Here is a 102,030-nt window from a genome sequence, read left to right on the forward strand (position 1 = left end):
ACCCCCAAAATACTGCGGCGACACTTCAGTGGTTTGCGCAACGTCTTCCCTGACTTCTATGAAAACATTGAAATTCCCTCTGTGAAGAATGTGACGGAAAACAGGGCGACCTGCAAACGCCCCGAGGTAGAACAGAAGTTTACCAGCCCGTTTTCCATTGAGTCACTTTTGCAGCGGGAAAGCAGCCCCCCCGTGAGGCACACACCTGCACTTTGTGCAACACGGAATTTGGAAAACGCATCTGTGGGCATTGCAAATGGAGATCGCGGTTTGGGGTCCAAGAGGAGAACATGGAACTGGCCCCATCAGACATCATACAGCAGTTTTAGCAGACCGTATTCACACATTTCATTTCCTATATACAGTTTAGGCTACATGAATGATGGCTGTAGTCCCTCCAGTGAACCCTTCAAGAGGATGTGCTCAGTCTCTGAACTGCCCTATTGTACAGCGCCTGAGAGCATTAGGCATTTCAGGCAGTTCACTCCAAATGCTGTGGCCTATATGTAAAACTGCACTTAACATACTCTTAGCTTTCTTAGTGTACATATTTCATCTTTCTGATTTACTCTGTATTGTTGAAAATATCTTGCGACTCCTTATTTGCCAAATAAAATGATGCAATTTGTTTTTAAACTCAAGTATGTTGAGTGGTGTGGGTGAGCAGGTGACATTTTTCTTCTAAGTATAAACCTATATGTGACCCTGGACCACAAAACCAGTCTTATGTTGCAGAGGTATATTTGTAGCAATAGCCAAAAATACATTGGATCGGTCAAATTTATCGATTTGTCTTTATGCCAAAAATCATTAGGATATTAAGTAAAGATCATGTTTGAAGATATTTTGTAAATTTCCCACCGTAAATATTTCAAAGCTTAATTTTTGATTAGTAATATGCATTGCTATGAACTTCATTTAGACAACTTTAAAGGTGATTTTCTCAATATTTAGATTTTTTTTGCACCACCAGATTCCAGATCCACATCATCTGAAAGCCAAATAAATACACTTTCCATTGAGGTATGGTTTGTTAGGACAGGACAATATTTGGTCAAGATACAACTATTTGAAAATCTGGAATCTGAAGGTGCAAAAAATCTAAATATTGAGAAAATCGCCTTTAAAGTTGTCCAAATAAAGTTCTTAGCAATGCGTATTACTAATCAAAAATATATTTATGGTATGAAATTTACAAAATATCTTCATGGAACACAATCTAATGATTTTTGGCATGAAATATGACCCATACTATGTATTATTGGCTATTGCTACACATATACTTGTTCTGCTTATGGGTGGTTTTGTGGTCCAGGGTCACATGGACCAAGGATAAAATTAAAACCCATTTATTTACACAGATTTCCAATAAGACACAAAGACGATATGATTCAAATAAAATTTATTGACCTCCAGCTTCCAGCAGTCAATATGCATGCAGATACAGGCTTCAGTCAAAATGATTTTTTTGTCAAAATTTCCCAACCTTTTCTTACAAAACTGCGTGCACCTTAAATAATCAGTTCTGCAGCGTACAAACCACAAAAATACCAGTTTTACATTATCAAATACTGCACATAGAAAACATTTACAAAGCACAAGTATAAAATTACAGCTTCCCCGTACTGCTCTTTACCATTCTGTTATCCTAAACAGCAGCGCACTGTCAGCTCAAATCATTTTCTAAAAGTTTTGGGGGCTACTCTTGCTCTGATAAATCTTTGATCGTGCTCTCTCAAAGTGCAAGACTTAAACCGAAGTGGGTTACATACAGTGGATCCAACTGGGCACCGTTTTCAAAGTAGCTACATTTCTTGTGAAAGGTGAAAACCTCGGTCTGAGAAGGTGAGTGTGTCCTAACAGTGTCTTGTGCTGTTCACAATGTCATGAATAATATGAATGGCTGATTTATGGTGACAACAAAGGAGCTGCTAACAGCTTTGCTACATGGACGAGAAAACAGACTACAAATGACCGTCTTTGCATTTGTAAAATAAATTGCCAATGACAGTCTTTTAAGTCCGACCCAAAAGTGGAATAAATTCAAGGTTGTAATTAGATAATACGAATAAAATAAACTACATATTATTTTCTTGAATTCAATGTCTTACGTAAGTGTAATCACAAAAAATAGAGCTTAGTTTTAAGACATCACATGGCTCTTTGAGAAAATAAACACAAACATGCTGCAAAGAAAATACAATGCTTACTTTCTCCAGATCATTTTACAAATCTCAATCATGTAAATGACTAAAAACAGGCATGCACTTAATGTTATATCTCACCTATAAGCACAACTGATATCTAGGAAAACTGAATGCTCAAATCAATAGAGAGAGCAAACAGATTAAATTAGATACCAGGGATGTTGTGCTCATGTAAGCCTTTAAACATCAACACATACCGGTAAAGATGTTATTCTGTCACTCTGTAAACCAAATATGCTTTATAATACAGTAAGATTAAATATTTAATACGTACATTCAAGTTAGAGATACTTTAGTATCACTAATGATATCAAAGCAAAACACCCAAGGCTTTTCAGTAACATTTCTAAGCCTTATAATAATCTCTCAAGTAAGGCAATAAACAAGCCATCGCCTTTCATCCAACAAACCACTCTATAAGATAACTCATTTTACAAAAATAAGATAAAAGCTTGATATCTCCTCATTAATCTTTATATTTGTTCACAAACTTAACAAAAACAGCATTAGGGGTTCATAAAAAGACTTCACATGGGTTTCAAAGAGTAGTTCACTCAAAAAACGAACATTTGCTGAAATTGTATTCACCCTCAGGCCATCCAGGATGTAGATGAGTTTGTTTCTTTATCAGAACAGATTTGGATAAGTTTAGCACATCACTTGAGCTCACCAGTGGATCTTCTGCAGTGAATGGGTGCCGTCAGACTAAGAGTCCAAACGCCACATCAATTTACATCTTGTGAAGCTGAAAGCTGCATGTTTGTATCATTAAGATGATTTTTAACTTCAAACCATTGCTTCCAGCTAAAATGCGAGCGTTCTTCATCTCACCTGATTAAGGAGAGAAATATGCACAGATCAAGCACTGTTTACAGTGAAAACAGTCCAGAATTACTAACTTACAAGCAAGGATAATGGACTAAGTTAAAATGCCTTAATGATAAGTTTGTTTCTTAGAAACAAACAGCTTTTCACTTCACAAGATGTTAATTGATGGACTGGAGTTTCTTGTGGATTACTGTGATGTTTTATCAGCTGTTTGGACTCTCACTCTGACGGCACCCATTCACCTCAGAGGATCCATTTGTGAGCAAATCTGTTGTGATGAAGAAACAAACTAATTTACATCTTGGATGGCCTGAAAGGTGAGTACATTTTCATTTTGGGTGAACTATTCCTTTAAAAGGCCCAGAAAGATATAAAGGGATTACATTCCTATTTGAAATTAAAGCAATCTGTCAACATTTATAGAATTTATATACATCATACAGTACCTGACGAAGCAAAATCTCATAATATAAATGTCCAGATTCACACATCATTCTCAGTTTTACAATCTACTGTTCATTTCTGAATGCAAATAAAAAAGTAAGCATGAATACCAGGTTGACCACATCCAGCTGTTTCCGCTATGAGCCCATACAGAAACGCTCTGTCAGGTTTATTCAGCTTACATCATGTTGATATTGATATCTGTATTCTCAGTGTATTAAGATCATTCCCCAGTCAAGCTGGTGTCACCTACTTACACTCACACATAAACTGCGCATGCCATAAAACTGCCAGAAAAAGACTCCTCAGACTTCACCAAGTATGAACTGAAAAGCATGAAGTGGTCTCGCATATAAAAGCGTGACGTAGTTCAACACCAAGCATTTAAACCAACCAGATGCCAGCCACTTTTCTGGTATCTTATTCAGAAATTACAACATCATACTTAGGGATTTGTATTTACAGATTATCAACACATCACAGAAGCATTTGATAGCTGTATCTGATTACTGTCAGAACAAAACAGATCTGCTCGTTCTCATTCCATGATAAAATATCAAAACGCATCCAAACCGCAGAAATCCGGACGCTGCAAATCTAATTTTTTTTGTTATTTTTTGTCAATTTTGCATTTGGTTTAGCTATGAACTGCAACAAACTACATCCATCCACTACACCTGAAAAAATAGAGCAGTACAGTACAAATATTCATGCATTCAGACTCTTTTCATTTTGCAAAAATGCAAGACCAGTAAGATTTTGTAACTACTTCATTGTACAGTAAAGGGACATGTATATTATCCCAAATTCCCAAGTACGTAAAATTACATAGAAAAAATATCAATATCTAATAGTCATTTCATATGTGTTTACCAAGGACAAACATTCAGCTGCAAATACAATTTGTTTTCAGTACAGTAATACAATTTCATTTTAAGTTACAATTAAGAAGTCATTTTTTGTTCCTAATTTAATGTACAGACATTTGTCTGTTAGTGGAAAAGAGAAAGGTGCAACACAATCAAACTTGTGCAAATACAAAAGAAGCGAGACATGTATGTGAAAGGTAGCAGAAACTCATTTTGTATGCTTAAAGGCAAAACCTCCGAGCTTGAACAGTAAAATATTCTAAATATGTCAATTGTGAGATGACTGGCATGGGTAAAATGCAACATTTTGCAGTTTCAGATGAAAATAAGAAAGTGTAAAGACCTGTTTTTTTGGTGCAACTTTACTTTAGAAACAATTAAAATGCAAATTTTAGTGTGCATGACTTTTAGCAATAAAACTTGAAATTGTCCTTAAAGATTCTTTGTGAAGCAAAACATCTAAATGAACAGAGAAAAGATTTCTAATCAAATAATGACCAAATGTTCCTCAGGACCTAAAGATAAATCTCTGTATGCAAACATGACCATTCATTGTAATAAATAAGCGTTTTATAGAATCTACATTTTCCCAGATGCATTGAAATGGTGTGCATGTAAAGTTTGAGGAATGGCCTAGGACAGTGTTTCTCAACTTGCGGGTTGCAGAGTGTACAGTCAAAAAAACAGCATCAACAATAGCCCGTAATTAAATGTAAACTAAATGTTTTTCTGATGCAAGATTTTTATTTTGAAAGACGTGTGTGGAAGCGGAGTGTTGACATTTCTGGACTGCGCGCTATCCCGATTCAGTATCAGCGGTCAGATGAGATTTTGTGAGGCTTAATGTCAGCGTCATTATTCTATCGTTATTTTCGTAAATTGTTACGAAATAAAAAAGTCTCTCACCTTAGAAAACGATCTATCCTGTCTTGTCAGATGTTATTAAGGTTTTGCATTTACGTCACGATTTCAGTTACCCGGATTCGCGGCCATACTGGCGATACTCCGATATAAACAACATCATGGATTTCAAGGTTAATGTACTACTGAATATGTCGTTCTGCTAATTTATGCTGTCTAAACCATGGAAAAAACTGCTAAATCATCTAGAGAAGGACTTAGTAAGCAGGAAAGGGCGAAATATTTTGGCAAACTAAAGTTAATTAGTGGTAAAGATACGTATGAGCAGTATTAATTAAGATATTAGCCTAATATTTCACCTACCTGACCAGAAATGATAAGAGCAACACAAATGTGGTCAAGATTCTTGCCTTGGAAATCCTGATTTAGTTTGGCCAAACGCCTTTTGTTCCTCAGACAGTTTTTTGCACTCTTCTCCTTGATTTGTTATAACTTTTGGCAGTCTGTAGTACTCCAGATGTTTTTCCTAGTCCGACCGATTAGTACAGCCCAAAACGTGACAATAATTGACCATTTTCAGCAGCAATAATCAGCAAAATATGCAAGTTTTGTTCGGTTCAGTGGAATTGTTGACATTTCTGTGCTGCCAATATGGCCGATTGATGATGCGTAGTGAAAACACTCTGTATTATATCTCCTAAAAAAGTGGGTTTGATGACCATTTGAAAATGTAAGTCCAATGGCCAAACCAGTTGAGAAAAACTGGCGTAGGATAATTTATAAAACAATAAAGACAAAAAGAGATTTTGAAAGTATGGAATGTGAGGCACACTTTCTTATAAACATCCAGAGAAATGCTCATATATTTTGTGCTGTACATCTTGATTGGAGTAGCAGTGACATTTGCAGATAGAAAAAACGGCATGTACAAAACACAATACGAAAGTACTTCAAAGGCTGATGAAAATGATAAATCGGATGAAACGGTATGCTGACGGTCTCATAATCTGCCTGTAAAAGCAGATCTATCAACACCAGCATGATGCAAACCAGAGAATTAGAGAGTTTGTGCGTTTCCATCAAAGAGAGTTTGAACAGATTAAATTCTAAACATTTCTTATGGCAAATGATCCATATGGGAATTTAGAAATGAATACTGTTTTGTTTCTTACTGACGATGTCACATATGAATCTGGAGTAGATTTGATGTGAATAAAATGATGGTACAGAGTTACTGTGATATGTAAGATACCTTCTCCGGCTCTGATATATTCAGAGGAGCTAAGAAAACAAATCTAGGAGGCTGACAGGAGTGGAATGAATACTTAGTTTTTTTACCTACAGTGCTGCTTTTTTCCCACAAGTCTCCATAACACCGAAGATCAACTGAAGAAACCATCTCAGCTTCAGAGACGAAGCTAAAGAAGACTGCTGATTGGACAGGAATAGTCACAATGGTGAAGTTCAAAGACCAAAACAAGTGTCCAGGAGTTTACAGAATACCATTTGTTGTGGGCTTCAAGATCCTGTTGAGAGAGCGACCCCATCACCAGTCCTCATATTGTTGCGTGCGTGTGTGTGTTTTGTTCAGCGTGACCTCCTGAGAGTTACAGGAAATGGGAAAGGCCTTTAACAGTTCCAAATGCTGGTAGAAAGAAACCCAAAACTACTTGAGGCGGTAAAGTCTAGTGCGGCTCCAACTTCCCAGAAATCTTCGCTACTTGCTGCAAGAAAAGTTTTCTCGCTTGTTTGGCGTATCCCACAATGCAGCTGTGTATGAGGGTTGCTGGTTTAACAGGACAGTTGGTTCTCCTTCGGAGGGTTCGTACGTCTGCAGCTCGGTGCAGACGGTGTTGTTCAGACAAAACGTGAGATTGAAACATTAGCAAAATAAATAACCTACCGTCTATAAGTCTACGTAATTTTAAAGGCAAGCTTAAAATAGCACTTTACATATTTTGCTCAACAAGGGTTGCTAGTTAACGTGCAGAATGCAGTCGATTAATACATAAACACAAATATCGATCTATATATTTATTTATTCAGCTCTCCGAAAACGAAAAAAAATAATACGCTACTTTATGCGACAGAAATCGTGTGCATTTCTAATAAATAACCTGACATGTGGAGTAAAACCCTGCCCTTTAAAAGTTTAATTGTGTATGTAGTCTAGAGGTGCGATCACATTTAACGTTACTCTGCGAAATTTCTCAGGCGAATTCTCGTCATTCCATGTGACGCAGATTTTGTCGAAATTGCAGCGCCAAAAGTTGCTCGGTTTGAAAGCGACTTCGGAAAATTTCGCCTAAATTTCACTAATGTGACCGCACCTTACGAGTTTTTCTAACACGTTTTTGTTTTTTGCATTTCATCTAAGTCACTGACTCTGCTACATATCCATACTCTATAATATAGCACTACAGATAATAAGAATTGCTTTGGTTTTTAAAAAATAAAACTTTGTTCGGGTTTGGCATAGAGAAATGACTGACCCTTGAGGGTCTGGGAACTACTAGTCTTGGAGAACCCATTCTGCTTCCTGTGTGACGTGACGTCAACACGAATGCTACATTGTCAGGAATATTTTTATTAAATGCCCCTGTGGACAATGGATCTGCATGTAACTAGCCATGACTGATTCAGATTCTTGACTATCCTACGGCTGCATGTTGCTGGTTACACCCATATCCATCTGCGAGGGTGTGTGTGTGTTATGTCACGCCTGATTTGTATCCAGCTCTTAATATCTGAATCAGTAAAGAGCAGCGTTCCAGCTCCGTGCGAGTTGGCTGTGTGTTCATGCGTTTGGGGTTGGTGGCGGGGTATATTGAACAAAGATACAAACATAGAGATAGAGAAGACGGGCGAATTTAGAAGGGGACGTGGATTTGTCTAGGTGCACGAGGGGCTGGTGGCGCTCTCGAGTGAGGACTGGGACAGTCGGCGTGTTAGGGGGCCGATGCTGGGGTCCGCCAGAGAGGAGGTGGGAAAGAGCTTGTACCAGCCGCCCACCATTGATGACAGGTCGAGATCATCCAGGAGGATCTGAGCCATTCCCATGAAACACTTGCTGTCCATGCGGCCGTAATCGCCCCACACGATCACCTGGGTTAAAGGTCATAAACGAAAGGTCAGCATGTGGAGATGTTTAATACACAGCAGCCACAAATATACTGTAACATTTGTACTTGACTAATTAGAGTTTGTAATGCAATGACATTCATACATTTTAAAGTGTGTGTAAAATTTTAGACACTTTCTGTCTTCATTTTGAACAGTATAATTTATTATTTAAATTTTATTGAAATCTTTTGCTAGAAAAGAGTAAATAAAATAAATTTTCCAAATAATACTTTCAGTAAGGAAGTGTCAAAATAGTGATAGTAAATGCAATTATAATGTTACAAAACATTCTAAATGTAGATAAATAAATAAATAAATAAATAAATAAATAAATAAATGCTGTTCTGTTCTTCTATTCAAAAAGTCCTGAAAACAATGTCACAAAATTATGAAGCTGCACAACTGTTTTTAACATTGATAATAATCAGAAATGCTTCTTGAGCAGCAAATCAGCATATTAGAATGATTTCTGAAGGATCATGTGAAAACTAGAGTAATGATGCTGAAAATTCAAATTATATTGTAAAATATATTGAAATAGAAAATAGATATTTTAAATTGTAATAATATTTCACAATATTACAGTTTTACTGTATTTTTAATCATAAGAGCCCTTCAAAAACAATAAAAAATTTAGTGACTCAAAACTTTTGAACTGTACTACGTCTTTAAAAAATTGCAAATTTAAAACATTTTAAGAATTTTATTGTAAATACTAAAAATAATTTAAGATAAATTTTGTAATCAAACAAAAGACAAAAATAATATATATTAAACAATAATGTATTGCTAAATTAATAATAATGTTAAATAGAAACTTTTTAATACCATATAAACCACTGGTAATTAGATCTAGATTTGTTTAGAATATATATATATATATATATATATATATATATATATATATATTGTCTTTCATAGCTACTATTTTAAAATTGCGTAAATGGGGTGTTTATCATAAATAACAATAAATCATAATAAAAGCTCTGTTATACTACACTTTTTAAGGCTGTACTGAATATGAATTGTGTAAACCATAAAAGAGAAACAGTAATATCTCAGCTAGTGTTGTGTTGAAGCGACTTCTCATAGGATAAGAACACACAGCCTCATGAATAATTATGAGACACCAACGCGTCATTGAAGTACTGTAGTCCGTTGCCACGTCACAAACTGTGACGTCAACACAATGTAGATTTTAAACCCCGAAGATGAAAATAGAGCAAAAAAGTTCCAGTTAACCAGTTTTCTCCAACATTTAAAATTAACAGATGCTAAGGTTGTCATCTATGATGTGCAACACAAACACCTCTGCTCAAATCTCAGAAAAAGTAGTCCGGGGTGTCATGACCCTTTAAGGACATATAAAGTTTTAAAAATCTTTGTTGATGTTGATAGTGTTTAAATTAGTGCTGTCTATCGTTTCAAAAAGATTAACTAAATAATCTGACTTTTTTTTCTAAAATTAATCGTGATTAATCCTACCTTGTCTTTCATAGCTACTATTTTAAGATTGCTTAAATGCGGTGTTTATCATAAATAACAATAAATCATAATAAAAGCTCTGTTATACTACACTTTTTAAGGCTGTACTGAATATGAATTGTGTAAACCATAAAAGAGAAAACAGTAATATCTCAGCTAGTGTTGTCAAAATTAGCATGTTAACTCAAGTGACTAATTTTTCCAGTTTAATGGTGTTAAAAATATTTTGCAATGTTCAGCGGTGGCAGCTCTTAAAGTGATAGCAGCCAAATAAGTTAATAACCCAGCTGCTGTGATGTCTGTTAATCAAAGAACAAAAGAAAAAAGAGGAAATCAGTAACTTTTGTAGCTTTAAGGATTCATCTGTATTTAATTTAGTATTAAGTGTTTGATAACTTTATTAATTTTTTGTATATTTCCTACTTTCTGAAGGGCACAGGTAAATAATGTGTTAGATATGTGAAGATAGCTCTCAATTATACTGTAATGTTTAATGGTTATAGTCAATAAATAAATACTAGGAAAATAATATTTCCTAGTGACATTAGTAATACTGGTATGAGTGATACTCACCTTCAGTCATAAAAAACTGTAACAAATATAAAAAAAAAATATACTGCCTTTATCTTTTTTCTACAGTTATTTGAAGATTGAATGTGAAATTATTGCAATATAAGAGTATATTTAAAAACTTTAAAGTTAGGTGGGATTAATCACGATTAATTTTAGAAAAAAAAGTCAGATTATTTAGTTAATCTTTTTGAAACGATAGACAGCACTAATTTAAACACTATCAACATCAACAAAGATTTTTAAAACTTTATATGTCCTTAAAGGGTCATGACACCCCGGACTACTTTTTCTGAGATTTGAGCAGAGGTGTTTGTGTTGCACATCATAGATGACAACCTTAGCATCTGTTAATTTTAAATGTTGGAGAAAACTGGTTAACTGGAACTTTTTGCTCTATTTTCATCTTCGGGGTTTAAAATCTACATTGTGTTGACGTCACAGTTTGTGACGTGGCAACGGACTACAGTACTTCGATGACGCCTCGGTGTCTCATAATTATTCATGAGGCTGCTCGTTCTTATCCTATGAGAAGATGCTTCGCCTAATTATTCACGACAGCACGTGTTGATTTGCTATGACAGACGCTTCAAACTGTGAGATTGCATATATTAACTGAGAAAAACGTTCATGGATGGAAGGAGAGTGTTTGTTTTTGTTTGCTTTGTAAGAGTTCGGCACAAACCCGATTCATTCATAAAGTGAGTGTAATAGAGGTTTTTACAACTCCTTGACGCAACCCATCAAAAGGATTATAAATGCCGCAAAATAAGCCTTAAAAAGTTAATAGAGGTGCAACAGCGCGTTCATATGTTTTCGCTGCAGAGTGCAAATGCCTGTGCACTTATTTGTGTTGTTAACTCAATGGGAGTTAAATGAAACTGTCTGAACCGCCTAAAAGTTGACTCTCTCCCCTCTCTCCCCTCCGCAGCGCACCATGCCCACTTTTGCAGCATTTTTCAAAACTGTGGTGAGAACTAACCAGTGCTGAAACGGGGGTTTCATGACCCTTTAAATACTTTTTTGGTACCGCTGTATATTTAGACATTAGTATGTTGTTTTCTGAAGAATGTATTTGTGAAGGATAACTGGAGTGATTTTGCCTCATAATACCTGTAGCACTTTCCCCTGCGGGCTCTCATCAAACATCAGGGATTGCTGGAAGGTTGGATCCAGGGTTTTCTTCACCACTTTGGTTTTCTTCTTAGCGAGACACATTCCATTCTCCAGGACATAAACCTTTATATATGTTGCTGATACAGAAGAAAACATAAAATGATGAAACAGTGATCTAACAGGTAATGTAAATAAAACAACACAACTCAATCATGGTTTAACAGTGGGTTACCTGGAATGTTCTTTGAGCCTGGTTTAGGGGTCAGACCTCGGGCTTGCGTGATCTCGACCTCTAACTGACCTCCTCTATCCACCACACCAATGTAAACATCACCTACACAGAGAAAACCACAGCTTATGGAAAAATTCTTGCAATGGGATGAAACCAACAGCAGGTGGAGACAAAGAACAAGATACAACCTCCACTTCTGAGAGTTTCTGCTTTGATATTTGAACATACGCTCTGACAAATAAAGGTGCTTTACACAGCGATGCCATAGAAGAACCATTTTTGGTTCCACAAAGAACCTTTCTGTCAAAGGTTCTTCAAAGAACCATCTCTTTCTTACCTTTTTATAATCTGAAGAACCTTCTTTTGCCACAAAGAACCTTTTTCAGTTCTTCAGATGTTAAAGGTTCTTTATGGAACCGTTTAGACAAAAAGGTTCTTCTATGGCATCCTGAAGCACCTTTATTTTTAAGAGTGTAAAAGTGGGAATTAGACATATTTAGACATAATTAGACTAATTCAGTCACCATGAGCCCAGGAAAGGTTTACATTTATCAGATCTGGTTATTATGCAGAAAAATTGATTGACAATCTGCTGAGTGCGACAGAATGATACAGAATAGCACAGTAAAATGCTATTTCTACAGTTTATAGTATGTATACCGTGCTGCAAATTTACTGTACACACAAAACACCAATGCAAAGTTCAATATACAAGTTCAAAATTCAAAAAATCTATTTGGACAATTCCATTATATTAATACAGTACATTGTGCCCTTTTTTCTAAATTATTTAGAGTGTACTACATTTGCAAGCATATACCCCATGTAGTAGTGTGCTCAACTTGACTGTCTATTTCTAAATTGATGAATAAAGTGATTTTTAAAACTTTTTTAATATTTGCCAGTCTAATCAATTCATGGGCCAAGATATTTTAATGTGCAATTAGAACAAAAATGCAAAATAACCCTTTTTTATTTATAGGACTGTAATATAATAATGAACTGAATCGTTTCTGAACTTTAATGTTTGTTAATTGCAATTAAATAAAATGCATTTAGCTGAATTTTTAAGCACTCCTGATCCACATAAATAAGACGTAAGTGTCTTTATATAATTTCGTAATTACTTCTGTTGTTAAAATATTGTCAAAGTGTACTGCTGAATATACTGACAAGCATTTATTATAAACTAAAATATACTTTAATGTAATTATATTTCTGTTGAAATCCCATGTATCTGAATATATTAGTAATTACACAAAAGTTGCAATTTAGTACATTTAAGGGGAGACACTGCAGGCAAAAACACTGTTTCTCATGCATCTATCAAGTTTTTGGGCTTTTTGGTTTTTCATAAAGTGTTTTTTTCAGACTAGTGGAAAGAAAATATTACAATACATATTTTTAAAAGGTGTTTTCTCAAAATGAGTTTTTTCTCCTACACTGAGGCATAAATTTCCACATCAGTAGCATGTACACACACCAAACTTTTTTATTTTATTTTATTTTATTTCTGTCTATATCCTGAAGGTTTTTATAGAGGGATTTGTTCGTACTGTATATAATTTGCTTGATTATATACAACATTTTATTCCCAAAAAATTGAAAATATATTGTTTTCTGTCTGTTCTAAGTATTTTCTTAATTATGGAGTGACAAAAATGAGATACCCAATATTCCCTCTATAAAAACATATGACTCTAATGTCAAAAAAAAAAAAAATTAAACAAGCATTTTGAAACTGACTTCATTCAGTGTTCAGATTTTTGTACTAGAAATGTATGCAAATTAGCGCATATATCATTAAATAATGACTAATTTGTATATTTAAACCTACAAAAAAATGTTTGCAATTATCAATGTAATCAATCAACTGGGTAAGTCAATAAATATTAGTTATTTTTTTTATTACCCTATTTACCTGCAGTGTCTCGCCTTAAAATATCTGTACTTAAATATGAACTTATTAAACTTAAGAATGCTAAATTATAAATTAAAAGCAATAAATAAAAATGCAAAATATCCCTTTTTTATTAACACGTTGGTGTTTTTTGTATTGAGTGTATTCTGGCCAGTATGCATGTGTCTTACCCATTGGCGGTGTGGCTAATGTCTGCCGCCCCACGATCTGAGCGGGACCAAGACCGTCCAGGAAGTCACTGAACTGGCTCTCGGGGCCAAGGCGAGTTGTGGGGAAGATGAACCTGAAATACACCCGGTGAGATGTGTGAAATGTGTGATCAATCAAACTCATCAATACAAAGCAGGTTTGTTTCTAACCAGTGCAATATACACTGCTACTTCATCATTTACTGTGACAGTACCTCATATTACACACAGATGAGTGGGTCTAATGGGATCTGTCAAGATTTGAGCATATTTAGGGCTGCAACTAACTATTATTTTGACAACCGATTAATCTGTGTATTCTTTTTTTGATTAATCAGTTAATAGGATGAAAAAAAATATTCCTTTTTTTAATTATTACTTATTATTTACACATTTTATTACTTAGTTGTTTGAAGTCCTGCACCATATTTGAATTGTGACATTATTTTCATGCCAGTTAGGTATGTTTATAAAATTTTGTCTTTAATTTTGAATTGTGGGTATGTTTTTGAGATCTAATGTATTCGGCTGCCGTGATTAAGTGTGTGAGATGGTGGGTCACACTCACGTCCCATCAGAGCTGTTGCTGTTGGTGCTGCCATCTGTTGAGTCCTTACTGCCCTGCCGTGTGACACGGTTCCTCATCTCTACAGCGATACCCGTCTCTGTGCTCCGCCGGATGGTGCTGCGCAGCTTCTTCGTTCCACCGTCTACACAAAAAACATAAGTATGTAACAACGGTCACCTTTCATGAATAGGGTAACAAACTCCTGGCCTGAAACTCCTTAAAACATGTATACACTCAGGTCAGGTTATAAGGTATACCTGTACAGCTGCTTGTTAACACAAATGTCAACCAATCACATGGCAGTAACTCAATGCTTTTAGGCATGTTCACATGGTCAGGATGATCAGCTGAAGTTCTTGACTCAATTTCAATCAAATAGAGCAGCTTTGGGATGTGGTAGAATGGAACATTCGCATCATGGATGTGTAACTATGTGATGCTGTTATGTCAATATGGACCAAAATCTGTAATTAATGTTTCCAGCAACTTGTTGAATCCATAGCATGAAAAATTAAGGCCGTTCTGAGTTTGGGGCCATTTTTTTCAAAAATAAAACTTTCTTTTCCTATAAATTAATTTATTTCTTGACTATTTTCCTAAAATAATATCTAGGTTAATAACTGTTCAAAACAATCACTTCAGAAAAATAAAAATTAAAATATTATAAAAATATAAAAAATTAAAATAAAAAAATATATATTTGTCCAATAAATCATTAAAATTTTGATTTTAAAAAAATATATATACAGACATACACATGCGCACACACACATACACACATATATAAACCTTTAAATGAAATTAAATAAAATATAAACAATATGAAACATGTTTTATTTCAACATTTGTCATTTAGTTTATCTGGATGTAAGGAAACTAAACTGATACAGAAGTAAAAAAAAAAAAAGAATAAAAAATACTGAAATAAAAAAAATAAAAAAGTGAATAGAAAAAAGGATTAAAAACAAAATGCAAAACTTTAAAATTACAGTGAAAACTGAAATATGAAAAAGTTATTCAAAATATGAAAAAAACATAAATATGCTTTATGAAAGCAATCAAAGTTTTAATTGATAGTCTAAATTATGTTAAATAATGGTGTCAATATGCAATGAAAACAATTTAAGCAATGAAGGAAATCATGCTGTAACAGGATTGGATGCAGAATGTGGGACATATCATACTTCGTAATTTAAATGAGTTAATACTTAAATGTTTTTAATGCTATGAATTAAATATCATTTCAATTGATTATATTAAAATTATAATATTGACTATAATACAACCAGAAAGGTCAAGACTGTTGTGCCTTTAATGCTTTAAAAAAGTCACAGACATTGACGTGTAATGGAAAGCAGCGCAGATATAAATTCCTAAAATGTAATGCCATGCAAAACCGCATTGCATGAACAGTGTTTATGAAAAAGACAGCTGAGCTTATATAGTCTGGTCATATTTCATACGAGCAGTCATTTAGTCGGGTACTAATATAAACTCATGTGTACCCATAGTCTGTGTGATTTCCAGCTGTTTACAGCTGCTGAAATGTAGCGGACATACTTTCCTGCCAAACAATCGATTCAGTCAAAGCAGAAGAGCATGATGATCACACAAATGCTTTTGCTTTTGTCGCCAAGCACCAAATATGGAAATCAGAAGAGATAAACCACATGAAAATAGTGGTTAAATCTGTAACAGGGCTCATCAAAAACACAGTAGGTGATGATAAACAACGCTAAATTTAACTTTCGAACTAAAACGCCTCATGTTTCATGTTCCCAGAGGCTACCGTGTGGAAGTCTCCCGGGAGTTACAAAGTGCTACATCCATTATCAAGTGCACACTAGGGTGGTCCCCATGCTGCTGAGCTCCAAAAGCGACAAAACAGTCAAAGTACTGGCCATCTGATGCCTACTGCACACAAAACCCCGAAAGCACTTGTAAAAACCACAAGCTCCGATCAGCCCGCTGGGAAACTAAATTGTGTTTACAGGGTACCGGTGGATATTATAAGTGCTATTTACCAGGTTCTTGGCTTCAGATCTTTCAAATTTGTAGGAGCAAGTTCACATGTCAAACTGTGCCGTTTTAGGCCAGAATGCAGGGTACAATGGGGCTAAAAGGGTAAAAAGGCACATTTGATATTATTCTTCTAAATCACCTGATGACACAAAAAATCCTGTAGAACTTTCCTAAACACCAGTGCATGTGAAAAACAGGGTTCCTACAGGGTTTGGAAAAGTATGGGGAAAAAAGGAGAGTATGGATAAATATTTGTGTTTCCAGACTTCTGCCCGTATTCAGTTTTTATAATAGAAAATTTAAGAATTTAATGAAAATGTAGTTACTGCACAAGAAGTGAGATTTAATGGCAGCTGTTTTGATTCTTTAGTGATTGTCAAATATGTACTTTTGTTTATGCAAAATGCATAAGCATTTCGGATTCTTCTCACAATATTTGTAGCACCACATAGCCTCAAGGACCTTTGCAAAAATTAAAAAAATATACATTTTATGTGCGTACGAGAAACCATTAAACTTGTAAAATGTACACTGAGCCACCTATTGTGCCATCAGCCCATTTCGTGGTGTGGTTTCTTGGCCTCCACAAAGTATGGGTTAAAGAAACCTAAGGCATTGAAATACTGTGTATTACCCTAATGAAAGCCAAATTTTAAAAACTTTTTACAGTACCGGTCTTTTTTATAGACCCTTGAACTTGGCAAATTTTATGTCATCAGCCTATTTCATTTCATGGTTTCTGCGCCGCCACAGAGGATGTATTAAATTGGACATTAGGCCTTGATATTAGAGGTAATACAATAAAAAAGCCAAATTTTGAGCAAGCAGATCTCTGTTCTCTTGTTTTATGCATAGTGACGCACAAAGGAATATAAAACTAGAAATTGTAATGCATAAGCATGCAAAAAAATTCCCATGTGCATGTGAATAGTTTCTCGAGGGCACAACGAAGTTTATTGTGTGCATGTAAAAGAAATCAATGAAGAAAAACCTGAGAAAATTTTAAAAAATTACAGATGACTGTACTTTATACCAAATATAAAGCTGAAAATAATGCTCTATGAACCATTTATGTTAAATATGGTATGAAAATCAACTGAAAGGTTTGGAATTTTGAGTCTGGAAAAGTATGGAATATTAAAATGGAAAATGTATAGGAACCCTGACAAAATCACTTAATTCTTGTTCAGTGGATTCTGCGCTGATTTGATATATATACATATATATACACACACACACACACACATATAACACACATATATAAACCTTTAACTGAAATTAAACATGTAGTGTAAATAATGAGAAAGGCAAACGCAGGTCTAAGCAGAAACTCAATGATAAAGATGCTCCGAAGACAACATGACACTGTGCAGTGCCAAGCTGTGGAAAAACAGCTTTGCATTGTCTTCCTTCTGATCCAAACATTAGGAAACAGTGGATGAACTTTATTTTTAATGAAGATCCATACCGCATCAGTAAGAACTTACAGTAAGTACATTGTTTACTTCATTTTACTGCGGATTTGTTTACAAACAATGCACAATTTGACGCAGGATTTTCAAATGGATTAAAACAAAATGACAATGCTGTGCCAACTATATTGGAAACAACAGTAATGTCGCACCACACAAGTGTGATTAACTGTTTTTATTATGTGATCACTATTGCTTTGTTATTGCAGATAGTTTGATATGTGAAGGATGTAGGCTGTCAAACATACACAATTGACCATATGCATGGATTACTTCCTTGTTTTAGACAAGCCAGCTCAGTCATTTCAGTCATATTATTGTGCGGTAATAAGAGTGTCCTTTGCTCGTTTTCTCCACATAATCCATTCACAATTCGAAGAAAAGTTTTGTTTGTCTAAGAGGACCAAACGTCCATGTATACCATTTCAAGAATAACAAACGCGAGTGTAAAACATTATGCGAGCAAATGCGCGAGTCATTGCTATGACTGACAGTAATAACCAAATGAAACATCTGACAAGGTGATGTCAAAAACAGAGCTGTGCATTAAATGATTCAGACTAAATTCAGAGTAACAAAACTCCAGCAGTAACAAATTTGTGTTGGTTGAATATAGGCTATTTAATAGCTTTTATAGTTCAAGATAAAACTTAAAAGATGTAGTTATTAAATTAAATATAAAATATTTAAAATTTATATCGATTCATACTGAATGCATTATTTAATTCTTATACCATTAATATTTAACTTATTTAATTATATATAATTATACTATATATAAGTACTTAAATAATTCACCCTTATAGTCTGTTTGTGGCTTATTTATTTATTTATTCATTCATTTTATTGACTTTCTGCATCTGCTATACAATATACTTAAGTGCTGTAAAAGTACAAAAATGTTTTATACTAGTAATTTTATAATAAATTGAAAAACCTAGGGAGTTGGCAGCTGCAGCCAGTGAGTGATCCTCTACTGCCATCTTCTGCTTGTACAAGTAATTTTCTATCATTTTTATGTTAAAAAGTCATTGTTTTCCGTGAAAAGACATGTTTTCATCTCCTCCTTTCCATGAATCTTTGAAGTGAATTTTACTGCACAGCTGTAGAGTTGAAAAATAATAAAGGCTTTGAAATATTACAAGATTTTAAAAATGTGTTTATGACTGTGAAGGAAAGTTATTGATTATCAAGAATACTATTAAGATGTCATTGAATAGAAGCATCGTTAATTACCTAACATTAGCCTAAACAGTTATGATATTGTTTAGCTGTCAGGATTTAAATGTACAAATAAATGTCTAGGTACTCTCCTGGGATTATGTTGTTACATAACATGAAACTGAACGTTCATGCCGCTATCATTATTTATGATGTTGCAGTTATTATTTTTCTCAGTTTTCTTTAAAAGTCTCCACTTATATATAGCACATATAAAATGAGCTTCACCGGAAGTTTATGAGCTGGCTTATCATTATGCAGAAGTTCTAAAGAACGCTCTGTGCATATGGTCAATTGTTAGCCAATCATGGTAGTGAGCATTTACTTTTGAGTCTATAATCCACCACACCTATTCAAACACAGCATTCTGATGAGGGGGTCAAAACAGGACAGAAAATAGCCTATTACTTCTGAATTATGATGTTTTTGACTTAAAAATCTTGATAACATTATAAGTAGACCTCAGAGAACAGTACAGCATAATAAAAAGGCAGTTCATGACCTCTTTAATTGTACACTATGGGAGCAGTGAAAAGCATTTTCCTTGAGATGTGCTTTCAGCCCTGTCAATACCAAAGCCCTGTTTCAGCCCTATAAGTCAAAGGTCTGGCTGTGTGAGACTCCGGGGTGTTTTTCTGTCAACCGTGCCTGTAATTCTTTCAGAGTCCATGAGTTTGTAGAATGATGGCAAGCGGCTCACAAACCTGGAAGATGCACAAGACAAGTGAACCCAGCAATCTGTTAGAGCCTGGCAATGACGGCCAAGCTGCTGACCTCACCATATAAAGTGAGAGAGCGGACGGGAGAGACAGAGAGGGAAACAGCCTGCAGATCAGCTGATAAAGAGAAAAACATGGCACTCCATTCTGTGCCAAAGATGACATCTCAGAGGTAATGTAAGGTGCAGAGCAACAGAGAGTGTTGATGACTTCATAATTACATCTAGGATCAGATAGGAGCCAAAAAGACAATGAGCCGCAGGACTAACGCTCTGATATATACACATACCACAGTACTGTTCTTAGTATTTAATACTACTAGGAATAGGGATTTGTTTTAGTGCTGATCCTTTGTACTTTCAAGTCATCAAAAAATCCTAAAAAAAATTATCAAAGCAGAATGTCACAATTAACCAATCAGATTCAAGTATTTCAGAGAATGCGAAATCAAAAGAGACATTTAGAAACAAGAGCCATAGAACTTATGGAGCTCCATATGAAATTAATGTCTACACAATGTAAATAAAATACAACTGGACTGCAAATGATGCTTTATGAATCACAACAGTGTTGTTTCTGCAGAAAAATATGTGCAGACAGACTGCAGAACTGCAAGTACTGAATTCCCAGCAGACACTTGCTTACTGTCATGAAGCTCACAGTCTTTAAAATAAAATAGCAAGAACGAGTGCGAGACACGGAGGGAACGAGAACAGCTTTCTAAAAATACAGAGAGAACATGCACAGTGTGGGCCACAGGAACACAGAGCAACAAGACCGCAGTCACCATTCACTGAGGTGTTCAATTAAAAAACAACTATGTGTGATTGTGGGAAGACAGATGATGATGATACTGCAGACGCTGTGGCAAGCAAATGTTTGGGAAATATTATACGTGACATTTCAGAACAGGCACTTTGTGGAAGAGAATAACTGCATGTTGTCGACTTATATAAACAGGTTATTTTACGATAACACCTGGCTGGCTGTGAGGTAGTAAAAGGGAATTGTATATTTAGTTGACACTGAGTTCAATGTCTCTGTTGAGCCCTCGGGCAGGACCGCATATGTGACAGTGCTGAATCCGTGTTTGCAGTGGAATAAAGTGGAATAGAGTTCAGAGATGTTGATTCTACAGGAAACAGAAACAGTCTGTGTGTTTGAGGTGTTTGTTTAAAGATGAAGAATAGTAATTAATTTCTACCAGTATGTCAATTATTTTTGCAAAACAGGTTGCCTAGCTATTCCTCCATCTGGCAGGGGCTGACCAAACATTAGTCCTGGCCCGAACTCACACTCTTGATTGTGTTGATTGGCTGGTCAGGATGTGTTTTTTTTTCCCTCAGAAGAAAATTAACAAAACTCAGAAATGACAAAGTCGTAAAAATATACCACACACTACATAACTCACATTGATGGAAGCCTGTTTCAGACGCTGAGTATAATAAGGTAATTGCGACTTCATAATCTCACAATTGTGATTTTAAATATTACTAATTATTTAAATCTAATAAAATGTGACTTATTCTCACAATTAAACTTTTAATCTTACAATGTAGCTTTATATCTCACATTTCGCCTTTATATTTTGCAATTGTGACTGTTTCTTGTAAACTGTAACTTATATTTCACATTTTATATCTTGTAGTTGCAATTTTATTTATGGTAATTGTGATTTTATTTCTCACATTGTCATTTAAAATCCCTATAAATAAAAACCCCGTTCTCAGATCAGGCCATTCTTAGATTCTTGGCAGAATTATGTTGTTCTGCACAGGCCCCTCCCATGATAGTTGATTGACACTGGTGATTTACCTTAGACCCGCCCTGAGTGAGCTGTAAACAGTCCGCCATTGTTTCAAGGCCAGAGCAGGAGTAGACAAGAATGTTACTCCTGACATCTGAGCTGGTGAAGATGCAGTAGATTATGTTTGCTTTTTAAGGAAATGCGCCCCCTGATCGACCTAAATGTGTTTATGTTCACGCCAATCGTTCATGATCCAGCTTCACTTACAGTAGAACCGAGTATAAGTTTTTTATGAATCTTTGCCAATCGCCTTTCTTAATAATGTGCTAGTTAGCAAGTATAGTGGCTAAAGTTTACAGCCAGAGAATGGCTTGTCACCCAACAGAAGAGAGGGGCGGGGTGAGCAGAGCTCATTAGCATTTAAAGGGACATGCACCGAAACGGGCTGCTGTGAAAAGAGCTGATTTTGACAAGGTAAAAACGGTGTTGTTTCACACTACCACTGGGAAATTTTAACCAAAGTATGTTATAGATTTTTCATTAAGACACTAAAGAACTTGTAAAAAATGGCCATCTGATGACCTCTTTAAAATCTCACAATTGTGAATTGTGATTATTTATATTTTTTATTTTGCAATTGCATCTTTGTTTCTAGTAATTGTTTTGAATTTATATTTATATAATTGAATTTATATTTTGCAAACTGTGACTTTGTTTCTCTTAATTGTAACTTTATATCTCACAATATGTCTTTAAATCTTTTTAAATCTACAAAATATGACTTAATTTGACTTTGTATCTCTGGACATTGTATTATGTGACTGCCACTTAAAATCTCATAATATGACTTTTAATCTAAAAGTAACCATAATTGTATAAATGTGACTTTAAAAGGGCCATCGGATACCCATTTTCCACAAGTTGATATGATTCTTTAGGGTCTTAATGAAAAGTCTATAACATGCTTTGATTCAAATTTCTCAGTGGCAGTGAAAAACAACACCCTTTTTACTTGTCAAAAAAATCTCTCATTAAATGCTAATGAGCTCTGCTTACTCTGCCCCTCTCTTCCGTGGGGTAACAAGCAGTTCTCTGAGACTGTTAACTTTAGCCGCATTTGTTGTGTAACTAACTTGCACATTATTAACAAATACAATTTGCAAAGATTCATAAAAAAACTTATCACTACTTCTGTAGGTGAAGCTGGATCACAAATGATTCACGCAAACATAGATGCATGTAGGTAGATGGCGGAATGTTCACAGATCACTCAGGTTGGGTCTGTGCTAAAACGCCAGTGTCAATCAACAATTGTAGGAGGGGCCTGTGAAAAACTATGTCATTCTGCCAAGAATCTGTGAACAGCTTGATCTGAGAAAGGGGTTATGATTTATGGGGTTAAAAAAAAAAACACTGGGTGGATTTTTATCATTATCATTACACTGCCAATACACATTTCAACATTGAATCACAAAAGTGAAATCTTTAAAACATGACTTTTTATCACACAATTTGACTTTTTATCTAGCAGTCGCAACTTTAAATCTCAAAAGGTGATTTAAAATTTCACAGTTGATTCTATTTTGATCTTATATTTCACAACTACAAAAATGTGACTTACAGTTACAACTTTATATCTCTCAGTCTGACTTTATTTCGTCTTTTAAACTTTATCTCACATTTCTTCCATTCACAACCACACATACACAGCTCTGTCTGAACCAACAATTATTCTAAACCTCTATGCCTATTATTCCTGGCCCATGTATAGAAAGCAACATATGCTGAGGGGTGAAAGCTTTCTCCGAGATGCTTATAAAACACATTTATATCCATCTATATATGGCTCTATCTACTGTCTATTTCTTCCCCCCTCAGTCCTTGTCATTCGACAGCTATTTCCTTGTAGCCAAACGCCTACTCTGCCTGTTTCACCCAGAAGCTTCTCGCTACTGATCCACAGTAAATACCAGAGCAGCGGGAGAGTCTGTCCTTTGGGACACTTTGATAAAATATTAAAGAGTGCAGCTCATACAGTGAGGGATGGGGGTTGGTTAGAACCAGGGTTAAGGGCAAGAGGTGCTAAAAAGATTCCAGTCCACGTGACAAAAAGAGCGCTCCAACTGTTTCTCAGAGCTAAATGACAGTACACGTGAGCTGATGCAGACAAACACGCCATGTTCACCTTCACACCAAACCTGTTTCCACCTGCGGCTACACTGAACAGCGCATCAACGTTGTCATGCGCGCAGCCGACCGCGTCTCTAAAAAAGAGAAGTGCCCTGTGAGCTGGAGACACATCCTTCTGTCTGGTATCTGTGGCAACAGGCTGCTCTCCCCAGACAGATATCATGGGGTACAGACATTTTAGATTAACTCGAGCTAAAAATACTGCCTTATCGCCCAACAGGACACAACTAATCAATGGCTGATATTTCAGGAAGATCTGAGCGTGGGTGGTCTGCGATGTGAAGCGGCCGCTGATGTGAAGGAGAATCTAATTAGGGGGCTTCCACAAAATAAACAGCTCATCATCTAAATATGTATCAGGAAATATATGACAGGAGCTTTTTCATAAGGGTGGACTGCTGAGAGAGTACTGTGATGATATGCTCACCTGAGGTACTTTGGTATGTTCAGAATTGCATGCTATTACACTGCTCATGCTAATGTCTTTGCAGTATGCAGTACAGGGCTAGTGTATGTGTCATATACTGAGTGGTACACAACTGATGATGTGTCATACTGGTGTGAAAATCCAGTTGTGTTTGTTTCCCTGGGAGAGCGGCTACACCTAAGGAAGCTACTCAAATGTAGTCAAGGCTAGTGCTATAAATTGTTAGAGATTGTAACACTAGTCCTAATTAAGAAATAAAACTGAGTGACGGCAGTAATACATCAATTATAATTAGTTGTACAAATGTATGGTGATATTTGATGGCCATATGGTGACATTTTATTTATTTCTGAGACTTCCTGAATGAAATACAACAAAAACATTGGTAGCAAAACATATTATTTTTACACTGCGCAGTAAATAGATGATTTGTATTCTATTTTGAAAGCAATAGTCAAATTTCCATTCAATTATTGTGCTGTTTTGTTATAGAACAAATGAATATGCATTAAATAAAAACAAATTTGTGGTCTTCAGCCCTTTTCATCCATCTGTTTGTGACCCTGGACCACAAAGCCTGTCTTAAGTAGCACGGGTATATTTGTAGCATTAGCCAACAATACATTGTATGGGTCAAAATTATCGATTTGTCTTTTATCATATTAAGTAAAGATCATGTTCCATGAAGATATTTTGTAAATTTTCTACCATAAATATATTAAAACTTAATTTTTGATTAGTAATTTGCATTGCTAAGAACTTAATTTGGACAACTTTAAAGGTGATTTTCTTAATATTTAGATATTTTTTTTATACCCTCAGATTCAAGATTTTCAAATAGTTGTATCTTGGCCAAACATTGTCCTATCCATAACAAACAACAAACAACAAACAAAGCAATGGTCACATTTGGCCATTTACTAATAAAAATAGGTGAACTGTTGTGTACATTTTGGTGTATGGCAAAATAATGCTTTTTGCATATGTAATTTTGCTTAGATTTCAAAATTTCTTCTTTCAGGTCCCAGATATCCACAAATCTTTGTAAAATGGAGAGAGTAATGGCATGATTGAAACTGTTACCTAATGTGGCACCAAATTCATTTGTGTAAAGCCCTTTATCTCAATAAAAAAAAAGTGTTTCTAAACACTTTTTTTTGGATGAAATTTGAAAGGCATAGTTGACCCAAAAATGAAAATTATGCCATGATTTACTCACCCTCAATCCATCCTAAGTGTATATGCCTTCCTTTTTTCAGACAAATACAGAGTTTTTCAGAGTTATATTGTCCTGGCTCTTCCAAGCTTTATAATGACAGCGAATGGCTGTTGAGATTTTGAAGTCCAATAAAGTGAATCCATCCATCATAAAAAGTGTTCCACATAGCTCTGGGAGGTTATTAAAGGCCTTCTTATGTGAATCTATGCATTTGTTTAAGAAAAACATCCACATTTAAAACTTTATAAATCATAATCTCTAGCTTCTGCTAACTGTTAATGAGAGAGTGGCATTCCAGCGGATGATGTAGGATGCAGGCGTAGCAAATAAGATGAAGTACAAAATGAAGATTTATAAAGAAAAAAATCGGAGGATTGCGAAATAAGCCAAGAGGGGATGGTTTTCCTTTGCTGTAAACAAAATGTGGCTCTCACAAGACTGTTAGTGGAAGCTGGAGATTACGGTTTAGAAAGTTTTAAATATCAATATTTTTCTTACAAAACTGCATCACTTCATGTCAGAAGGCCTTTATTAACCACCCGGTGCTGTTTGGAGTATGTTTTATGATGGATGGATGCACTTTCTTGGACTTTAAAATCTCAACACCCATTCACTGCCATTATAAAGCTTGGAAGAGCCAGGACACTTTTTAATATAACTCCGATTGTATTCATCTAAACGAAGAAAGTCATATACACCTAGGATGGCTTGAGGATGAGCACATCATGGGATAAATTTCATTTTTGGTTGAACTATCCCTTTAAGTATTGACACAATATATTAACCCCTGGTTTCACAGGCTTAAGCCTAGTCTAGATTTTAAAATATATCAGTGCCTTTTCTCAAGATTCACACCAGTAGTGTTTTTTTCTAAGACACGTTTATAAAAAAAAAGACTTAAATGCCCTAAATGAACTATGGCCTAATCCTGGCTTGGTCTAATCCCATGATACAATGCCAGAAAACTGCTTATTGCACAGTTTACAGTGTATACTGCCTTCTGATTTTATAACTTTTCTTATAAAACTACACATTTCAAGAAGTATTTTGTAAGTATAGTGTATAATACACATGCACAGTATGCTGGTATTGTATTCTCTCAGTCTAACATACTATTGTTTAAAACCTGTATTGCAAACTTTTATGTTTTATGAAGTAATAAAAAGCAGAAAGTATACAGTCTATATGGTGCAGTGTGCAATTTGTTGGTAATCTATTCTAACAACAATGTAACATACAGTTTGAACATGTAGCATACTTGAAACATTTATCATATTGTTATTTACAGAATACAGTATGCAGTATGCTAGTATTCTTAATTTTTACATAAAACTTTACCATTACACATGCAAAGTAATGACAACAATGTAGCATAGCCTTGCATATTATAAAGCAGTAAGGCAGTATGCAGTAAGCATTATGCCAGTATTCTGTTCTGAGCACAGCCATGGTCATTTGTCCATTTAATGACACTATAGCATGATATGTTGCATTTTCCATTAGGGACTGAATGCATATGTTTCTCGACTGGCTCGTGCCTCGTCGGCTGTCTTGACGCCTGCCTGTGAGACTCATTAGACCTCTCATCTCAGCAGGAGACACCCGTAACACATTATATACTGTTCCTCACATCTCCATGACGATAAGCATCGCTGATGAGAGACAGTGACTGATATGAAGTGGATGACAGCGAGGGACGGGGAGCCAGAGAGTAAACAGAGAGAAAGAGAGCCGGGGTGCAGGGGATGAGTGTTAGGGTGGGGTTTCTATTTTTAAGTCTGTAGTCAGGAATATCTCTGCCGAGGGAAGGGGAACTGTGGAGCTGCAGACAACAAGCTCAGACAATAACCCACCACCAATAACCATCTTCAGTTGTTCTTTACAGAGTCACCGATTATAGAGATTCTTAAAAAAGTGTCAAACCCAAACCTGCTTTATTCCTTGTTGTGCAGCTGAAGTTTTGTGAGTCTCTGATCAAACATTACCCTAAAGCATACTTTGTTGTTTATGCGAATAGGGTATGTGTAAAGTGCATGATGTAACTGTAAACTTAAATGACTATAAAGACATTTTATCAGTCATAACGCCTAGAGAGAAACTGCTCAGACATTTAGAGATTTGGAGAAATGTAGCATTACATCACTTACTCACCAATGGATCCTCTGCAGTGAATGGGTGCCGTCAGAATGAGAGTCCAAACAGATGATAAAAACATCACAATAATCCACAAGTAATCCACACCACCTTAAAAGCAAGAAGCTGCATGTTTCTATGAATCAAATCCATTATTAAGATGTTTTTAACTTCAAACAACTGTTTTCAGGTAAAATAAGAGTTTGATTCAGGAGCAAAATCTGCACAGATCAAGTACCCTTTACAAGCGAAAACAGTCCAAAACACATCTAAACAAATATGTAGGTGTATTTTGATGTTAGAGGACAACATGAGATGGACTTTTTCAGTGGAGGAAGCATTATTATGAATAATGGACTCGTACTTTGGCAAAAAGCAATGGTTTAAAGTTGTTTTAAAACATCTTTATGACGGATTTGTTTATTACAAACATGCAGCATTTCACTAAACAAGATGTTAATTGATGGACTGGAGTGGCGTGGATTACTTGTGGATTATTGTGATGTTTTTATAAGCTGTTTGGACTCTCATTCTGACGGCACCCATTCACTGCAGAGGATCCATTGGTGAGCAAGCGATGTAATGTACGCATTTCTCCAAAACTGTTTTGATGAAGAAACAAACTCATGTTCCTCTCGGACGGCCTGAGAGTGAGTACATTTGAGCAAATTTTAATTTTTGGGTGATTTATTCCTTTAATTTCACAAAGCATCTGTGTTCATGGTGCAAGATGCAACGTTATGCAAAAACATATTCACCTGCAATCAGGTTAGCCAATCATAAAAAAAGGCCTTAAAGGTATAGTACCAAAAGCAACAACAGACATTATCTGACTTTTAGCTATGCATTAATGCACTTGTTTTGCCATAAAACATGAACATGAATAAGAGTGTCCAGGTAGAGGTACAAAGGGAAAGGTTGTGGTATCCTCATTGTGCTGTGGGAAGTGAAGGTCAGGCTGTGCAGATGGCCGGTGGGTCCAGGTGGTCATCATCTTGACACGAACAGGCCACATCTCACTACTTCAGCTGTTCATGGCCTGTCCAATGCATATTGTACAATAGCATTCTTCTGGGAGTCAGTGTTATCAGTTAATCAAGTTTTGCAAGAAAAGTTGAAAACATCTTGATGGATTTGTTTCTTACAAACACACTGCTTTTCACTTCACAGGATGTTAACTGATGGACTGGAGTGGTGTGGATTACTTGTGGATTATTGTGATGTTTTTATCAGCTGTTTGGACTATCTGATGGCACCCATTCACTGCAGAGGATCCACTGGTGAGCAAGTGACGTGGTGCTAAATTTCTCCAGATCTGTTCAGATGAAGAAACAAACTCATCTACATCTTAGAAAGCTTGGGTGTAAAAAATGTTTCAGCAAGTTTTAATTCATGGGTGAACTGTTACTTTAAGAAGCCTCTTCCTTTCAGCTTTAACAAGTGCAAATCAACATGCCATTGATTTGTAGGAGCAAACAATCATCTTCAATCTTTTACTAGGACACACTGCTAACATATACACACAGGCTTGAGTTTACTCATTGATTTACACTCTTACTTGTTCTGTTTGTCTTCCGACACAAACAGTGTATATACAAAGGACAGAGAGTACTAGCCAATTACCATCACTGGATGCAACACACATACTTTAAGCAGTGTATATTAGAGCTGATTTTTAACTGCCCACTCAGACTGTTTAGTCTGTCCCTGCTGAAAAGGCCAGCTTAAACCAACCTAAGAAGGTTAGCTGGTCTTAGCGGATTTAAAATGGTCTAACTCGTGTCACAGGCAAGTACTTAGCTGGTTAGAAGTGCCCTTTAAAACCAGGCCAGGCTGTCCCAGTCGGGAGATCAGATAAGATCAGTTTAGGCTGGTTTAAAAGGTTTCCTTCGGTTAAACAGGATCATGTTTAGCAGCTTTATTTTCTCACTGGTGTGAAGGTGCATCCACCAGGAAGCTCTTCACGTCTCCAGCTTGATCTTATTAACCCCCAGTGGCCTAGTATGTACTAGCTTCACCCAGTGTCTTCCTCTTCAAGCCAACACCTTTAGTCCATACACACCCACGACTGAGCACATAGGAAGCCGGGGAGCTGCAGTGACCCCATCCTTTCTTTTCTAATCCTCTAGCCTCTGATGCTCTTGTCCTCTCTCTCACACACACTCTTTCTCTCTCTCCCCCACCCCGTTTCCATGGTAATAATGTCTGCAATGCACCAAGATCCCATTGTGTCGGCCTCTCGCTCAGCTTGTTTGCTTCCATTTCTACAACTCTCACCCATTAATCGCTCTTTATTCTCAAACTCTACCTGTCTTGCAGCTTCCCAGTAGACATCTGGGCAATGTCTAACGAAAGTTGTTGACTAGTCCTTCACTCTTGTGGAACTCTGTTATACTTTGAATCACAACATCTATCTCTCTGTTTATGTCTTTATATTTTTATTTATTTATTTATTCCATCCTTCCATATCTCTGTCTGCACCTGTCTATTCATCCATCCATCCATCTATTCATCCATCTGTCTGTCTTGTCTCTCTTGTCCATCCATCCGACCAAGTGTCTGTTCACACCTGTCCATCCATCCTTCCATCGGTCTGTCTGTACCTGTCCATCTATCCATCTTTCTGTCCGTACCTGCCCATCCATCCACCCATCCATCCATCTGTCCACACCTGTCCATCCATCTGTCCACCTGTCTGTCCACACCTGTCCATCCATCCTTCCATCTGTCTTTCTGCACCTGTCCATCCATCCATCCATCCATCCAACCAACCAACCAACCATCTGTCCACATCTGTCCACACCTGTCTCCATCCATCCATCCTTCCACCTGTCTGTCCATCCACCTGTCCATCCATCCTTCCATCCTTCCATCTCCATCTATCCATCTGTCTGCACACCTGTCCATCCATCCATCCATGTGCATCCATCCATCTTTCTGTCATACCTCCATCCATCTATCTGTCTTGTCCACACCTGTCCATCCATCCATCCATCCATCCATCCATCCATCCATCCATCCATCCATCCATCCATCCATCCATTTGTCTGTCTGCACCTGTCCATCCATCCATCTGTCTGTCCATCCATCCATCCATCCATCCATCTCCATCTTTGTCTCTGCACCTGTCCATCCATCCTATCTGTCATCCATCCATCTGTCCACCTGTCTGTCCACACCTGTCCATCCATCCTTCCATCTGTCTTTCTGCACCTGTCCATCCATCCATCCATCCATCCAACCAACCAACCAACCATCTGTCCACATTCGTCCATCTATCCGTCCACCTGTCTGTCCACACCTGTCCATCCATCCTTCCATCTATCTGTCTGCACGTCTATCCATCCATGTGCACTTGCACATCCATCCATCCGTTTGTCCACACCTGTCCATCCATCTATCCATCCGTCTGTCCACACCTGTCCATCCATCTATCTGTCTGCACCTGTCCATCCATCCATCTTTCTGTCCATACCTGTCCATCCATCTATCTGTCTGCACCTGTCCAACCATCTATCTGTCTGCACCTGTCCATCCATCCATCCATCCATCCATCCATCCATCCATCCATCCATCCATTTGTCTGTCTGCACCTGTCCATCCATCTATCTGTCTGCACCTGTCCATCCATCCATCCATCCATCCATCCATCCATTTGTCTGTCTGCACCTGTCCATCCATCTATCTGTCTGCACCTGTCCATCCATCCATCCATCCATCCATCCATCCATCCATTTGTCTGTCTGCACCTGTCCATCCATCTATCTGTCTGCACCTGTCCAACCATCTATCTGTCTGCACCTGTCCATCCATCCATCCATCCATTTGTCTGTCTGCACCTGTCCATCCATTCATCCATCCATCTGTCTTTCCACACCTGTTCGTCCATCCATACATCCATCCATCCTTCCAAGTATATTTCCCTTTTTACCCTTCTTCTGTTCTACCTCTAAATGCTCTTTCTTTTTGAAACTTTCTTTTGTAAAATGTAATCAATTTAATTTTGAAACACTCAAACTTTTCTGAACTAGAGATTTACTTCTTTGTTTACTGTCCAGGATTCATGACAACTGCAAACTGTTTAATCTGCCAGCAATGAACTTCATTATGCCTAAATGCCATTGTACAACATTGACGGATAAGTAAACATTTTGTTTCAATTTCTGGACAAGACATTTCAACACAGCTCAGTTCCAAAACCCAGTGAGCTGCCTTGCTGTCTTCTCCCTAGGCAAGGCAGAATCCTAACAGAACTGTAACCTCATAAGTGACTGGTCTGAGGCTCTACACAGGCTGCAACAATCCAGCATTCCTCACAGGAATCACTTGAGAGGTGGAAATTAGCATGTTGCTAAGCTAACACGCTACTCTAATAAGCATAAAAAACACTGATCACAAATATACATTAGAGAACACATATTCACTAATAACTAATAGTTTCCCATTGATGAATTCTTAATTACTGCTTATAAGGTAGTTGTTGTGGTTATGTTTAGAAATAGGGATTTAGAACACATCATGTACAAATATGTGCTTTCAAACGTGCTTTATAAGTACTAATATGATAGTAATATTCTAATGCAACTAGCTAATAGTGAATAATGTTCCTTTACAGCATTAACCAATTTTGCATTTTTTATGAACGAACATGAATTATTAATGAACAATAGTGTCTTTAAATGCATTAAATAAATGTAAAATGATAAAATGCATTACTATAGTTTGGTAAGACCAGTAAACCCTGCCTTTCACTGATGATTACGGTATTTCACTACATCATCTACGCCACTCAACTGACACCCTCTCGGTTGAAGCATCCGCACAGCGGGGTACTGACTCCATGTTATTACAATCATGCAGTTGTGTGGGTAAAACATCAGTATTATGTAATAGGGATCGGAGAGAGGTGCCATACTAAGCAGTATGAGATAGTGGGTTTCTTTCGATGGCATTTAGAGAGTGTTAATTAAAGCAATCTATCCCTGTTGCTCCACTGAGTAATAAAAGCCCTGGAGGATAGCCGAGAGGCTGGGCAATGAGATATACGGAGTGTGTATATTCAAGCCATTGACTCAATGCTGACACTAGCGGCACTGGATCACAAACCTGTGAAGATATGAGCTAATATCACCAGTCAAATCATGTATGCAGAGTCAGCATAAATAGTGACATAAATATACATTTCCATGAGTGGATGTTCATACATGTGATATAAGAGAGAAAATGTGGTTGTGTTGACGTATGATTGTCTTTGTGTTCATTCGTGGAGCTGCGTATGCACATGCCTCTGAGAGATCTATACGTCATGGTATGCTGGAGTTATTTCAGGCATCTGCGCTGTTGGCTGGTTACATAAGACATGGGAGGTCTGATTCTTTCCACTCAAAATAAAGAATTGGAAAAGGAGGAAGAGAGGAATCCAGACAGACACAGAACAAATGAATGAGCTGGAAATACGGATGTACGCACTGAAGTGCGTGTGCTTTAAGAGCCTGACCTTAAACTGAACAGGAAAATGTAATGAAAAATTTAATTATATACAGTATGAGACAAGCAAATCCATAAAAAAAAAAAATAGTGAATGGTATTTGGACGGTACAATGGAGCTGTATTTATGTGAAAATAGAGAGTGGGATGTGTTAGGACAACATGTTATTTTTTAACATTTGTTATTGTGAGGTGTAACAAAATTTTTATTTGATTTTATTATTGCTAAGCAACATCACAAGGTCTGCAAAGGTGCATATGGGCTTTTTTGAACTATTGCTATGAATTATGATATTTTTATTTATTATTATGAATAATAAAAAAGTTTTGTGTCTATACAGTTTCAAATAAAAGAAAAAATAAGGTTTTTAATATGTATTACCACATATGAAATAGTTTTAGTGTTGTTACTGTTAAAGGGATAGTTCACCCAAAAATGAAAATTTGATGTTTATCTGTTTACCCCCAGGACATCCAAGATGTAGGTGACTTTGTTTCTTCAGCAGAACACAAACAAAGATCTTTAACTCAAATCGTTGCAGTCTGTCGGTCATATAATGGCAATGGCTCCCAAATCTTTGAGAGTAAACATCAAATTTTCATTTTTGGGTGAACTATCCCTTTAAACTGAAACCATTAATTTCAATCGTTACTTAAAATACAGCTGAAATAAAATATAAATATTAGAAGATAAAAACCCTAAACTTGCAATTGTAATTTTCTTCCTCACTATTCAGACATTTTTTCACACAGTTCTGAGAACTGCAAGACATAAACTTAGAACTGCAAGATACAAACTCACAAATTCTGAGAAATAAAGTCAGAATTATAAAAAAAGTTCACTCATAACTGCAAGTTTTTCGAGATAAAAGTTAGAATTGTGAGATAAAAAGTTGAAATTCCATAAAAACTAAAATGGAAATAAAAATCTAAATATAAATATTTAAAGAGAGAGAGAGAGAGAGAGAAACTAACAAAAATGACAAGCACTCAAACAAATTACTACAACTTCAAAAATTAAAATGAAAACTGAAAATATAAAAACTAATTCAAAAGATTAATGGATATTATAGTAGTATGTAAACAATACGCTGATATATTCATATAAATATTTATTATATTTACATAATATACTGTATAATTATATTACTACGCTGTGCGATTTATAGCATCACATCAAATAAAATCACTCATAGCATGACGTCTGGTTATGTTGCTCATTGTAAACTGTGTGCTATCCACCTTATTTTTGCCGTAAGAGCAGGCATGGCCATTTGCAAATTGTATGGGTCTGACTTCCGGCCTCATCCGTGTCCAGCTATTTTTAGCTGTACAAAACTTGTTTTGCTGCTTGATATTGCAAATTGGTGTGTCTTACCATATTATTTTATTATGTATTATCTTAATCATGAGTGCACTGGTTTGTATTGCAAATAGTTTTACTGTTTACTGCACATTGTTATTCTTCGCATAGGCTTACTTTCGCGCTAAAATGAAAAAGGTGGATACACTGGAAATGTTGCAATATAAAGCACAGATGTAGCATATAGCTGCATATATAATTGCACAACACAAGTTAGCAATATCATCAAATTAGGCAAGCTTGACATTTGACGAAGTGCTTCTCTGTAGCCTTGATATAGATTCCTGTTTTTAGAGCCCAGTGTCTCTCTGACTCCCTTATTGGCTGTAGCTGCAACAGCAACATTGCACTGCGCATAGCAACAGTATCCATGAAGCTGTTGATGGAGATCTCTTTACACCCACCCAGACTAAATTCAAGGAAAGGTGGAGTGATAAAAACATCTGTCATTTCTAAGAGACCATTAATTAGAGGCGGTCGGTCTGAGCGGGACGCAGCTGTTATGGCGTGTGTGTGTGTGTTTGTACGTATGTGTGTGTTTATATGTTCCATGGGTAGCCGGCGTATCGATTTATCCCCACCGAGCCTTTCATCATCAAAGATAAAGATGCAGTGAAGCTTTAGCTTTAGAAGGTGTGGAGCTTGTGGCCACATACAAAGAACTCAAAATGCATTGTTTTTTTAATTTGCAAGGGCATCATGCACCTATTTTTTGAAAAGGACACCCGAAAGAAAAAAAGAAACTCTTTTAAACTTAGTAGTGATGATACACTAGGCAACTTTTTGACCATTGTTGCTGGGCAACTTTGGTAAATGTTGCCGTCAATGGGCAACCAGGTGAGACACACGCCCCCCACGACCGATCTAAATTATCCAGATATAAATTTGTTACTGATTCTCAATGCTAAAGTGTCATATCGCACTGCTACTCTTATGATATTGCTCATATACATATATATATATATATATATATGTATATGAGCAATATCATAAGAGTAGCAGTGCGATATGACTGTATATCAGCATGGATGTGATTTAACCGTATGTAATCACAGCATGCTGATATACAGCCATATCTCACGGCTACTACTGTGATATTGCATTTATACAACAGTTCGACAGCATGAGTGTTTAAATACATAAGAAACAACAATGGAGTGCCTTGCAAAACTCAGAACTATTGCAGAACTATTTCCTTCGGCCACGGATTCAAATCTCAGTTTGAAAGTTAAATAGCTGAGCCCATGCCTCTGTTGCTAATTCAAGAACGTCACTTCAGAACTAGTAACGAAGGAACGTTGAGTTGTTTCATTGAAAGTTTATTGTATTACTGTATTAAAAGCTCACTGTATTATGTGAAGTATTATGAGATAGATGGTCTGAATGAGTGTGATTACCTGCATCTGATACAGCATTCATTCTTCAGATCAGTCTCATATTCACAATAAAACATTAGTTTGAATGTCCGCTGAGGAAAGCGATATCTTTGTCGTACTATCCTTTCACTTGTTAAGGTGATTTCCAGCGCTGCTCAGTGCATTTGTTGGCTGCGCCTTACAATGTGTTGTTAAAGGGGTCATCGGATGCCTATTTTCCACAAGTTGATATGATTCTTTAGGGTCTTAATGAAAACTCTCTAATATACTTTGATTAAAAATTCTCAATTGTTTTGTAAAACAACACCATTTTTACCTTGCCAAAATCAGCTTTGCAAAAATCATCTCATTCTAAGGGGTTGTTCCCCCCTGCAAATGAGCTCTGCTCGCCCCGCCCCTCTCTTCTCTCTGTTGAAAGACGGTCTTGTTTACATTAGCCGCGTTTAGCCGCTAAACTTCCTAACTACCACGTTATAAGGAAAGGCGATCGCAAAGATTCATAAAAAAAACGCTTATACACACTTCTGCTGTAAGTGAAGCTGGATCATGAATGATTCGCGTGAACATAGACAAAAGAACATAATCTACTGCATCTTCAGAGGCTCAGATGTCGGGAGTAAACGACGACCACTATGTTCATTAGTACATCCAGCAACACAAGACCTCAATCACTCAATCGGAGATATTCTTGTCTAACTTACATCCCTGCTCCGGCATCAAAACATGGAAAGTTACTGGACTGTGACAGCTAGTCTAAGGTAAGAGCTCATGTCAATTAACTATCGTGGGAGTGGCCTCTGTCGGTGTGACGGCACACTGACAGGCATCTGAGAACGGCTCGATTTGAAAAAGAGGATATTATTTTTACAGATTAATTAAAAACCACTGCATGGATTTTTATCATTATAGGGTAGATTTGTACATACACTGCCAACACACATTAATGTTCAAACAACACGAAAAAGTGAACTTAGCATCCGATGACCCCTTTAAGAGTAATAATAACTTCTATCTTTACAACCTTGTTTCAGTCTGTTTCAATATTACAGTCTTCACTGTTGACTCACTCATGAAAACAGTCTCTTGTCGCCATCTAATGGTGGAACAATGAAACGAATCACCATCACGAACATACAAACCATTTCTCAATACTAAATGCTATTATTAAATACTACTATTGTTTATATAAAATATTATTTATTGAATAATAATATTTAATAAACAATAACAGCAGCCATCATAAAGCTTGCAATGCAATTCAGTCAAAAGTACAAAGGCAGCGCTGATATATAGCATTAAATTTACATAAAATATAACGTGTATAGATTTTGCCCTTAGCCAAAACTATTTGCTCTGGAACAAATAGATTAATGAGACCAAAGACTGCCTGTCAGATTTAACCAAAATCAATTATATCTCATGTTTAACCAATATTAGAGCCAGCAGCAAATTCCAGAATATCTGGTCAAGGTAAGGCTGCTCTTGGTGGGTTCATGAGTGCTGAACGGACACTGACATCCTGGAGCTCACATCTCCAAAAATGTTGAAGCAAATTTTCAAATAGACATTATCTTTATTAAGAAACCGCATATTGAAGTCTCAATAAAGTACATTCTCACCCCCCAAAAAAACTCTTAAAACCACATTACGTGAGACAAAAATAGTATTATTTATAAAAATATATTTGGAAGGCAGTGTCTCCATAAAAATTATAATCAACAATACAAAACAACGCAAATATTACTAAATTTGACATTAAAAGTATAGAAGTCACTCCTTTTTATAAAGTAACACTGCCCAACAGCGACACCTGCAGGCAAAGTTACAGAGACCCCATAACATGCCGTGACTTTACTTGGGGGTAATTGAGAATGAATGGAAGACAGTCACATAAGAGAAGGCAATGCCTCCATCGCACTATAATTGGATATGATTGGTTTGTGCAATAAATACCGCCTCTTGTATTAGTGCAAGCTCTCAGCTTGAATGAAGAAACTGATGGCGTTATTGACTAATTACAAAGTAAGTAAACAACTCACCCGCTTAGATATCACTGCTTTGTGTCACAACTTAAAATGGCCTGAAAACGTGATGACTGTCATTTTTTAGTGAGCATTTAGCTTGATGAAATGAAAGACATATCTTCGTGTCTGTGACAGTGTTTACAGAGCTTTTATGATGGTGACTCGAATACGTTGACTAATAAAAAGAACAGCTGAACATCAACTTGCAAATAAAAAAAAAAATATTGGTAACACTTTACAATAAGGTGTCATTTGTTAATGTATTAACTAAGATTAATAAATGCTGTAGAAGTATTGTTCATTCTTAGCTCATGTTAACTAATGTTTATTGTAAAGTGTTTCCAGAATATTGTCCAAATTGTTACTGCCTTTAGTTATTATTTTGGAATAAATCTAAAAATGCATAAAAATACTATGAAATGTATAATTAGTATTAAAAATATTTAAAAAAATGAAAAAAAAAATTCTTCTCTCTTTTGTACATAATGTTTTTTAATGTAACGCATAAACATTAAGTGTAACAGGGACATGAATTTATATATATATATATATATATATATAAACCTGCACACCACTGATATATACACGCACACATATTTTGTTTTTGTTTTTTTCTGTTCAGTTATTTTTAGTACAAAAAAAGACAGAGTAAAATTATTTTATGCAGTGAAGAAATGTACCAACACAGTTTATATTCCCAGTGCTGACTGTGTGAAAGCGAACAGCATGTTGATCTGTAAGCATCAGGGAACAGTTTCCTTGAGCGTTAAGTAATCATCTGCACAAACACAAACACTGGATAAACAACTACAGGTAAACAAGGATGACAACCTCACTCCCTCACACTCTCACTCCATTTATATCACTCCTATTATATGCACATTTCAAATCTCTTTTTCTGACTCCAACATACACACACCCTGAGTATTCACACTTGTCTTGTTTTTAACCTGTGAACGTATGTTCTGGACCTAATGCTGTGTTTTGATGCCCCTCCAGCCTGGCACCGACCAATCCACCCACTCTCCACCTCCTGTCCATCTGGGTAACGTAGCACGGCTATTCTATGGCAGTGTTGCAGCATTACTTAATGTACAGTACCGCGGCAGGGCAGTGGGAGAGTGATTCGGGCCAGATGACACTTGCCATATTGAGTCAGTGCTGCTTTGTCACTTATCGTAGGTTGTTGTTTATGTGTCATAAATTATCCTGGGTTGACATATGAGATTTTGTTGACACTAATATTGTGAAATATTATTACAGTTTAAAAGAACTGTTTCATTTTTTAATATGTTTTGAATGCGACGTTTCCGGCACTTGAATGTGTCAGTTGCACTGTCATCTACACTGTAAAAAACAATTTGTTGAGTCAACTTAAAATAATTTGTTACTTGGCTGCCTTAAAATTTTAAGTTCAGTTTACACAAAAAAAAAAAACGTTTATTCAACTTGAAAGGTTAAGTTGTACTAAGTGACAACTTAGATACTTGAGTTGATTCAACTTAAATTTTTAAGGCAGCTGGGTTACTTACCTTGCTTTTAAGTTTAACAAATACAAATATCTAAGTTGTCACTTAGTACAACTTAACATTTCAAGTTGACTAAACTTATATGAGTTGACTGAACTTAAAATTTTAAGGCAGCAGGGTAACAAATTATTTTAAGCTGACTCAACAAATTGTGTTTTTTTTTTTTTTACAGTGTATGCAGGGTCAGAAAGCTCTTGGATTTTATCCAAAACATCTTAATTTGTGATCAGAAGATGAATTAAGGTCTTACGGGTTTTAAATGACATGAGGGTGAGTAATTAATGACAGAATTTTCATTTTTGGTTGAACTATCACTTTAAGTACTAATATGCACCATTTAAAAGTACATAAGGTACAAAAGTGTTCCTTTTGAAAAGATACCCACCGCAGTAACGTCTTTTGTACCTATTTTTCTGAGACTGTACATTATATCCAAATGAGACATCTTGGTTATATAATTTAAATATGGTTTAATCATCAAGCATGGTCACCATTAAGAGCAACAGCTGATCTGGCATTTGGACAGTGTAAATCTTGTTGTCGCACTGGTATAAACCGAACCATTGAGCAACCTTTTGCAGCGCAGTGGTCAGTAACTAAATGTCAGCCGGTGTTTGGGTAACCTTTCGGGTGTGTGTGATGGAGCGCAGGTTGTGGGAGGGAAAGGGTGGCGATAGGGGCTTCACAAGATACGACTGAGAAATAGCGGATAATTACTTCAGGGTTAATTAAAGAAGGGGGAGGGCGAATCATCCATCTGTGGACGTTGTAGGAACCGCAAGCGCAGCGCTAGTCATTACTGCTGCGGGCGGTTGAACATTCACTCATCTTTCTGGGCTACACCATCTTGACATGTGCTCAAGCAACGTTGCCTGCCAACATGTCTAATGACATTGATGTTTGCTGTAGAAACCAATAATTCAGCATATAATTTTACTAAATACAATACACTCAATGTATGAAGAAAGGTGTAGGGTTACAGGGAGTGAGCCGCAATCTGATGAGATTTAGTTGGGAATGATAAAAGAGAAAGTATGAAGTGAAATGGATCTTCTTCTTGGCAGAGATGTCTATCGGCACATATGTCAACTGGTCGTGGGGCATTTGCCAGGATTTAGCACGTGAGCATGTGTATTTGTGCTGAAGAGTGGTTTGGGATGGGAGTGAGCTGCTGTTCCCATTGTTTCTGAACACATTCCAGGAGGATGCTTCATTTTAGCGAGTGTACATGTTGCACCTCTGCAGTGAAGAGAGTGTGGGCATGTGCCAGACCCGTATCAGTGCCCCATCCCTGTTCCATCGCACCGCACACATCTCAGAGCTGCTGCTGTCATCAGTTTTCCAGAGCTCATGGCAATAGAGGTGGGAATCGTAGGGAATTTAGCAATTCTGTTCCCATTTCCAGTTTATTAATTAAATTTTTTCAGTATTTTTGAGGAAGAATAAAATAAAAAAGTTCATACTTTATTTTAAGTCAATTCTCACTATTAATTATCTATTAACTATGACTTTTGTCTCAATAAATTCTTAATTTGCTGCATATTAACAGTTAGTAAGGTAGTTGTTAAGTCTAGGTAGGGAATTGGATTAAGGGATCCAGAATACAGTCATGCAAAATAAGGTATTACTATGTGCTTTATAAGTACTACTAAATAGCCAATATGCTAGAATTATGCAATTATACAATTAGTTAATAGTAAGAATTGGTCCTTAAAATAAAATATTACCAAAAAAATGTACTACCCTCAACAGCCTGTTGTGAAATTATTTCTGTTTTTGACAGTCATAACAAATACGAAATAAACAGTATTATATAAGTAGATCTATATATTCTTTGAAGGAATTGTCAGTGGGGCTTGACTGGGCAAAACTCATCACCGTTGGGGTGTTGTAGGTGGTTTTTAGCATGTTGGGTGTTGTGGGTGTTTGCTAGCAGTTGGTGTTCTGAGTGGTAGTGAGTCATGTGGTTACTAGGTTGTTCTATTTGGGTGCTAGATGGTTTCCTTCTTTTCTGTCAAAGTTGAGACCCATTCACACCAAAAACAATAACTATAACAATATTAGCGTTCACACCAATGGATGCTAACTATAACGATAACTATATAAGCATCCACACCAATGAACAATAATGACAATGATAACTACGTTAGCATCCACACCAACGGACGATAACATAGCGATAACTATATTAGCATCCACACCAGTGGACAATATTGGCATTCAGACCAATGAATGATAACTATAATGATAACTATATAAGCATCCACACCAATAGACAATAACTATATCAATAACTATGATAGTGTATACACCAATGGACAATAACTATAACAATCATTAAATTAGCGTCCATACCAATGGATGATAGCTATAACTATATTAGTGTCCACACCAATGGACGATAACTATAATGTATTTGCTGTCACAAAGCTTTGCGAGTTTGTCTGTTTCCACTAGATGGCGCTTGTGCACTTAGACACTTGCTTATTGCGGTAACTTTTTATTAGTTTAATTTGTATAATTTTATATTTTGATTATTTTATAACGTTTATTGTGATTTCCATACTTAATTGTCATTTATTTGAGCAAGACTGATTCTGAGCAAGATTTGATTCTGACTCTTAGCAAGACTCAGAAGCAGGCAAAAGTGGTATGTGGATATATTTTTTTGTTCATTTATGAGTTTAAAGTCATAAGCATGTTTTCCGTGTAATTGAATGTGTGACTGATGTTAGTTATATATTCGTCCTGTTTATTTAGTTCTGCGGTGTTGGTGTTGGTGTTGATGTTGGCGTTGATGTCCGTGTCGATGTGTGTATTAAACATCTGTAAAAGGAACCTCAACCTTCCTGACTAAGGGTGGCATATATAACAATAAGTATATTAGCATCTACACCAATGGTCAATAATTACACCAATAACTATATTAGCGTCTACACCGATGGATGATAACTATAACAATAATTATAGTAGTGTCTACACCAATGAACGATAACTATAACGATAACTGTATTAGCGTCCACACCAACAGACGATAACTATGACAATAACTATATTAACGTCTACACCAGTGGTCGAAAACTACAACGATAACTACATTAGTGTCTACACCAACGGACGGTAACTATAACGATAACTGTACTAGCGTTCACACTAATGGACGATGACTATACCGATAACTATATTAGCGTCTATACCAGAAGTCGATAACTATAACAATAACTATATTAGCATCTACACCAATGGGCGATAACTATAACGACAATTGTATTAGCATCCACAACAATGGATGATAACTATAACAATAACAATATTAGCGTCCACACCAATGGACAATAACTATAACAATATCTACACCAGTGGTCGATTACTATAACGATTACTATATTAGCGTCCACACCAACGGACGACAACTTTAACGATAACTATATTAGTGTCCACACCAGCAGACAACTATAACAAAAACTATATTAGCATCCACACCAACGCACAATAACTATAATGATAACTGTGTTAGCGTCCACACCGATGGACGATAACTATAACAATAACAATATTAACGTCTACACCAATGGCAATAACTATAATGATAACTATATTAGGGTCCACACCAGCAGACGATAACTATAACAAAAACTATATTAGCATCCACACCAACGCACAATAACTATAATGATAACTGTGTTGGCGTCCACACCAATGGACGATAACTATAACAATAACAATATTAACGTCTACACCAATGGACAATAACTATAACGATAACTATATTAGCGTCCACACCAGCAAACGATAACTACAACAAAAACTATATTAGCATCCACACCACAGACAATAACTATAATGATAACTGTGTTAGCATCCACACCAGTGGACAATAACTATAACAATAACAATATTAACTTCTATGCCAATGGACGATAACTGTAACGATAACTACATTAGTGTCTACACCAACGGACGGTAACTATAACGATAACTGTACTAGCGTTCACACTAATGGACGATGACTATACCGATAACTATATTAGCGTCTATACCAGTAGTCGATAACTATAACAATAACTATATTAGCATCTACACCAATGGACGATAACTATAACGACAATTGTATTAGCATCCACAACAATGGATGATAACTATAACAATAACAATATTAGCGTCCACACCAATGGACAATAACTATAACAATATCTACACCAGTGGTCGATTACTATAACGATTACTATATTAGCGTCCACACCAACGGACGACAACTTTAACGATAACTATATTAGTGTCCACACCAGCAGACAACTATAACAAAAACTATATTAGCATCCACACCAACGCACAATAACTATAATGATAACTGTGTTAGCGTCCACACCGATGGACGATAACTATAACAATAACAATATTAACGTCTACACCAATGGCAATAACTATAATGATAACTATATTAGGGTCCACACCAGCAGACGATAACTATAACAAAAACTATATTAGCATCCACACCAACGCACAATAACTATAATGATAACTGTGTTGGCGTCCACACCAGTGGACGATAACTATAACAATAACAATATTAACGTCTACACCAATGGACAATAACTATAACGATAACTATATTAGCGTCCACACCAGCAAACGATAACTACAACAAAAACTATATTAGCATCCACACCACAGACAATAACTATAATGATAACTGTGTTAGCATCCACACCAGTGGACAATAACTATAACAATAACAATATTAACTTCTATGCCAATGGACGATAACTGTAACGATAACTAAATTAGTGTCCACACCAGCAGACGGTAACTATAACAAAAACTATTTTAGCATCCACACCACAGACAATAACTATAATGATAACTGTGTTAGCATCCACACCAGTGGACGATAACTATAACAATAACAATATTAACTTCTATGCCAATGGACGATAACTGTAATGATAACTAAATTAGCGTCCACACCAATGGTTGATAACTATAATGATAATTATATTAGTGTCCACACCAATGGACGATAACTATAACGATTACTATATTAGCATCCACACCAACAGACAACAACAATTACAATAACTACATCAGTGATCACACCAATGGTTGATAACTATAATGATAACTATATTAACATCCACACCAACGGACCATAACTATAACGATAACTATATTAGTGACCACACCAACTGACAATAACTATAACAATAACAATATTTGCATCAACACCACTGGACAGTATCTATGATAATAACTACATTTGGGTCCACACCATTGAACAATAATGATATTAGCATTCACACCAATTAACAATAATGTTAACTGTATGAGTATAATAAGAAGTACTTCAAGTGTTGTTTAAGTAGTAAATGGAAAACAAAGTTACATTTGAACCCCTCCCCTACTTTTTTTTTTTTTTGCTGATCCCAAAAATGAAACTTAATATAATCTGAGTTTTGTGATCTGTTGCACTCACAACACCAATGGACAGAACTATAACAATAACTATATTAACATCCACACCAACAGACAACATCTATAACATTAACTATATTAGCGTCCACACTAACCTGTTCACATTTATTGCAGCAAGCAACATTGCTGTCTTTGTTATGTCTTACATCTAGTGAACAGCAGAATGCATTCACATTCAAGTCCTTCTCTCTTAAGTCATTTTTTTATTACAGGGGAACATTTTGTGATCAATCTTTGCAAAGTTGCTTTACATTGTGACAGATTAAAAAAAAAACAAACAAAAACAATCAAGGCTGAAATGTACTACAGAAACTGTTCAGATCAGACTGAAATGATCAGGGAATTGTTAAAAATAAACTTCAAACAAGGATATGCAGAGCAGCACGTGCCACACACATGCTCAAGCAGAAACAGATCGACCTTTGACAACCTTTCCTCAAGTTATCTTTAGTTCTTCTAGTGTTTAGGAACTATACAGTCTCTTTGGCTTTCACCTCACTACCTCACACAGTACTATAATTCAAAGCTTCTGCAAAGCATCATAATGCTGTATCAGCGTTTATCACTAGATCTGTTACAAATGAAGCTCTGCAGCTTAAGTCACAATCATTAAGACTCATTTGTCCATTTACTAAGGTGACATTTTGTACTTCCTCAAAATGAAAAGTGACTGCTGAAATAACCTAAGGCATGAAAGTACTGAACAAATATCTTTACTTTGTTCTGCTATACTACAAATCTTTTTCAGAAACTCAACGACAGTAATGCAAGCTGATTCTACTGGCTATTTTTCCAAATGTGGTTACAGAAGCCGGGTGTTTTTAGAAAATGTCACAAATGATTCAGCATCGTCTGAGTCACCGGCCTCTTGTGTGTAAAACCACCAAGTATAGGATGTTATTTTTGAAATGAGGTCAAAGTCAGTTCCAGCCGTATTTACATGTACTGTCAGCCGGTGAGATATAAAAAATTTTCTGCAACTCTGCCTGTTCATATCTCTAAAATCAATAGCTTATTATAACTTACATTTGCGGAATAACAATCCTACTTTGTGAGAACTGAAACTATTACAATCGTAGCCAAACATCACCAGATCTTAAACAGACCCCTTTTTTGAAAAAAGAAATGCACTAGCATACTTTTAAAAAGAGTGTTTATAATGGAAATAACATCCTTTAACAGAATAGACTTACTTGTGAACTGAATGTAATGTTTTTGTCAGCTTAATTCTATGTTAATTGCAATTAGATTTAGAGATTTACATTTATTAACTGAACTTCGTGCTTTTATGACCTATTAACGTAAGACTTAAGTTTCTTCTTACTTTCGTATTTACTTCTACTATGTTTGAAATATGGTTCAAGTGTACTGCTGAATGTACTGACAAGCATTTATGAAAAATATACATCATTGTAAATTCTATTAAAATGTGTATGTATTTAAATATATTCATAATTACACATATATAATAACAAAGTTGCAAATTAGTACATTTTTGGTTTTTCCATGTGCTTGATAGACAGGTTCTAGTTAACATTAAATATTACTGTAACAATAACTATATTAGCATCCACAAAAGCAGACAATAATTATATTGATAACTATATTAGTGGCCACACTAACAGACGATAGCATACACACCAAAGGACAATAACTATAAACAACAACTATATTAGCATACACACTGACAGATAATAAATATAATGATAACTATATGAGCATCTGCACCAACCAACGATAACTACACCGATAACTATTAGCATTCACACCAACCGACGATAACTATACCGATAACTATTAGCATTCACACCAACCGCCGATAACTATACCGATAACTATTAGCATTCACACCAACCAACGATAACTATAACGATAACTATATTAGCATTCACACCAACCGACGATAACTACAATGATAACTATATTAGCATTCACACCAACCGCCTATAACTATATTAGCATTCATACCAAGCGACGATAACTATACCGATAACTATACCGATAACTATATTAGCATACACACTAATCGATGATAACTATACCGCTAACTATATTAGCATTCACACCAACCGACGATAACTATACCGATAACTATATTAGCATACACACTAATCGATGATAACTATACCGCTAACTATATTAGCATTCACACCAACCGACGATAACTATACCGATAACTATACCGATAACTATATTAGCATTCACACAAATTGATGATAACTATACCGCTAACTATATTAGCATTCACACCATCCAACGATAACTATACCGATAACTATATTAGCATACACACCAACTGACGATAACTATACCGCTAACTATATTAGCATTCACACCAACCGACGATAACTATACCGATAACTATTAGCATTCACACCAACCAACGATAACTATAACGATAACTATATTAGCATTCACACCAACCGCCGATAGCTATACCAATAACTATATTAACATTCACACCAACCGACGATAACTATACCGATAACTATATTAGCATTCACACCAACCAGCGATAACTATACCGATAACTATATTAACATTCACAACAACTGACGATAACTATACTGATAACTATATTAGCATTCACACCAACCGCCGATAACTATACCGATAACTATATTAACATTCACACCAACTGACAATAACTATACAGATAATTATATTAGCATTCACACCAACTGACGATAACTATACCGATAACTATATTAGCATTCACACTAATCGATGATAACTATACTGATAACTATATTAGCATTCACACCAACCCACGATAACTATACCGTTAACTATATTAACATTCACACCAACCGACGATAACTATACTGATAACTATACCGATAACTATATTAGCATACACACCAACCGACGATAACTATACCAATAACTATATTAACATTCACAACAACCGACGATAACTATACCGATAACTATATTAGCATACACACCAACCAATGATAACTATAACGATAACTATATTAGCATTCACACCAACCAACGATAACTATACTGATAACTATATTAACATTCACACTAACCGACGATAACTATACTTATAACTATATTAGCATTCACATCAACCAACGATAACTATACCGATAACTATATTAGCATACACACCAACCGATGATAACTATACTTAGAACTATATTAGCATTCACACAAACCAACGGTAACTATACCGATAACTATACCGATAACTATATTAGCATACACACCAACCGACGATAACTATACTATAGTATAGTTAGTATATACTAACTATAGTATATACTACTAGTATATACTAACTATAGTATATACTAGTACTATAGTATATACTAACTATATCATCGTTGATAACCAACCGATGATAACTATACTTAGAACTATATTAGCATTCACACCAACCAACGATAACTATACCGATAACTATATTAGCATACACACCAACCGACGATAACTATACTTAGAACTATATTAGCATTCACACCAACCAACGATAACTATACCGATAACTATACCGATAACTATATTAGCATACACACCAACCGACGATAACTATACTTATAACTATATTAGCATTCACACCAACCAACGATAACTATACCGATAACTATATTAGCATTCACACCAACCAACGATAACTATACCGATAACTATATTAGCATTCACACCAACCGCCGATAACTATACAGATAACTATATTAGCATTCACACTAACCGACACTAACTATATTAACATTCACACCAACCAACGATAACTATACCGATAACTATATTAGCATTCACACTAATCGACACTAACTATATTAACATTCACACCAACCAACGATAACTATACCGATAACTATATTAGCATTCACACCAACCGACGATAACTATACCGATAACTATATTAGCATTCATACCAACCGGCGATAACTATACCAATAACTATATTAGCATTCACACCAACTGATGATAACTATAAAGATAACTCTAATTAGCATACACACTAACCAACGATAACTACATTAGCATCCACACCAAAGGACGATAACTATAACGGTAACTATATTTGCATTCACACCAACTGACGATAACTATAACGAAAACTACATTAGCATACACACTAAGTTTACACTTTAGTTTGGGGACCAACTCTCACTATTAACTTACTATTAACTAAAATTTTTTGCCTCAGTAAACTCTTAATTTAATGCTTCTTAATAGTAATGTAGTAAGTCAAGTTAAGGTATGGGGAAGGGTTAAGGAATCTAGAATATGATCATGCAGAATAAGGCGTTAATATGCGCTTTACAAGTACTAATAAACAGCCAATATGCTAGCAATATGCTAGTTAATAGTGAGAACTCGTCCCTAAACTGAATTGTCAGCATATATTACCTGCACATACTGTTTTTAAATAAAACAGACTTGCAAGATTTGAAGTACATTAAAATGGACAATACTTTTTTTCCACAAAACATCTGCAGTGTGTGCAACTGAGCAATCCATGTATATGACCACGGATCAATGACCGCCAGCCCCCGGGATGTGAAACACACATTGAATTGATACTTGTTAGCAATTACGTGACTACCTAAATGATTCATTAACGTCAGTGAGTAATGGAGATCTTGAGCCAGCGATATGCTCTCATTCAGGACAAAATGCCACATTACACAAGCGTGACCAGCCAGTAAACATGAACTGCAGCTGCAGACAAGTATCCGCATAAATTTATGATAAACAAGGAAGGTGTATTCACAACAAACTGTCTTCATTTCCTAAATCCAATCCATCAGTTATTTTGCACGCTTACCTTGTAGGGGAAAGAGAAAAGAGGTTGAAGGTGTTATGAAAGAATGATGTACCAGAAAAATAGATGGGAACTCTGGCACAGTACCATCTGTATGCGGTTGTGATGTTTTGAGTCATAACAAACACTACATTACATGCAATATAGTGCAGAGTACACTAAATCCGTTCTTTTAAAATCACTTAGAACAATAAACCATGCCACCACTTTACATTAAGCATTCTGAATATCCTGCTGTTTTTAGTGATTAAAATACTGTGGCAGGTGCTGTATATAAAGTGCCCAAAACTTGCAGTTTGTTCATATGGGTTGGACAAAATAATGTGAACACCTGGGAAGTAGGCAATATTTCTTTATTAAGGTGTTTTACCACCATTTGCCTTTAATATAGACTCCAGCTTTCTATAATAGATCTTTTGAATAGTCTCCAGCTGAAAATTGTCTATAAAACCTCTGCCAGCTTCTTCAGTTGCTTCTCACTCTTCTCTCCAAAACTGTCCACAGGTGTTTGATGCACAAACTTTCCAGATTTTATGATCATGATCAATGATTAAAATTTTAGCAGTTGCAGCTCTTTCATGGATGACAGTTCTCTGTGTTCAGTTTTTGTGGAAACACTGTCTTCAGGGTGAATACTGAGGTTTGCTGTCACTTTGCAGCAGTACTTCTCTGTTGTTTGGACAAAGGTTTTTTTCTCACTTTTTTGCTGCTGAAGTCTTGTCATGCTTTACATATGCACTCATAATCGTAAAGACTGCTGTTCTTAAAACACCAAACAATCGGGCTGTTATACAGATGCTCCTGCTAAATGGCTTCCATGATTTGTCCTTCTTGGAAATCTGACAAGATTTCATCCAGAGCTTGAGCTAAACACTGCTAAACACTATTTATATTACACTGATATACATCCTAGAGAATAAAAAAAGATAATCACAATGCTTGCTTTTTTACCGTTTCTGCCTAAATGACATTAACCCCTACAAAGGGTGTTCCCATTATTTTGTCCAACCCCTGTAATTGAGTTTCTTTATTTGAGCTGATCTTTGAAGATTCATTTACTGAAACAGATGGAAAATTATCCCTTGAACTGTCACCCCGATTTTTGGTCATAGACGTGAAAGTGCACTATCCAAACTATTAGTGTTCCTACATAATTTGTAACAAAAACAACAGTAAAATATCTATTTAGGAGTCTTAGACCTTTCCAACAATATATAGTTTCTCATGATGGCACTCTTAAAAATAAAGGTTCCAAAAGGGTGTTTTTGCAGTGATGTCATAGAAGAACCATTTTGGTTCCCCAAAGAACCTTTCAGTGACCAGTTCCTAGAAGAACCATTTTGAAGAACATTTTAAAAATCTAAAGAATCTTTTTTGACTATAAAGAACCTTTTCTGCATTTGAAAGGTTCCGTGGATGTTCAAGGTTCTTCACAAAACCATTGATGCCAATAAAGACCCTTTATTTTTAATTGTGTAGAATAGAATTTCCAGGTCTCTACATCAGTCATGTGACTAAAAACTATGAACTGACAAGCAATTAATATCAAACCCAGACTGAAATGAGCTGTGTAGTGTTTGCACAAACCCAACAGAAACCTAAAACGGTGAGTCTTTCGATGTGTGCTAGAGTGCACTTGACATCACTCGATGTCAGCTGACCATCAAGGACTTCCTCAACAAGTTCTCTATGGTCAGTTACTCAGTGCTGTAAAGCCTTTTGTAGTACAAAGCACTGATTCAAGGGTCATCTCAAAAGAGCCATGAAAATGTGGCTTTGCAACAGGGAGCTGGAATGTCTGTCACTAAACAATCTGACGCCAATGGTTAAGCTAGTGTTGCTGTGTGGGTCTGGTCAATGACACATAAAAACTAAAGCTTTCATAATCAAATGTTTTAATAGTGTCCCAAAGCAACAGTATGTACACAGGAAACTGAACAGTATTTATATCATTTTTTACTTCAGATCCACCTCTGATAGTAGACGCATGTACGGAAGCGATCTGCCGCAATCTCTCTGCACTGTGTAAACAATGAGTGATGTATACGCATGACAGATCACATCCGCAATTCTTTTTGGACTCTCAAAGCTGTGGTTCCCATTGACTGCTATTATATAACTGACAGACTGCAACAGTTTGAGGTAAAAATCTTTGTTCATATTTTACTGAAGAACCAAAGTCTCCTACATCTTGGATGCCCTGGGTGTAAGCAGATAAACATCAAATTTTCATTTTTGGGTGAACTATCCCTTTAAATGTAAACTAAATGTAATTTTCAGACGCTTAATGCAATTTCTTAATGGAGTCATTGGATGCCCATTTTCCACAAGTTGATATAATTCTTTAGTGTCTTAATGAAAAGTCTATAACATACTTCAGTTAAAATTTCTCAATGGTAGTGTAAAACAACACCCTTTTTACCTCGTCAAAAACAGCTCTGTTCACAGTGACCCGTTTCGGTGCATGTCCCTTTAAATGCTAATGAGCTCTGCTCACCCTGCCCCTCTCTTCAATGGGGTGACAAGCCATGCTCTGAGAGACTGTAAACAGTTCACAGCTCACTCAGGGCGGGTCTGTGCTAAAACAGTCATGTCAATCAATAGTCATGGGAGGGGCCTGTCCGGAACTACGTCATTCTCCGGAATCTCAGAACAGCCTGATCTGAGTAAGTGAATATTATTATTGGGGATTTAACAAAAAGACTGGATTTTTTTATCATTATAGGGTGGTTGTTTACACACGCTGCCAGCACACATTTATGTAAAAGTGACTTTTGCATCCGATGACCCCTTTTAAGTACCTAAGTTCCTTGCAAATTCCTAAAACTAAAAAAAATGTTCACCCAAAAATGAAAATTACTCCAAGATTTACTCACCCTCAAGCTGTCCTAGGTGAATATGACTTTCTTCTTTCAGATGGATACAATCAGAGTTATGTAAAAATAAATGTCCTGGCTCTTCCAAGCTTTATAATGGCAGTGAATGGCTGTTGAGATTTTGAAGTCCAATAAAGTGCATCTATCCATCACAAGAAGTACACGACTCCGGGGTGTTAATAAAGGCCTTCTGAAGTGAATCAATGTGTTTGTGTAAGAAAAACATCCACATTTAAAACTATAAACCATAATGTCTAGCTTCTGCTAACTGTCGTACGCACATTCACAGGAAAGTGGGGTACTGAGAGATGTAGTAGGGCATAGGTGTAGCATAAGCTATGGTAAAAAGTGACAAAAAAGTGGAATCACAGACGAAATCGCAAATTAAAACACCAGTCACAAATTAGAAGTACAAAAGGAGATTTGTAAAGAAAAATGTCAGAGGATTTCTGGCTTTCCTTTTGCTGTAAACAAAACTTGGTTCTTGCAAGACTAGCATATTCTCACGTGAGCTTACGCTACGTCTACGTCATACGTCATGCGCAGAAACACCATTTTCTTGTGAAATTGCGTATGACAGTTAGCAGAGGCTAGAGATTTGGTTAACAGAGTATTAAATATGGATATTTTTCTTGCACAAATGCATCAATTCTCTTTAGAAGGACTTTATTAAAGGAGAAGTCCACTTCCAAAACAAAGATTTACATATAATGTACTCACCCCCTTGTCATCCAAGATGTTCATGTCTTTCTTTCTTCAGTTGTAAAGAAATTATGTTTTTTGAGGAAAACATTTCAGCATTTTTCTTCATATAATGGACTTCTATGGTGCCCCGAGTTTGAACTTCCAAATGCAGTTTAAATGCAGCTTCAAAAGATCCCAAATGTGGTTGTAAACGATCCCAGCCAAGGAAGAAGGGTCTTATCTAGCGAAACGATTGGTTATTTTTGTAAAAGAAAATACAATTTATATACCTTTTAATGTCAAACGCTCATCTTGTCTTACTCTTCCTGAACTCAGTTTTTTTTCGGTTCATGACAGTTAGGGTATGTCGAAAAACTCCCATCTCATGTTCTCTCTCAACTTCAAAATCGACCTATATCGCTGTTTTAAATTTTTTGTTAAGGGTCTTTAATCTTCTTTGCATGTTCACTTTGCAAAAACTGGGTCGGTACTTCTGCAGCGATGTAGGACGATTTTGAAATGATTTTTCAAGATGAAGGAGAAAATCCGATTGGAGTTTTTCAACATACCCTGAGTTCAAGCAGAGCAAGACAAGACGAGCGTTTGAGATTAAAAAGTATTTAAGTTGTGTTTTTTTAATGAAAATAACAAAATCGTTTTGCTAGATAAGACCCTACTTTCTTGGCTGGGATCATTTACAACCACATTTGGGATTGTTTAAACTGCATTTTGGAAGTTCAAACTAGGGGCACCATATCAGTCCATTATATGGAGATGGATGCACTTTTTTGGACTTCAAAATCTGAACAGCCTTTCACTGCCATTATAAAGCTTGGAAGAGCCAGGACATCTTTTAATATAACTCTGATTGTATTTGTCTCAAAGAAGAAAGTCATATACACCTAGGATGGATTGAGGCTGAGTAAATCATAGGGTAATTTTCATTTTTGGCTGAACTATTCCTTTACACACACTTAAGTGTCCTTTATGCAAATTAAGGTTTTTAAAAATATACTTTTCCATTCATTCATATGATTGAGTAGGACTCACACAGGCACCTGCCCTGTTTATATGGCCACTACAACTCTTGAAGAGAAGGAAAAGGGGCAGTTTAGCTATAACAGCAGCTAAAAGCCTGTTATTTTCCCCCATTAGATTCCTCTAGCCTCACATGTGGTCAGTCAGTCCAGTTAAACACCCCACTGCAGTTGCTCTGAGATGACCGAGAAAAACAGGTAAGCACTGTTATTAATGAACACATGAAGAGAGCACGAAAAATAGAAAACTGGAAGTCAGTAAAGACCAAAAACAAAACCTCCAGTGCAAATACAATATACAGTCGACAGGCCAGACTGCTGGCATTCTAGGATCATTCTTTCAGTTTTCAAATATATATATATTTATAAAAGCCTGTAAATCTGCTAGCTTTTTTTTCTGGATCTCAGCGTTGCACTATTTTCCAGCCCTAGTTTCAAATTCCCATCATTAAAGAGAGAAATGATGCTTATCGTGTTATGTTAGTCAGCGCCCTCAGTTGTCATAAGCAGGCCTGCTAATGTGATCACAGTCGTATGGAGCCATTCCTACCCGCCAGACAGACTGCTGCTTTGCAGTGATTCATTCTGTTTGGCGGATCTCTTGCTCGTTGTCACTTGCGTCGCTATATTTAGCACCTGTGAGCGCTTTTGTGTACGGTTGTGGCATTGTTCTTGAGTCAATTCCCAGATCTCAGCTCTGTGTTAGAGCGCAGACACAGCCAGCCACATTCTCTACTCGCAGCCAGAGCCTGCAATCATTTTGTATTATTTTTAACACTAACACTTACTAGAGACTGACAATAAATCAAAACTGACTGCATTTACACTAGCATAAAAAAGTCTGGGGTCAGTAAGACATTGTAATGATATAGAAAATCATCTCTAATGGTCACCAAGGCTTCATTTATTTAATTAAAAATATGGTAAAAAAAAAAAAAAAGTGATATTCTGAAATACTATTACAATTTAAAATAACTGTTTTCTAATGCTATATATATAGAGAGAGAGAGAGAGAGAGAGAGAGATAGAGAGAGAGAGGGAGATTTTTTTTTTATGAATTGTACTGACCTGAATAAGATATTTAACATAAAGAATTTTACAAATAGTCCACAAGAGAAAGTAGTAGCAGTTTAATTTATACAAGTGACCCTGTTCAAAAGTTTACATACGCTTGATTTTTTGTTTAGTGATAGATGTTCATGAGTTCTTTAGAAAAATCCTTCAGTTCCTACAAATTCTTTGGTTTTTCAGCATTTTTGTGTTTCTGAACCCTTTCCAACAATGCCTGATTCACACTGAGAACACCTGAGTGACTCATATGCAACTATTACAGAAGGTTCAAACACTCACTTGATGCTCCAGAAGGCAAAACAATGCATTAAGAGCCAGGGGGTGAAAAGATCAGGGTAAAATTAACTTATTTTGTCTTCTGGGAAACATGCAAGTATCTTTAGTAGCTTCTGAAAAATGTACGCATCTTTATTCTGTTCAAAAGTTTTCACCCTCTGACTCTTAATGCATTGTTTTTCCTTCTGTCGCATCAGTGAACACCTGAACCTTCTGTAATAGTTGCATATGAGTCCCTCAGTTGTCCTCAGTGTGAAAAGATGGATCTCAAAATCATACAGTCATTGTTGGAAAGGGTTCAAATACACAAAAATACTGAAAAACCAAAGAATTCAAGCGTATGTAGACATTTGATCAGGGACATTTTTATAAATTTAACTATTATTTGCTCTTACAGTCCACAAGAGCAAATAATAGTTACATTTATAAAAATGAATAGTACTGACCTTAATAAGATATTTCACAAATGCATGCACATGCATTTTGTATGATCCCTCTTATTTTGGTAAAATAATTAACATTTTGCAGATTCTGCTAGGTGTATGTAAACTTTTGACCTCAACTGTATATAATACATCTCCTTACTGTTTGTCAATATTAGCTTCAGTGACGCCTCAAAATGCACTTCCTATGGCTAATCTACTCACTGAAGTCCTTGCCGCCCACAGCATGCGCCTTTCCAGGAATAGACGGCAAAACAAAGCAAGAGGAGTAAAGAATGCCAGAAGAGAGATGAAACATTTACAACATGAGAGCACAAAAAGAAAAACCTGCGCTCTGGGAAAAGGAGGGCTAAGCACACAGCAAAGGGATAGAAAAGAAAGAGAAATCAATGATAGATGAGAGAGAAAGTGAAAGAGGCAGCGACAGGAAGCAAGAGCAAGAGCAGTAAAGTCCACATCACCCTTGAGAAGATTAAAAAGCCAGGGCCGGACACAGATATTAAGTGTGTCGGGAACTCATAAATGTATCATCTAGGGATTTCAGAAGTACCAGTACTTCAGAACTTGTCGATAGTAAAATAAAAATGTAATATCAGTGTTTCTATAATATTGATAGCACAAAAACTACCCAAATGCACGTACTGGACCCTGTTTGAGGTGTCGGGATGTTTACTCACATACAAAATGCTTGAGAAATACTACATGAAATTGTTCTAATTTAATAATTAATACATGTCAGCATTAAGTTAAAAAGTATGCTCATTAGAAGAGTAAGTTGTCGTATTGAGAATCGTGAAATTCCATGGTACTGACTTCTGGAACTGTGTTATCATAACAACCCTGGTGTCAACATATAACGGGAACAGTAAAAGACGGAGGGCTAAAAGATGATGGAGAGGAATAATTGCTCCAGAACAGCTTCCAAGATCATAACAGCGATTATGCGACTGCAGACAGAAAGAGACGCCAGTGAAAACAGTAAAGGGCCTCACAAGGAGAGTACAACTCATCAAGATGACGTCTACGAATATGTCGCTGAATGCTAACCAACTTTCAAGGGGAACGGCGCACATAATAGGCCTGAATTTTAGCTCTTTAGACTACAAACAGTTCTAACAATAGTTCTGAGCACAGTGTCAATAGAATAGGGAGCAGAGTGTAATGACTCACTACAACAATAAGCAGTGATCCGTATGACTAAACACTGCAAAAATGTGAATATTTTATGCTTTTGTCACAGATGTATTGTGAAATCAGTTAACACATTAATCTTTTGTCTTGAACTTTATGACACTGATCAAAATATGTAAGTATTCTATTTAACTATATAATGTGTATTGTTTCAGACTTGCAGTAATCTTACATTTGTCATTGGGCTAAAATGATACACCAAGGTCAGATATAAAACAAAAATATAGCTGCAAGCAGCAATTAAGGGGCCAAGCACAACAGAGGTAAAATCATGCATGGCATTGAGCATCAGACCAACTGTAGCAATGAGTAATTAAAGACATTTTAGGATGATTTTCGTCAAATCGTTGAAAAATCATAAATAAAACCTTTAGTAATATGATTTCATGGGTGACCAATAGGTGGCGCTGTTATCAAATCAATGTGGTGTGTTCTGCGTGAGGCGACAATGGCACACACAAATTTGGTGTTAATATGTCAAAGCTTTGCAGAGATACAGCCTCAGATGTACTCTCACATCATGATTTGCAAGAATCCATACGTTTTTGTCAGCGCAGTCTAAAGGTGATCTCACTCGATCAAATTGGACCAACAGTCGAGGAGGAGTTTGAAAAGTAGTTTTTCAACATAAATCAAAATTGTGGACAGGAAGTTTGTCCGACTATAGCAAAATCGGTATCTATGTTCTCAGTAAGACACAAGGAGTATTTTTGAAAATTTCATTTTTAATGGTTAATGAATGGTTTAGCACTTTTGACCTGTAGGTGGCACTGTCACCAAATTGATGTGGCGTGGTCAGTGTGAGGTGAAAATGGCACATACAAAGCTTGGTGTCAATATGTCAAAGCTTTGCAGAGATACAGCCTTAGATACAGTTTGGATATCATTTTGTATATCGATACAAAATTCATAACTTTTTTCCAGCATGGTCTGATTTCAAATTTGGTGAAAATCAGACAAACAATCTAGGAGGAGTTTTCAACATTAATTAAAATGGCAGACAGGAAGTTTGGCTGAATGTGGCAAAATTGGCATCTACGTTTTCGGCATGACCCAAGGAATATATTGAGCTCACATTCATTACAATAGGCCAATTTATTCAAACGTTATTAACATTTTTGGAAATTTCTTTTTGAGCACTGTCAGGGCATGGTGCTGAAGACACATACCAATGATACGCAATGATTTCATAATGATACGCCAATGTGTTTGTAAAATATAGCATTTTACAATAAAATTAAAAATGTCAGACGCCCAAAATGGCTGACATGGGAAAATGTCAGAATTGATTCGGCATGCTGCACCAAATCTAAAGAGACAAGTTTTGTGATTTTTGGCCACGCCATTCAGAAGTTATTAGCAAAAATAACCATTTTTATATCTCCTGACCACTAGGTGGTGCTGCACCAAAATACTGCTGGTAGCCTCAGGTGATGGTTATTATAACACACACCAAGTTTACTCTCAATATGCCAAACCGTTGCGGAGATATAGCCTCACATCCATTTTTGCGTGCTCTTCGTCAAATTCTTTCATGTGTTATTCGAGAACAGTTTGACTAATCAACTTTATTTCCACAACTTTTTGCCCTCATGGTCTGAAGATGATCTGAGACAATTTCAGTGAAAATCAGACAAACCGTCTAGGACGAAAAAGTAGGACTAGTATCTTGGACTCAGAGGAAAAAGGAAAAGAAGACGTTATTAGCATAAAAAGGAGTACAATTTTGGACAGCTGGTGGCGCTAGATGGATTGAGTTTGAGACTCCAAATTTGCTATGGTGAAAAATCAGACTGTCCTTTATCAGTGTGCCAAATTTCATAAGTTTTCCACAAGCAGTTTTGTGGGCTGGCATAGACTCAAAAACTAAAGAAATGGAAGAAGAAGAGCGCCAACGGATACAATAGGTGCCAAGCTAAGGTGTTTTCAGTGCTTTTAATGCAGTTTTTACAATTTGTTAAAGTGATTTGTTAAAGTTCCACCTAAAATTGAAATTGTCATCATTTTCTCAAACTAAAATGAATAACAACATTTATTATTATATGTAAATTAGAAAATTGAACCTTATTGTAAAACAATACCAGCAAGTCAAACCCTGATTACTAGTTGTACCAGCCACAAACCTAACATTTTTTTTATTCATATACCTAATGCAAGAGTGCTGTTTACATAAACAACCTACATACAGTCTGACTATGAAGTATAAGACCCCTCTTTTGAAAGGAGATCTCATCAAATGGAATATAAAATCAAAAAATCCCTCACATCTCCATCCAATGGTTTTCCTGCCTGCTGTGGCTGCAGAGCCGGTGTGTTTTCTGAGTGCATGGCTTTGTTGTTTGTGCAAAGAGAGTTCAGTTAATGCACATTCATAGCAGGGCCGAAGGTGCTCTTACTGAGTCTGTGCTAGAGCTGTTTTTGGGAGTGCAGGGCTTGCCAGGAGAGCAGGGTTAGAGCTGTGGAAGGATGACTCAGAGCTTACAGGGTCGGTCTTTCCAACTCACTGTGCACACTTGCGCCTTCTTATACCTGCTAAGAATAGCAGTGAATAAAGGCGAGCTCCAAAAAGGAAATGCACCTGTTACTCAAGTGGAAATAACAAAGTGCACAAAAATGAAATGAACGAAACACTGCACTCGTTTTGTTACTGTTTTCCACTAAAGAAACTTAGTCATATGGTTTTGGAACAACTTCATAGGGAGTAAATGATGACGGGAGTTTCTTTTTTGGCTGCTTTGTGTGATATTCGGTGTCCTTGTTATACCATTCCATACATTTGTTAAGCTGACGATCTTGTTTAGCCATTTTCAAGAGCAGTAAAGGAGCTACGAGCCACTAAACATTCAATTCATGATCCTAATGGAAGCAGGCCAAGCACAATTACAAAGCCAGTGAATGAGACCAAGAGCTGTTTAATGCCATTTTCTTAATGTCACCTCTGCTGGTGGGAATGGAGGCTGTTCACCCCTGTGAAGCTGCATCCTGCTGGGCTCATTGTGAAAGAGATGTCTATCAGGAGAAAAATGTAAGACGCTACACAGAAAGCGACACCTGCTTTTGCCCCTTGTGATCAATATATCGATCGGCATGTCATCTGGAGCGTGTAACAGCAGTCCAAATTGATTTTAATGACACTTTTTGACCGAAGCCTGTGAAACCAAACAGAACCGAGTGGGAGGTTTATTGCACAAACACCTTAAGCCACAGAAATGGAACAAAACATGTATTTGGCTAATTTCGGGTATACAAAAAATGCCCATCTGCTGACCTAAGAACCTATGAGCTATTTTCCAGCTTCTGCTGCAGTGAATCATGGAGAACAATGCATTAGTGCAATTATGAATAAAACAAGACTGAGATTAAAATGACGGAGGAAAACAAAAGTGCAGGATTTGTAAGTAGGACATGTGAAGTGCAAAGTCTACATACTTTTATACTGTGAAAATATATACTTGGATTCAAACAAACTGGGTGAATGTCAATCTTCAGGACTAATATAACAGGAATAAAAATAGGGAAAGTGAGCATGTACAATAATTTTAGGTGATATACAGTTGAGGTCAAAAGTTTACATACACTTTGCAGAATCTGCTAAATGTTTATTATTTTACCAAAATAAGAGGGATCATACAAAATGCATGTTATTGTTTATTTAGTACTGACCTGAATAAGATGTTTTACATAACATTTACATATAGTCCACAAGAGAAAATAATAGTTGGAATTTATAAAAATGACCTTGTTCAAAGGTTTACACACGCGTGATTCTTAATACTGTGGTGTTACCTGAATGTTACCTGTTTTTTTTTTAATGATAGTTGTTCATGAGTCCCTTGTTCGTCCTGAACTGTTAAACTGCCCGCTGTTCTTCAGAAAAATCCTTTCATTTGGTTTTTCAGCATTTTTGTGTATTTGAACACTTTTCAACAATAACTGTATGATTTTGAGATCCATCTTTTCACAGTGCGAACAACTGAGGGACTCATATGCAACTATTACAGTAGGTTCAAACACTCACTGATGCTCCAGAAAGAAAAACAATGCATTAAGAGCCAGGGGTGTAAACTTCTGAACAGAATGAAGATGTGTACATTTTCCTTATCTTGCCTAAATATCATATTTTTTTCATTTATTACTGCCCTTCAGAAGCCACAGAAGGTATTCACGTTTCCCAGAACACAAAACAAGTTAAATTTACCCTGATCTTCAAATTCAAAAAGTTTTTACCCCTTGGCTACCCCGAAACACTGCATAGGCAGCAACGCAACTGACACGTTCAAGACCCAGAAAGGTAGTAAAGACATTGTTAAAATAGTCCATGTGACATCAGTGGTTCATCCGTAATGTTATGAAGCTACAAGAATACTTTTTGTGCACAAAGAAAACAAAAATAACAACTTTCATGACAGTCTTCAGCACGCATTCACAAGAGTACCACGAGTACTGTTATTTTTGTTTTCTTTGCACAAAAAGCATTTTGTAGCTCAGGTCACAAAGCTTTCGGATTTCATCAAAAATATCTTAATTTAAGTTCTGAAGATGAACGAAGGTCTTACAGGTTTGGAACGACGTGAGAGTCTATATAGGTGGAGCTGGGGAAGGTGGAGAGTTTCTGAAACGTACTGCGACTGCTACAGCAAGCACTAGCCAATTATTTGAATAACAATAATAAATTATTTGATTGAAAAAGGAACCAATCAGCTTTGCCATGTGAATAATGATTATTCCATATCAACCCATATCGACCCTTTAGCGTCGCTTTTTGACGTGCAGGGTCCATTGATTTCAGTTGTTTGCCTTAATTTAATGGTTTGCATGCATTTGTAAAAATATAAATAATTTTATATAAATTTATTCTTTCATTGGAGCACCTAAACCCACTCTTACCCTAAACTTACCTACTTCTGAACAATATAAAACATGTAACAGGCAAATATAAGTACAGTCACAGGTATTTATTGCAGAAACTGACCATAAACAAGCACTATAAAAGCATTACAAACAAGTCGTGTTGCATTCTGTGTCTTCTGAAGCCATGCGATATCCTTATGCGATGAAGAGAGTAAAACATAAGGTATAATCGATGAAATTGATCCTGCTCCGTTAACACGCTCACCTCTCATTCAAAAGATACTCCCGAACATTAGCATGATGCAATCGGTCACAAGACACACAAGAGCCAATGACATTTTACAACCAAGGCTGACGTAACGCTTCTTCTGGCGGCATTTTTTTTTTTTATTTACGCACAAACAGACTGAGCTTCATGGTGGACGGAGACATCAGGTGCGTCTACTCCTCTCTCAAATCAGTCGTTTTGCCTCAGAAGACTTGGAATATTAATACTTTTCTAAATAAATTATGACTGTAGCTGTATCTGCCTGTTATATCTTGTGTTTTATTGACAAATGGTAGGTTTAGGGGCAGGGGTTGAGTTACGTGCTCGTAAATGTGTAAATAATGTAATGTAAATAAAACTGTTGTGACGGTTTACATTGAAAAATCACACCCCAACATATATGTAATGGCTATATTATTACCTAATATATAATTTAATCATTGAGATAAAATTCCCAGTGCCTTTTTCGTCAGCATTATGAATCCAAGGGTTTCTTATTTAAAGCAATGAATGCAAATCGAAAAATAACGCTAAGGGGGTCAAAAAGTGACGTCAAAAAGTGACGAGTTGGGAGTGAGATGTGTTGAGTTTTAAGATTTGAAGTACGCTACAAGTGCACTTCTTTTTCACCATGGATTACACATTCAAGTTTGATAATCTGTTGTAGAGGTCGTTCTTAAATTTCATCTGTAATATTTTTTAATTGTTGCTCCATGTACACATGCAGAATGACCATTCTGCTAAGAAAACCATATAATTGAAATGCCATATCTAGCTGGGACAGAGTGACGTCTGATGCCAGGAAACTCTGTGTGTCTGTCTGTGTTCTCTACCTCTCAGTGTCATGTTCAGATATATCTAAATATAGGTCCACTCCCTTCATTAGCATGACCTGCAGTACAAAGGCCCAAGAGATTGACAGCTCATTTCGGAAGAGTGTTGTCAGCTGTGTTTTAATAAAACCAAGGGTCGGGTGAGTGGCGTGAAGCTGGTTCACTGTCGTCATGGAGATGGAGCGGGCGCCAGTGATGCCTGCCTGCCAGAGCCATTCAGTGCTGCTGGAAAGTGAAGGTGCCATGTTGTACCATGACAGAGACTCATCCATATGGTCGAAATGAATCGTTTGCAAATAGATAAAAACGATTTTTTAAATCGTCCAAGCTGATGATGAGATTAATATAGAGCTTAAGAAGAGGTATTCAACCTTGTTTACATTGTTCGTTGTTGGCCTTTTTGGTCATCTGTAGAATGAAGTGGCATAAACCTGTGATATTAACTGTAAAAGTTCGCCTGAGATAAACATAGCTACTGTTTGAATATTAGCAAGCATGCCAAAGCACAAAGTGCTATTTTTTTAAAAGATATACTTCTTTTTCATGCTGTTACCACATCCACATTACGATTCTGGCCTGTAGCCAAGTTTAAATGAAAAAATTAAGCACTTACACAGTAGGTTTATTATCAGTCTTGTCAGTCAATCACCCATTCGATTCTCCTTCATCACTCAATTTCTCCGCCGTCTTTCGGCTCCCTGAGCTTATGCACTCACATTTATTGCATCACTGGCTCGGAGCTGAATAAGACCCACACCACGGTATCGTATTAAATTGCTTGGCTGGAATCCATGGGGTGTGGAAGTGGAAATGTGACAGAGCAAAGTAAAGCGGTTATCTGGGATAAGGGCAGACGGGTGCTGAGGCACTGGCCCTGATGCCCCAGACAGGTGAACCCTGGAGGCCCAAACCTACAACACATCCAGCCCTTGAGACTCATCAGCCCTGCTGGGAGACGACAGCGCGCTGAAAAGGTCATCCTTTACAGAGCGCACACGACGCACCAGCATAAGCTAGTGAAAGAGCACGAGAGAGAGAGAGAGAGTGAATCGACTCTTTTTGAAGCCACGTCTTGTGACTTCACCAACCAGTCCTAGTTTAGCAACTCACCCTCATGTCGTTCCAAACCTGTAAGACCTTCATTCATCTTCTGAACACAAATTAAGATAGTTTTGATTAAATCCAAGAGCTTTCTGACCTTGCATAGACAGCATGTTCAAGGCCCAGTGGTAAGACACTAATAAATAGTCCATGTGACATCACTGGTTCAACCATAAAAGAGACAAAGTCATACAGTTTTGGAAAGACATGACATTTGTACATAAATCTTGCAAAATAGTGTGGATTAAACAGCATGTGATTTCCAAATGATGTAGAATGTCAGTTAGAAAACCTACATTTGCTCCAAGGACATTTCTTTTAATGTATGTGTTGATTCGGGTCATTGTAATATTGATAGTAACTGCTTACGGTACCATAGTCAATGCATTTTTAGAAACATTACAATAATGTTATCACTTTAGACATTCTACTAACTATTAGTAACTTTGCAACTACATGTCAACTAATTCTCATTAACTTTCAACTACATGTTTACTAACTCTCAGAGCAGACTGTTAGGTTAAGGTTACGGTTAGTAGAATAAGTTGACATATTATTGCAAAGTTTAGAAGAGTGTTAGAAGATATTACGCAGACAGTCTACTAATACTCTAATGACTAGTTGACATGCAATTGCAAAGTTACTTACTGTTAGTAGAATGTCTAAACTGGACTATCAAAATAAAGTGTTACCAAAATATATAAATGTAATAAATAGTTATAGCTTATAAATATATATATTTTTTATTTTTTTCCCACACTGTTCACAGAAATTGATTTTTTTATGGGATGTTTTTTACAATTTTGAATTGTAAAAATAGAAAATAATAGTTGAATTTATAAAAATAACCCTGTTCAAAAGTTTACATACACTTGATTCTTAATACTGTGTTGTTACCTGAATGATCCACAGCTGTGTTTTTGGTTGTTTGTTTTTTGTTTAGTGATAGTTGTTCATGAGTCCCTTGCCTGCTGTTCTTCAGAAAAATACTTTAGGTCCCACAAATTCTTTGGTTTTTCAGCATTTCTGTGTATTTGAACGCTTTCCAACAATGACTGCATGGTTTTGAGATCCATCTTTTCACACTGAGGACAACTGAGGGACTCATATGCAACTATTACAGAAGGTTCAAACACTCACTGATGCTTGAGAAGTAAAAACCATGCATTAAGAGCCGGGGGTGAAAACGTTTGAACAGAATGAAGATGTGTACATTTTTCTTATTTTGCCTAAATATCATATATTTTTTTTATTTACTACTGCCCTTCAGAAGCTACAGAAGATTCTTAGATGTTTCCCAGTAGACAAAATAAGTTAAATTTTAGGTAGTAAAAACATTGTTATAATAGTCCATGTGACATCAGTGGTTCAATCGTAATTTTTGATATGAGAATACTTTTGTGCACAAAGAAAAATAACGAAGGTCTTATGGGCTTGGAACAACATGAAGGTGAGTATGCCAAATTAATGACAGAATTTTCTCTTCTGTCAAATCTCTTTAAAAATGATATAGGAAAAAATACTGGCCCATGGTGGATGACAACTTCATTTCCCAGAATGCTCTAATGATTCTCAAAGTAAAGGAAGTGTTCTGACAGTTTAGAAAAACATATTCATACAAGGGAGCAAACAGGCATAATTCAATTAATAAAAATGATGTTTGGACTTCTGTTTGGACTAATGAATCGTTCTGTTGTGTGACTGTGTTCTCATTGTAATCTGAATTCCCATTCAACATCCTGTGGCCAATTCAACTCAAATTCACCCTCACGAATCGAATAGAAGCCAATTCTGTGCTGAAAACCAAAGAGATGGTCAACAGCAAAAATATTTTCTCATGTGCTTATTACAAGAGTCATTACAAACTGGCATCTGGATTTGTCTGACAGGTTCGTCTCCGTTTGCCAAGATGGCTCACATGCACACACTGCAGCTTTGACTTGCTGGACTGTGTTAACGCTTGTGGGCTGCTGTTGACCCTTATAGAGATTGAGAGTGTTTCATGACAATTCCCCCTGTTCTCAGAGTCTGTAATTACCCTACAGGAGCACAATTACACCGGAGGAGAGCAAAAATAAAAGGGTATAAAAAGAAAGGCAAAGCAGTGGGCTGCGGACAACAGAAATGTCTTCAGATTCTAATCTAGGTTGGTGAAATCTTCTCGTTTTCACCAACTAAACACGCAGTCGAGGTGCAGGTTTATTCCTGGGAGATGCCAATGTTATGCTGTGTTACTCAGCCACACACGCAGTCATCCGTGAGTCATGCAGGGTGATGGGAAGGTTAGCCTGTTCAGTGCTTGACTAAGAGCAGGGCGCAATCTTCACATGCTCTGCTGACTAACACGCAGCATTAATATCCTACGGCCACATATAAACACGCACAGAGACCAGATGAAGAAAAGCTAATGAAAGGGCTTCCCTGTATATAAGCACCTATTAAACACAAACTGATGACGGTATTCATACACTTTCTGAAGAAAATGTGAATGGTGCTTGACTGTACTAAAGCATTTAGAGGCTTTTAGAGCAGAGCTAAGGTTCTCAGTTATTCTCAATGCACTGCCATGCTGTTGCTAGGGTGCTCTGGATGGTTGCTAGAGTGTTTCTAGTAGGGCTGCATGATTATTTATTATACATAAAATTGAAATCGCGTTATGACAGTCTGCAATTTAATTAAGGGGGTCATCGGATGCAAACTCAAATGTGTGTGTACACAACCACCCTATAACGATAAAAATCCACCAACTGGCATGAGTGCAATCAAATTCATAAACTCATGTTGAGATTAATGTTTTAAATATAAAATTTGAATATAGAAATATTGAATATAGAAATATTAAATGATTTAAATAACTGAAAATATACTTTAAGAATGAAGTCACTGATTTTAATTACTGAATCATTCGTTCATTTGATTCGTTCGAACGGCTGATTCATTCAGGAATAAAGCAAGTGACTGTCTTTATAAATGGGAAATTGAATCACTGACTCACTAGATTTGTTTAAAAACGCACATTCCTAAATTAAACACAGCTGTGTTTGAATGGAGATGCACAGCGGCTCAGTTGTGACTTGTTTCAAATTATTTTTGACGTCGAAATGGAGCAAAATCAGGAAATAGTGTTATAGACAGACAATGTAAGTCACTTAATGTTAACTTCTTGTTTATTTAACTGTTGTATTAAATCAATATCTCATTTACAAACTCCCTTAAAATTCATTAAAAGCTGTCACTCATCTTAGTTCATCACGATCTCACAACAAAGCTCTCTACACTGCACAATGAATCTCTTATTTAGACTCTCTCTACACTTTGTTTATGAAAGGATTTGTGTGATACATTACTCAACATTGCAAAAACACTTAGAAACCTTTGAAGCTCCCCTCAGCGGCAGCGCAAACCCAAATATGCTGATCGGGTCAGTCGCACTGGTGCTCCTAAACATTTTTTCATCCCATGTCCATTTTAATTAAAGAGAAAGAAGCTATAAGGTCTCCCTATGATTTTATGTCAAAGTAAGTGTTTGATGATTTAACACCGATAACTGAGAAATTAAAAGAGGCATAAATATACAGTTGTAGTGTAAAATAAAACAATTATTATTATACTATTTTTCTTAAAGGGGTCATCGGATGCCAATTTTTTTACAAGTTGATATGATTCTTAAGGGTCTTAATAAAAAGTCTATAACATGCTTTGGTTAAAATTTCTCAATGGTAGTGTAAATAACACCTTTTTTACCTTGCCAAAATCAGCTCTGCAAAAATCATCCTGTTCTGGTCGAGGTTGCTTTAAATGTTAATGAGCTCTGCTTGCCCCGCCCCTCTCTTCTCTTTGTGGAGTGACGAGCCTGTTTACTTTAGCCGCATTTAACCGCGGTTACCTGCTAAACTTGCTAACTAGCACGTTATTAGGAAAGGCATCTGAGAACGGCACGATTTGAAAAAGGGGATATTATTTTTACAGATTAATTAACAATCACTGCATGTATTTTTAGCATTATAGGGTAGATTTGTACATACACTGCCAACACACATTAATGTTCAGACAACATGTAAAAGTAAACTTTGCATTCAGTGACCCCTTTAAATACCTTAAATATTTTTTCTTAATTTTTCAAATATATTTCTTTTTTTTATTTTACAGTGAAATGTTTCAATAGTAATATTTCTTTTTTTTCATTTAATATAGTAATTTTTATGTTTAGCAGATCTGCAGGTGGAGCTGGGGAAGGTGGAGGGTTTCTGAAAATCACTACAACTGCTTCAACAAGCACTAGCTAAGTATATAAAATGTTGAGCAGCAAACTCATTGGTTGCTTATATGAAAATAACCAATCATCGGTGCCATGTGAATAGTGATGTCATTATATCAGACTGAGTTAAAACTGGTCTGCGCCATCTAAAGTTTCATGACAGAATTTTCATTAAATCACAATGGAACACAATGAAGCTCCACTATGGGTTATAACTAGTATTACTGATGAGGAAGTGGGAATAAGAGTAATATTGTGTGCTAATCACACTACAAGTGATGTGGCAGAAAGTGAAACCTAGCAAACAGCATAACATCTTGTACCATCCATAAAATATTTAACATATAACAGACAGCATATAAATAGATAAATACATTTAAAAAAAAAAAAACAAGAAAACCTAAATGGTAAAAAAAAAAAGCTGCTTGTCCAAAACATCTCCCTTATATTATGCACAGCTGAAAGTCCCAGGCCCAAATAACACACAAACAAAATTAAACTAAAACCACGTGTCATAAATGTATGCAATACATTTTTCAAGAGGTTTTTGCATTTGCACCCAGAGAGGATAAAACAGAGACGAGATGTGCGAGAACAGTTTGATCGAGAGCATGTGAAGTCATGATGACAAGAACATGAGAGAAGAACTGACAAGACAAAAATAGGCAGTGGTGTGCCCATAAATATATTGAGGACCACAGATGCTGTTATGGCGGATACAGTTTTCATATATATATATATATATATATGACAAAGTGACTTCAATATACAGTGCATATGACATTAACAACATGTACAAGAACATGATGGATGAAAAGGAAACTTCCTGATCATGTTTGATCAAAGTTTGTCTTGATAGTATATTTTAGACTGGTTAAAACTGCAGCTCTGCAATGATTAGTTATTCTGTTTGTGTTTTGAAGCTTTGCTGTTTTCAGCTGCTTTGATATTTCTGTTTTTACTGATTTCTGAAATGTAGCATCTTTCTGAAAGCAGGAAGGAAAATTATTAAGTATGATTTTTTGTGCAATGGTTGGACCATTTACTTTTGAATATAAAGACAATGACCGATGTTGTGTGAGACTCTTAGTAGCCTATTGTTTTATAATAGCAATGAATCTCATTTTATTTTCAGATAAAAATCCCCATGTCAAATAGCTGAGGACTCAGACTCGGGCTTGGTAACCTTGTGAAACCTTAAGAGTCAAACAAGGACAAGAACGCTGAGCAGAGGTGAAGAAAAGCGAAAACAAATGAAGTGAGAAAAAAACTACACCATGACAAACCACGACGTGAAATTGTTCAGGCTGCGACAGCGAGAGCAGAACAGAGGAGAAGGAAACAACAAGCACATCTGACAGAGAACAGCAGGGCAGCTGGAGTATTCGGAGTTGCGCACCTTGCTGGTTGAGCTGCAGTGTGCTCTTGCTCCACTGTGACAGACCCACGATAGCCACCATCTTGGCTCCCAGGCTGGAGCGTCGCTTCTTGTTTCCGGCCAGGCCCGTGGCGTCAGGCCCTGTGCTGCTGGGGCTCTTCTCCAGGCTGTACATGGCGCCGCTGATGCTGGAACTGCGAACCACGTTCCGGGCCGCCACCGCGCTCATCCCGCCTGGGCTGGGTACGTCCACTGAGCTGCTGAGCATCATGGTGCTACACAAGCCTCTGGGCGCAAGGCTGGAATGAGGCTGAGAGGAAGAAAGAGGGTGCAAAGTGAGTCACAACAATTCAATTATGAAACAATGCTTTTTAATTACTCTGTTTGACATCAAATCCCAAGAGTCTTTATTCTATACTTAAATTCAGTGGTTGTGATTTGTTGAAAGTTTCGGGGTCAGTAGGATTTTTTTAATGTTTTTGAAAGAAGTGTTTTATTCTCACCATGGCTAAATTTATTTTATCAAAAATAAAAAACAGTATAAACAGTAATACTGTGTAATATTACTGCAATTTAAAAGAACTCTTTTCTATTTGAATATATTTTAAAATGTACAGTAATTGATTTTTGTGATCAAAGCTGAATTTTCAGCATCATTACTCCAGTCTTCAGTGTCACATGATCTTTCAGAAATCATTCTAATATTCTGATTTGCTGCTTAAGAAACATTTCTTATCGTTATCAATACTGAAAACTGTTGTGCTGTTTAATATTTTATAGAAATGATTCTTCTGGATTCTGTGATTAAAATAAATTCAATTAAGCTCAGTTTAAAAAAACCATCATTTTAATTAAAAAAAAAATCATTAAAAAAAAATAAATGTCTTAACTGTATACACATATTTTACAATTTTGCAATATAAAATTGCTATAAAATCAAATCATGTGTCAGCTACACTACCAGTCAAGTTTTTAAACAGTAAGATTTTTTATGTTTTTAAATAAGTCTCTTCTGCTCACCAAGCCTATATTTATTTGATCCAAGTATAGCAAAAACAGTAAAATGGTTATTTTTACTATTTAAAATAACTGTTTTCTATTTAAATATATTTTAAAATGTAATTCATTCCTGTGATTTCATCTGAAATTTTAGCATCATTACTCCAGTCACATGATCCTTCAGAAACCATCCTAATATTCTGATATGCAGCTAAAACAAAAGTATTATTATTATTATTATTGTTATTATTATTATTATTATTATGTTGAAAACAGCTGAGCAGATTTTTTTTTAGGTTTCTTTGATCAATAGAAAATTCAGAAGGACAGCATTTATCTGAAATAGAAATCTTTGTAACATTACGAATGTCTTTATCATCACTTTTTATTTAAAGCATCCTTGCTAAATGAAAGTATTAATTTCTATATATGTGCATTATGTGTATATGCATTATGTATGTGTATGTATTAATTTCTCTGTGTATAATGTTACAAAAGCTTTTTATTTCAGATAAATGCTGATATTTGGCTCTTTCTATTCATCAAAGAATCCTGAAAAAAATTACTCAACAGTTTTAAATATTGATGATGATAATAATAATAATAATAATATTAATAATAATAATAATACATGTTTTTGAGCAGCAAATCAGCATATTATAATGATTTCTGAAGGATCATGGGACTCTGAAGACTGGAGTAATGATGCTGAAAATGTAGCTTTGATCACAGGAATAAATTACAGTTTAAAATATATTCAAATAGAAAGCAGTTATTTTAAATATATTTGACCCATACAATATTTGACCCATTTTAATATTTCACAACATTACTGTTTTTGCTGTATTTTGGATCAAATAAATACAGGCTTGGTGACCAAAAGAGAATTCCTAAAAAAACATTAAAAATCAGTTTAAAAACTTTTGACTTATGACTTGTAAGTCATGTTCCAAATTTAAAGTTGATATCACAAAAATTGAAGTTCATGTGAGATTTTGTTTAGGTGCTACATTAATAGCCACCCAAACTCCACAGAATGTTTTAATGCATTTTTCAGTCCTGCACCACTGCAAAAGAAATCATATTTGTGAGTTGTCTGTATTGGATGTGATGCAATAAAATGTAGTGTGCCATGAAATAATGCCAAGAAGTGTCTTTTTATGGAGTTGACATTATGGGCTGCATGCAAAAACAAACAATGCGAACAAACAGCGTAGTCTGATTGAAAAGTATATGACTCTTATGAGTCGATTCTTTTCAGTGAATAAAAAAACATACAGAGTGATTCCTGAAATGATTGACTCGTATGAATCATTTCTTTTTAGTGAATCAAAAACATAATACTTTTGTTTTTCTCTATTCGTTTTGCTATAAAAATCTAAATTTGTCACTAACTACATAAAGTGACAATAACAAAAAATATAATAAACATGTTTACATGAACGCTAAGGCATGCAAACATCATAAAATGTGATTTAAATTAGCATATATTTCTCTCATGCAGCTTGGCTCAGCATATGAGGACAAGAAATGCTCTCGCTCACGTGTGATGCTAGCCTGATAAATGATTTAGAAGAGGACTGGCATGCCATCTAAAATGCAAGTAATCAGAAATCAGTCTTCTCCAGGCAAAAAGGCCAAACAATTCCCCACAATGCACTGCAGGCTCAAGATTCAGCTGCTTGGCGAACTGAAGCTGCAAATGAAAAAAGAGTAGCCTAATCCATGTTCTATCTTCTCCATGAACAGCATCTGCATGTTTGTTTTCTGCGCTGCTATTGTCTTTCTCCCGCTCCCTTCCCCCTGCTCTCCACTCGCCGCTTTGATCTGCGCTTTCTCATATCAGCTCAAGTGTTTCTGGGTCCGTGGCAGTCCTCCCTCTTGGAAATGAATCAGCCTGCCTCCCTGAGTGATAATAATCATAATTTAGAGCTGGATCTGGACTAACACTCCTTTGAAATGAAAATGAAATGAAAAGAAAGCAGGGTAAGTCTTTATCATAGTAATCAGGCTGATTTAGGAGCGTATATGTGGGGTCTGAATGGCTGGGAGAGATGAGCGGAGAACAATGGGCTGAAATGTGACAGCATGGCCGATCAAAGCGACCCGAGGCCCTCCGTCGTCGTGCCTTGAGCTCTAAACTGTGGGCGCTGATAAGCACAGACAGATTAAGAGGGCACCTTTTATCAAACGTCTCACTGCGCAGATTGTATTACAGCAAGGCATCACCCGCGTTGACCCGCGCCTCGCAGACAAAGCGTGACACTTTTGGGGTCAACTAGAAGTGGGTGAAGTGGGTCCCGTTTATTTACAGTGTCCTGACAGGGCTTAATAGAGCAAGAACTTGTGGGTCGCTGTACTCTCTCAATCTCAAATACCACTTTACACAGACTTGCTGGCAAGGCTGCTGGTGCCAGACCCAGTGCCCAATATGGCCCTGTTCCACGTGTAGCCAACAAAGAAAAGTAGAAAAACAGTCTTAGCTCTGACCCTTTAAACCCGCTGGTCTCAAAAAAAGGAACATCAGACGCTGAGAGTCACGATAATATACTCATCGTAAAGTGTGACTACACTGTCTCAAATCAAAACTAGATTGCAAAATAGATTCAAATCCACACTAGAAGTGCATGATGAGGACAACAACCAATTTTCCAACTCTATTAGCGAAAAAGTGAAACTATTCTGTTCATCTAACATAAAATTACTTTATTTTAGTGCTGTCAAACGATTAATCACGATTAATCGCATCCAAAATAATATTTTTTTGTTTACATGTGTGTACTGTGTATATTTATTATATATACATAAATGCACACACATACAGTATATATTTTAAAAATATTTACATGAAGGGGTGTGCATAAGACTGACATAACACCTTCGTAATCATGACATGATTACCCTAACATGTCATGAATATGAAGGAGGTTTTATGCATGTTTATGACACATGTCATTAAGTGTCATTTGCTCAGTTATGTCATTTTTAATGCAAAGATGACATTGTTTGAGATGCCTTTGTTATGACAACTTGACATAAACCAATACATCATAACCTGTCAGTGTCTTTGTCATGACAACTTGACATTAACAAGACAATTCTGTACTATATGACAGCTATATATGTTGGAAATATGTGACCCTGGACCACAAAACAAGTCTTAAGTAGCACGGGTATATTTTTAACAATAGCCAACAATACATTGTATGGGTCAAAATTATTGATTTTTTTTTTTTTTATGCCAAAATTCATTAGGATATTAAGTAAAGGTCATGTTCCATGAAAACATTTAGGAAATTTTCTACCGTTAGTATATCCAAAAAATTTTTTTGATTAGTGATATGCATTGCTAAGAACTTCATTTGGACAAATTTAAAGGTGATTTTCTCAAAATTTGTTTTTTTTTTGCACTATTATGGTGGTGTCTTGGGTAGACTTTTCCATGATGTAAAAAAGGATGTCAAGAAAATATAAATGTGTGGGATGCTGTAATTAACTGTTTTTGCAGTGATATGGACCGAACTCTGCATGACTTAACCCACCATTGTACTGTTTTCATTTTAATCTTTGGGTGAATCGCTCTCCAAATGCAATAAAATACCATTTTATTTATTTATTTATTATTATTATTATTATTATTATTATTATTATTACTATTATTATTATTAGATGACTGAATTTATTTCTCTAACACTAGTTAATCTTTTTTACAACATTTCAAATGGTCTGTTATCTGACCTTCTGTTCCAGGAAACTAAAAAAAAAAAAAAAAAAAAAAAAAAAAAACACACACACACACACACATTATGAAATGAAAAATATTCATGATGCTGTTATAAAATAATTTGACAGAGTATTAACACTTAACAACATTTTAATGACAAATTCAACTTGTACCACCGTAGTTGAGGTCAAGAAAAATATTAATGACACAATTATAATGGTCCCATGACCACATGACACATGACCAATGTAATGTTAACCCATAAAGCTAAGTAGTTTATTAGGTTTGATAATAAATCTGCTGTCATGTTTATAACAAATTTATGACAGGTTATGTTGTCTTGGTAGTGTCAAGTTATCATGACAAAGACACTGACAGGTTATGATGTATTAGTTTATGTCAAGTTGTCATAACAAAGGCATCTCAAACAATGTCATCTTTGCATTAAAAATGACATAACTGAGCAAATGACACTTAATGACATGTGTCATAAACATGCATAAAACCTCCTTCATATTCATGACATGTGTCATGTCACAATTATAAAGGTGTCATGTCAGTCTTATGCACACCCCTTCAAGTAAAGTGTTACCACATGTATATATTTTTATTCACATAATTAATGTTATATATAAATATATTTAATATACAAACATAACATATTTTTCTAAAATATATCCATGCATGTGTGCATTTATATACACTGCCCTCCAAAAGTTTGGAAGTGCCCTAGAAAAGTGGGGTTTTGGACAATATTAGCATGAATCCTTTTTAATTTGTAATAATTTTGCATTGATAAGGGACAACACAAATAGTTTATACATAGTGTATACATAGAAAGAACGTACATTTTTGATTCATCAAAATATCCACCATTAGCAGCTATTACAGCTCTGCATAATCTGGGCCTAAACTCATTGTCAGTTGTTGAAGCTTTTAAGGTGTGCTGACCTAAAAATCTTTAAAAACCTGGGCCAAGTTTAAACCAGTAACCAGGCATCACAGCTGGCAAAGGGGCATGTCTGACTTTGGCATGTATATATTGGCATTATTATGTAATCAAAATGAAAATTATTATTGCTGCTCTTCAATGATTATGTCAAGTTACTTTAATGTATTTGCACCAAAAAATGATAAGGATTTATGCTGATATCGTCCAAAACCACATTTTGCCAGGGGTGTTTCCAAACATTGGAGGGCAGTGTATACATAATAAATATACACATAACACACAAATATATTATGCAAACAAAAACTTTTAATTTGGATGCGATTAATCGCAATTAATCGTGATTAATCGTTTGACAGCATCAGTGTAATTGATAGATGTTTTAACTGTTATATATTTAACGTTTACTGCCATAAAGTTGGTTAGACTAGTAGTAAGTCTTGTAAAGATTGACCGTGATGCTCTATGTTTGTCTATATAAAGGGTTGTCAACTTTCAGGTCACTTTCAGGCTCTCACGGTCTTGTGCCACCACACTAAATGTTACACCAAAAAATAAAATAAGGCAATGTGAAATAGTCTACAGTATCAAAAAAAAAAAAAAAAAAATTGGGTCCCCAAAGTTTCCAGGGCATGAAATTAACATTAATTTTGCCATTTCTCAGTGTATTTTCTGTTTGACATTGCCTCCGAAACTTTCGTCCGTCATAATAAAGTTCGGATCAGGTTCGTTTTTCTGCGTTTTCAGCATTTTGATAAGACAGGATGACAAATATGAAAAAAAAACGGAAAAACGCATACGAAAATTTCGGACTCAGTGTGCAATGACCTTTAGTCTTTGACAATGTCAAATTGTCATTTTTAAATAAAATAAATTTTAATAAAATAAAAATGCATAAAGCTACAGTAGGGCTGGGCGATAAATCGATAACGATAATAGAAAAGAATTTAAAAGGCCTGAAGTGTTTGTCATGTTCTGACCATAAAGAATAGTTTAAAGCCACAATTAACATTTGGTTTTTACAACTTGCACACTGTAGCAAAAATTTATCTTTAACCTCGAAAGAAATAGAAATTTGACATTTATCTTTATAATTATCAATATTGACTGATTTGAAAAGAATTATTGTGATAATGTTTTTGACCATATCGCCCAGCCCTAAACTAGAGTAATTATTTTATTTTATTTTTATTTATTTAATTTTTTTTAGGCAGAGGCTATTTTCTCTCTAAAGATATTTACACAACAAAATATTCCCAGGGTCTTGAAATTTTTGGGAAAATTATTAAAATATATATATATTTATATATAAACACACACACACACACATATATATATATATATATATATATATATATATATATAAACGCTGCCAGGGAAAGGGTTAATAATGCTATTCTTAAAAAAAAAATGAAATATCAATAATCAGGTTTAACATTTGTCTTTTTTCCCATACGAGATCCAATTGCAAGGTTGAATCAATCATCATTACATTTTATTTTATTTTCAAAACACACAGAAACAATGTTTTTTTAAACAAATTATGTTTAAATGGACCAAATACTATGAGGATCAATAGAGTGATCTGCAGTTTTCCACTAAAAAAGTAATGAGGCCTGTAAATATTTAATTTGAGGGGTCAATGCCACTTTTGTCAGTTTCTGTCTGGGGCACTGTGTGTGATCCACCAGCCAGACCAACACTAAACTGTCAAAAACCAACTTGGAAATTCATGCCGGTGTCATCTCAAGGGTGTTTTAACAATTTTGTACACTTCAGCTGAACACGGTCCTTAAGAAGATCCAGAAGTAGTTCAGCGGTGAACCAAACGCCAAGATGACCCTCCCCAGACACGCTCAATCATTCCCACCACAGCAGAGGAGCCCAAATCTCACACAAGTGAAGAGGTCGTCATTAGTCACCGGAGAAAACGGGGCGGCCCATCCATCACTGGCCCGTTAACCCACTTCTCCATACAGGAATTTCTTAATTTGGACCTGCACTCAACACATTATCTCCTTACGCTTCTTTTTATGGGTTGGAGAGATAAGATGAATTATATGACCTCTTTAGGATGACTTTGACAAAAATCTCAGCCATCTGGGCTCCTCTTCATTTCAATCCGAGACACTTCTGTCCTCGCTGGAGAAACAAAGATTGAGATTTCTCTAGAAGCTTTAGTTTAAAGCATGATGCGGACATTGAATCCTTACCAACTGCTTTTCACCGAGCCGTCAGGGTGAACGTGGAGCACATGAGTAACCAATTAATCAAATTACAGTTAATAGAGTTGAAATCATAATTGCTTTTGGCCTCGTCAGTTTCTGGGCAATGGATACATGTAATTACAGTTATTAATCAGTCCACTGGATGAGGGAAAGTTTTACTTATTTTATCGAAAGCAAATGATGTGTTTAAGGTTTGACAGCATATGGGTCTTTGGAGATGTCACCAAAAATATTTTGCCATTAATGCACACTAGATTTTTAAAACTGATTTAGATCCAGTTTCATGAAGAACCTTTAACAAGAATGGAATGTTTACATTGCACAGAAAGTTCTTTATAATAGAAAAGGTTCTAAAATGTTCTAAAAAAAAAGGTTCTTTTAAGAACCGTTTACTGAAAGGATCTTTTATGGCATCATTACAAAAACCCCTTTTAGAACATCGTTTTTTAAAAGTGAATGGCTGATAAATGAGATGGTAGAAATATGTCAACCAGTAGATTCTACTATGTTTATACCACAAATATATTGATTATAAGTGGGCAGAAACATGGAGAGTGACGTGTTGCAAAAAAGTTTAATTTACATTTGTGGTTAGCAAGCAATGACGCATCTTGCCACATTCATACAGAATTCATTTGATGTTCTTCCACTGAGACTCAACTGAATAATCATGCTTTGCATCCATCAAGTTATAAATAAAAAGGGAAAATAATCAAACGAGAACAAAAATGCTATCATTTACAAAGTATTTAACTCATCCGATGATCTAAAAATATCTTTACCACAATGTTTTCAACTACTGCATTGAATTTCCTTACAAAAAATTAACTGTATTGTGAAATATACAGTTGCCGTGGTATAAAATCACAGCATGAAATAAGATTTTGGTAAACCGCCCACTTCAGTGCACGTCATGATTGTTCTGTTGCCTCTATTTCTGTATATTTTTGCAATAGATATATTTCATTTCGTGTTCCAAGCCAGCGATTTCAGGCCAGGTCGCTTCTATATCACACTTGAGGGCGAGAGAAGAGATGTGTGAACACCAAACTCAAACACAGTCCTCTCCATGCTGTCTGTATAGGCTTCCTCTCATTGCACAAGATATGCTGTGTCACGACATGAGTAATGCTACAGTCATGCTCGCTTACACACACACACAGCTAAAAAGAGGCCTTGACTACAGCAGCTCTCCTTTAACACACCATTAGCTGTGTGTGTGAGAGAGAATCAAAAGGAATAGTTTGGACTGAAAAACCAGATTAAACTTGGTGCTTGCTAATTCTGTACCAGCATTTGAACATTTTGCATATGCTGACATGAAATATTTCACACTCAATTAAGGCTTTAATGGAGGACTGAGTAAATTTTTTACTTACAAAGTTTTACACAGTAAAGAAATTAATAGATCTTTAAGAAAAGTCAATGCATAATAAATTCTGTTTTATTTTCATTGCAGAGGGTTTAAATCAAATGAACAGCCAAACACTTGAACACTTTTGCTTGCAAATCAACTGAATCATGAATGACTGGTTCAGTCCTTCTTATTCTGTTTTATCCCACTCAGAAAGATTTAAACATTCAATCATTAAAGAAATAGTATTCTATCATTTGCTCTCTCTCATGTTTTTCCAAACCTGTATGAGTTTCCGTTTAACACAAAAGCTATTTTGGCAGAAGCCACTGACTTCCATTTTTTTTTTCATACTATTGAAGTCAATGGCTACCAGCAACTGTTTGGTTAACAACATTCTTTACAAAATAGCCCCAGTTCTCGTGCCTCCATAAGTCAGCGGTTTGGAAGGTGAATAAATGATGACAAAATTTTGGGGTGAACTACCCCTTTAAGGCATTTTAACTTTAAAAACATTGCTTCTGCCCAAAACAACAGTCTATAATCTATTATAACCAGTGTTGGGAAAAATTACTTTCAAAAGTAATGCAATACAATATTGCCTTACTCCCTAATAAAGTGACTAATTACATTACTTAATTATATTTTATGGAAAGTAATGCGTTATGTTACTTTCGCATTACCTTTTAAATCTGGGCAGGGCTTGCTTTTTTGTTTTTAATATAAAAGTTCTACTTTTGTCAAATGTAAAAGCGCTTTTGCACCAAAAACCTCAGGCTGAAGGAAAAGTAAATTCACGCCTGTAGAGTAGAACACAGAAGAAGAAAGTTCAACACTCTTCAGCAATAAAAAAAGAACAAAATGTTAGTTTATCTTGAGTAATTTTTGCTTATTAATATGGTTGAATTGGATCATCGAAGGTCAGCAGCAAAGACACTAGTTAACAAATTGGTACTGTTAAAAACATAAAGGATATTTGTATTATTTAACATTTAATTATTGCAAGTTTGTGTCATATTCTGAGTTGCACTGTTTTTATTCATTTTGAGGAATACAGATGAATTAATGCATGTTTACATTTATTCTAGAACTAAAGTTATATCTTACTCACGATTTCTTTCAACTTTCAATCAATAAATTGTGGGGAAAATATAACTGGCGTTACTTATTTGAATTCTTGTAGATTAAAAAGTATTGTGTTACTTTAGTTACCTGAAAAAAAGTGCTTCAAACAAAAAAACAACAACCCAAAAAAAGCTGATTTTTTTTTATCTTTGCATATTTCTCTCCTGATTCAGATTAGACACATTTTTCACTGGAGAAAGCAATTTTATGGATAAAGGACTCATTTAAAGTTAAAAAATGTCTTAATGATGGGTTTGTTTCTTACAAACCGAGTTTTTGACTCCACAAGATGTTAATTGATGGACTTGAGTGGTGTGGATTACTTATGGATTATTGAGATGTTTTTATCAGCTGTTGAGACTCTCATTCTGACGGCACCCATTCACTACAGAGGATCCAGTGGTGAGCAAGTGATGTAATGCTACATTTTTCCAAATCTGTAAAGACACAAACTCATCTACATTTTGGATGGTCTGGGTGAGTACATTTTCTGAAATTTTTCTTTTTTGGTGAACTATTACTGTAAGCACACTTCTTTTTCACAAGAGATGGAACGTAATTATGATTGAAAGTCTAAGATTTTAAATTGGAATAGTTCACTAACTTTAGATGACGTTAATACAGCTAAGTTGAAAGGTAATTTCAGCCAATAAGATTTCAATATGCAACATGACAGTAATAAGCATCCAGCAAAATCTTGGCTGTCCCTTGTCATATTTATGGCTGCTTAGGTTAAATACTCCGCTTACAATGAAAGAAAGAGCTTTGATTGCTTTAGGACACAGTGTTTTGGAAGAGAGGGAGCAAAGAGAGGCTGTGTCAGTACATTAAATCCACAAGCTCCAGAGATACAAAGAACAAAAACTATTGTAGAAAGAGGTGCTGGACATTTAGTGAAAATGAAAACCCAATCTCGTCTGTAGCAGCACATGTGCAAATGAGCACAATGAATGGTCCTTCCGTGTTGCTTTTCTTGTCCCTGTCATCCTACGTTCCCGCTCTCCACCTTTACTGCTTCCTTTCTCAGCCCTCTTCCAAATCTCTCGCTTCTTATTTAACCATAGTAATCGGACAGAATGGGAAGGAGTTGCATATAAACTGTGTTTTGGCAGCTCTGTGCTCTCTGTTTATTATTGTAGCTTAGCTAGTTGTTCTCTATTAACCTACACTCTATGTATCTTGCATTAAGCATCGTTTGCTTCCTTTTATTTGAAATCTGATGTAGTGTATTATATTCATATAAACTGATAGTTCACCCAAAAATTGTCAGAATTTTCATATCCTAAATGTTCCAAACTTTATTTACTCACCCTCAGGCCATCCAAGATGTAGATGAGTTTGTTTCTTCATGGAAACAGATTTGGAGAAATGTAGCATTACATAATTTGCTCACCAATGGATCCTCTGTAGTGAATGGGTGCCGTCAGAATGAGAGTCCAAAAAGCTGATAAAATCATCACAGTAATCCACAAGTAATCCACACCACCCCAGTTCATCAATTAATGTTTTGTAAAGTAAAAATTAAGATGTTTAATCCATCATCAAGGCGTTTTAATTTAAACAAGTCATGTTTTCTGAATCAGGAGAGAAATATGCATAGATCAAGCATCGTTTACAAGTGAAAACAGTCCAAGACTCACTTCTAAATAAATATGTAGGTGGATTGTGATGTGAGAGGAAACATTATTATGGATATTTTGGCCAGACGTGATGCTTTAAATTTAAAATGCCATAATGATGCATTTGTTTCCTACAAACATGCAACTTTCACTTCACAAAATGTTAACATTATTATGATGTTTTTATCAGCTGTTTGGACTCTCATTCTGACGGCACCCATCCACTGCCGATGACCTGTTGCTGAGCAAATGTAATGCTAAATTCTCCAAATTTGTTCCTATAAAGACACAAACTCATGTACATTTTGAATGGTCTGGGTGATTAAATTTTCAGAATTTTTTATTTTTTGGTAAACTATTCCTAAGCACACTTCTTTTTTCACAATCCACCCACATATTTATTTAGAACTGAATCTTGGACTATTCTCACTTGTAAACGATGCTTGATATATGCATATTTCTCTCCTGATGCAGACAACATGACTTATTTAAAGTTAAAATGCCTTAATAATGGACTAAACATCTTCATTTTCACTTCACAAAACATTAATTAATGGACTCTCATTCTGACGGCACCCATTCACTGCAGAGGATCCATTAGTGAGCAGGTCATCCATTGCTAAATTTCTCCAAGTCTGTTCTAATGCAGGTGAGTATATTTCAGCAATTTTCAGTTGTGTGTGAACTATCAGTTTAATTGTCTCCCTTTCCTCCTTCAAGACAAATAGTGTTCTTGTGTAAGTATCTTGCTCTTAATTGATTAGCCAGGTTAAACAATGGTAAATTAAATGGTAAAATTTCTCTTTTTTTCACAGTGGGTGAAGAAGTGAATTCTCTCAGGTGACTGTGAGCTCTTCAGTTCGGATAGAGGGTCAGGGAACATTGATTCATTTTAGCGCACAGCAGATTTACACTGATTTACACCCGTCTATCTCTCACGCTCACACTCTCTTCTCGCTCTCTGTTTTATTTGAGACCTGTACGTCACTGAATGAGTGAGGAAAAGAAAGAGGGCTAGAGAGGCATGCGGACAAAGAAAATATGTAGCAGCACTCAGCATAAGGGTTGCAGTCGACCGCAGAGTAGCTGCATATTTAATGTGCCCTTTGGTTGTGAGTTTAATCCTAACGTTATGATGCTGCAATTACTGAAGGAAGATGGGGGCATGTTTACCTTTCACAGTAAGGAAACAAAGACATGATTTGTATTCAACATGCACCAAAACCTTCTAAAAGTCTTGTGCATACATATTACAAACGAAATCACAAAGGTCAGAATACGTTGACTGTGTTAACAGTATGGACAGAAACATACCATATTCAAGTATGAAAATATAGATCTTTGTTGAAAAATCTTGCATATGCTGGTTAGGTATGTTTTGAAGCATGGCAGCTAGTTTGAGATGGTTTAAGCTGGTTCTGAGCTTGTTATCAGATGGCTTAAACCAGCGCAAACTAGCTGCCATGCTTCAAAATATACCTAACCAGCATGCTGTTTTTTTCAAAAGGGATATGAATGCTTGGCCAAGACATTTAGGGCTGCCACTAACGACTGTTTTTATATTGATTAATCTATCGACTAATTTATCGATTAATTGATTAATCTAAACGATTAATTTTCCACACCAAAAAAAAAAAAAAAAAAAATCTACGAATATAAGAGAAAATGTAAATAAACAGTATTTCTGAAAAAAAAAGAAATAAAAAAATAATACATTACTTTTTGTAATTGGAGCCACTTTTGATTATTAAAATTTAATGGAATCGTTAAAATGGAATCCAAAAAAGCAATGGAACACACAGAATTTGGTCAAAATTAAACTGTAAAACTCAATTAATTAGACAGGCTTTTGAATAATAACATTTAATTTACCATTAAAACAGGGTATAGAATTTTTTTTTAAATGGAAAAAAATGAATTTGGAAATAAAACAGATTTCATAGGGCCATATAATTATAATACATTTTCTGTGGTAACAAAAATAGATGCAAGTGAACGGTAGCCTTTAAAATTAGATAAAAATCCATATGTAATAGCAATGAGGCAATAAGAATTGGTTTAAATAAAGTATCAAAAGCAAGAAATCATACGGTTTTATTGAACAAAATTGTTAAAATACATAATGTATTTTAAACAATAGAGCTAATGTACATTATGCATGAAAATGAAATCGAGGATTTTTTTAAAACAGAATAGTCGAATAGTCGACTAGAATCGACAAATTGCGACAGCCCTAAACACATTTCAAGTACATGGTCGACAAAGTTGGATCTATTTACTCCCTTTCAGCTGAAATCACAAATTCTTGTTTTGCAATAATATGTTGGATTACAAAAGTAAAATGAGTTGCTAACAACTCTTCAGGTTGACTTTAATGTGTTCTTGAACTTCAGTACTTATGAGGGTGATAGAGTTACACTGAAATATGATTTGCCAACAAACAAATATGTTATTATTCGGGCAAGATTCTCTTCAAACTTACGACATTCAAAGAAATAAAAGATAAAACTGACTGTAAAAGAAGACACACTAATGCCTGCTATAGCACCCCTAGTGGCAACTTATCAAAGCTTATCAAAACAATGAATTTTGATTCAGCAAGGATGCATTAAATTGATTAAAATTTACTTTAAAGACATTTTTACTGTTAAAAATGTTTCTATTTTAAATAAATGCTGTTTTGTACTTAAAAAATAATCCTCAAAAAATGTATCACAGTTTCCATCAAATATTATGCATCACAATGGTTTTTAAAGGGTTCATCGGATGCCCATTTTCCACAAGTTGATATGATTCTTTAGGGTCTTAATGAACATGCTTTGGTTAAAAACTCTCAATGGTAGTGTAAAACAACACCCTTTTTACCTTGCCAAAATCAGCTTTAAAAACAACCTGTTCTGTTGAAAATGTTTAAATGTTAAAGCTCTGCTGCCCCTCTCTTTTCTGTGGGAGTGACAAGCCTGTTTACTTCAGCCGCATTTAGCCACGAAACTTGCTAACTAGCACGTTATTAGGAAAGGCGATTGCAAAGATTCATAAAGAACAACCCTTATATTCGCGTCTGCTGTAAGTGAAGCTGCATCATGAATAATTTGTGCAAACATAGACGCATTTATGTAGATTTTTAAATGTTAAATTGTAATAATATTTCACAATATTACTGTTTTTACTACATTTTGTATTAAATAAATGCAGCCTTGATCAGCATAATTCGTTCAAAATATTTTTAAAAATCTTAATGATTCCAAACTTTTTAAAATGATTGTATGTAAAGAACAGTTCTGACCTACAGTCAAATTAAAAATTATTATTTTTGATTTTTTTTTTTTTTTTACTAGTGGGTGCAGGACACTATAGTTCAGAGGATAGAAAATTAAACTAATCTGTGACATATTATACCCAAAAATTCTTCATACAATAGACTATCAGTAAAACTGATACAAATTTGAGACCAAAAAGTTGATTTTACACTTTGACCTGATCATGTTTTGTTACACACCTTTATATCAAAGTTATTTGATATTATCAAGATGAATTTGATCAGTTTAACTCTTGAGTTCTTGTCATATTTTATTACCATTTTCTAAACTATAGCGAATAAACTGTGATAATATGAGAGAAATTTTGAAGGTGTCTGAATAAATTTTGGTTAGACTGTAATTTATTTGTGATTATAAAGATTATTTTTATTGGTAACACTTCAGATTAGGGAACACTATTCACTATTAACTAGTTGTTTATTAGCAAACATATTACTAGTATACAAAACAATCTACCTCTACCTTACCATCAATAAGCAGCAAATTAGGAGTTTATTGATGAAAAACTCCTAGTTAATAGCGAATATGTTCCCTAATCTAAAGTGTTACCATTTTATTCAATTATCTCTATAAGCATACTCATTTTATAACTACTAGTCTATTTCTAAGCTATAGATGTAATGCCAAACAAGTACACAAGTACATTCGCAAAGATGGGCAGAATTTGAACATCATGGCTCATTGACAGGAACAGAAAGACACTTCACAGGATGGCAGCTAAACGCCACAGAAGCACAGCCTCAAAAACTACCACGGAATCTAATCAGCACCTCTCTGAACCGAGCTCAACAAAAACTATAAATCACAGATTTACTGCCATCAGGAGCCCGCTTGTATCTGAGCCCAGTGCACAACAAGTATAACCTGCTATAAGAAGCACAAAATCTGGGCCCAGGAGCAGCGAACGAAAAAGAATGGTTTGTTTTACACTCTGCTTCATCCTAGAGGTTGAGAAAAAGCCAAGGGTTCCTTCCTCTGTTGTACGTGATGCATTATTTACTTTATTTAGTTATTTTCACAACCAAACAGCATGTGCAGGTAGTTGAAATATGGATCTGAACAACAAAAACTAACATCAGACCTCTGACTTCACTAAAAGAACTACAGCAGGTTCTACATTGTCAGTCCTCCTTGCTTGTACCTTACCACAGTATTTGAGTGGCACTTGGATATTAGATTAGAGCATTAATGAGCCTATTTACTAGAAAATGCCTCGCACTTCTTGATAGAGCTGTCCTATTAAACCCAACATGGCCTTTGACCGAACATCAGTGCGTAGGCACCAAATAGTCTGGCAGCTGTGAACAGACCTATAAATCGGATCTTTTACTGCCCTCCCGTAGCTCTCTCAAATGAACGATGTACTTAAATCAGTGAAAGGTGTAACCGCCCTTTTCCCACCCTTACAGCCTTCAGACACTTTATGGATTTAACGGTATCGACTCAAACGTATCTCACAGGGATAGACATATAGATACAGACAACTTAAACAACAGCTTGAATTGATTCGCTTTACAAAACGAACACATCCGCCGTAAATCAATCACAATTATCAGCGTATAAGCTGTCAATTTGCCACTGAGAAACAGATTTTAAAACGTCAGGCTTGGATTGTGTTGATCTTTTATTAAAGGAAGCTATTATGTGTACAGATTCAATGCTGTAAATACTTATTAAGCACATGCCACGATTCCAGTACATCCTTGTATAAAACTCACAAGGAACATCTATAAACGCTGAATTGTCTACTTTAAAATATATGTTGAAAATCAGTTAATAAGGAACAATTTGTGTTAAATGGTGCACTGACACGCTCGCATTCATAAGATCTTCATTCAGCCACTAAACATCTACAGAATATACATAAACACTGAATTGTCTATTTATTTATTTATTTATTTTTTAAATAATGTCTTTTACTGGCAGAATGAAGATCTTAATCTTAAAGGTTAATGCAAGATTTTCAATGCATCATTTAACACAAGTTGCCTCTTATTAACTACTGGACATCATATTTTGAAGCAGCTTGCATTTTTTTTCTTTTATAAGTCCATTTTAAAGTATGCAGTGAAGGAAAATACACCTATAATCTATCACAAAACAATTAAAAAGAGTAACTGAAAATAAAAAGGCGTACATGGAAATAGACCACAGAGGCAGGAGTGAAAATAAATGCAGCAAGGTTTTGCAACATTCATGCAATGCACAGAATGTCCCTGCTTCTCCAATTCAGTTTGCACTGACAAATGCATTCAAACAAAACATAAACGATTCATGCATAAACGCTGACAGCGCCGCACTCGTTGTCTTTCCAATGCAGCTTTGCTCTAATAATAATAATTCAATGCATCATGTCAGCTGCGCTCTTGAATCTATCCCAACACTTACCGGCAAACAGCGAGCAGAAAAGATGCGCGGAATCGGTTCAGTTGGTCAGATAATGGTGTGTTTCTGTCGTGTCGTTGCAGATAATGTCATTGTTTGGGTTTGTTTGATGTTCGCGTGCCAGCGTCTGGATAGTGTTGCATCCACAGAAGAGCGCGACGGAGCGACTGACTGACGAGAGAGGAAGCGAGCGAGCGAGCGGCGCGCTCCTGATCCAGCCTCCTCACAGCTCGCGCGTCTCCATGGTTACACACCTGATCCACTGGGTCCTATTGGGGCAGGTGTGTAACCATGGAGACGCGCTAGCGGCGATGCGATCGGATAAAACGCTAAATATTTCGTCCCTTGACGCGAGTTACACGCATAATCACAAGCGGTTATTAGGATGCTTAATGAACTTACTCCTCATTAACATCAGCCCATACATCCTGACCAGACACAATTACAGTACTCTTGTTTCTGTCTTATTTAGGCTTGTTTTTCCTGAAAATGGCAACATTAAGTCCAGATTCAGAACAATAACAATTGTCTTTGGCCTGTCTCCCCTTAGAGGTCTTTATCTTCTCTGTATCTGTGACCTGAGGTCATATATAATCTTTTGCATTGATATTGCTTTAATTTTTTAAGCTAATTAGAAACATTTCACTGCATCCCACTGTTACCATATGCATTAAAAATTAAACAAAAATAATGTTAATAATTCACATTAAAGCCTTTATACAGCAGAATAGTGCAACATGAAGAAATATTAATCACATTTTTAATTTGTACAACAAAACATTAATTATACTTTAAATAAAATATATTTAATATTTTTAAATAAAATATTTTTATACATATTTTCTAATTATGTTCAAGCTGAAGTATTAAAATAACTGATATTTACTGTAAATAAACAAAAACTAAAAGCTAAAACTTGACAGCTAAAAGCTAAAACAAAACTGACATGTAAAAAATACTAATAAAAAAAGACAAAAACACACAAACTGTAACTCAGGGGTCACCACACTCGGTCCTTAAGAGTTTTAACTCCAACCTTAATCGAACACACCTGAACCAGCTAATCAAGGTCTTAATAGGTATATGTGAAACTTCCAGGCAGGTGTGTTGAGGCAAGTTGAAGCTAAACTAAGACCTCCAGGATCAAGTTTGGTGACCCCTGCTTTAACTAAAATTAAAATAAAAACAGTAAACAAAATGTAATTATTTTTAATAATTTAAATATAATAATAATAATTTAAATGAAAATATTAACAAATACTATAATAATATATCAGTTATATTAAAATAACACTGATTCAAGCTCAATCATTCAACTTTGTTACCCAAGTTATTGTAAAAATGTACAACGTAAAAGTTTTTGTTTCATCTTATTCTTGGGAAATCTGAAAGCTGTAAACATTGTTCTTGCTTTGCTTAATTTTGCTTATTTTACTCTTTGTTTTTGATGTAAAACAAAGGTTTTTGTTTTGTTTTTTATCATTATGAATGCTGTAAACAAAAGGTTTGTTTTACTTCGTTTTGTTTTTGATCAGTGCTGTAAACAAATGTTTTTGATTTGCTTTGTTTTGTTTTTGATCAGTCTAAATGCTGAAAACAAAGGTTTTTGTTTTGTTTTTGATCAATCTGAATGCAGTAACAAGTTTTGTTTAACTTTTTGTTTTCAATCAGTCAAAATGCTGCACACAAGTTATTGTTTTACTTTTTGTTTTTGATCAATGCTGTAAGCAAATTTTTTGTTTTACTTTTTGTTTTCAATCAAAATGCTGCACACAAAGGTTTTTGTTTGGCTTTTTGTTTTTAGATCAGTCAGAATGCTGTAAACAAAAGTTTTTGTTTTGCTTTTTTTATATCAATCTAAATGCTGTAAACAAATGTTTTTGTTTTACTTTCTTGTTTTCAGTCGATCAAAATGCTGTAAACAAAAGTGTTTGTTTTGCTTTGTTTTGTTTTTGATCAGTCTAAATGCTGTAAACAAAAGTTTTTGTTTTCGATGTAAACAAAATGGTGTAAACAAATTTTTGTTTTGTTTTTGATCAATCTGAATGCAGTAACAAGTTTTACTTTTTGTTTTCAATCAATCAAAATGCTGCACACAAAAGTTTGTTTTACTTTGTTTTGTTTTTGATCAATGCTGTAAACAAAAGTTTTTGTTTTACTTTTAGTTTTCAATCAAAATGCTGCACATAGAAGTTTTTGTTTTGCTTTGTTTTGTTTTTGATTAATGCTGTAAACAAAAGTTTTTGTTTTGCTTTGTTTATATCAATCTAAATGCTGTAAACAAATGTTTTTGTTTTACTTTTTTGTTTTCAGTCAATCAAAATGCTGTTTTTGTGTTGTTTTTAATCAATCTGAATGCAGTAAGTTTTTGTTTTATTTTTTGTTTGTTTTCAATCAATCAAATGCTGCACACAAAAGTTTTTGTTTTAATTTGTTTTGTCTTTAATTAATGCTGTAAACAAAAGTTTTTGTTTTGCTTTGTTTTGTTTTTGATTAATGCTGTAAACAAAAGTTTTTGTTTTGCTTTGTTTATATCAATCTAAATGCTGTAAACAAATGTTTTTGTTTTACTTTTTTGTTTTCAGTCAATCAAAATGCTGTAAACAAAAGTGTTTGTTTTGCTTTGTTTTGTTTTTGATCAGTCTAAATGCTGTAAAAAAAGTTTTTGGTTTCGATGTAAACAAAATGGTGTAAACAATTTTTTGTTTTGATCAGTCTGAATGCAGTAACACGTTTTTGTTTTACTTTTTGTTTTTTAATCAGTCAAAATGCTGCACACAAAAGTTTGTTTTACTTTTTGTTTTTGATCAGTCTAAATGCTGTAAACAAATGTTTTTTGTTTTTGATGTAAAAAAAAAGTGTGAACAAAAAGTTTTTGTTTTGTTTTTAATCAATCTGAATGCAGTAACAAGTTTTTGTTTTATTTTTTGTTTGTTTTCAATCAATCAAATGCTGCACACAAAAGTTTTTGTTTTCAGTCAATCAGAATGCTGTAAACAAAAGTTTTTGTTTTGCTTTGTTTTGTTAGAGATTAATCAGAATGCTGTCAACTTTTTAACCCTGTTACCCAAGTTACTGTAGAAATGTACAGGTTTTTTATTATTATTAAAATGTAATTTATGGGAATGGCAATTGAAGTGTGTACGATCGTGAGAAGCACATTCTTATGTTTACATTGAGTCCAGATCTGGTGCCTCCCCTTGTGTAGTGTTTTCTCTGCAGACTGCTGTGTGGGATACGTCATGATGCAGCTACACAATTGGATTAAGAGGTTTATGGATTATAAAGATCTAAATGGGCTGACAAGGCAGTGATAGTCACCTGGAAAGTGAGTACTATTGGATTAATGGTGGCCCAGGCTCGAACCTGCCAGAGTGAATTAAAGCAACGGCCAGTCTGCAGAGGTTCAGCCATGTTTGCTTTTGCTCCTGGACAGGAGTAATCCTTGCTGATGCCACTGTTATCCCTGTGTGAGTGGGGAAAGTTCCTAATGTTGATCCTGCCAGCTGGGGTCACATACATTGACCTCTTTCCCAGAGACCAGCACTCTGACTTTTATCATTCCTTAAAACATATATATAAAAAAAAAATACTGTTTTTCATTCTGTATTATTATTATTTTTCACTGCCGGGAAAAATAATAAATCCAAATACCAGAAAGATGGATAAGCATACGAATTCCTAGATGGATAAGCATACGAATTCCTAGTCCCACACTTCCAAAGCAAGCTTCTTTTTTCCTGGAATAAATGCTGCAAAGTCTAAAGCAGAAGGGGAAACTCATATCTGTGATCCTGAACATGAGAAATAGTTTAGACATTAGACGGTTTGATTGTTTTACCAGCAATAGAGATCAACATTAAGGGAAAGTAGCATTTTGAAGCACCCTATTAATATGCACTTTTATACTGGATATTATAAGTAGTAGTAGTTCAAAGAACATTTGATCAGTTCCTCGACTTTACTATCGTTAGAATTAACGTGCAGTGCAAATATTAGTGTTGTTATTGTTATTAGCAATGCCAGTCATGGAGCATCCGGACATGCATGACTAATTTAAAGAGAAAATAGAACATTGGGAATCAATAGTTTTCATTGTGCTGTTTGCATAGTATCCTGTATTAATGATCCTTAATGAGGTCTCACCAGAATACCAGTCACAGGTCTGTTTATGGAAATAGGATTAGATAGGAAACAGTGATCATTTCCTTGTTGCAGACCCTCTTTAAAGGGGGGCATCTGGTTGTATCATGATGAAATTCATGTTATAATTGTGGGGGCTGTGTGGTTTTGCACTGTACCTGTTGTCTTGTTCATAACTGTTTTGTTTTATTGTCTTTTGCCGTGTTTATAACAGTTTTGTTTTGTTGTTTTTGTTTCTTTTATTTTGAGAAATCAAATTATGAGAAATCAGAATACTGTGAACAAAAGTTTTTGTTTTGCTTTGTTTTAGCGAAGAAAAAAAATACTGTGAACAAAATGTTTTGTTTTTGAGAATTCAGATTATGAGAAATCAGATTTCAGGAAATTAAAATTTTGTGAACAAAAATTGTTTTGTTTTTGAGAAATCAGATTATGAGAAATCAGATTTCGAGAAATCAGAATGCTGTGAACAAAATTTCTGTTTTGTTTTTGGGAAATCAGACTATGAGAAATCAGAATGCTGTGAACAAAATGTTTTGTTTTTGAGAATTCAGATTATGTGAAATCAGACTATGAGAAATCAGAATGCTGTGAACAAAATTTGTTTTGTTATGGATAAATTAGATTTCAGGCAATCAGAATGATGTAAACAAAATGTTTGCTTTTGAGAAATCAGATTATGAGAAATCAGATTTCAGGAAATCAGAATGCTGTGAACAAAATTTTTGTTTTGTTTTTGAGAAATCTGATTGTGAGAAATCAGAATGATGTGAACAAAATTTGATTCAAAAATTTGATTCAATTTGATAAATTAAATTTCATCATTTAGAATGATGTGAACAAAATTGGTTTTGTTTTGCTTTTGAGAAATCAGATTATGTGAAATCAGATTACGAGAAATCAGAATGCTGTGAACAAAATTTGTTCTGTTTTTGACAATTCAGATTATGAAAAATCTGAATACTATCAACAATTTTTTTTTTTTTTTTTTTTTTTTTTTTTTTTTTTGAAAATTCAAAATTTGTTTTGTTTTTGATAAATTAGATTTCAGGTAATCAGAATAATGTGAACAAAATATTTGCTTTTGAGCAATCAGATTATGAGAAATCAGATTTCAGGAAATCAGAATGCTTTGAACAAAATATTTGTTTTGTTTTTGAGAAATCTGATTATGAGAAATCAGAATGCTATCAACATTTTTTTTTTTAATTACTTTTGAAAATTCAAATTATGAGAAAACAGATTATGGGAAATAAGAATGAAGTGAACATTTTTTTTTTTTTTTTTTTTTGGTTTGTTTTTGAGAAATCGGGTTATGAGAAATACGTACATACTGTAATTTGTTTTGTTTTTGAGAAGTAAGATGATGAGAAATCAGATTATGAGGAACCAAAATGCTGTGAACATTTTTTTTTTTTTTTTTTAGATTATTGTTATTGTTTTGTTGTTGTTATTGCTATTGTTATTGTATTGTATTGTTATGATTGTTTTTGAGAAATAAGATTATGAGAAATCAGATTACTGGAAATCAGAATACTGTAAGGTTTTGTTTTCCTTAACTGTCACCCGTCCCGTCAGCGGGATGCCTAAATTTACTTCACCATATTACAAATAAATCCTAATCTAATCATGACAAACTATATATCATTGGAAAGGTCTAAAACTCCTAAATAGATATTTTACCACTCTTCTGTGTTACAAATGATGTAGGAAAAGTAATAGATTAATTCATGACAAGAGTCCACCTCAAAAATCTACATCCTAACAGGAGTTCTGAACTTTGTCACAAAAAAGACTTTCTTCGTTGCTTTTTCCCCATATCTTGCTTTAGAAATCATAAGAAATTATATATTAATTGAAAACTTAAAATCTCAAAATTCATCCTTTGAAAGCCATTTTAAAATCAGACATTTCATTACCATGGAAAATGTACATCAGAATCATATTGCAAATGTTTTCATTCATGAATTTTAAAAATGTACGTTTAGAAACGAGATGGACTGGAAATCAGATTATGAGAAATCAGAATACTTTCAGAAAATGAATTTGTTTTTTGTTTACTTCTGAGGAATTAGGATGTTTTTAAGAAATCAGAATGCTGTAAACAACAGTTTTAGGTTTGATTTGTTTTTGATAAATAAGATTGCTGGGAAGAAATGTTTTTGTTTTGCTTTGTTTTGTTTTTGAGAGATCAGCATGCTTTGATGTGTGTTTATTTGGAATGCTGTAAACAATGTTTTGGTTTTGCTTTACTTGAGTTGATTTTGTTTTGTTTTGTTCCTGGGAAATCAGAATGCTGTAAACAAAAGCTTTTGTTTTGTCTTGTTTTGCTTTTTAGAATGTTGCTAACATTTTTGTTTTGTTTTGCATGAATGTACTTTGTTACTCGTTTTGTTTTGAGAAATCAGAATTGTGCAAACATTTATTTATTTATTTATTGCTTTGCATTGCTTGAGTTGACTTTGTTTTTGAGAAATCTGTTATGACAAATCAGAATGATGTAAACAAAAGCTATCTAGCTTTGCATTTGTTTTGCATGGTTTGGTTTCTTTTCATTTTGTTTTTGAGAACTAACCAGAGCTGAGCAGCATCCAAATCTGTTATGAGATAATTAAAAAAAAACCCAAGTGGCCTTTTTAGAGCCATATTTGCTTTTTATTAACAGATTCCTCGTACAGCACGCATTAAAACACCAGACATAACGTTTCCATAACCAGCGCTGTGACAGCCTAATGTCTCATTAAGGTCATGTTTTTGCATCATAATGTTTTTGTTTTTACATGTTCAAAGCACTCCAGATCAAATAAAGGCTGCAATGCATCACACAGACATCAAATAAAACCTCCCTGGCAAATCGGTTTGGATATCTTGTAACATGATTCAAAATGAGGTCAAATGTCTGCAGTGACTGCATTTTGAAAGTCTTAACAGTGTTTTGCACCCTCATCAAATGAATTATCCAGCCCATTTTTACACTGATGATTGACTATGCTATAGGCGAACGCTATAGACATACATAACAGCATTTGCTGGTAAGACTTATGACTATGTAGTTTGTTAGCGGTGAATGTTGCTGAATAGACCTGACTGTAGCATCTGCAGCATAAACGTAAGGTCAGCTAAAATTCACCCCCATTCAGCAGCAGTTCATCTTAAACTGCAGTACAACAGTAAGACCTCCGAGCCAGACACCACATATACCTCCTACACACAATCAATATAGCAATTATAAGATGACAGGACCAGATTCAATATGCACTAACACAGCATCTTTGTTAACAATCTCCCTGAACTGATTCAGCACCGAGCTCATCACAGCCAAAAGCATCGTTTTCATCAAAGTTATATGTGGTTTTCGTGAAACAGCGCCCTCTGCTGTACACACACCATTACTAGTCAGTTTACCTGTTAAATATTCTGTTAAATGTTGGGAAATTTTTGTACAATCTGTACTTATTATTATTTAATCACTTTGCCTTTGACTTATTCATTTATTATCCGATCTTTAGGGTGTTTTGGCCATTCTGTCTATTTTCTATTTACTTGTGTACATATGAAGCTTTTTATTTGAACCTCTGTCTAAACAATCAGAGTCTCAAAGTCTTTTCTTCACTGTCACAGATGAAGCTGGTGTTTAGCGTGTAATGTTTAACACAGTTAGAGACACTGCCCTTCTTGTCCTCATGTTGTTGTGCATCTGGACGGTCCACTTGTCTCTTTGTCCTGATTAGATTTAGTTCGCAGTATTGCCTTCATCTCTAGACTAATGAACTCTAGAGAAATATGTTTAAGTATATGTTAGGCATTTTTGAAGCCAAGACTGGGATTCATAAAATACAGTGTATTGTGATTAAAGTGAGTCATTGAATAATAATAACAAACATGTCCTTAGTTCCATAAATACTGTATGTTGAAGTCTCATACTCACTGTAGTTGTAAAATATTACAGTAAAATATTTATTTGTTCAGAAATAAAGAAAAAATGCAACATATTATTATAGTTTAAAATAACTATTTTTTATTTGAAAATATTGTAAAATGCAATTTATTTCTGTGATGACAAAGCTGAATTTTCAGCATCTTTACTCCAGTTTTCACTGTCACATGACCCTTCAGAAATTATTTTGATCAATTTAATGTTTTTTTTTTTTTTTAAAGTATATATATATATTCATATAGATGTTTTATCTAGTGAGAAATCAGTTTATCATGTTGTTCTCATGTTGGTCAATGAATTGTTTTTGTTATTGTTTTTGAGAAATCAGAATGCTTTGAACATGAATGTTTGTTTCGATTTGTTTTTCAAAAATCGGAAAGTTTAAACATTGTTTTGGACTGCTTTGTTTGAGTTGACTTTGTTTTGTTCTTGGGAAAATCAGAATGCGGTAAACAAAAGTTTTTGTTTTGCTTTGTTTTGTTTTGTTATTTTCAAAATCCCTGGTGAAAAAAACAGCATATGCTGGTAGGTATGTTTTGATGCTGGGATGCTGGTAGGTTTTGATGCTGGTTTAAGCTGGTCCTTAGCTGGTTTATGCTGGTCCTTTGCTGGTTCATGTTGGTCCTTGACCAGCAACATGACCAGCAAAAACCAGCAAAGGACCAGCTTAAACCAGCATCAAAACATACCTACCAGCATATGCTGTTTTTTTCACCAGGGATGTTAACATTTTTGTTTTGTTTTGAGAAATCAGAAGTGTTTTGAGATTGTTTAAGTCTACTTTTGTTCTAGATCTCAAAACTTTTACGAAACCCTATAATGTAAAACTTACCTTCAGACCCCACAATACATGTGATCAGTTTGCTCTCACAGTCTGTGCCCTTCACACAGTCAGCAAGAGTTATGTCTTCAAGTGTCCTCTAAAGTCAAACAGGCCCAGAAGCTGTGAATAATTTGTCTTGCTGAGAAGGTGAGCCGTGTGCCTTTGAAAGTCCTCAGGGCTCATGCATAGAGACTGAATCCTGACAGCTGAACTTCCTCAACCCTCTTCATCAGTCCTGACGTGACGCAGCCACGCTTTTAACTTTCAAGCAAACAGTTCAGAGAGTATAACACCTCTTTCCCCTTTTAAAGGTATAGTTCACCCAAAAATGAAAGATCTGTCATCATTTACTCACCCTCATGTTTTTCCAAACCGGTATGACTTACTTTCTTCTGAGGAACATAAAAGACGAAATTTGGAGGAACATTTATAATCTTTTGAAGTTAAGATTTTCAGTCAATACTGAGTTTCATTTTGTTCTATGACATTAAGCAACTTGAAATACACTTTTAAAAATGAAGGTAACATCCGTGAAACATTTCCATTGTACAGAAGGTTCTTTAGAGTGGAAAAGGGTTTATAGTAAAAAAAGAGTTGATTTTTTAAAATGTTCTTTAAACTAAAAAAATGGTTCTTTAAAGAACTGTTTACTGAAAGGTTCTTTGGGGAATCAAACATGGTTCTTCCATGGCATCACTGTGAAAACACTCTTTGGCAACCTTTATTTATTTATTTATTTATTTATTTTGTTGCACCACATTTACTGCTTTTTTTTTACCCTATGACTCCAAATGTGCTTTCATTAGGAGTTTTTTGTTTTAAGAAATCTTCAATGATGAAATACATAGGGAATATAGTCTTTTATTCAACTGAAAAAAAAATGTAGGTGCATTTTGAACTTTATGAAATTAAACTTACAATTAAATGAATTATATGCAGTAATAAACAACATTTAAACAAGAGCTTCACAATTCTGGATAAACTGAGAATCCAAGTTGTTTTTTTAATCAATTGGAGACCACGATTCTCTCATTATTCTGGAGAAAAAGATTAGAAAAATAAAAAAAAATAATGTAATTTACAAGTGGTTCTGACAAACTCTTCATTGACAACTGTCCCTTTGATTCATTAACATGGGCAGCGACAAAAAGTGCTTCTCACGATCCACTGACACTCGCCATGTGAAACCGTCTTAATAGACATAGCTAAATGGTTGTCATTCAGGAATAAGATCGCGTGGGTGTTTGAATCGAGATCTCGATATTTTAAGGATTAATCGTGCAGCTCTTATGTAAACACTGCAAAATGTTTTGCGAGGATATCGTCACGAGATCTCACGAGATCCGAGTGGTCTGGCCAGACACATCGAATCTCGCCAGATCTCGTGCCACGAGATCTCGTCACATCCCTAGCTTTCATTGAATGGAAACAAGTTGTGTGAACATTCTTTAAACATTCTCCTTTTGCATTCCACAGAACAAAGTATGTTATAAGGTTTTGAAGCAACATGAAGTTGTGATTGCACTTATTTTCACGGGTAAAGTCCAGTCATTTAAATGTGAATCTGTGGGTGTGAATGAAACATTTACCCCAGCCGATTTCAAGTTGGTCACACAAATTCTCCATGTTGATCAACAGAAAGCTGCTTGGTTTGAAAATGACTCCGGTGTGAGCTGTGCTTCATAAATTGTTAGAGTGCAATAGTATTGGTCCACTATTTAAGCGGTGTTGGTTTTTCCATTTTGTTTTCACATATGGATTTTTAAAAACAAATATTTAAAAAAAAGCTATCAACCAAACCAACCAGCTTCAGTGTGACTCACATCACAAACTTCGAAAGCAAAAACATTTTTGAAAATCTGACAAAAAGACAAAAGGCCGTATCATACACCCAACGCAATGTGATGCCAGGTGTGACGCAAGTGTTTCAGCCCGACACAGTTATCATTTTCATGCAAAATGCACTTGCGCCCATCTGTTCGCCCATGGATGTGCTGGTCTGCAAACAAGGTGTGTTCAGGCTCATTATTGGCTCATTGCTATTTTGAGGCAACTTACAACAATTTTGACATTGACCAACTAAAACCTGGTCTAAAGTCAATGGCACAGTATTTTTTTTTTTTTACTTATTTAAAGGGCACATTATAAATATGTCCCTGTAACGACACAAAACCTGTTGAGAAAATTCAAAATAACAGACTTCCTGTTGGGTTTCGGACTTCATACCGGGGGGGACCTTTTTGTAGGTATTGGTGTGTTGCATGTGTCTATCGAATTTCGTACATGTATGTGAAACATAGTTCAAATGGCACTTTGTTGAAAATTTATAGGTGGCGCTATCAAGCCATTTTGCCACACCCATTTCTGAGACCCACATCAGATGTACATTTTCACCACTTTTCGGCACATGCAAAGTTTCATGAGTTTCAAGCATGTTTAGGCCCTCAAAATTTTGGAGAAGAAGAAGAGGAAGAAACTTCAATAGGGTCCTCGCACCATCGGTGCTTGGGTCCTAATTATTATTGTGTATGCTTTTACCACGTGCACGAGCAGATCCATTTCCTCTCTGGAGAAGCGCTGAATTTTTGCTCTTGCAAATTACGCCATGTAAATATCGAATCCTGGTGCTAGCGAGGAATAAGAGATGAAACTTCAATTGGTTTATTGCACGTTGTGTCCAAAACACATGCCGACCATTTTTTTCAGCGTTTAACTAGTAAAAGTGGATTTCGGACATGCCCTAAGTGCACCTACGCCATGCACTTCAGACCATGTGCTTAGATCATTAAAATAGGGCCCAAAATGCAAGACTGTGTGCTTAAAGGGATAGTTCACCCAAAAATAAAAATTCTGTTATTAATTACTCACCCTCATGTCGTTCCAAACCCATAAGACCTTCATTCATATTCAGAACACACATTAAGATATTTTTGATGAAATCCAAGAGCTTTCTCTCCTTGCACAGACAGCAACTACCACGTTCAAGACCCAGAAAGATAATAACGGCATCATTAAAATAGTCCATGTGACATCAGTATTTAAACTGTAATGTTATGAAGCTATGAAAGTAGTTTTTGTGTGCAAAGAAAACAAAAACAACAACTTTATTCCACAGTTTCTTCTCTTCCGTGTCAGTCTCGCCGGATGTTCAGAAGAGTATTGCAACACATACATGTGGTGCTGCTGACGCAGCAGCCATTGCTCTGACCTAGAACCCAGATGCACTGCACATAAAACAGCCTTTGTAAACATGTCTGAAGATTTCGACAGAGGGCATGACTTGCAATTTTTTGCCCAGCCTTATTTGAACCAGAATATACAGACGATGAACTAAGAGAGATGGGTATTCTAGGTCAGAACGATAGCTTCTGTGTCAACACCACCACACGCATGTTGCGAAACTCTTGTGAATGCGTGTCAAAGACTGACATGGAAGAGAAGAAATTGTTGAATCATTTTGTTTTCTTTGTACTCAAAAAGAATTCTAGTAGCTTCACAACATTAAGGTTTAACCACTGATATCACATGGAATATTTCATTGATGTCCTTACTACCTTTCTGGTCCTTGAATGTGTCAGCTGCAGTGCTGTCTATGCTAAAGCTCTTGAAATTCATAAAAAATATCTTAATTTGTGTTCTGAAGATGAATGAAGGTCTTACAGGTTTGGAACAACATGATGGTGAGTTCATTTTTGGGTGAACTATCCCTTTAATAGTTTTAATGAGGGAAACCACAATCCCATGAAGCAGTGCAAACTACATTTTTGAGTTAAAATGATGGAGAAATATTAAACAGTTGCTGATTGTGCATATAGACACTACTTTAAGTATATTTAAAGAGGTCCTATTATTCTCTTTTACAAAGTCTTAATTTTGTTTTGGGGGTGTACAAGAACATGCTCTTGTGCTTGGTGGTTCAAAAAAATGCATTATTTTTCACATAATTTACATTATTACAATACCTTTCTCCCAGACTGGCACAAATACCTTGATTAGTCCAGGGTTTAATGAAGGCCCACCTTCCGAAAAGGAAATGTGTTGTGATTGGTTAGCTCTCCCACTGCGTTGCGATTGGTGGACAGCTTAAATGGTGTTTCAGTACTGCCACGCCCCTTGACAAAGCAGTTAGCGCAAGCTAGATTAATAGTGAATCTTATGTTTTAAATATGGATTTTTCATACAAAAATGCATCGATTCACTACAGGAGACCCCTGTGTGAGGCACTTCTTATTATGGATGGATGCACTTTATTAGACTTTATTAGACTCTGATTGCATGGAGGGTGAGTAAATAATATGCTACAGTAGTGCATGTTATCATGCTAATTTATTTAAGTATTTTACATAGTTTCATTGCCCTGAAAATCAGCTCCAGCATATCAAAGAACATCATCACTGATCAGCCTAGACTATTCTGGTGCAAGTTTATGCATTTTAAAAAACACTCGCTTTATAAGTGAAATCTCTTACCACACACTGCACACGGCGCGTTACGGCTCTGACGCGGCAACCGGAGTAGTGTACTGCACACATCTGCGGTGCGTTGCTCTGAAGCGGCCACTCTGGTCAATGCTTGTGTTTATAGCCGCTGCATCGCTAAAGTTTGGCTAATCCCCCACCTCCTCCCAACAGTTCGAATCTCCGCGGGTGGGATTTATTTTAATGATATTCTAATGGACCGCGTTGTGTCATCATTGCATGCGGAAAACAAACGCTGTAGTCCAAAAGAGCCGTTTGTTGTAGTTCTTGGAATGACAAAATACCTCCCTTTGGAGTGGACTTTGAGATTTGTAACTTTGTAGATCTTTTTTATGCCCAAAGATACACAGCACACACTGACTAAAATTCAAAAAGTGGAAAAGCATAATAGCACCCCTCTAAGTATTTTGTGAGCATAGGGAGACTATATCGATTACGTCATTTTGCAGTGCTTAATGGGAGAGTTCACTTCAAACTCTTTTGGTGCAATTTGCTCAATGCTGCTCTCTGATTGGTGGATATTCTCCGCAGAATCGTGGGTAATGTAGTATTTCACCAGGAACTCTGCTGTTAAACATGATTATTTATACATGATAAGTGGTCGCTTCAACAAAAGCATATAGCATTGATTAAAAATTTGGAGCTCACAGTATCTGTCTTTATAGGTTTATAAGTTACTGATAAAATTCGGGTGATTAAATTTCCCTATGTAGACACTGACTGTTGCATTCTATTGACAATGCACCTTTTTTGGAAATTTAGCTACAATGTTCATATCTTGGGTGCACTACACCTTTCAGGGATCTTTTGGTATTTCAAAAGGTCCCAAAAATTAGCTTAAAGCTTTTTCACTTTTACATGGTGTTTGATTACAAATGTGTCTCAGCAGTGTGTGGACACAACCAGCCTACAATGTTAAAATCCAGTTTTATTAATCCCCAAAACACCTAAACAGTCTGAAGTGTCAAAAATTTTAATTTTCTGAGCATTATGACATCATACTGCTCAGGCCCCGCCCATGACCACTGACAAACTCTCCCGTATTAGCATATTTCCACCCTCAGCCAGTTGTACGCTGTCTGC

At 35.6% G+C, this 102,030-nt stretch overlaps 1 protein-coding gene across 1 annotated transcript; it reads right to left on the reverse strand.

Moving 5' to 3' along the window:
- Positions 1 to 1,385: 1,385 nt before the first annotated feature.
- On the reverse strand, positions 1,386 to 87,781 carry rims3 (regulating synaptic membrane exocytosis 3). Its single transcript, XM_051136421.1, has 7 exons — positions 87,570 to 87,781; positions 69,885 to 70,173; positions 14,413 to 14,554; positions 13,827 to 13,939; positions 11,736 to 11,837; positions 11,501 to 11,640; positions 1,386 to 8,314 (listed from the first exon to the last, which is right to left on the reverse strand). The coding sequence occupies exons 2-7, from the start codon at positions 70,132 to 70,134 to the stop codon at positions 8,102 to 8,104; spliced, it is 960 nt and encodes a 319-aa protein (XP_050992378.1). The 5' UTR covers positions 70,135 to 70,173; positions 87,570 to 87,781; the 3' UTR covers positions 1,386 to 8,101.
- Between the last annotated feature and the right edge of the window lie 14,249 nt (positions 87,782 to 102,030).

The sequence above is a fragment of the Labeo rohita genome, chromosome 19 (genome assembly GCF_022985175.1).
Source record: "Labeo rohita strain BAU-BD-2019 chromosome 19, IGBB_LRoh.1.0, whole genome shotgun sequence".
Classification (NCBI taxonomy): domain Eukaryota; kingdom Metazoa; phylum Chordata; class Actinopteri; order Cypriniformes; family Cyprinidae; genus Labeo; species Labeo rohita.

Bases quoted from the DNA above. Each gene is read 5' to 3' on its own strand.
- rims3 (XM_051136421.1), bottom strand. From the start codon at position 70,134: ATGATGCTCAGCAGCTCAGTGGACGTACCCAGCCCAGGCGGGATGAGC. The intron at 11,641-11,735 runs GTAACCCACTGT...CTTCTGTATCAG, and splicing joins AGGCTCAAAGAACATTCCAG to CAACATATATAAAGGTTTAT. The intron at 8,315-11,500 runs GTATTATGAGGC...CCTTTAACCCAG, and splicing joins CGCAGGGGAAAGTGCTACAG to GTGATCGTGTGGGGCGATTA.